The 119,748-nt window shown below is 40.3% G+C and overlaps 2 protein-coding genes across 2 annotated transcripts; both read right to left on the reverse strand.

Annotated features, from left to right (window-relative positions):
* Positions 1–41,514: 41,514 nt before the first annotated feature.
* Positions 41,515–58,328, reverse strand: PRKAB2 (protein kinase AMP-activated non-catalytic subunit beta 2). The gene is made up of 8 exons (XM_070497001.1): positions 58,079–58,328; positions 57,630–57,810; positions 53,730–53,896; positions 52,804–52,897; positions 52,454–52,574; positions 48,896–49,029; positions 48,354–48,422; positions 41,515–46,255 (listed from the first exon to the last, which is right to left on the reverse strand). The coding sequence occupies exons 2-8, from the start codon at positions 57,783–57,785 to the stop codon at positions 46,178–46,180; spliced, it is 819 nt and encodes a 272-aa protein (XP_070353102.1). The 5' UTR covers positions 57,786–57,810; positions 58,079–58,328; the 3' UTR covers positions 41,515–46,177.
* A 10,443-nt stretch (positions 58,329–68,771) lies between these two features.
* On the reverse strand, positions 68,772–108,250 carry FMO5 (flavin containing dimethylaniline monoxygenase 5). The gene is made up of 9 exons (XM_014867070.3): positions 108,152–108,250; positions 107,518–107,690; positions 94,875–95,063; positions 92,263–92,425; positions 91,334–91,476; positions 87,929–88,128; positions 84,200–84,552; positions 72,113–72,185; positions 68,772–69,757 (listed from the first exon to the last, which is right to left on the reverse strand). Exons 2-9 carry the CDS (start codon positions 107,650–107,652, stop codon positions 69,412–69,414), a joined length of 1,602 nt encoding a protein of 533 aa, XP_014722556.2. The 5' UTR covers positions 107,653–107,690; positions 108,152–108,250; the 3' UTR covers positions 68,772–69,411.
* Positions 108,251–119,748: the final 11,498 nt, after the last annotated feature.

Consider the following 119,748-nt stretch of genomic DNA (forward strand, 5'->3'; position numbering starts at 1 on the left):
AGAGAGGGTCTGTAACTGGTCCAAGGTCTCCTGGCTGTAAGGGCTGAAGCCAGGGGTCAGGTAGTCCCCCTCTCCCCCCAAATCTTCTTCCCACATTTTCCAGTTCATTCCTGCGTCATGTCTTTCCTAGGAGGTACTTTCTTCGCCTATACCTCATTGCTGCCAAAATTTTCCTGAATTTAATTTTTTCATCCGATTTATTTTTCACAAAGGCTAACAGCGTCATATTATGGCCACTGGTTATTAATTTGAGACACATTGTTTCACAAAAATACAGGGCATGGGACTGTGCAAAGTCACATTGCTGCCTTATTATCATCATGGCATAATTCATAAACAGTAAAATTCAGCATTTTGTGTACAAGTCAGTGACTTTCAGTCTACTTGCAAGGTTGTGAAACTATCATCATTACCTAATTTCTGAACGTTTTCATTACCTCCAAAATGAAATGCCATACCTATTGGCAGTTACTCACTATTCTCCCATTCTCCCAGCCATTGACAACCACTTATCTACCTTCTTTTTCTGCGACTTGCCGAATCTGGACATTTCTTCTAAAATGAACCATTCAACATGTGGTCGTTCGTGTCCGGCTTCTTAGCATACTGTTTTCAAGGTTGACCCGTGGTTTGGCATGTATCAGTACTTTTATTATTTTCATGCCTTAATAATATTTCATTTATGACTATGCTACATATTGTTCCTTCATCAGTTGATGGATATTTGGGTTGTTTCTACTTTGGGCTACTATGCATAATGCTGCTATGAATGTTCATGTGCAAGTTTGTTTGCGACCATATGTGTTCAGTTCTCTTGGATGTATACCTAGGAGTGGAATTGCTATGTCTACATCAGCTCTATATTTAACTTTGAGGAAGTGACAAACTGTTTGCCAAAGCAATTGTGCCATTTTACATTCCCACAAGCAATGCACGAGGATTCCAGTTTCTCCACATCCTCCTCAACACTTGTTATGCCTATCTTTTAATACAGTCATACTAGTGGTTGTGAAGTGGTATCTCATTGTGGGTTTGATTTCCATTTTCTTATTGACTAATGATGTTGAGAGTCCTTTCATGTTCTTATTGACCATTTGTACATCTTCTATGGAGAACTGTCTATTCGAATGTTTTTTCCATTCATAGATTATTTGTCTTTTTACTGTTGTGTTGTAAGAGTTCGTTAAATATTCTGGGTACTACACTCTTATAGGATACATGTTTTGCAGCTATCTTCTCTGATTCTGTGGGTTGTCTTTTCACTTCCTTGTTAGCATCCTTTGAAGCACAGAAAATTTTAATTTTGGTGAAGTCTAATCGATCTACTTATTCATTGATTATTTTTGCTTTAGCTGTCATATCTCAGAAATGATTACTAATCAAAGGTCACTAAGATTTCCATCTCTGTTTTTTTCAACACACTGCTTTGAATTAGAACTTTCCTGGGTTAAGGTAGGGGGGCATTTTTGAATTTTGATTCCTATAAATTGATATGTATTTATATCCCTCTAGATTGAAATTCACAGGCCTGCCCCCCTACTTCGTTGGAGCATCCATGTACTAGCACAGAGATGTGGGAAATGGTATTTATTGACATCCTGGCTTTGATTCAGGAGAGAGTTCTGGTTATGTGCTTCAGCTTCTCCTTGACCTCTCCTGGTTTCAAAAATTGTTCAATATCTTTAGGGTGGAACCACTGATTGAGTGTTTTTCTGAGAAACCCTTGGGAGCCCAGCTTGTTCTAGAGCTAGAGTGGACACCCTCAGTCCACTCCAGACAGGGAAGACTGCAGGGGTTGGGCTTAGGCAAGACTTTCCTCTCTGGTCTCTGATGGAAACGAGTCCCGCTTCAGGGTTTGGGGATGGCTGTTCAAAAGGCTCTTGTTCCTCTCCAATTCTATATACTGCATCCACGACTTCTTTCCAGAAATGGTGGGAAAATGTTTTTTTAAGAACAACTAATCTGCTGTCTGCCAATAGTTTTCTGGCTACAGATTCACAGTGAGTAAAGGAGGACTCAACGTCATGTATGTTCTTAGGGCCTATTATTGTTCGGGTGTTCATATTTAATCCTATGAACTATCCTGTAGTCAGGTTTTTTATTCTTCTTCTCCTCAAAGCCCTCCAGTACATAGTTGTATGACATAGTTGTATATTCCAATTGCAGGTCCTTCTGGTTATGCTATTGGTCAGGTTTTATCCTCTTCTGAGAAAACTCCGAAAGACTACACAGTTTCCCAAGATCACACATCAAGTGAGCAGAGGATTGAGCACTAGAAACCATTTCTGCTTGGCCTTCAAATTCAGCCTTGCACCATGATGTCAAACTGAGTGGCAGTACTTTTGCTGGAATAATCTCAGCGTTTGTTGTTCTAGGGTGATTTTCCCAAGGTAGCAGCATGTCATTTTAATATTATTAGAACTTTTAAATTTCATTGTCTTTTTTGGTTAAACTATACTTTTTAGTGTTTCTTCTGTTCCATTGCTTTGGGTTTCTTCTCAAGGAACTCATATTATTTTTATGTCGAATATTTATTATCAATTTTCTGTCACTTGTCACTCTTTTTACTCTTTGTCATTTAGCATACACAGGCCTTGTGTAATCACCACCCAGACCAAGAAACAGAGCATTTTCCATCATCCTCTAAAGTTCTATTGCACTCCCTGCCAGTCAAGACCCATCCCCCACAGATAAACTATTCTGCATTCTCTCACCATAGATTAATTTTGCTTATTTTTGCACTTCATATAAATGCAATGATGCGGTCTCTCTCTTTAGTTCTGTGTTCTTTCCCTCAATATCTGGTTTTGAGGTTCAATCTTGACAGGCTAATATGTCAATAATTTGGTTTTTGTCTTGCCAAGAAATATTCTCTTTTATGGTTATCGCAAAATTTTATTACCCATTTTTCTGATGATGGACAGATTCATTTTTGGTTATTATGCATGAAGCAACTGTGAATATTCATATATAATTTTGGGTGGAGACATTCACTTGTGGAGATACCCAATCTCCTGGATACATACACCTAGGAACAGAATTGCCTGGGGAAAGGGTAGAAACTGACAGAGATTCTTGCAAAGGAGTGTATCCTTTTACATTTCCCCCCAAATACAGGACACTTCCAGTTTCTCTAGTATAGTCCCCAACACTTGGTATTCTCAGTCTTTTTAATTTTAGCCATACTGCTGGCTGTGTAGTGGTTTGCCATCTTGGTTTTCCAAAGCTTACTGGCCAAGTGACTCTCTTATTATGTCAAGTGGCTTTTCTAATCTGCTCATTAATAAATGAGGTTGTTCGTAATTTTCCTTCTGACTTTATAAGTTCTTTGCATACTTTGGATTTACTGTTCCTCATCAGACATAAGTATTGCAAGTAATTATTCCTAGTCTATGAATTGCTTTTTCACTTTTGAAATAGTCATGTGTGATAAGCTAAAGATTCAATATTTTGTGAACTCCACTTTGATCCATTTTTCATCTATGGTGAGTTCCTGGGTATTATGTCTAAGAAATATTTGCCTATTCATTGTTCATGAAAATATTCCCATTTTTTTCAAAGGCTTTATAGGTTTAACTTTCACATCTCAAATTAACTTCAATGTATTGTGAGAAGTGGTTTTTCATATAACTTATTTTTAAATAAATATTCATTTTTTCTAACACTTTTTTATGGAAAAGTCTTTTATTACCCCCGTGAAACATATTGGTGACTTTATAAAAAAAATCAAATAATTGTATGCGTATGTGGGTAAATATTTTACTCTCGACTCTTTCACATTGATTTGCTTGTGCTGTATTTACTTCCACCACTATTATAGTGTTGTAACTATTAAAGCTTTAAAGTGAGTTTTGAAATCTACTAGTGTGTCCTCCAACTTAATTCTTCTTCAAGGTTGTCTTCGCTATTCTTGGTACTTTCACTTCCATATACCTTTTAGAGTTAGCTTGAAAATCTACTCAAAAAACGCCTGCTGCAATATTAATAAGGATAATGTTGATCTGCCATTCTAACAAGATTGAAGCTTCCAGTGTATGAATTTCATAGATTTTTGTAGGTTTCTCTAGGTCTTCTTTAATTTCTCTCAGTAATAGTTCTCAGGTGTCTTTATTATATCTGTTCTTAGGCATTTAATGATTGTGGATGGTAATCTTTATATTGTTTTATTGAATTTCATTTTCTCAATAACTCACGGCTAGTATGGAGAAATACAATTGATTATTATATGAATGCTGTGAGGTATAATTTAGGTACAATAGACTGCACCACTTTAAAGTATACAATTAAATATCTGACAGACTACACACTAATGAAACTGCTGCTACAATCAGGACACAGGGCATTTCCATTAGCTCATGACTTTCCTCATGCCCCTTTGCAGTCCATCACTTCCTCAACGCCCAGCCCCAGGCAACCACGGTCATTACAGGTGGGTTTGTGTTTTTAACAACTTTATATAATGGAACCATACATGTACACTCTCATGTCTGCATTTCTTCATGCAGCATAGTGATTTTAAAATGCATCCACATTACCCCATGCATCAACAGTTCATGCCTTTTTATTGCTAAGGGGATTTCCTTTGTATGGCTGTACCGTGTCTATTTATACATTCGTCTATTAATGGACATCAGTGTAGTTTCCAGGTTTTGGCCATTATGAATAAAGCTATTGTGGATATTCATGTGCGGATTGTTGTGTGGACATATTGTGTAAAAACCTAGGAGTGGAACGGCTTTTCACGTGACTGGTGTATGTTTAACTGTGGTGCAGCTGTTCAAAGTGGTTGTACCATTTTTCATTCCCACAAGTGCAAGAGATTTCTAGTTGCTTTACATCCTCACCACATGTGGTATTTCCTGTCTCTTTAATTTTAGTCATGTTAATGGATGGGGAATGGTAACCATTGTAGTACGAATTTGTTTCCCAGATGACAGAGTTGAGCAACTTTTCATGTGCTTTTTGGTCATTAGTATGTCTTCTTTTGTGAAGTATTTCCTCAAGTCTTTTGACCAATTGTCCTATTGCATTATCTTATCAGACAAAATATGTGTAAGAAAGGTCCAGTGAAAACTACAGAACAATACTTCGAGAAATTAAAGAACTAAATTAATGGAGAGAGAAACTTGTGGATTGGAAAACTCAAGATGCTTTAGACGTCAATTCTCCCCAAAGGGATCCACAGATCTATTACAATCCCAATCCAAATTCCAGCAGGTTTGTTGGGACACTGACAAGCTGATTCTGAAATTTATGTGGAAACACAAATGATCTTGAATTATCAAAGCAATTTCACAGAAGTAGATGAAAGATGGATAGCTTACATTGCCTATTTCCAGAATTACTATACAAATCTTTCACTATACAATAGAAAATTGATTTCTTTGTCTTTTTAGAATTTGGTATTAAGAGCTCCTGTATCATCTGGGTTAAGTCCTCTCTCACATAAGTGAGTTACAAATATTTTCAACTCACAGTGGCTTGACTTTTCATTCTCTTACCAGTGTTTTTTCAAAAAGCAAATGTTTTAAATTTTTATGACGTCCAATTTCTCAATATTTTCTTTTATTGATTATGTTTTTTGTATCAATCTAAGGAATATTGGTCTAACCTAAAGTCACAAATATTTTCCTCTTTGTTTTCTGGAAGTTTTACAGTTTTAATGTTTACATTCAGATCTATTATCTATTTTGAGTTAATTTTTGGATATCGTGTGAGACATGGATTCTATTTATTTATTTAACTATTTTTCATGTAGATATAGAAAACCACTAGTTGAAAAGCTTGAAAAAGATCATTCTTTATCATTTGTTGAAAAGACTATCTTTTCTCCACCGCAGTGCCTTTTCGCATTTGTCAAAAATCAGTCTCTTGGGGCTGGCCCAGTGGTGTACCAGCTAAGTTCGTGCACTCCACTTCGGTGGCATGGGATTCACTGGTTTGGATCCAAGGCAGTGACCTCCTCACTGCTCCTCAAGCCATACTGTGGCAGGCATCATACATATAAAGTAGAAGAAAAAGGGCACAGATCTTAGCTCAGGGCCAATCTTTCTCAGCAAAATGAGGAAGATTAGTGGTGGATGTTAGCTCAGGGCTACTCTTACTCAAGAAAAAAATAAAATAAAATAAAATAAAAATTTAAAAGATCAGTCTCATTATAGGTATTAGTTTACTTTTTGACTCTGTGTTCTGTTCCATCGATCTGTTGACTTACCATTACACCAATTCCGTACTGCTTTGAACAAAATAACTCTATAATAGTTCTTGAAATGAGGTAGAGCTAGCCCTCCAACATTGTTTTTTTTATTTTATAAGTGTTTTGACTATGCTAGATCTTTGTCATTTTATATTCATTTAGAATCACATCATTACTGTCTTCCTAAGATGCTGACTGAGATTTGAGTTGGCTTGGGTTGAATCTATAGACCCACTTGGGGAAAACTGACATCTCAAAAATAATGAGTCTTCTGACCGATGAACAGGGAATTGGTCTTCATGTTTTAGGTCTTCATTAATTTCTTTCACCAACGTCTTGTACTTTCATTTGTTTGATGTTATTATTTTTTACATTTCAGTTGTGCACTGGAATTACATAGACATAAAATAGATTTTTGTATATTGACCTTGTATCCTGTTAGAAACAAATGCTTCAGTATCAAGCCAGATCTGGCAGAGACCACAGTTTTGGGGACTTGTGTATTTGCCAGGTGAGAAGAATCTTCTTCAGATCAATTGAGGTTTTATCATCAGGCCAAAGAAGATAATCAACACCCATGTTGAGTCCTGTGGCCGGGAGGTGTTTGTAGGAGGGCTGTTGTGGACTAACGAATGTGAAAGGTTTTGTGTGTTCATCAGTAAGATTTCCTTAAAAGTAACCATTCGGTTGGTGAGGCTGCCAGTTTATCCTTGTATTCAGTGCAATACCAGTTACAAGATTTAGGGGCCAGTTTGCGCCCATATTATTTCATTTAGTCTTCCATAATTTATTCCAGCATTATGTACTGCCAGAATTTTTTGAACGGTATGCAAAGATATAGCCCTCAAGTATCATAAGTTCGTGCTTAGACACTGCCTCATATACCATCTCTGAGGTAGGTGTCCACTCCCATCAGTCTGTAAGGATCAGAGCCCTGTGGCTGCAACAGAATCTATAGTCCCTTTGCACCAGCTTCATTCCCCCCAAAAGAGGGTGAAAGACCTTCCGTTCAAATTATGCCATGACTGGTGTATGTAGCATATTTAAGTTATCTCCTTAGTCACTGAGCTTTCCAGCCAGTCATGTAAAGCCTGCTCACCTGGATGACTCACGAGGTCTCATTCCCAGTGGGTCAGATGACTTGTCTCTGAAAGACCAAAGCATCTATTTGTCATTATGTATCTCTCCTAAAGCTTATTCTTGTTGGGCTAAAACATGGCTTGCAACCACCTTTAAATGTGTTTTATTTATATCTGTTTAATAGTTTTCTAATGGTGGTGTCCAAACTGACTTTCTTTGTACAGTCCAATGTTTTGTTTCCCGATGCTCTGCCCATTTGACAAGACCCAGAGTCAATATAAATATAGACTTATCTCATTGGTTTGTTACCAACCAACTCACAGTTGTGTACATTACACATAATTCTATACATTGGGTTGACTGTCTCCTCCTTCTTTGACCTGTTTCCTGTTGGGCGTTCAGGTGTTGTAATGTCGCTCACTACTTCCACTGGCATCCCTGGAGGACAGTGTGCTAACAGTAAAAGCAGTTGGTCTACATTGCTATTTATCAAAGTTATCATGCTATCTTTAAGTCGACATATTTGTGAGCAGCAGGAGTAGTTAATATCTATGGCACTCAATTCTTAAGTTAGGTCAAAATCTCCAATTTGGAAGTGAGAAATAACTTCTCTATTATTTTGGCTTTTTTGAAAAAACACACCATTTCCATTTCAGGTGTGTGTGCTGATGTGCAGCTTTGTGACCTCCTTTGTAAAAGTCACTGTTGGTCCAAGAGAATACAGAATGAATTCTATACAGAATGACTGCAGATCATGGGCTAAACATTTAGTGTCCAAGGGGTCCAAAATTTTGCCCAACATGTTTTTCTAAGATGTCGTGTTCTTCTGAGCCAACTCATTTGCGACTCCAAAAGCCTCAAGCCATTTTCTCTGCCATCTTGTGGCCACTGCCATAAAATCTGTTTTGCCTCATCTTCTGGCACCTACAATGGGATTTGTTTTGCTTCATGGCCCTAGAGACCCAGCCATTTTCCCAGCTTGTTTAAGGGCATGAAGGACCTCCTGTTTCTGTAAGATCAATGGAAATCAGTGGCTCTCTTCGTTATTTGGTATATAGGGTCATTAGGTATATAAAGGTCATTTGGGGAAGGTGCTGTTTTTACAAGTCACTAGGTGCTGCTAAATGCAATTGATTTTCTCTCATTACATGACACTACACCCCAACCATGGATTGTATTCCCGAAAACATCACATTCTGAGTGGAATCTTGAAAATTTTTGAGATTCATTGCCAAATCACACATTGTTCAGTCATTTTGAGCCCATCGCTCTGTTTTTTCTCTTGATACGACTATTATGTAAATAAGATCTGTGAAATGAAACACAGGAAGGAGGCCCATGCCAATATTTGGGACACTCAACTGTGACAGTTGGTCACCAGGACACTCTCTGGAGGAGATTCTCTAGACTTTTGGTGGTGAATAAAGTCATGTAAACAGAAGTCGAATAATAATGAAGTATACTTGAAATCTGTAGAATGTTATAAATCAATGTTACCTCATTAAAAAGAAAAGAAAAAATTAAAATGAAAGAAAAAGACTAGTTAGACTTGTCTCTTTATTTCTCCAGCTGGCCAGGACATAGACAGTAACTACTGAGATCAGCAGTTTTCTCTGGTGACATTGGTAGTGTTGACTGCTTGGAGCCAACATGGAGCCTAATTGCTGGTATCATGAGAGACTGAAATCTGGCTGAGGTCCTAGGTCAGTGAGCCAGGAAAGGTCATCTATCTGCTGGAAAAAACAGAAAGGGGAGAAGGACAACCAGTGAGGTCATCCCAAGGCAGCACTGGCCACTTCCTGCAATGACCCACTACCACTACACTTTTCATGACTTCCTGGTTCCTAGAGTGAGAGCTCTGTAAAGCTGGAATATTTTCTTCATCTCTGTATTCATGGCTCCCAGCAGCAAGTCAAGCCCTGACGAGGCTCTAGTGACATTCATTCACTGATCGAATCAAAGTGGTTACAAATCATCATCTCACTACAGTCTTGTCCCAAATGTCCTGTCAGGAATGCTCTGCTCTCTCTCGGGATGTAGCAGATGTCCATCCTTAGAGAGGAGCCTGCCCTACACTCTCTAGGCCCTATGACAATCACGTGGGGTCAGCTCTGGTGATGACGGGACTGTCCTCAGGGCTTCCACTCAATGGTTCACGCTGTCATTAGGAAGAGATGTCTTCAGCCTCCCCTCCCATGCTCTGGGCTGCCACAACACCCAAGCTTATAAGAGCTACCACATTGTGTTGAAACTATCTGCTTGTATTCTTCCTCTCACGGCTCTGATTTCCTCAGGGAAATCTCACTCATATCTGAACTCCAAGTTCTTAATACAGCATAGGGGAAATTAAGCTCTCAACAAATATTTAAGAGATATTGTGTGTGAAGCCTTTCTCAACATAAATACAGATGAATATTATTAGTATGACTGATTCAGATGCAAGGGTTCCCTAGTCATGGCCCTCCTGGCTTTAGGGCACAACTGTTTAAAGTAAGAATGGAGATCTCCAGCCTTTCCTCAAACATCATTTATCCCTCTAAGCCCACACTTACTGGGAGGACATCCACTGTGAGGGCAGCCCCAAGGTGGAGGCTGGGGGTTCTAGGTCAGAGCCTCATGGTCGCTTACTCCTCTTCTTGGAACAGGCGATTCCCAGAAGTAGAAACCAACCCTGATCCATCCTTGGATCTCCTTGGCAGGTGCACAGGTTCGCTGTGGAGTAAGTTGCTCTCCCAGTCCTCACTGTCCAGCTCAGGCCTGCTCATGTGGAGCTGGGTGATGCTGTACACATTCCTCAGTTTCCCTTGACTTTTCTGAACTCAACTTGGCCTGATTCTCACCTCCTTTGGCAAACACCTGCTCCACCAGTACCTGGCCATTCTTTGGGTTGTTTTCATCCTCCAAGCCTGCTGATTTTCTTTTGTCCATCTGCTCTCTCAGTTCTGTGTTTTCAGCCCGTGAGCTCAGCTCAGGCTCCTGTAGGAGACACACAGAGAAGGGACCAAGGTCGGCTCTTGGCTGCAGTTCCCAGGGCACACTTAACATACAACTCAGTCCCTCATGCACTCAGAGAAAACCGAGCAGGAAAGGATTTTGAGAATTTGAATAACAACCTTACCTTACAGATGAGCAAACTGAGGCCCAGAGAGAACAGGAGATTTTCCCAGGCTCCTTCACCACTTGATGGCGGCAGAGCCACCACACAAGCCTTGGCCACAAGATTCCATGTCCAAAAGCACCTACCACACCCTCCAGGAACCCACATCTGAATGAGAAGTGACATTGGATCAAACATCAGTATTTCCGCTGTTAAAACAAAAATATCTGAAGGACCTTGTCGGGGACAATTCTTTTATCACAGTTCTATAGTCTTCTTATGTATACTCAGTCAGTTTTCAAGCCTAGTTGGCACAATGAGACCAGCACACCCAAGTATTAAATACAATTTATCACAGCGACAATTGAAATGTACTTGGGGGGCCAGCCCTGTGGTTGAGAGGTTAACTTTGCGGGCTTTGCTTTGGTGGCCCAGGGTTTCACTGGTTCAGAACCTGAGTGCAGACATGGCACCACTCATCAGGCCATGCTGAGGCAGTGTCCCACATGCCACAACTAGAAGGACCCACAACTAAAATATACAACTATGTACTGGGAAGATTTGGGTAGAAAAAGCAAGGAAAAAAAAAAAGATTGGCAACAGTTGTTAGCTCAGGCGCCAATCTTTAGAAAAAGAAAATGTACTTATGGGATCATCTGTGAAACGTCTAGCTCCTGTCTCAGAAGATCACCTTCCTGACAGCAGGCGCGCTCTTTGCCTTGTCCACCCCATCTCTCCAGGGCCTCCACAAGAGCCCGCCAGATAAACCTCTCAGGAAATACTTGCCAAGTCGATAAATAAGAGTTCCCAGGATTAACTAACTTTCACTGATGTCTTCTGGTCCCAACCACATCTGCAGTCAAACCCTATCCCAGGTCTGTGTTGAAGCAATAAAAGCAGGGCTGTAGGAAAGGCAGTCAGAGGTTCAAATACCAGCTCCACCATGGACCCAGAATGCTTTTGTGGAGGACTTCATTACCCTCTTTGAGCGTATTTATCTCATGTATAATAGAGAAGAACGTAGAATGTCAAAGAGAGAAGGCAGCATTGACCACTAGAGTGGTGGTGGATGATTAAATGAGATATCATGCAGTAGACAGGACTCCAATACACGGCCACCAGCTTCATAGTTAAAGACATCCACATCAGAGACAGTGTGGTGCTTGTTGAAAACGTCTGTGGTTAAGGCCCAAAAACTTGCATCTCAGAAAAAAATTCCAAGGACAATCTCATGCAAGGAAAGAGCCCCACCATTAAACGAACAATCTAGGATGGAAACCTCCAAAAGCTCTAGGGGCAGCAAGAATGACTCAGTTGGAGCACAGTAAGTCCTTTGTCCAAGGTGGCCTTTGTGTGGGAAATGTCCCCCTTTCCAGGAAGGGTTCTTACCTGATGTGGGACACAAAGAGGACCCTGCTTCCACAGTCGGCCCTTTTAGTGCCTCCATTGTCCTTTAGGTTTTCTCCTCTGCTCTAATCGCTGTGGATTGCCATCCTCATCTGGGTCATTTCTGTCTGAAGACCTCTGTGATTGTATTCTCCTCTTGGAGAAAGAGATGGTGGAGATCAGTTCTGGGGCTCCACAGTTCTAGGCTTTCTCCTAAGCCGCCTAGGTGAGCAGAAAGAAATCATGACGGAGAGAAATCAGGTCAATAAAGAGGATCCCAGAGGAGCATGAGATCGCAAGGGCAGGCCCTCATGGGAGATAGTCAGAACCCCGACAGGATCAATATCAGACCTATTCAGATGGAGAGGACACACCAATCAATTCTGTGAGCAGAGAATCCAGTCACGTCCTTCCAGACTTCTGATCTACAGAACTGTGAGATAACAAATGTGTGTTGTTTTATACCACTGTTTTTGTAATCTGTTAACAGGCAACAATAGAAAACTAATTCAGATGCTTGTCTCTATTCTGCTGATTTTTCAATTTTCAAAACATGTATGCTAATCCCCATAAACTAAAAAAGATCAAAGAACCACAGTAAAAACCTTGTGCCGTGTAAATCTTGTGTTCCCCTTCCTATGACTGTTCCAAAGCCCGTGTATCATGAAGAACACTACTAAGAGCATTTCAGGCACTGGAGGAATGTCTCTTTAATGTGACCAACCAAACCTCTAAAGGAATAAAGAGGGCACAATACTTAACTCCACATAACATTCTCTACGAATCCATCATCTATCTCTATTTTCTATGGCAGATTATGTTTTAGCTCCTTGTTCTTCTGAACTCACCAGACAAGGTTTTACAGCAAGTACCAGTTCCCGGCATAGGTGAACCAATTCAAGGAGAGCAATAGAACAGCCACTATATTAAGTTCCCCAAACAAATTCTTTATATTGAATGCAATCTCTCCTCCTATTTGGACAATAAGTAAAGAACAGTTCTAGTTTTTGAACTCCATTTCTAACGAAAATTTCAATTTACAGGTCTCTATTTTCCAGTTTTCATTCTGCTCAATTCCAGTCATGGACACCTCACTCCTTAAGGTTGGTGCATTCCCAATTCCCTGCAGCCTGCACTCTTTCAATGGCACTCAGGGGAACCCAACCTCAAACCTCATCTATGAACCAGGCCCTCACCCTCAAAATCCAGGACAGTGTGCAAACCCAACAAGCAATAGCATCCACCCAGGAGGAGTGATATATTTGCACGTCTCTTGGCCCAGATTATCTGAGAGAACAGAGCAGTCATAACATAGAAGAGAACAGAGAAAAATCATATTGATTTCAGCTTTGCCAGGATGTCAGTGAAGTCAGATGAATGAGCATAAACTCATTGGAGGAACTCTCTCAAGAAGGGTTTAATTGTTGACAAAAATAGATGGTAGGTATAGATGCTACCCAGTGTTGTCAAGAGGGTGGAGAAAAGAATATTCTCTTAAATGATTGGGAATATGAATTGGTAAAGCTTCTTTGCAAGGCAGTAGGGTAGGATTTAGCAAAACTATACATGTACAAATATATTTCTAAACCCAGCACTTCTCTTTACAGGGACAGATGCTAGAGTAATACTTACACAAGCAATGATAGAGATAGATACAGATATAGATATAGATATAGATACAGATATAGATATACAGATGTCCCATGCAGCATTGTTTGTAAAACACTGGAACCAATTCCATATCCATCAATTGGAGAACACATTTATAGTGGTCCATCCATTCCCTGAAAGGGTCTGAAGCAGTTTGAAAGAACAAGGCAGATAATAACAATACAGATGGGGATGGACTGGGAAGAGCTAAGATGTACTGAGTATTTACTCTGTGCCAGGCACTGGGCTCAATGCTTTCCCTGCACACCTCATTTAAACCTAGGACAACCCAGGGAGGAAGAACTCCTATTTGACCCATTTTTAAGTGAGAAATTGAGCCACAGAAAATTCAAGAAACTTAGCCAACATCACCTGTTACCCTGTCAGGTTTGCACCTACAGCTTGTGAGAACAGGGTGCTCTCTTTCCTGGTTCTTTATTTTAGGGATTTCCAGAGAGAAAGAAAAGTACCAGCCTCTGATGCCCTGAACTGATCTGACACTCACAGCCTGACTGTTTTGTTCTCATGCTGGAAATAAACAATCTCGCATACAGAATATCAACCTCAGACAACATTACTCTCAGACCTGGATAAAATGAGACAAAACAAGGCTACCTCATAATTTTGTCCAGGCAGAGACAAAGACAAGCTCACTATGCAACCTACAAAATCCCAAACATCCTCCTCTTTTTCTAAGTAAATGGCTGTTACTTCGTTAGTCCAATCATAGAGTTGCCCCTGCTGACAACAGTATTCAGTATGGAACAAACCCTGCCTCCTTCCATCCTTCCCCAAATCACCCAGCCAAAGCCCAAATCCTATAATGCATTCCTTCTAACACCCTCTTACTTAGATCATGGGGTGTGTTCTTTCTGGCTGCAAGGAATAAAAGACCAAAGTTGTTTAAGAAGAATTGTGTTCCTGGCGATTTGGCTTAAGGGAATTGATACCAGCTTTCCAGGATGAGCAGCTGTAAAAACCCAGCCTCAGGAAGAAAGGTTAGGTTCTCTGTGAGATATCTAGGCTCTGAAACTCTACAACTTGTTTTCACCCTTAAAGATAAAACAGATTCTTTCTACCTAATCCTTTTAGTAACCAACGTGACGCTTAGGAATTTAGGCAGGATTTTTCCACATCTGTTGAGGATAAGGTTAAGAGAGAACCTAGTTAAGAGAGAATGTGCCTCACAAATACAGCTTAAAAGGACCTGGGATCAGTGAAAACCCAGTAGCCCTCGCTGGGCCTGACCACCCTCCCTTCATCTGACAGATGAACCAGCCCACATATTACCCAATGAAAGGTGGGCGCTGGTCCTCTCTGCCAGGTCTCTCTAGCCCCAAGCTGCCACACCCTGGGCTCTTATCCCTTGTCTAAGTGCTCCAGCTCCAAAAGACCTTGAGTCCAAGAATTGTATGGAGATACCTACACTACCATTGTGTGATATCAGAATCAGAAATTTCTGTTGGTGACAAAGTGACAGGACTGTCATATGCCCACATTCAGAAGGAAAAGCTACATTTCTTGAAGAAATTACTCAAGTAAAGACGTCATTATCCCACCCACCTTAAATGTATGACGTTTTGCAGTGCATGTCTCTGGATCGCGTGGCAAGGGCTGTTCTAGCCGGTTTTGGTGACCGGCGCCTCCATCAAAGGCAGGGAGCACTTGGCCGGCTCTGTGGGGTCTCCTCCCGCAAAGGTGCAGGGCCCCTCCCTCTTCCTTTTCCCAGGAAACTGCGGGACACTGTTCCCAACTCCTTTCCCCTGGTGAGTGTGAGAGCGTCATGACTGCTCGTTTCTTCCCTGGAAATCCTGTTCCTCATATCTGTCCTTACCAGACACACCTTTTGAGTTCATCTTTCTTCTCCTTTTATTCCCTTAAAATCTTGCTCCCATTTCTAAAACACATCCTTGGCCTGATCCTCAAAATCTTTTGTTGTTGCTCTTATTCCTTCTGATAGTTTAAGTCTTCAAGAGCTCTTGTTCTAAATTGGTCTCTGGATGAAGCACCATCCCCAGGAAGGAGGCCTAGCAGCTCGCGGCCTAAACCTGGAGGGTGATGACGTCACTTCCGGCTCAGTTTGCTGTCCTGCCATTGGCCGGGAGGGTGGAGTGGGAGGGGAAAAGTGCGGGCAGGAGGTGGTGCGTGGGTCAGAAGGAAGTAACAGTGAATGACACGAGGCCAGGGGCGGGTCTTATGCAGATGAGACAGGTCCAGGGGCTGGTGTTCAGACACCTGTTGGTCACAGACTCTATGACTTCCTGAGCCACAGGGATGGAGTCCAGGATGGTTGCCTGAATTTGAGAGCAAGTTCTCTGTAGAGGAGCCCAAGGGCTTGGGGAGGGTGTCCTAGAGACAGGAGTGGACAGTATAAGGCTTTAAGGTTATGCCAAGGCGGCAGGGAATGACGATTCATGCGCTGTGCCACAGACAGTCCCAAAATGGATGTGCTTCCTCAGGGTAAGGTTGCTGAATCATACTTCGTAGTTTGTTATCCCCGTCATTTTTTCAACTTTGAGGATCTGACTGTGTAAGATGTGACCCTGAGTCATGGTGCATGGGCTGTGTCCTGTTTGGGATTTCATGAGAGCTGTCTTAATCCCGAGCTGTTCTCCTAATCTTTCTTTCCTTCCAAATTGGCCACTCTAGCTCTTCTGCTCATCTACTGCTGTGGGCACTGAGTTCTCTCCTGCTCCCTTCATGAGACCTGCCACAGACTCAGGGGAGGACCAGCACTGGCCAGGTCCAGGGTCTTTACTGCTCGTTGCTTGGCTCCCGTTGCCGTCGGCTATTGGTTTTTGTTTGGTTGTTGCTCTGTGAGTGAGTGTGTGTGTTTTTTGCCATGTGTTTACATTGGGTGTGAAGTTTTGGGAACACATGAGAAAGCTGATGCTGGGAACCTCAGGCCACCTTCTGTGGGTTCTGCTGTTTCTCTGGCTGGCTGTTCTCTCCAGGTTGTTGACCTCTGTTGGAGGCCACTATCCCCTCACCTCTGCATTTGGGCATTTCCTGTCTACAGGCCTCTGAGATCCTTGGAATGCTCTGGCCACCCAGCCCTTGAGGAGCTCTTGCCTATGAACCCACAAAATGCCTGGGGTAACTGGGAAGTCCTCTTCTCTGCCATGGTTGTCAAACACACTTCCTTCTTAGAAGGTCCCAAGAGTCAGGACAATTCTGAGTCCCCCCACCCCCCACCCCCCAATAAAGCTTGGCACCTCAGTCCATGGCTCTAGAATGCACTGGATTCCAAGCTCCTCAGAGATACCCGCTGTTGGTCCAGGGACAATAGGTCAGAGCTATGGTTGCCAGCACCATGTTTGTCACACAGGGCCTCCTCCAGTCCTGGCGCCACCACTTGTCCAGTTGGGACCAGGGCCCACCTCCTGAGCTTCCCCTGTGGGTCACGTGGATGCAATAGTGTCCCACACCTCCTCGTGCTGTGCAGATTGAGATAGCCCAACTGCTCACTTAGCACAGTTTGTGCTTCCTGGTTTGATCTGCATCGACAGAATGATATATTTTCTTCAACTGGATAACACAATATGCAGAAGGCTGCATAAAACATAAACATACACCTTAATGAATGGCTATAAATTAAAATAACCCCCACCTAGATCAATAGCTACAATTTATGAGGCTTCCAGAAGCTTCACACATGCCCCTTCCTAATCACACTTTCTTCCCTGCCCTTAGCAGTAACCAGTCTTATGTTCATGGTGTTCCATTCCTTGTTTACTTCATAGTTTCGTTCATTATGCACTCCGCACAGGTCTGGGTTTAACCTGTAATCATACAGTGTATATTCTCTTCTGTCTGTATTTTTTCACTAAAAATTATGGATTTAGGAGTCATGAGTGATCCTCCATTTTCATGGCTAATGAACCATACCCCAACTTAGTTATCCATTCTATTGATGATGGACATTTGGGTTGTTTCCAGTTTGCGGCCTTTTCACACAATGAGGCTATGGTTCTTATTGTACAGGTGTCCTAAACTCAGTGGATTACACAAGAAGGAGTGGAATTCTGGGGTCCTATATTACGCCTGTCCAAGACTTTCTGAGGTTAAAAAATAAATTATAATGCAAAGCTTGCAGATTGTAAAATTCATATGAACAGAATAGAACAAACTGAATCCAGGTGATGTATTGGATATATAGATGCAAGCTTACATGTTCAAGTACTAATCGGTGTGTTTCTTTGTACAGCCTCCCCACTCCATTCAAGTTTGACATCTTCACATATCCAACTAGAATGACCTGGGAGGCCTAGAACCGATTCAGCAGGGGTTCCCCATGGCTCCATGAGGAGACCTGGCTTGCACTTACTTTTCTCTTGGGAACTTTTTATGCTTTGGACTCTCCAGAACCACAAGACCAGGATTTGGCAAATGAAGGCCTTGGGAGGGAGAGTTGGGAGGCTACAGTCCTGTTGCAGGTGAAGGATTTGGGCCCAGGCTTGGGGATATCCAGTGGAAAAAGAATCTCCAGAACCAGGTCACGGGAGGAGGAATGAGAGGCTGTTCCTGTAGAAAGAAAGGAGGGTGGAGGATGAGAGACCAGGGTCAGAATTTGTGTTTGCAGAATCGGATAAGGGGGAGTTCCAGAGAGAGGGGCTGCCATTCGGGGCCAGGGACTACAGCCACCTTGGTATTCAGCTCCCCATCCTCCACCTCTTCCTACTTCTCCTCCTAATCTGCGCCTCCTCCCATATCCTGCCTCTCCATTCCCCTCCCCTTCCTCTTCCATCTCATGATGGCACACAGGGGCCATAGGGAGCCACACAGTAAGTATAGGAAAATGTTTTAATGTATTTTAATATCAGAAGAAAGATTATTCTCTTCTGGTCAAAGAAAATATTTTAACACATAATAATAATAATTCATTTCCATTATGCCAACACAGTGGTAAAATATACTTTTTAATATTTTATGGGTGAGGGGGCCGAGGAAGGCAAAAGTGCATAGGGGCCACAAAAGTCATCATGTGAATTGTGTGCTTTGTGTGCATTTGCAGTGTATTGTATCTGAAAGTAAAGACCTATACAGCCAATCAAACAAGGGCGAAGGACTCAGCAGTTGTAGTGCAAGGCCTTTGTCCCTGGTGGTCTTTGGCAGAATCTCCCCTCCTCCAGGGAAGGGGTCCTACTTGGAGGGCCCAGAATAGATTCGTCCATCTGAGCTCTTAGCTCTTTCAGTCCCACTTTGGTATCTCCTCTCCTCTTGGTGCTGGATGTTCTCAGTGCTCATGGGGAGAATATTTTCTTGAAGACCACGGTTACTGCCTCCACTATGGGGTGACATGAAGAAGAGATGCCTTAGGCACCTTATCAGTGACCCAATTTTCTCCACATCCATGTGGATGAGCTGAAGTGAGATAACGATTTAAAGAGATCAGATCACTCAAGAGGTTCCATCCAAACCTGGCAGCACAAAGGCAGCTCCTAAGTGAAGAATCAGCCCTACTGTATGGCATCCGGATAACTGCTTCCTCGGCCACATGGTCCCTGGAGACCACTGTGGGTGGGAGACAAGGAGAGAGACAGCTGTGAGGAGGCAGTGGAGGGCTCCCAAGTGTATGAGAAGAGAAACAAACAAACAATGAATCAATCTATTGAAAAGAAAGGTGTGTTTTAATTATGCTGGAGGGCAGGAGGCTGTGATTCCTATCTTCTGGGTAGAATAAAGTCCCCTGAGATAACACCTTGTAAGTCAGGAATCTTCATGAGACCCCATATCACCTTATAGTCGCTGACCACAAAGCACAAGGCTCCCAATGTCAGAGCTCCGAGCTGCTCAGCTCCTCCTTGAGGGTCTCCAGTGAAGGAGACCGTCCTTCTCAGCAGCCCCTTTCCGTTGTTGGCTTCCCTGTGCTGATCCTTCCAAACACTCTTTCTCAAATCCCCAAATTTCTCCTTGTTCACTCTTGCATGTGCAGGAAAAAACGTCAAGGGTGCAGTATTTCTCAGGGACTTTCTTTTATTGAGTGTTCTATGTAGGTCATTCATCAATCTGTTTCAGTTTGAATTGTCCTGTGTCTTTTCCTCAAAGAAAGAATGTAAAATTTTACATATTCTTCTTTTAGTCTCTACTAATCTTTCATTCCCTTTGGAGAGTGTGGAGTCAATCTGAGAATAATAGTTTATGACTAGGGAATTTGGCAAAAGGATATTTATCCCAATGGCTGATTAGTGTTATTCTTAACATTCGCATCAAAATGTTGACCCAGTTTCCCTCTGTAGCAACATAACGGGTTTCATGTAACCCAGGGAAGTCAATGTTGGCATCCCGGTCTCCCTCCTTCATCCTTTGTTGATACGTGTAGTTCGTTTTGTTCTTAGTTTCTGTAAAAATTAAACTCTGTATATGTAACTTATGAATTTCATTATAATTCCATGGGATCTCTTTCCTGGTCATCAAAGGCATTTAAGAATTTCACATACAGCACCTTGAATACATGTAACAAATCTGATGATATTAATTGTATTTGCCTTTGGACAAGCAATATATTCAAGAGGAATAGATGCAAAGGCAGTTTCTATGGAAAACTATGGCTGGATCTGCCTGTGTTGGCACATACCAGTGACCTGTGGTTGTGTTTCTCTGATGGATGGGAAAATATAGGCTATGACCAGGGGCAGGAAGGATATATGCCATGTATGTACAATAATGTTTAGTAGCACAGCAGCTGGGATCAGGAAGAGAGGTGTGGCATGAGAGTCATCTTCTAACCTGCATCCTATCCATGGTTTGTGAGCCTAAAATGTGGGACGTCACCCTGATATATGTGTCTCTGTAACTCTATTGGGATTGGCTAGGCTGGTGGTTTCACAAGGGTGACAATGGGCACGACCTCCAAGTGTTCCACTAAGCATTCATGACTAAGTGAAGGAAGGATGGGGCAGATTGCTTTTTTTTGTAATTGAGATCATATTGGCTTATAACACCATGCAAATTTCAGGTGTACGTTATTACATATCAGTTTCTGTACAGACTACATCGTGTTCACCACCAATAGTCTAGTTTTTATCCATCACCATACATACATACTCCTTTACCCCTTTCACCCTCCCCTCACCCTCTTCCTCTTTGGTAACCACTAATCTGTTCTCCTTATCCACGTGTTTATCTTCCACATGTGAGTGAAATCATACAGTGCTTGTCTTTGTCTGGCTTATTTCACTTAGAGTAACACCCTCAAGTTCCATCCATGTTGTTGCAAATGGGACGATTTTGTCTTCATTTATGTCTGAGTAGTATTTCATTGTATATATATATAGATAGATACACCACATCTTCTTTCTATATTCATTCATTCATGGGCACTTGGGTCGCTTCTATGTCTTGGCTATTGTGAATAATGCTGCAATGAACATACGGATGCATAAATCTCTTTGAATTGTTGATTTTATATTCTTTGGATAAATACTCAGTAGTGGGAGGGCTGGATCATTTGGTATTTTTATTATTAATTTTTTGAGACTCTCCATACTGTTCTCATAGTGGCTGCACCAGTTTGCATTTCCACCAGCAGAGTGTGAGAGTTCTCTTTTCTCCACATCCTTTCCAACATTTATTTCTTGCCATGTTAATTGTAGCCTTTCTAATAGGCGTCAAGTGAAATCTCAAGGTAGTTTTGATTTGTTGTTCCCTAAGAATTGGTGATGTTGAACATCCTTTCATGTGCCCGTTAGTATATCTTCTTCAAAAAATGTTCATATCCTCTGCCCATTTTTTCATTGGGTTGTTTGGTTTTTTTGTTGTTAAGTTGTATGAGGTCTTTATATATTTTGGAAACTACCCCCTTATCAGATAGATGATTTGCAAATATTTTCTCCCAGTTGATGGGTTGTCTTTTTGTTTTGTTCATGGTTTCGTTTGCCTTGCAGAAACTTTTTAGTCTGCTGTAGTCCCATTTCTTTATTTTTTGTTTTGTTTGCCTTGCCTGAGTAGACATGGTATTCAAAAAGATACTGCTAAAACCAATGCCAAAAAATTTACTGCCTATATTTTCTTCTAGGAGTTTTATGTTTCAGGTCTTATATTCAAGTCTTTAATCCATTTTGTGTTAATTTTTGTCTATGGTGTAAGACATGGTCTACTTTCATTCTTTTGCATGTGTCTGCCCAGTTTTCCCAACACTATTTATTGAAGAGACTTTCATTTTTCCAGTGTATGTTCTTGGCTCCTTTGTTGAAGATTAGCTGTCTGTAGATGTGTGGTTTTATTTCTGGGCTTTCAATTCTGTTCCATTGATCTCTGTGTCTGCTGTCTGACGGTACCATGCTGCTTTGACTTCTATAGCTTTGTAGTAAATTTGAAGTCAGGGATTGTGATACCTCCAGCTTTGTTCTTTTTTCTCAGGGTTGCTTTGGCTATTTGGGGTCTTTTGTATAGAATCATGTCATCCACAAACAATGAGAGTTTTACTTCTTCCTTTCCAATATGGATTACTTTTATTTCTTTTTCTTGCCTAATTGCCCTGGCTAAAACTTCTATTTTTATTTTGAATAAGAGTGGCAAGAGTGGCCACCCTTATCTTGTTCCTGTTCTTGGAAGAATGGTTTTCCATTTTTCACTGTTAAGTATGATATTGGCTGTGGGTTTGTCATGTGTGTGCTTTATTTCATTTAGGTATTTTCCTTCCGTACCCATTTAATTGAAAGTTCTTGTCATAAATCTATGTTGGATCTTCTCAGATGCTTTCTCTGCATCTATTGAGGTGATCACGTGATTTTTATTCTTCAGCTTGTTAATGTGGTGTATATCACATTGATTGAATTGTGGATATTGAGCCATCCCCGTATCCCTGGAATAAATCCCACTTGATCATGGTGTATGATCCTTTGAATGTATTGATTTGCTAACATTTTGTTGAGGATTTTTGCATCTATGCTTATCAGCAATATTGGCCTGTAATTCTCCTTTTTGTGTTGTTCTTTTCTGATTTTGGTCTTGGGGTAATGAGTAGAATGAGTTAGCAAGTGTCCCATCCTCTTCGGTATTTCAGAAGAGTTTAAGAAGGATAGGTATTAAATCTTCTTTGAATGTTTGGTAGAATTTACCAGAGAAGCCATCTGGTCATGCACTTTTGTTTTTTGGGAGGTTTTTGATTCTTGTTTCCATTTCTTTACTTGTGATTGGTCTATTTAGATTCTCTCTTTCTTTTTGGCTCAGTTTTGGGAGGTTGTACGATTCTATGAAGTTATCCATTTCTCATAGGTTATCCAATTTGTTGGCATATACCCTTTCATAGTATTCTCTTATAATTCTGTGTATTTCTGTGGTATCTATTATAATTTCTCCTCTTCTATTTCTGATTTTATTTATTTGAGTCTTCTCTCTTTTTTTTTAGTGAGTCTGACTGAGGGTTTGTAGGTTTTGTTTCTCTCACAAAGAAGCAGCTCCTACTTTCATTGATCCTTTCTATTGTTTTTTAAGTCTCTGTTTTATTTATATCCCTTCTATTTTAATTGTCTCCCTCCTTCTGCTGACTTTGGGCTTTGTTGGTTCTTCTTTTTCTAGTTCTGTTAGGTTAGTTTAAGATTGTTTATTTGAGATTTTTCTCCTTTCTGATAGCCTCTTATCTCCATTAGCCTATACAGGTCCTGTCCCTTTCCTCTTCTTTTAGGTTTCATTGTCACAGATTCTTCTTTTTGGGGTTGTGAGTTTGTGAGTTAAGTGGATTAGTTCTAGTTGTTTTTTATGCTTTCCCTTTATCTTTTATGTTATAATTGTTTACTAACCTATTCTAAAATAGAGCTTCAATTTTCTGATTCTGTCTATTTATCTCCTTGCTCAAGATTTTGTGGAGTTTTGCTTTTTAGTTTCAGATAGGAGGGCTCCTTTCAATGTTTTTTGTAAGACAGGTCTAGTGGCAATGAACTCCCTCAGCTTTTGTTTGTCTGGGAAGTGTTTTCTTTCTCCATCATATCTGAAGGATAATTTCATTAGATAGAGTATTGTTGCCTGATAGTTTTTGTCTTTTAGTAGTTTGAATCTATCATTCCACTCTCTCTTACCTGCAGGGTTTCTGCTGAGAAATCTCCTGAACGCCTGATAGGGGTTCCTTTGTAAGTTATTTTCTTCTGTGTTCTTGCCCTTAATATTTTTTCTTTGTCATTGGCTTCTGACAGTTTTGATATTATATGCCTTGGAGAAGGTCTTTTTCATTAAGACAATTAGGAGTTCTGTTATCTTCAAATACTTAGATGTCCTGTTCTTTCCCCAGGTTTAGGAAGTTCTCAGCTGTTATTTCTTTGAATAAGCTCCCTGCTGCTTTCTCCCCCTCTTCTCCTTCTGGGATACCTCTGATCTTTTGTTGCTTTTCCTAATTGAGTTGGATATTTCTCAAAGGATTTATTCATCTTTTAAAAATCTTAGTTCCCTTTCCTCCTCCACTGATTCACTTCTGGGTTTCTATCCTCAAGCTCACTAATTCTGTTCTCCACAATGTCAGCTTATTTTTAATGCTTTCTCCATTAGTTTTCATCCCACTTATTGTGTTCTTCATCTCCAGAATTTCTGTTTGGTTTTTTTTTCGGAGTTTCGATCTTCTTGGTCAAGTAGTCCTTCTGTTCATTAATTTTATTCCTACGCTCTTTTAACTGTCTTTCTTGCTTTTCTGTAACTCATTAAGTTTCTTTATGACAGCTATTTTGAATTTCTGTCAGATTGCAATCTTCTGTGACTTAAAGTTTGGTTTCTGGAGAGCTGTCCTTCTCCTCTGTCCTGCTATGTTACTGTAGCTCTTCATGGTGTTTGATGAATTGGTCTTCTGCTGGCACATTTGTGGTAGTAACCACCTTTCTTGCTTGGGTACAACTTTGATTACTTTGCTGCTTCTGGTTGTATTTGAGAGCCTACACATTCCTCTCTCTACTGCCTCTGCCAGGGTCATTGTCAGTGCCCTTCTTGTGCTGCTTGTAACTCTGAGGTTGCTGGTGCATTCATTTTAGTCTCAAGTGTTTCCATCAGGGTCACCAGGCTGCAAAACTTCTACTGCTTCTGGGGTCTCCTGGGTCTCTTGTTCCTCCACTGGATCTCCATGGGCTCAGATGCTGTTGCCCTTTGCACCACCTTGCAGCTCTTCCTGGGTTGTCTGGTGGTGCTGGTTGTACTGCAGCCAGGGGTGCTTTGTTCATAGGTGTCACTGTTGCTGCCAGGGGCCCAGGGATCTGGAGAATTGTGTGCAGCCCTCACTACTGGTGGAGCTGCTATTAGGGATACCACCACTGGTGCCTGGGTCACCTGTTCTGCTGTGGTTCCTGAAGCCTCTGGTCCAGGTTCCACTTGCCACCACTAGAGGGGAGCAGGAGCTAAGCAGGTCAAGGTTTTTATTGTTGCTTGCTGTGCAGCCTCTAGTCTCTAGTGCTAACCTATTTTTTCTTTGTAAAACCAGGTTATAGTGCCCCACGCCAGCCAAGTAAATCTTGAGTTTTGTTTACTATCCCTACTGTTGGAGAACCTGGATACTGCCTCAGTAGGGGGAGAGGGCATACACACTGGATGCGCTGGTAAACAGGCAGGGAGCAATCTGATCCACCCTCTCCACCCCTGCCGGGACCACTCACGGGCATGCAGGCTAAGTCCTTGGGGAGACAGGCACGGAGTGGTCTGATCCCCACCCTCTACTCCTGTGGGGCTGCTTGTGGATGCACAGCCTAAGGCCCTTAGGAGATGGGCAGGAAGTGATCCAATCCACACTCTCTGCTCCTGCTGGGCCGCTTGAGCACACCCCACCTTTGTTCTGGCTGGTGTGCAGACCAGTGTGGAGATCTGTGCCCTTGATAGCTGCTATGGGAGAGGGGGGTGGGCTGCTGCCCTAGTTCCACTACCTCCCAGGGGTCCAGTCCACCCACCTTCAGCTGTATAGATGCCTGGATCTCTTTGTGCTGTGTAGAGAACCCCCTGTTGGTCAATGGATGCCCCACTGGTTGTAACATAGACGAGAGAGACAAAGGGAACAACGCACTCCACCATGATGCTGACATCACTCTTCTGGGCAGATTACTTTTCAAAGTTGGGGTCCCACCTCCCTCACATCCCCCATACAGACTGAGGGATGATATTGTCGTGTGAGAGAGCTCAAAAGTACATTCTGTGACAGAAAAAAAGAGCTGTCCAGGTGCTTCTTAAACTGAGATCATCAAAGTCTAACAAAAGTTAAGTGACTTGCCTAAAGTCATATTGAAATGATTTATTTGAAGCACTATTAAAAGTAACCTTAATACCATATACCATAGATTGAGGAATTGTGAAGTAGGATCCATTTTCTCCAAAGGGCTAAATTAAGGTAGTCTATGTTCTGTATAAACATGTTACCATGAATAGAAAAATACCTGTTCTCTAGAAAAAATCTGAGATGACACTGAGAACAAAGAGGGCTGCTCAACACCATTGGTTTACAGAGAAACAAGAGTCACTTCATGCACTTAAACAAGCTATACATAAGTCTCTGCCTCTTAAGATCACTGATGATACAGAGACCTTCAATTTATAGGCTGTAAGAGACTGAAGTTGATGACAATGACCACAAGGTAGCAGGGAATAAAGCTTTGGGCTTTGGATTTGCAAATAGGCACATGCAAAAGAACAATGATTTCAGAAGACACTTTAGCAACATATTTGACCATAAAAGCTACTGAATATTTAATCTGTGATCTGCCAGTCACACTGTACAATGATTATCCTGGCTTGACTTTGGCCCAGTGACTATTTTAAGAAAGGTCAGAGAATTGCATAAGACCACATCTGCCTGAAATGGAGATAATATGAAAGATTGGATTGCCAAATCAAACCCATGAAAATCATAAATCTTACACAGTATCAAGTTTTACATTTTCAGAGATAAAATTAATTGTGAGGCACAAGCAAAGCAACAAGAAGTCTGAGATCACTCACAGTACCTGCAAGACCCTTCTTCCCACGTTAGGATCTGCTCTGGCCCAGACTGAATACATGTGGTCTCTAAGTGATGTCTGAGGTCATCACTTACACAAGATGGACCTGTCTTTGGTCATCTCCTGTGCTGATACTTACATAATAGATGTGGCAGTTCCAGGGAAATGGGCCACAGAAGTCCACAGATTCCAGTTTTGATTCCCTGAATACCTGTACATAGTCCAGATACATCCTACTAAGAGCATTCCATAGATAAGGATTTTCCAGTAGTAACCAGTGTCAGTCTATGCCAGGAGCTTCTTCACTAGATGTTTGCAAGGAAAATGGACTGGAATACTTTCTCTCCATGCCGTCCCACACTGAAGGGAAATAATAGCAACTGGAAGGAACACTGTTTCTCTTCTTTTCTCCCAAATTGTCTAGATGGAGCTTTTAGACACAGCTTGTAAATCAGCAGGAATTCAATTTTCTTTCTCTGAGAAAAGGCACAATGGTTTCTCTCAGCATTCCTCATTAGTCAGTGGCAGATTTCAGAGGACTGCTAAGCTTATCATTCTTAGAAATAGCATGATCCCAATCCTCTGTGGAATCATAACCCACTTATGAGCGTGCCTTCTTTTTGCTATCCTCTTCTCCATTTCCACTTATGACCTGTTTGACCTAGATCCTTCCCCCAGTCATGGAGCCAGTTCAGATGTACTGCTTAACCTAGAAGTGGGGCCAAGGAGAAGCCCACACATGGCTATAATGTGGCTTCATTCAGAGTGAGCCATAACTTGGCTACATGCAGTTATAAACCAGCCCAATGTACCCTTAGGAATATGCACTGCCAAATTTAATGGTATGGAATTTGTATATTTTGTATTGATATCAACTTCTTTGGTACAAGTATATTTAGACAGGCATGAGACCATGGGATCAGACAAAATGAAAGAAAAACTATGTGAAGTATGAAAGCTATTGAGTTATCTAATTTATATACTGAGTTGTGTCATTGTATTCTCCTTTAGCCCTGCATGTCCACCTGCAGAAGCTAGAGAACTTTTCAAGGGAGTCCCCACTTTAACCGTCATCAATTCAATCTGAGGATACAATAATTTAAACCGTTAACCCAAACTTTCCATTTTTCCACATAATCTGATTTGAATACCAGGTTTTCAATTTTCAGTGAGCCCACTGCAGTGAAGGTGATAAGTAATGTGCTATATCCAAGTAATATTATGTTTCCTTGACTAGTTCTGTACTCAGTGTGTCAACTTTTGTCTGCTAGTGCACCTTTGACCACACACAGGAAACCCAACAAATCTTAAAGGTGTAGGGGCTCTGTGTTGAGACTGGGAAATGTCAGCCAACACTTAGGATTCTCTCTGAGTTCAGAATGGCTCTTGATCTGGCAGGACCCAAGGTAGTTCCCCTATCCTTTCCTTAGGGGGAGTAACTCCAGATTCCTGATCCGGACACCTGATGATAGCCAAGGCAGAACACACACACACACACACACACACACACACTGCTTTCATGTTGGCAAAAAATGTTTACAGATCTGTGAACTGCTTTCAATCTGCTCCAACGCTTCCAGGCACATGTTTACTGAGTTCCTGTGTGTGCCAGGCCTCCCTTCCATCCACCCAGTAGGAGACCCTCGAGGAGCACAGCCCAGATAACCTGGGATCCCTTTTATCCTTGCTGTGTCATCCTCCCCTGCTGTTGGTGTGTTTTTGCTTCTAAGGACTCCTCTGAGTAGGGCTGCCCTTGGGCTACTTGACCTGCTTTGTGCCCCATCCCAGAGAATGAGAAGCACAGGGAGTGTATGACAACCACCCCCTATTTCTCCCCTCCCCCAAGGCACTTACCAGTGACTATCAGGTGCAGGAGTATGAAATCTCAGTCTCCTGGCCTGGGAGAGGTTAACTCATAAACCTAATTTACCTCCAAGTTCTCCTGCAGCTACCAGGACAGGGCTCCCTCAAGGTTCTTTGTTTGAAATCACACCATACACGGCAATTAACTCAAAGTGGAACACAGACTTAAGTGTATGAGTTACAGTAAAGCTTCAAGAGGAATACATAGGCGAAAATCATTGTGAATTTGGGTTAAGCAGAGAGTTCTAAGACGCTACAGCAAAAGCACACTACATAAAAGAAAAAAATTAATAGATCGTATTTCATTAAAATTAAGAACAGTTTTCATCAAAAGACACCATTAAGAAAATGAAAAGACAAGCCACAGACTGGGGAAAATATTTGCAGATCAAATATCCATTGAAGGAATTGTATTCACAATAGTTAAAGAACTCTTTCAACTCAATAAAAAGAAGCAACACAATTTTTTGTATAGACGTTTTACCAAAGAAGATGAATGGTTCATAAGCATATGAAAAGGTGCTCAATGTCACTAGTCATTAAAGAAATGCACCTTAAAACAAGATAGCACCTTATACCAACTAGTGTGATTATGTTCTAAAGACAGTACCAAGTGCTGCTGAGAAGGTGGAGAAACTGGACCCTCACATGTTTCTGGGGGGAATGTAAAATGATACAGCCACTTTGGAAACCACTGTGACAGTTTCTTAAAAGTTAAACATAAGCTTACATATGACCCAGCAATTCCACACCTAGAAATCTATCTGAGAGAAATAAAAACATAGGTCCACACAAGACTTGTTTGGAAGTGTTCATAGCAGCATTATTCATAACAGCAAAGAAACCTGGAAACTCAAATACCCATCAACTGGTGAATGGATAAACACAATGTGGTATATCTATACAATGGAATTCTATTCAGCAATATAAGGCAAAGAAATCTGATAGAAGCTGAAGCACGGATGAACCTCAAAAACATTAAGAACTAAGTGAAAGAAGCCAGTCATGAAATGTTACAGCTTGTCTTATTCGATTTATATGAAATATCCAGAATACGATAGAGACAGAAAGCTGGTTCAAATTGCTTGGGGCTAGAGGAGGGAGCGGAGATTGCAGAGAGGCTGGAGGGAGTTTGAGAAGGTGAAGGAAATGTTCCCAAACTGGATCATGGTACTGGTTGAACAACTCTGCATCACTGAGGTGTACATTTACAATGGGTGAATTGTACTGCATATGAATTCAATCTAAAAAAAAAAAAAGGAGGCTGCGACAGTCCCAAATCAAGGGTCAGGCATCCGAGATCCTGTGGTGAATACTGGGCGTTGAGGTGTAACAACCTGGAGTCAGAGCTGGTGGTGACTTAGAGCCTGATTTCTGATGTCGCAGTTTAAGGGAGTCCTCCCTGTGCCTTCAGGCTCTGGTCCTGGCAGTTGTCCTGGAATCCAGAAGGTGGAAGACCTAAGTGAGGTTAGCCATCCAGGTGTCCCAAGGAGACCAAGGCACCAAGGATGCTGGGAGAATCTCAATGGACATTCTGGGGGACCTTAAAGAGAAGGACGTGGGAGGAACTAAGAGCTGCAGGACACAGAAAAGCAGCTGTAGAGACCTTGATCCATTACAAGGTAGGCTTTGTCCCTGAGTGGGCTCAGAACCACCAGCCTTTCAGTCAACAGCTGAAGGCCCGAGCCAATTGCGCCACAGAGACAAGCTTGTGTGAGTTCGTGTGCTACTGTCAAGGAATGAGAACGCACTTCCTGTCCCCTCCCACGCCCGCTAAAGGATTCCAATGCCTCTAGCCTGTCCGACCCCGCCCGCGCGGAGACTTTGAGTCTCGTCTTTGGACACGTCCCAGCCTTGACACCGAGCCAAAGTGAGCTGGGAACTCCGATGCCCGAAGGCCGGGCCCACGACCGTCCTCGCCGGCTCCTCACCGCCTAAAAAGCCGCCTCTCTACGGGTGAGGACCGCAGCTTTTCGGGCTGAGCTCATCTATTTCCCATTCTTGGCTGGCTTCACCCGTCGCACTCACCGCGAGTCCCCCAAGACCCGGGCAGACGCGTGGGGGAAGGACACGAACATCGGTGTCCCCACCGCGCCGCCCTGGGCTCCAGAGTGGGGCTCCAAGGGGCAGGACCCGCGGTGTGCACACGATGCAGCCCCTTGCCTGCAGGAGGGCCTGGCCTTGGGGAGGGAGCAAGAATTCAACCATCAACTCTTCAGTTTTAGTCCTAGAGCATCCCTGGATGGGAGGATGGGAGAGGTTTTCCAAATCGGCTGTTCTTAAAAATCTTTATTCTAGCAGCTGGTTTAGAACCAGGTAAAAGCTCTAGAAACGTCTAGAGGGCACCACCTGGAAAGTCACTGAGCTCCCCAGCCAGGATCACGCAGTGGTCTCAGTCTCAGGGGACACTGAGGGGGAGAGGAAAGCGGGTGAAAGTCGGGGCAGCCTGATAAAGGGGTGGGGGGGAGGGGGAGAGGAGGCCTGGAGTGGGGGATGGGGGAGGGGGTGGGATTGGTTCCCCTCTAGCCATCTCCTTACCGCAAATGCTTAGACCCCATCACAGCACCTAAGGTCATGGGGTGGCATGCAGGGCTCATGGTGTGATTGCTGCCGCGTTGAGACGGTGGCAGCTTGATACGAATTCGAATCATAGCAGAGAGTGGACTCCCCTCGCCTGACCACAGCCTGCAACACTGTTTGGGTCCACCTTTTGAACTGTGCGGCCTCACCTGCATCTTGTGGGCGGAGCAGGTTGGCGAGGTGGCGCGCACCCTCGAAGGACTCACGTTCAGAGGCGGCAGAGACTCCGCCTGAGGCCCCCAAGGCCTGGGGTCAGCCGCCCCGACCTACACTGGCACTGAGGTTCCTGATCCCGCCTGGAGAAAAGTGCTTGTGGCCCCGTTATCCTTCTCCTAAGTCCTAGGGGGCATTTTGGCTGATTTGGGGGGGATCTGACCTTTTCTGGCCTACCGCCTTATATAGGGAGCTGCCGGGCCATGAGCCAGCCCTGCGGGGGCCTGGAGGGGTCGCTGTGGTCCTGCCAGTTGGAACTGGGTTTACAAAGAACCAGGGCTCCAGCTGATTTTCATTTCCTTGGCCTAGGCTGCACCGGCTGAACAAAGATACCTGGGCTGAGGTGACCCAAAATACTGAACCTCCAGGCTGCCACTGCTCATCTCTGACCCGCAAAGTCCAGGGGTAGCCCAAGGCTGGATAGAGAATTCTATACCTGGCCAAAATAGCTTTTAAAACTGAAGGTGAGCAAAGATAGTTTTGAGAGGAAGAAATAAAACTATTAGCAGGTTACTTGCTCCTATATATAGAAAAATCCCAAACAATCTACACCAAAAAAAACCTACCGGAGTCAATCAACTAATATTTTGTAAAGTTGCAGGGTACAAGACAGACAAAAATCAGTTGTGTTTCTATACACTAGCAATGAACAATCTGAAAAGGAAATTAAGAAAACAATTCCATCTACAATAGCACCCAAAAGAATAAAATATCTTGGAATAAATTTATTCAAGGATGTGAAAGGCGTGTACACTGAAAACTACAAAACACTGCTGCCAGAGCTTCGTGAAGACCTAAAGAACCCTCTGCTTATGGACTGGAAGATTAACGTAGTTAAGATGGCAGCGTCACCCAAAGCGATCTGCAGATTCAATACAATTCCGATCATTTCTTTCTTCTGCATTTTCTAAAACTGTTAATCCCTGGGAGTACATTTCCTGACTGAAATTCTGAAGACTTTGTAGTTTTCATCTCTTAAGGTTAGATGGGGTCTTTTTCATATTTTCCATTTATCTACTTAACTTTTTGAGCTTACAGAATACAGTTATAATAAATGTCTTAATGTCCTTGCTGGTGATTCTTACATCTAATGTCAGCTCAGGGTCACTTTCAAATGACTGATTTGTCTCCTCAGTATGGGTCATTTCCCCTGCCTCTGCATACTTCGAAATCCTTGATGGAATGCCAGACATTGTGAATCTTACCTTGTTGGTTTCTGGGTATTTTTGTATTCCTGTACATTTTGAGCTGGCTTCAAGGATGCATTTAAATTACTTGGAAGCTGTAATCATTTGAGGTCTTGCTTTTATGATTTGTGAAGTGGTGCAGAGCAGTGCTTAGTCTAGACTCTTTAGTTCCTGCTACTGAGGCCACACCTTCCACCCCCTACCCCATGATTTATGAGGGTTTTTTTCAGTCTGTCTGTTGGTAGGCGGCGCTCTTCCCAGCCCTGTGTGAGTGCCAGGCACTGTTCCCTCTACTCCTTTCAAATGACCCCCCTGACCTTGGGTAGTTTCCTCACAAGGATGCTGATCATTGCTGGCTGCATGCTGGAGGGGCCCCCTGCAGTTCTCCCTCATTTACTTTCCACAGCTCTCACCTCCCTGGTACTCTGTCCTGCTACCTTGGCCTCGCTGGATGCCCAGCTCACTGTCCTCAATTCAAAGAGGTCCCCTGGGCTCCTCTTCAGTTGCCCCTCCCTGTGCCTTGCTAAGGAACTCTCTCAAAGGCAGTAAGTTGGAGCAATTGTCACCTGTTTGTTTCTCATCTCTCAAGGATCACTGCACTATGTGCCTGATGTCCAGTATTTTGAAAATCTTCATTTTGTGTATTTTGTCTGAGTTTTCTTGTTGTTGTCTTGTTTTGTTTCTAGTTGTTTCCAGCAGGAGTAGATGCAGTTTCTATTACTCTGTATTGGTTGTGGCTGCCCTATTTTAAAATCAAAGTTGGAAACAGTCATTCTAGATTCTGAATAGAGACTTTACAGAAAACAGCTGCAGTCAGGGTAAAACTAGGAATTAAGAAAACCCTTAAGCTTGTATTTAAAAAGCCCTGTACCACTTCCAAGGACAGCTTTTGCTTGACCATTTCAGGGAGTGCAGAAGCCCCAGGCCCCTCGCCCAGGAACTGAGTGGATATTCCTGGGACGTCTGTGCTGAAAACCGATCATTTGCGAGTGGTCATGCCTCTTTGGAAGCATGTCAGCCTTGACCATTTCTATTCTCCTAAAGCTCCTCCAAAGGAAGGATGACTGGGACTACAGAGATGGACAGTGCTGGCTTTCTCTGAGCTTCTGTGGGGGTGTCTTCCGTGTCCCTCTGGGCCCAGGCTGACTTCTGTTGCCTGGGGGAAAAGGGAGAGACAGCAGCTTTGCCAAATCTATGGGCTGCAATCCAGGCACTGAGGGAGGGTCAAAGATTCCCAGACCCTCTCCAGGGAACCTCACTGTGCTGCTCCAAAAGAGACCCTGGAAAGGGCTCCACTCACAGATCTTTCTCCTCTTCTTGGTAGAAAATGTTTGTGTATTTTACTTGCTAAGCAGCACAGACAGTGCCAGATACTGTTTGTGAGTTTGGGGTTTTGGTGTGCACATCATAGAGGAGGAAAGAAAGAGCAGGGGAAGCCGGGTGAGACATCAGAACCCTCTGTACTCCCTGGAAACAAAACCATATCTGGAAAGAAAACAAAACAACTACTCCTGGTCATCCATGGAGCACTTCTAGGGTTCTAATGTGGCTTCGTCTTGATTTGCTGTTCCAGATTGCTCTTTGAGGTAGTGTCTTAATTTTACTAAAATATTGAAATTAGAAAAGATACTTTTTTAGTTCCAATATTAGTTGGCGCCTGAGTTAACAGTGTTGCGATAGGCAGAATAATGCCCCCCTCCTAGGACGTCCCCGTTCGAATCCCCAGAACTGTGAATATGTTACCTACATAGCACAGCGGACTTTGCAGATGTGATTACATTAAGGCCCTTGAGATGGGGAGAGCATCCTGGATTGTCCAGGTGGGCCCCGTGGAATTACATGGGGTCTTAAATGGAAGAGGCAGAAAGGAGGTCAGAATGATGCGATGTGAGAAGGACTCTACCTGCTGCTGCTAGTTTGCAAGATGGTGGGAGGGGCCAGAAGCCAAGGAATGTGGGTGGCCTCTAAAAGCTGGAAAAGGCAAAGAAACAGCTGATCATCCCCTAGAGCCTCCAGAAGAGAAGGTGTCCCTGTTGACACCTTGGTTTTCGTCCAGTGAGATCCCTGTCAGACTCCTAACCTACAGAAATGGAAGACGACAAATTTGTGTTCTTTAAAGCCGCTATTTGATGGTGACTTGTTATGACAGCAATAGAAAACCAGTGTGAGTGTCCAGCTCATTCGCTTTAGCAGGAATAAGATCGGAAGGATATAGTAAACCCTGCATGAATTCTGCAGGTTGTCTGTCTGTCTTAGGTGGACAGGTCAGGAGAGTTTTTTCACATGTTTTAAGTGTTACATTAGGTACCTGCCATCTTTCTTCCTTTCCATTCTTTTCTTTAGGACTCTCACCCTATTCTCTGTACAGGGCTTAACATGGTTCTTATTTGAATTATGGCAAATTGGAAGACATTAGTGGCCACACAGACTGATTTTTGTTATTTGTAAGAATGGGCTCTGTTTCTGTCACATAGAGGGAAAGAATATAACTTACAAAAAGTTAAATAGTGGAGAATCCTCCTCTCCAAGATATGTTTTCTTGCAGTTATTTTTATTAAGGCATGGAGCTAGTTCTTGAAATTTCACAAAGGGTGAAATACAAGAATGGCTTTTAAGGCTTTTCCTCAAAAGTCAATTGTGACTAGATCCTGACCAGATCTGAGATTTATATGATGTCATAGGTTGTTACTTTCATAACAGTTATGCACATAAAATGAATTTTTGGAACAATATTTGAGTTCTTCATTGATTATGGATGATATTCTTCAATGCCTGCCAGCCTGGGTGGCACAGGGGTGAAGGGAGAATCGCTGGGCTGCTTGAATAACCACAGGGCAAGAGGGCCTCAGATTTTGCCACTTTAAGTAATAGGTACGAGTTCTGCTCACTGTTCATCTGTTCTGCTCATTCCGCCAGTGAGTTCCTCCGTGTTGACAGCCAGGCACTCATGGAAATACTGAAAGAACCGAGTGGAAGAGCAGATGTTGACGTCACTCCATCTGCTGTGAAAGTGGGGCTGGTCTCTACCTCAGGCACGAGTCTGCTGATGGGTCTTTTTGTTACTGTTGTTGGTGGTAGTGATTGAATTTTTGTCCTTATTGTTATTTGTTTTAATTTTCTAACTGCTTCTAGGATATTAATGTGCAGAGATAGCTTTAATTCTGAAAGGCAAAAGGACATAACTAAGGACTTTTCCCAAGGAATATTTTCAGATCTTTATGTTAACATTTATGGAATGCCTTACACACATTTCAATTAAAGTTTGTAATTAAACTAAATTTACTCATACTTTGGTTCGATGTTATAGAACAATGTGTTTTAAACAATGCAGCTCCCCTGCATCAGAATCACCTGGGGTGCTTATGTAGACAATGCGGATTCTAGGGCCCCAGATCCACCAAATCTCTTGGGATTGGAGCCCAGCAGGTAGTTTCTATAATCTCCAGCTGATTCTAGGACAACGCAAACTGAAGAAGCACTCTTAGAGTTTTAGACTGGGGATCCTTCCACAATGGCAACGAAGGCCAAAGCTAGTCTTTTAAATGTACACTTCAAGCATTAGACTCTGACCTTCTTCACAATGGTTGTCTTTCCTGTTTTACACGCTCAGCCTGGAGTCTGGCGCAGAAATGAGAAACAAAGCAGGTGAAGAAAATCTTTTTATTTATTTATACACATTTTACTTTAATAGCCTCCAAAAAGAGTTTCATTTCCTCTCACGGACACTGTCCACCAGTTATGTCGGCCTTCAACATGCCGCTATAGCCACATATATAAATACATATCATACATTTATACACACATACTCACCTTCTAAAGCACTGTGAAGGCAGACTAGGCTTTAGCACAACTGGGGGCCTCTCACTCTTCCTTCTCTCCTGGGACTCCAATGACAGGCATGTTAGATCTTTTGTTATGGACCTACAGTTCTCTGAGGCACTGTTTATTTCCTTTTAGTCTGCTTTCCCTCTCTTGTTCATACTGGGTAAATTCTATTGTTCTATCTGCCATTTCACTGGTTCCTTCCTCTGTTTCCTCCATTCTGCTGTCTAGTCAATCCGTTGAGATTTTATTTTGGTTATTGTATTTTTCAGTTCTAAAATTTCCATTTAGTTCTTCTTTATATCTATTCTTGGCTGAGATTTTCTATTTCTTTGATGAGATTCCTGTCTTCATTTGTTTTGAATGTGTTAGTAATTGCTCACTGAAGCATGTTTATGACGGCTGCTTTAAAATCCTTGTCAGATAATTCTAACATCTGTGTCAATTTATTGTTGTCATGTAATACGTTTTTTCTTCATTCGAGTTGAACTCTTCATGGTCTTGGCATGATAAGAGACTTTTGATTGAAACCTGGACATTTTGGGCATTATGTCATGAGACTCTGGATCTTATTTAAAACCGTTTTGACTAGCTTCCTCTGACACAACTCCAGCAGGGGAAATGAGGGTGTTAGTGAGATAGAAGTCCAGGTTCCCCACTCAGCCTCACTGACACCCAAGAGGGGGGTCCTTGTTAATTCAGGTAGGGAAGGGAGTTCCAGCTCCCTACCAGGTCTCCATTGACATCCTTCACCCCCAGCTGGGAGGGGTAAGTGCCTCCTTACTGTTCCCTACATGTCTTCTGTGTCTTGCTAGGTTGCCCCTTTGCTGGTCCATGGACTGGAGAGAGCAGGTAACTCATCACTTTCTCATTCCTTATGTCCTGAGGTCCCTAGTCAGTCTGCCTTTTTCTATCTTTCTGTATCTTCTTATGTTTATTTTATATATAATGTCCAAGGTTTTAGTTGTTCTTTACTGTGTTCTAGCTTGCATTGTTTCTGATGACAAATCTGCTGTCACCTTTATCCTTGTTTCTTTGTATATAACTAATCTTTATATCCATTAGACTACTTTTACAATTTTCTCTTTAACACGCTTTGAGAGATTTAATTATGATTTGCCTTAGTTTAGTTTTCTTTCATGTTTCTTGTGCTTGGATCATTGAGCTACTTGGATCTGCGTCTTTATAGCTTTCATCAAATTTGGGAAAATTTTGCCACTCTTCAAATATTTGTTCTGTCCCCCCTCCAATCTCTTTTGGGAACTCCAATTATTATGCCACTTAAAGTTTTTCCACAATTCACTGATGTGTTGTTCATTTTAAAAAGTGTCTTTTCACTCTTTTATTTTGTGTAGTTTCTATTTTTATGTTTTCAAGTTTAATCTTTCATTTGCAATGTCTAATCTAATGCTTATCCCATACAGTGTATTTTTCCTCTCAAGATTTGTAGTTTTCATCTCTAAAGTTCAATTTGGGTCTTTGTTAATATCCTGTCTTTACTTAACATATTCAGTCTTTTCTCTAGACTTTTGAACATATGGAATAAAGGTATAATAATTGTTCCAATGTCCATTGTCTGCGATTTCTATCCTTTGTGATAGCTCTGAGTCAATTTCTATTGATTGATTGATTTTTCTCATTATGGTTTGATCTTCCTGTTTCTTTGAATGCCTATTTTTTTGTGGGATGCCAGACATTGTGAATTTTGTCTTTTTTGCTACAGAATATTTTGTTTTTCCTATAAATATACTTGAGCATTGTTCTGGGGTGCAGTTAAGTTACTTGGAAATGGTTTAATCCTATGACTCTTGCATTTAAGATGTTAGCTGAGACCATAGCAGTGTTGTATTAGTTTCTCATTGCTGCTGTGACAAATTACAACAAACATAGTGGCTTAAAACAACACAAATTTACTATTTTACAGTTCTGTAGTTTATAAGCCCAAAATGAGTCTCACTCGGCTAAAATAAAGATGTCTGTGTTCCTTTCTGAAATCTCTATGGAAGAATCTATTTCCTTGTCTCTTCTAGCTCCTATAGGCTACCCATATTCCCTTGCTGTGGTCTTCTTTTTCCATCTTCAAAGCCAGCAACAACAAGTCAAGTTCTTTTCACATCATATTATTCTGACCTCCCTCTTACACTTATTAGATTGGGTCTGCCTTAATAACCCAAGGTTAACTGCCCATCTCAAGGTCAGCTGATTAATAAGCTTAATTCCACCAGCAACCTTAGTTCTCCTTTGGCATGTAACCTAACATATTCATAGATTTTAGGAATTAGGACATAGACATCTTTGCAGGGCCATTATTCTGCCTACCAGAAGCGTTTAGTCTTGAGCTGATATTTCCCCACTACTAATGCAAGACTCTCAAGTACTGTACTCAGTATTCTGTAAATTATGACGCTTACCAGGCTCGCAGGAACAGGCACTATTCCTGGCCCTGTGTGAGGTTGGGGCATTGTTCCCTCTATCCTTTCTGCTGGTTCTTTATCCAGACTTAAAAAAGTTTCTTTTCTCACGTGACTGGGTCAATACTCTGCTGAATGCTCAAGTGGAACCCTCTACAGATTATTAAACCCTCTCTGTGCAGCTCTCTCTTCCTTGGTAGTCTACCCTGTGCATGCTAGCAATGTTGGTCTTTGCAGACTCTTAGCTCCTAGTCTTCAACTCAGGCAGTTCACCAGGCTGGAAATTCTCAAGGTAGTCAACTTGGGCAATTAAAGAGTTCACCTCATTTGTTCCCCATGTTTCAAGGATCACTGTCCTTCATTGCTTGGTTTTTAATGTCTAAAAACCATTGTTTTATACGTTTTATCTGGATTATTAGTTGTTTTAGGTGGGAGGGTAAATCTAGTCCCTGATATTTTGACCAGAAATGGAAGCCTCCTCGTAATTTTTGATTGGATGTCAAACCCTGTGACTGTCTACCTTGTTGAATGCTGGATGTTTTTGTATTCCTATAAGTACTCTTGAGATTTGTTTTGGTAGGCAGGGGTTTGGAAACCATTTGGCCCTTCAGGAATTTTTAATATAGTTCTTTTGTGTCCTACCTCACATCACTCCAATACTTGACAAATGTCTTGGTATCATGTGCATCAGTCAAGCCCCCTGCTCTAGTTTAGTCTTCATGACCTCAGCACCATGAGACTTTGGGAGATTTCACTCTGCTTTTTATAAGATTTTGTGCTAGCTCTTAAGCTTCCCATGCAGTCCAGACCTCAGTAAGTGTCCTTTGGGAAAAACTAACTGTGCATCTGAAGCCCCTCAAGTTTTCAACTCATCCCTCTTATCACCACCTAAGAGCTTTGTTGGTTCACTTTACCCCATCAGATACCCTCTTCCTAGGCAAAGCTCAATCCTCCTCCCATGCCCAGAATGAGCAAATGGCTACAGGGAATATGGTGGCTTGTGATCTCAGTCCACCTTGGACAGTTCTGCCTTCTCTCCTGAATTTTTAGTTCTCTAGTACTGGTTGCTGCCACAGTTCTCTGTTACATCTAAAAATAAGATGCCACCCTCAGAAGTCATTCTGAGTTCAGACTGGCTCTTGATCTGGTAGATACCTGCATCAACAAATTCCTTTACCCTCTCCCCACATTAATCCTAGCTCTAGGTCACTCTCGCAGACAACCTGTAGGAACTAGCTCTGCTAATTGGGGAAGAAAAAGAAACACCATCTTTAGGTTGGCATGAATGTTTCCACTTGTGGATACAACAAAAGATCCCCAAAATTCAAAATATCTTGAGCCTGTCCCCTGTTCCCCAGAAATATTTTCTGAGATCCTGTTGAATGCAATACCCATCCCACTACCCAATCCCAACACCTAACTTGTCATTGTGACTCAGAACTATTGTAATCGATAATAAAGATCCCTGAAAACAAGAACTAAGTTAGGACTGTAGGCCATAGTTTTGAGGATCAGTTGGCCTAGAGTTAAGACTTTACCCCTTAAGATCCAGGTCTGCAGGCCTGTGGTAATCTTCATGACTCTTGCGGGTGCTTCATATTCTTACCTGACGTTCTCATCATAAGCTATCACTCACAGGAGGGCTTTGGAAGCTGTAGTGAAGGGAAATTAGTTCAGGAGTAGTTGAGATTTCTGTGAAAGCCTACTTTTGGTTTTAAAATATCATACAGCATATGGACCTTGGGTCTTCTCACCTCTGACAAAGAACCTTCCCTCCTCCCTAGGAAGTCAATGAAAAGAGAAAACTCTCAAGACAGGAGTCTCCTTCAGAACACAAGTGAGTACCTGAAGGATTCTAGTTAGTGGGAGAGCATAAAGAAGTTCATCTTCAGCCAGTGTAAGTGCTCTGGAGCCAGGGAATGGGTTAGGGAAAGGGAGGTGGTACTCCAGACCCACATACGAGCTGATGGATGAAGAATGTCCACATAGGCCAGGGAGGTAGGGACGGCGAGAGACTCACCATGTCCCTGAACCAGTGTGTCATGGGTAACTGCAGGGGAGGAGGGGGGTTTGGAAGGGACACAACAAAAGACCCCAAGCCAAGAGGACCAGAAAGAAATGCTTTAGAAAGCACACACCAGTGCAAGTTTGGGCTTTGATAGAATTCTGGTGCCATTTTGTTGTTTCAGTGACCAGGGTACATGATGTGACCTTTCTGCCAGAGGCTGAGTCCACATCACATCCACCACTCTACCTCTTGTCTGCAGTCTCTTGACCTGCTATTAGCTGTTTTGGCCCATTTATACTATCACTGTCTTCTTTCCTTGTCCTACTTTACATCTCCACTGCTCATCAACTCTATTTTTCTCACCCTCAAGTCACTCCCACAGTGTCATTCTCTTCTCTCCTTTAAGGAAATTTAACTTAGGCGAATCTTTAGTGCAGCCTTTATAGGGGGGCCTGGTTGTTTTGTTTTAGGAAAAGCCCAGAGGCCAGCTATGTTAAAATCCCGTGAAATAAAGGGATAGAAAACAAAAATTGTATTACAATCGTGGCTCTGAACAAAGCCATCGGAGGACAGTGATTTGCTGTCAGAATGAAGTATATAATGTTTTCATATATAATGTAATATATATCTGACAAAGAATAGGGAGGGTCCAGGAGAGTGGCCATCATCCCTAGATGTGTATTAAAATCATCTGGGAAGCTTAAAAAAATACAGATGCCACGACTCCACATGAGAGATTTTCACTTAATTGGGGTGGAGGTAGTAGACTGGGCATCAGTATTTTTACATAAATCTGCACAGCTGATACGGATGTGCAGCCAGGAACGAAAACCATTAATCTAGGATCTCAGCTCATCCAGCACAGGATGACAGCTAAGTGTGCAGTTTACAGAAAGCACTGAAAATCAAATCACTTGAGTTTGCCTTCCTCTAGTTAATGCTGGCATTGACTGAACAAAGAGGAAAAGTAGCAGACAGAAGGATGACGTTACGTGTCCCCTACACCTATGACTTCTCTCTTTAGTGAAATGTGTCTGTGTGGCAATTTACATTCTTTAGGTCCTGCAACTACCGAGGCAGACAGATCTTGATAATATAACCAATAATTGATGAACTCAAACATTATTGCTGTATAATACTTTTATTCAACAGTTTTACGGAAAAAACCTCACATTTCTGTATGTGTTATATCACATAGTTTTCAGACACGTCAGAGTCCAGTGAGAGATTACACTTGGAGAAAAGCTTTAAAATCCATTTTTGTATGCTACTCTTGTAAAACGAAATGTTGAATAGCAGCTCGATACCTCAGCACTAAAGGTTACAAAAAGCACCATTTAAAGGAGGACTCTCACATATTTCATTTCCTTCAAATTAGAGTCTTCTCCTTTATGACAGAGCTGCACTCATTCAAAATGCTTCAGTGTAATACCAACCAACATCCTCCCATTTACCGAAATTTAAACAAGTTTCATACATGGGGCCCAGTGTGGATATTAGGACTAATCAACCTCAGTGAGCTTTGGCTGCTCGAAAACCACACCCTGGCTAAGTGTTCTGTGGATGGGAAGAGAAAAGAAGTAAGATAACCAATACGTAATCTAACACTTATGGTAGGTATCCCTCGACCATTTAACTTGACTACAGAATCCACAGAGCATTTCGTATTTCACATCAATCTTACTACAAAAGCTCTGTGCTACACACAATTAATTCAACTCCAACTAATGTTGAAACTAGTAAATTTAATTTTTTAACAAAACAATCACTTCAAAGCACAACTGAGAAAAGCAAACCAAGACAAAGCCCAAATTTGAATCCTAGAAGGATTCCATTGCTGAGAAGTGGATGTCATAAGTAACACTCTTGAGTTTTTTCTTCTTTTTTAAAAATTTTTAAATGATTTGGCCTTTTTACTCCAAAAGTTTGGGTTCATTGCAGAAATCACAGCCCTTTGACCTCCAATTGTGATTGACACTTAAAGAAAGACAAATGCCTAGATCCAGAGTTTTAAAAGACCCTAACCCCTACCCCTCCCAGGTCCTCTATCCCACGGGTAACTGGAGTCAGCATCCCCTGGTAGAAGACAACAAGAACTTGACTTGAAGGATGAGTCAGAATAATGTAGGAACAAACTGTATCTGCTCTTAAGCCCATGCCCCAAATCACTAGAACATGAGGCTTCAGAAATCTGAGAATAGAATGTATTTGAAACATACACTATTGCATATCATTTTTAGTTGAGGTGAAAATTTTAAAAGCCCTATTTCCCCTTTAGTATGTCTCCTTCATTTATACCCCAAATTAATATAAGCCCAGTTTGGAAGTAACACTTCTTTCTAAACTTAACTTTATTTTAGCAGCATACACGGAGTACTGACACTTTCCAAAGGTTTTTTATCTCAGATCCATTAGGTCTATAAGAGACTAGAAATAATCAGAGGGAAGTGAGGGGGCCTGGGTTTGTACGACCCTCTCAGAAACTTCTCTTGGATTCTTCTTTTACAGGGTTTCTCTACCATATAAACATTGTTAGAAAAAGCCAACACTGGGGCCAGCCCCACGGCATAGTGGTTAAGTTCAGCATGCTCTGCTTCAGCGGCCTGGGCTCATGGGTTCGGAACCCTGGGTATTGACCTATACCACTCATCAGCCATGCTGTGGCGGCAACCTACATACAAGGTAGACAAAGACTGGCACAGACGTTAGCTCAGGGCAAATCTTCCTCATGCAAAAAGAGGAAGATTGGCGACAGATGTTAGCTCAGGGCAAAGCTTCCTCAACAACAACAAAACGGCAACACTATTGAGGCCAGGTACGACTTTCAGAGGTGTTGCCTACAGTGATTACATCCCATCCACCTGTAAGCGTAAAGCAAGCCAATAACCATGATGTGGAAGGTCTCCATACCACCAAGAGGACTAACATTTGTTTTAGGTAATGTTTGACTTGAGCCCTGCGTGAAGTCTGCCTGACAAATGAAGTTAAAGCAGAATATAGAAGGGAAGAGAATAGGAACAAGAGACAAAGAGAAGATGTTTTATACAGGAAGTTCCAATTCTTTTTTTAAAAAGGATATTTTTAGTTCTGAGTTACTTAACCCTTTATTTTCCTGGTACCACTCCTCAGCTCAGCCACTCTTTTCTTTTTCCCACAACCCCAAAACCATGATGCAGTTCTTTAAGGGTCAGCCCTCCTGACTATTTTCATACTCTCTTAACTTTGACTCTGTGAAACTCCCATGGGGGAAAAAAAAAGGTAAAATAAATGTTTCACCTTTATTCATTGTCAAAATCTGCCAAACTCTCTTCTGCTATCCCTTTAACCAATAAATAAACTATCCCTTTAACCAATACAAAAGAATGAGTGAGTCGTAATTTGAGCCTTCCTCCCTCCCTCTCTACCTTATAGAACAGTATCTTGGAGACAGAGTGTGACAGGGCTTCTCAGGGCCATGGGAAGTATTATCAGGATAGAGAAGGGACAGTGTGAATGAGTCATCATCCAGTTACTCTTACCTGCCCCATACCAGCTGGTAGGCTCCCATTTGACATCTAGCTGAGGGAGTACCTCAGAACTTGGGGAACTGACACTCTCTGCACATTTCCACATTAGAAACATCTGAAGGTCACCAGCACCAAAACCTATTGTCACTGGAGCCAGAGTCTCTGGCTTTGAGAGAAATGGCAGGAATCTCTTCTCCTGCCCCACTATTGACACACCTGTGTAGAGTCAAAATTTTAATACATGAACACATGGACAATTAGATTTCCATACTGTTGTCAAGAATCAGGAGTAACAAAATCCCCCATGTAACAACCAAAATTTTGAATCCTCCTTACTAGCCCAGTTATTTCATGAGTATTGGAAAAAACAAAATTCTAGTATAACTGAAGACAATGTCAATCCTGAGAGTTGGTTATAACAGGATTTGGCCTGGATTTTTAAAATGGCACACCATTCAAAAAGTGGTTGGGACCATAAAAGGTTCTCCACAATAGCCTTTTGCTGCAGAAGGTGGCCTTGAGTGGCTAAAGCAGTTATGTATTCTCAGCGATTAACCACCAGCACTTAGCAGTTTCATTCCCATCGTAACAACAACCCCATGCCCTATTAGCCCACACGTGGGATCTAAGCGGTCTACATACCCAAAGACAATTGTGTCATCAGCTTCGCATGGGAAAGACAGGAGGTACCTAAACTAACCTGTGGGTGCCCTTTCAGTGTGGCTGGGCTCATCTTAGCAGCCAAGGAGTCTCTCAAGCATCAAGTTCGAGATTGCTCCAGTCCAAAAGTCCTCCAGTTTTGAATGTTTGACTTGCATTTATCTGTAATGTAAGAGCCACAGATACTTGGAAAAAAACGTTTTCATCTCTGAACCCCAAGAGTGGATTGAATAGCTACTTTTCATTCCAAAAATGGAAATCACTGACCCCACTTCACCATCAAACACTTTTGTAAAAAAGAGGCAGAAGAACAAAAAGATCCCGTTAGCACACAGCGCAGGGAAGCGATACTGTTCATTGCTGGCAACACCAACGGTACCTTCTGGCTTCTTGGCCTAACAAATCCTTAAGTTGAGAGAACCTTTTAGATGCATCAAATGAGCCTGAATGAATCCATATCTAGAACAGTGCTTAGTGTAATGATGTATACAGGGTTGGCCACATTAATCTAAGATCGTAGAGAACTAGACTAGAGAAAATCTTGGGGACCATTTATCAAGACCCTTAAGTTCTCCTATGTGGTCTCTTAAGACCAACGAAAAGGCATTTTTTAATTAAAGAAAAATGTTGGCACATAAAAATCTTCCAAGTTCAAAAGACATGAAAGTTTTCCCTGGCTCCACTCCCACCTTCAAAGCTGTCTGCTCTGCAAAAGAAAACATGGAAGCAGGGCCAGGCCAGGTGGGCAAACCTATGGAATGTGCCAATACAGCCTAAGCTGTGGCACCAAACTCCAACAAGAAAGCAGACTTCTGCATCCTGCCTTGCTTATAATGCCGGACCATACACTCTTTAGTAGAAGTTAAAACAAGCAGTGACCAAGTGGCCTGGGCCTGTGCTGGGCTAAACAGGAGACTTTCTGGCAGCCCTCATCTCTGAGGTGAGTCAGGTCTCTCAAAGCCTTTGAAAGGGGTCACTTTCCCAATGAGTTTTCTGTTAGGGAAGGGTCGGGTATAGGATCTGAAGGAGGTTATCAGAGCAAGAATGTGAAATGAGGGGAAAAAGGGTTCTTGTGGGGCATCTGATATCATATAAAAAACACAGATTGTGCCACATACTCCGGGAATATAGAGAACCCATGCAAGAAAAGCTGCCCTGCAAGGAGGCAGCTGTAAGAGGGGCAGCGGTCTGGCACAAGTCCATCTCTTAGAGGGCCAAGGTAACAGTGATAGAATCTCCACTCAACAAGGATCCGGAGAGTTTGCTCTTCACTCATTTTAGGAAAAAAGCTTCCTGTAATGGTCCTTCCTGCAGCTCCCTCAAACACGTCTTGGTGAGTCCCCACAGGCAGAGAGAATACATCTAGCTAGGAGGCTTCCATTAACCTTCCTCTCATATGTGTGTGTATATATATATTTTTTTTCTTAAAATAAATTCCACGAACTCATAAGGCTCTCATCTGCAATCAAATGCAAAAGCAGAGCATCCTACTCCGAGGCTCTGAAACACACATATCAGCCTCAAACAAATCAGCTTTCCAGTATCAGGTAAGACTGGTCCAGTCCAGAAACTCAAGGGAGATGCTTCTCCTGAATCCTGGGAGGCAGGAAGGGATCCCTTCAGATGGGCTTGTAGAGCAGAGTAGTGACATACTTCTTCTTGTAGCGATGGGTTGCGCTAAGGACCATCACACTGTCCTGCAAGGGAAAGAAACATATGCAGCTAATTCACTAGTTCAGGTGGTAGGCAGCTCTTCCCAGCCATTAATCCTTCATAGTCACTCACTTTTAACAGAGAGAGTTTGATATTACAGAAAGAAGTTGGTTTTGGAGTCAAATAAACTTAAGGTCCAATTCTGACTCCTACTCTTACTCTATTTGTGGGCTTGAGTAATCTACTTAATGTCTCTGAGTCTTTTTTCTCATCATTACAAAGGATAACACCAGCCATTAAGGTGGCTCTGACGATTACATGAGAATATCTGGCACAACACCTGATACATAGTAGATGCTGAAGAAATATTAGTCTCCTACCTCACTCCCTTCCCCACTTTGAATTCAAATATTGGACTTAAAACTAGCACAGAAAAGAAAAGAAATATCCTGGCATCCATTTCTAGATGGAAGCCTTAAATACAATGAGAAGAAAGGGCAGTGATCCTTTTGAAAAACCATTTCCAAACCCTGAAGCAAGTCTAATTTCCATTTAATACCAGAGATGAACTTAAAAAGTCCTCTCTGATCAAGGGGAAACTCAGGCATCCCCCCATCCTTAAACAAAGTGGACCTCAAAATCCTCCTTGGAAAGACACTCAATCCAATGGGTCAATTCTCAACAGCCTAAACAATCCGAGAGAACCAAGAATGGGTCAAGGTGAAGCTGAACCACAATAACCAAGACCTTGACCTGGGTCAAAACCAGTAGGAAAATTAAGAGGGACTATTTCCCAGGCTGTGTTACAGACCATGGGTGTACCACAAGAGGAGACAGCAGGCCTGTGGACATCAATTGGTAGCCAAGGAGCAGTTGCAGGAGTCAAAATTCACCCAGATCTCAAAGATCCCAAGCAAATGCAATTGAGAAACCAGTGCATCTTCTTGTTTTCCCCTATACTGTATCATCCACAATGAATGTTTCTCAGGTTAACATTCTGTGACCAGAATACGCTGACTACAGCCAAAATGTGATAGAAAGCAGGTAAAAAATTCAACTCCAGGAAGCGTTTGGTAGAAATGAGGAGCAGGTGAGAGAAAGATCTCCTTGGAAAGACCTGGCACAATGATCTCTAGGAAAGAACATGGAACGAGGACAGGAGAACTGGATCTCAGTCCTCTCTCTGGTACTTACTGGCAATTTGACCTCTGCACGTTAGTTTCTGTATCTATAAAACAGGAGTTAAAAATAATACTTACCTCACACAAAGTTATTATAAAAATTAAATTCAATAATATATATTTTAAAAGGACCACATAATCTGTTAAAGCTGTATCAGTGATTTCCCTAATCTAGCTGCACATCTAAGAAACATAAGCAGCTTGAAAAAAATTACTGGGGCTTATCCTAGATGCAATTACTTGGCATCCCTGCGGATAGAACTTTTGAATCTGTATTTTTTACAAACTTCCCCAGGTGACTCTCATAATGACCAGCCTAGTTTGCTAACTACAGAGTTATACAAAACTTTACTTCAACAGCCAAACCACAAACACATGACAAGACTGAATGGATATTTTCAACCCAGACTCTAATAAAACAGCCGAGAAACCAAGAAGGACTCTAAGAACTGGAGGCGACAGGGCAAATCTGGTCACATTTCTACTTTACCTAGTGTATAGGAGAGATGCAACCACTTGGGTATATGTGACTGAGGCACTTGAAAACAGCTCACGTCCAACCTCTAAAAAAGTGGAAGCCTTCTTATCACACTGAAGCATTCTTTGAACTGGAAGCTAAACTTGCTTTTTCTGCAGATGAAATTCTAGTGCTTTGAACTCAAATTTAAGTAGGTGGAACAAAGATTACAGGCACCCAGAAAGAAACCAGCAAGCAGAAATGTCCATTCAATCGCAGGGCAATTCACCCAGCCTGAACACAGACACAGAGACGAAGATTTAAAACAAGCAAAAAACCCACCCACCCACTGGTTAAAAAAAGAAAGTTCTTCTCCTAGCATTTGACCATTATTGCTGCTTCAGCTTCAGTGAAGTAGCAGAGTAAGTAAACCATGGGAGAACATATGTCACCTCTGCCTTCCCCTTTCGGGGAGCTCTGTGAAGCACCAGGCCTACCACTTACCTTAATGGACAGCGCATAGAGATGGTTCAGCATGACGTGATTGGGCTCGGGGAGCAGGGCTGGGTCACACTGAGAGAGAAGAAAAAATCACTAATGGGGTTAAATGCGGTCTGAAACCAGACAGTTTACTCTTCCTCTGAGCTCTTTGGGACTGTTGAGAAACTCTATACTAGAATCTATATTTCTCTTAAATAATACACTCACCTTAGTATATACCAATAATACATTCTCACTATAGAGATTTAGGAAAATTCTGAATCCAGGGCTGAAACCCTAAGCCTCAGCATCTATTGATCTTCATCTTGCAATCCATAGGCCTGAGCCTGATTTATTAGGACCAGAAGACAACTATGAATTCTGCTATCAGTACCTGGGAAAGTCACAACTCAGCCCTGGAAAAAGGAATCTGTAATGCTATTGAGATGTATATGACTTACACTCTCAACACATCTTTTAACAATTCCAAACTCTAGGATTACTAAGCTTTGGCTTATATGGTCCTAGTGACCCCCACATGCTCCACTGACACTCAGGATACTCACAGAAATATTAGTGTCCTTGTTAAGAATAACTTGGAGAAGGTGAGGAGGCAGGATAGGTGGGGATTTGAATCTCTCCTCAGATCGAAACACATACATTTCTTGACCATAAGGCCCTGGGGGTGAGCTGGAAAGGTCTGGAAGACATTTATCCAAATATAAGGAAAAGTTGGAGAACTAGTAAAAATGCATGAAAAAACTGGAATACATGGCATCTAATATTAAATATGGTAGAAGTTATGGATCATAAATTTGTGACCTGTTGGGTCTACAACTGTAAGGCAAACAAAAAAAGTCTGCGTTACCTTCAACATAGACCACCAAGTTCCTCAACATGGCAGCATGATGTGCAGGACAGAGGAGGAGATGGGGTAAAAGATGCAGGTTCAAGGCGGAGCTACTCGACTTATCAGCTCTATGACCTGGGACAAACCCCTCCACTACAGTTGGTTTCCTCATTCATAAAACAAAAATAATCTCTGCCCTATTTCACCACATTTTTATAGGAATCAAATGAGACAACGGATGTGACAATGCCTTATAAACTGTCAACAATATGAAAAGATCAGATTTCTTCTTTTTCCACCCAAGCAACAGACAACAAGGTTATAAAACTCTAAGACTACAGCCATGTGCTGCATGATGACACTTTAGCCAAGGACGGACACATACATGTTCCCATTGCTGGTGGGAATGTAAAATGATGCAGCCACTTTGGAGAACAGTTTGGCAGTTCCTCCAAAGTTCAACATAAAGTTATCATGTGACCCAGCAATTACACTCTTGGCTATATATCCAAGAGAAATGAAAACATATGCCCACATAAAACTTGAACATAAATATCCATATCAGCATTATTTTTAATAGACAAAAAGTGGAAACAATCCAAATGGCCATCAACTAATGGACAGATAAATAAAATGGAATATCCATACAATAGAATTTTATTCAGCCATAAAAAGGAATTAAGTACTGATATACATTACAACATGGATGGACCCTGAACCATTACGCTAAGTGAAAGAAGCCAGACACAAAAGACCATATAATATATGATCCCATTTATATAAAATGTCCCAAATAGGCAAATCCACAGAGGCACAAAGAACATCTGTGGTTGCCAGGGGCAGAAGAGAGGAGTGAATGGGAAGTGACTACTAATGGATATGGGGTTTCTTTTCGGGGTGACAAAAATACTCTGAAATTAGATAGTTGTGATGGTTGCACAACTCTGTAAATATACTAAAAATTACTGAATTGTATACTTTACAAGGATGAATTTCATGGTTTGTGATATATCCAAAAAAACGGAAAAAAACGTTTGCAGACAAGAAGAGAAGGAAATATACAGAAATGAAAAGAACTATAATTTTTTGCTTAAAAATTTTTAATAATGTTTTTGATAGTCTCTGGTAAAAAGATTTTAATAATCAGTTTAATATAAGAACTCAGATTTCAGTTAAACATATGTGAGGCAAAAGAAAACAGTAAATACTGTTCCATTAAACAATATCTCAAAAATATATAGAACTAGGAGCCGGCCTGTTGTCATACTGGTTAAGTTCGCATGCTTCAGCAGCCCAGGGTTCACAGGTTTGGATCCTGGGTGCAAACCTATGCACCACTCATCAAGCCATGCTGTGGCAGCATCCCACATGCAAAAAATGAAGGAAGACTGCTACAGATGTTAGCTCAGTGACAATCTTCCTCAAGCAAAAAAGAGGGAGATTGGCAAGAGATCTTAGCTCAGGACCAGTCTTCCTCATCAAAAAAAAAAAAAAAAAAAATGTATACAGAACTTGAAACTTCTCAAAGAACTCTCAGTTATTTCATCACATGATCCACAAAACACCCTTAGGAGGTACAAAGAACAGGTTTTATTTTTCTTTTCATCAGGAAAAAAAACAAATTGGTGAAATGATTTGCCCAAAGTCATATACATGGCAAGATGGTCATTAAATGCAGAAAACCCATTATCTGCAGATTCCTAACAAAACACATTCTGAGCTTTACCTCAGTGGATCAGGAAAATGGGTAAAAGAGGGAAGAGAGAACTATCAAAAGTAAGCTAGTCTTTCTCTAACTATATGTCTATTCTTCACTGGTTGCTTTGCCAGAATATTATGCAAAAATTTAGAGTCACAAGTGGCCTCCTCATTTAACTCAGTATTGTTATTATTATTTTTTTTTTTTTGGTGAGGAAACTTGGCCCTGAGCTAACATCTCTTGCCAACCACCTTCCTTTTTTTTTTTTTTCCTCCCCAAAGCCCCAGTACATAGCTGTATATCCTAGTTGTAGGTCATTCTAGTTCTGCGTGGGATGCCACCACAGCATGGCTTGATGAGTGGTGTGTAGGTCGACGCCCAGGATCCAAACTGGCAAACCCCAGGCTGCCAAAGTGGAGCACACGAACTTGACCATTTGGCCACAGGGCCAGCCCCTAATTCAGTATTTTTAAACCGTTTTTAATCACTGTCCCACCAGTCAAGAAGAATGTCCACCTTTACTGTCTGAGCTTATATAAGGAAAACGATATTCTTACAATTTTCCTAAACAGACAATTATTATACTATTGATTACTCTTTTAGAAACTGCATAAGCCACCCTTGGCCCTGAGATTCTAATATGCCCCACTTAAGGTATCCCCCACTTAGAATCTGTGAGAGTCTAAGCCTCTGCTTTTACTGATAACAGAACTAGGAAACAAAAAGGTTGAAGGACTTGTCCTTCATGGCAAAGCTAGTTAGTAGCAGAGGCAGGCTTTGAACCCACATGGGGGTAAGTGTGCTCATGAGGAACGTAGTGCACAGTTCTTCAGACAGTCATAACCTCTACTGTAAAGTAACCAAATGGTAACTGTGAGTGTGGTCAGCAAATCACTCTTCTGGTACTGTAGTGAATGGAAGTAGGGATGAAGGCCTTGGAAAAAATGATACTGGGAGAAACAAAAGGATACAGATCTTTTCTTCTACCATGGAATATGTTTTTTACCAAAAACTTACAAAACTTCTTTTAACATACACACAAAACAATTGTGGGGTTTTTTCCCCTGAACACTGCCACACTTGTAGGGCCCTATAAAACTGCAGAATGCCAACTGAGCTATCAAAGTGGCAGGATTAAGCTGAGGCAGCTACACAAGGCAAACCAGACACAAGCAGCCTCTGCTGGGTGATATCGCCAAAGGTCAATGAAAAACTTGAAATATTACGAGAAATAGCTCTTTAAACTATAGGCCATAGGCTATTAGCAGCTTATAAACGAAAGCATAAAATAGAAAACAGAGTACATCACATGCAATAAAGGCAGACATTGTGCCTGAGACGTCTGTTACGGGGCGGGGGGGTTAAAAAGTCTGAAATCAAATATACTTGACTGAGATGGTTTTTGTCTCAGAGAAGATGCCCTAAGTATTTATAGGAGAAACATATATATATATATATAATGATTCAGAAGATTCCTGAGGAGAAAATGAAAAAACAAACAAATATACCACTCTTGGGAAGGTACACACATTATAAGAAAAACACATCAAGAAAGAGCAAACACTACAAAATTACCTCGACAAGATGTCTCTGAGCTTTCCATCGAATCTAGCTTTAAAGCATCAAACACCTCAAAATCAGATTTCTTGACATGGATCAAATTGTTAATCGTGCCAAGCTGACTGGTAACCACAGGCTGAAACAGCGAATGGAAAAAAATCATGAATCCCCATTTCAAATCCATGTCTTCCATCCAACTCTCCTCTTTTTAAAAATGATCATACTCGGCATCTCCACCTTTTATCAACACAGAAACCCTCCAGTGTAGGGCCAATAATAACAGCAATGACGTGTGATACCAAGGGGAATAAGAGCTAAAAGGAGACTGTTAAGTCAATGGATACCCTTGGAGATCAAAGCCTTACCTCTGATGGATCATGAACCCACTGTCCATCCACAAAGAACTTGTACTGGTGCTCTCCCTCAGGGAGGTCCAGGATGGCAACAAAGTCATTATGGCTACAGAAAAAACAGAAACTTAAACAGGCCAAGTTCCTACCAGAAGACAATGTAAATGTAAAAACCATGAGGCAATCACAGTATCATGCCATGATCTCCCACACTCCTAAGCAACTGTACCCTCTGGAGTAAAAACTCATTTCTAAACCCATTCTGCGTTTCTATATCACCTTGAGCATGTATTTGCCAGCCCCTCTCAATAACTTTAGTTCTTAACTAATATCTAGAAAAGAATAATAAAGATGTTAATCCCCCAAAATGGTTCACCTTAGTACAACTACTTTGCTTCAGCAGAACAGATCCCTCACAAGTGTAAATCAGACAGCAGATAGGTTCAAGATATAGAAGTGCCTTAAGGTACCCTTTCCATATTTTGGTAAGCATATTCTGGGAAATTACCTACATACAAAGGGCCATTCTGATAACCAGTTAAATAATTCATTATTGCTCTGCCAGCAACAAATGACATTACTACCTAGAACTTCGCAATGTGTTTTGTGTTAGTGCAGAAGTCAGAGCAACTGGACTCAGCCAGGTACAGACTTCCCATAATCATAGAAAGGACTTGTATTAACACAGTCCTAAAGAATGTACCCACAAAGCTGCTATTATTATAAATCCCTCTGAGGCAATGATATTCTAAGTGGTAAAACATCTCTGACTCACTATGAGGTTAAAAAAAATGTCACAGATATAGTTACTGGCCACAGAAAATGTTCTAGCAAGAATCCTTAGCAAGTGGAAAAAATAGTCCAACCATGTCTCTCCTGAAAACGGAAACCAGGTCTCTATTCCTCGACCCTGTAGACTCAACCAAGACACTTGTCTTCACCTCTTAATCAGTGGAATCTTGGTGCTCCAATTGTTGAAGGACCCAGAGATGAAGACCTCCTTGCCTCCTTCAGACCAGCGGATAACAGTGGGCCGGGCCTGCTGTGTGGGCTTTACGGAGTCCTCCAAATCCTGCTGCCATGATACAAACTCTTTGTCCCCAGGGAGCTGTAAGAAGGATTAGGTCATCCCTAAATTGTGACCCAGGAATTCTTAAAAGGTCACTCTCCTCCCTTGGGTAGAGAGAGGTGCTAGGTTTCTGCTAAGGATCAACAAGCCCTGAGATTAGCAGCTAAATCAGGCTTTGAACTATAGAAAAAGAACTCATCTAGCACCAAAATGGTCAAATGGCTTTTGCTCAAGGGCTGCCCAAATCACAGCCTAATTTCCAAGTCTGCATACATCACTCACCCTTCCGGAGCCTTAGGATCTCCCTTAAAAAAAAAAGTTTACTAGATTAACTCACAGGCAGGCAATTAGGATATGCTTCTGAGTGCCTCTTAAGACAAAAATTATGAAAGCAAAGTATGGTTCTATAAAAAATAATTACATTAGCCATATATTTTTTATATCCAAACACCAACAGCTCTCAATTATCAGTTGTAATGGAAGTTAGAGATACGGAAATGTGTAATTCATAAACTCCATTTTAGCTAATAGGTTACAAAACGACATTAAAAATATAAAAATCAGATCCTTGGTTTCTTAAATTTTGAGAAGTGGTTATAACATCTTGCTTGCTCACCTATGCCAGGTTTATACTAATTATTTCAGGAGTAGGGATGAAAATTCTGGAGCTTCAACGAGCACCAGCTCAAAAACACAGCTTCCCTTAGCAAAAGCAGTTCCAATATCAAATGAGGTCTACAGGATTCTGAAAAAAAAAAGACTCCTTATTTAGTTTCTTTGCATTACCATTCTTTACAACAGGCGTTGATAAACTAGGGCCAGTGAGCCACATGCTTTTATAAATAAAGTTTTATTGGAAAAAAAGCCACAGTCATTCTTTTACTTATTGCCTACAGCCGCTTTCATGCTACAGGGGCAGAACTGAGTAATTGTGACAAAGACTGTATGGTCTGCAAAGTCTAAAATATTTACTATCTGGCCCATTCTAGAAAAAGTTTGCTGATCCTCACTTTAGATTGGCTTAAATGACTCTGGTAAATAAGACTGTACAGTATCAAGTCAAAATATTAGCAAATAAAACAATAAAGGTTAAAAAAAAAAGGGGCTGGCTTATTCATTTGGGCTTTATTTTCAAAATGTCTGAGGTAGTCTACCTTCCATATGGTCCCTTGACAGTCCTCAAAACTACACTATGAGAGGGGCTGGCCCCGTGGCCGAGTGGTTAAGTCCGCGCGCTCTGCTGCAGGCGACCCAGTGTTTCGTTGGTTCGAATCCTGGGCGCGGACATGGCACTGCTCATCAAACCACGCTGAGGCGGCGTCCCACATGCCACAACTAGAAGGACCCACAACGAAGAATATACAACTACGTACCGGGGGGCTTTGGGGAGAAAAAGGAAAAAATAAAATCTTTAAAAAAAAACAAAAAAAAACTACACTATGAGACACCAGGAGCAGCATAATCCGAAGTAAATGGAGAAAGAGAATTGAAGGGACTTTCACATTATGTAAGGAAGTGGCTTAAGAGAAAAGCTTGCTCTCCATATTCTTAAAGCACTGCACTCTTGCTTGACTGGCTGCATTAGAATTACAGAAATTTTTACATATGCCTGAGAATAACCTCCAGATTCTGATTCAGATATTGGGCTTGGGAATCTATTTTAAAAAGCTCCCCAGATAAATAATCCTATGATTATTTTAAAACAAACAAAAAAGGCTCATCTTCAGGGACATATCCTAAAATATTTATAGATAAAATAATATTTGATGTCTAGAATTTGCTTCAAAATAACTGGTGGAGGAAGAGTGGGTTGGGGTATAGATGATATAAATTCTTTCACAATTTGATCATTGTTTAAACTAATAGCTTAAAAGTTCATTACACTTTCTCTCTACCTTGAAACAGGGAAAATGTTTCAAATTTTCCATAAAGTGTTTAAAGAAATCTCAGGTAATTCTAATGTGCAATTAGGATTGAGAATCACGGACTGAGTCCACTGAGAAAGGCTGGCACTCGAAGCAACAGAGGCCCCAGTGCCACTGTTTCTATCAGTCACTCCTGTGCTTTAGTATTTTCAGTCTAGAAGTGGAAAGCTACAAACTATTAATATGCCTAGCTTTGGAAGAAAGCCCTTCCACATATGACATGACATTTCTGAGGCAGGCATGAGTGCAGCTGACATGCAGGACTACTTACTCCAAATTAAAGAGTCAGCAAAATCATCAGGAAAAGGGGCAAAACACTTAGAACTAGAGTTTGAAAATGTTTAAGTAAAACATTGAGGGAAGAAGTGAAGAGAGCTGATGGAGAACTACAAAATTTTAGGTTTGGAAGAGACCTTAGGAATTATCTGAACCAATTTTCTTATTTCACAAATGACAAGACTGACGTAGGGGAAAGAATGATCCAAAATAGGTTCCATTTCGGACAGAGCAACCTGGCTTTTATTTAGGACACATTACTGCAGTCACAGTCTGACAAACACAATATGCTTTAAGCCCGAGTCATCAAAGTAGGAAAAGAGTAAAAAAACAATGAGGTAGACCACCTTGAGAAAGCTTTGAAGAAGTAAATTCAGATGGCTGGGGAGACAGCCCAAATGAGGAGGAAGAAGTCCTGAAGTGGGAGAAGGAAGAAAGGAATAGAGAAGAAACACCAAGGAATGGTCCTTTCAATCACCCTCACTTCTCTTTCTGTGATTATGTTCTCAACTGGGACCCAAGAAAATAAACAGAATCCAAAATCATGTGCTATTTAGGAGGCAAATCACTGTCTATTTACTTAGTCCCTACAACCCCAGTTAGGCGGGAAGGGATGAAGTGATGAGAAACATGAAACACACCCCAATCTCCTCAATCTCTCCATTTTTCTACTTCATCCCAGTTGGACTACCTGAAGGAGTTGTATTTAATGCTGACGGCTCTAAAAGTGACTAGAAACATTCCCATGGTGATCACATTGCTGGTAGCTCCATCTATCCTTTCTTCCGGGTGAACACAAGTTGTGCTTTCATGAAAGTCTTTCGAATTGAGAGCACGGTCTTCAGGGCAGCTGTGGGTTGTCTGTTTTCAGCCATGTAACATTATTAAGTACTACCGGGAAGTGGAGAAATTCTAGAATCATTTGCTCTCCCACTTGCAGAGCAGCTGGGTGTGAAAGACGCACAACCTCAGCCACCACAACTATAAAGTATGGGATGAAAACTGAGCAGCCAGGCAAATCATGTCCTTTGTTGATCCCCAAGACTAGGAGAATGCATTCAAATAAGCAAGTCGTTGCTCACTGCAAAAGGGAAAGAGGATCAGAAGTGCTGAGCTCTCAGAGGGGCAAAAATGATACTGATACACAGAAGTTGTCAGGAAAAAAGAATTCATTTAACCACCTCCGGGTAAATCAAGAGAAACTGACATCTACGGTTAGCAACTCAGACAACCTAGCCTCTGAAATTTTCCACGTGGGCTGACAACCTATAAATTTATCAGTACTCTAGAAGAGGGCACCTGGGCCTGTTAGGAGACCCAAGGATTCGAGAGAGGGGTATCCACTGTCCTCATCCTAAAAATATAGCCAACAGGCTACTCGGAAAACAAGAACTCTGCTTCTGTTCTATTTTAAGGCAGCATCGCAAGAGGAATTACCATCTAACATCTAGTTCCCCCCAAATCCCTTTAATTCAAAAAACCGTAACCCAGGTCAGTCTCCTAAGAATCAAGAGCCCTGACACCCAGGCTGCTACAGCATCGCCACCAACTGAGGGCGTGGGGACGCTCACCTTGGAGTCCGGCAGGCTGAAGACGCTGGGGTCATCGGTGCTCCCCACCATGATCTTGTGCTCCTTGCCTGGGGCATGGCCGCCGGCGCCCTCGGCGCGTGCAGACTTGGCACCATGGCGCTCCCCGGCCACCCTGTCGCTGGTGGTATTTCCCATGGCTGCAGCTCGAGTCGGGGGCCCCCTGCCGTGGGGAACAGCACGGAGCGGGGAACACCCCAGAGGCAGCGTCAGGGGCGCCCCCGGCCCCGCCCCTGCGCCTGGGGACCCGGGCAAGGGAATCCCCGCCCCAGGGCAGCCATGCCCCGGGGTCCCCTCCCTCCCTCCCTCGGCCTCCAGGAGCCCACGGAGCCCCCAGACTCCCTCGCTGCCCGCTGCTCAAGAAACCTGCTTTCGGGAACTCCCCTGCATCCCCGCGTTCCCTACCCAGGGGCGCCCCCACTCCCACTCACGTCCGGCAATGCGCTCCCTCCTCCCCTGGCCACTGGCGCAATGGCTGTTCTGAGGATACGGCCACCAATAAAGTTATTGAAGTTGAAGACGCGCCCCAAGCTAGCGATCCGCGTTTCCTCCTAAAATGGCTACAAGACAGCTGGCGCGAGCCCCGCCCCGTGCCCGTACCCTGCGGCCGCGCCGCCGCGGCGCCCGGGGCCCTCCGGCCTCTCTAGCCGCCGCCGCCTCGATGGTGGGCGGCCGCGCGCAGCCTCCAGCGCCAGGCGGGGGCGCCAGCCCGGCGCTAAGCGGAGCTCAGGGCCGGCTGACGCGGGTGGCGAGGCTGCGCCGGGAATCGCTGGTGCGTTGAGCTGCTGGGCCTTCGCTGCCTCGGAATGACTCTGGGGCTGCCCCCACCCCTCCCCCCCCCCGACTCGGGTGCTCCGTACCCGGAGGAGCGGCGCTGCTTCTTCTTGGCACCCTCGCCTGGCCTCAGGTTCCCCTGAAGCTTTTCTGGTCAGCATCTTTTGGATGCCCTACCGGGCCAGGTGGGTTCCTTTCGGGAATAAGAAAACAGACCTCCATCTGAAGGCAGAGGGAAGTCGTGGTAATTGCTCGGGGTTAAAACTAAGTGCCGTGGGGCAGGGAAGAAGGAGTGATTAAGAGATAAATCTTGACAAATTAGTAAAATATTAGTCTAAGGAGAAGACGGAGAAAGCTCTTCCAGACTAAGAAACAGCATATGCAATGAGCAATCCCAAAAGAAATAAAATTAAAGAAAGAGAGCAACAACAAAACCATCAGAAGGAACGCTAAATGCAGAAAAGGGCAAAGACAGTCCTCGCGTTGGGACAGATCCAGTTTTTTACGGATAATTAATGGAAGTTCTATGGTAATTAATAATTCTTACTTTGTAATAGACATAATTATATGCATGTCTCATTTCCTACTAGAAACCTTTGTCGCTCAACATGTGTTACACAAACCGGCAGCGTTGGCTTGACCTGGGAGCTTTTTAGAAATGCAGAATCTGAGACCCCATTCTGCAGAATCATAGTCTGCATTTTAACAAGATCCCCAGAGGAATGTGTGTACACATCGAAGTGTAAGGAACTGCTTTGACAACTGGCAGAGAACAGATCTAGATTTGATTCCTCTTCATATTGTGCACGCACCTTGTACAGAGGAAGCTTTTAATAAACGTTTGCTGATATTATGTTAAGCGAAATAAGCCAGTCAGAGAAAGACGAACTCTATATGACTCCACTCATAGGTGGAAGTTAGTATATTGATAAGGAGATCTGGTCGGTGGTTACCAGGGAAAAGGGGGGGTGGGGGGAGGGCACAAAGGGGGAAGTGGTGTACCCACAACATGACTAACAAAAATCTCACAAGGTTGTAATCTATCATAACATTAATAAAATAAAATAAAATAAAATAAACGTTTGCTGAATGAGGGGTACACGAATACTGTTTACTACATTTCTAACAAGCTATGCCACTTAGCCTTAAACACACCAGTGATGGGGAAACTCACATCACGCAAGGCCACCCTTTCTGAATGGGCCACTGTATTTGTTGAAAAGTTCATTTTACATTAAATTAAAAATCCATCCACTTAAGTTCAACAAATCCACTGTTCCTTCTTTTGTCTTTCCTCTGCCCCTAATAAACTCAGTTATTCTCTGGCTCCTAACCAAAGATAGTGTGCAGAAAAAAGGTACAGTAGTCACCCCTTATGCGTGGTTTCGCTTTCCACGGTTTCAGTTGCCCAGGTCAACCATGGTCCAAAAATATTAAATGGAAAGTTCCGCAAATAATACTGCTTAAGTTTTAAATTGCATCATTCTGAGTAGCATGGTGAAATCCTCTGCTGTCTGGCTCCCTCTCACCTGGGATGTGAATCATCCTTTTGTCCAGCTTATGCACGCTGTATACGCTACCTGTTAGTCACTTAGTGGCCCTCTTGCTTATGAGATGGACTGTCAGGATATCACAGTGCTTGTGTTCAGGGAAGCTTATTTTGCTTATAATGGCCCCAAAGTGGGAGAGTAGCGATGCTGGCAATTCAGATATGCCAGACTGAAGTCGTAAAGTGCTTCCTTTAAGTGAAAAGGTGAAAGTTCTCAACTTACAAAGGAAATTAAAAAAATCATATGCTGAGGTTGCTAAAATCTATGGTAACTTTCATTACAGTATATTATTATAATTTTTCTATTTTATTATTAGTTGTTCATCTCTTGCTGTGCCTAATTTATAAATTAAGTTTTATTATAGGTAAGTATATATAGGAAAAAACATAGTATATATAGAGTTCGGTACTGTCTCTGGTTTCAGGCATCCACTGGGGGTCTTGGAACGTATGCCCTATGGATAAGGAGACTACTGTACGTTTTTACTACAACCTTTTGGTCATCCCTCCAAAATCTTAACTGTCTGGTTACCTGCTATTTGATTACCCCTCCTCTCAACTCCCTGCACCCCCAGTTCCTTTTATCTTTTCCATAGGACTCTGAAGCAAGGCCCCTGAAGGAATAATATATTATGCCTTCACTTGTGTGCTGTTCAACATTCCATCCCGAGGATGGTTTCTCCATGCCAAATAATATGTCCCTGATATGTATGTCCTTACAGTAGTCAAATCAGCATAGGAGAGGCAAACCAAGTATTGTATTAACCAATGGAGAACATTAAGAAGAGAAACTTTTTGTAGAGATAAATCAAATGGGTTTTTGGATAATCTGCTTTGTGGGATTATCCATGACACTGTTCTGCTCCAATAGTATTTGTAAGTCAGTCAGCAGTTAACAATAAAATTGCATACTGCATGTTTTAGACACAGGATAAAAGTAATCTGACATTGTAGGAAGCATTAATTGCTTCTCCGTAGTCCCAAGTTTTTTAATTTTTTTTTCTTAGATTCAGGAATGACTAGGTAGACAGACAAGATCCCTTAACCAATACCAGTATAATTTCTCCCTATAGTTTCATTGCTGTTGCCCCAATGTTCCATCTTTCCTTCCAGAGAGAAAGAAAAGAAAGAGGTAATAGCCACAGTAATTGTTGGGAGTTCTCTTGATGTTAGCGTTATCTCAGACGTCATTGCCACTGGCTTCCTCAGATCAGCCATTCTGCCTGATAGAGGAAAACAACAGAGAGCACCAGAGCCTCACAGAACAGTTAGCTTCTGTGCACACTGCTAAATGTATCCTACTTCCTCTGAGACGTAAGGATATGGGAATGGGGAAAGAGTATATTGATTTTACAGAACAGGATGACAGGTTAGATTGGGCATCCGGAGGTTTACATTCCCATCTCCACTCCCCAGATTCCATCCCCATTTGCCATCAGGGATGGGTATGGCATCTCATCTTGGTGTTTTCCATTTCAAAAAACAATCAAATCTTTTTTATGAAGTTAAACATGCACTTAACATGCAGGTTAGTAATTCCGCTCCTAGGTATTTATTCAAGTGAAATAAAGACAAGTTCACACAAAAACCTGTACACAAGTGTTTATTTGTACAGAACATATGTGGCTTTATTCCTATTCACCCCAAAATGCACACAACACAAATGTCCTTCCCCTGGCGAATCAATAAATAAAATATAGTATAGCCATAAATTAAATACTAAGCAATAAAAAGGATTAAACTCTTGATACACTCAATAGTATGGATGAATCTCAAGTGCATTATGGGAAGTGAAAAAAGCTGGACTGTATTTACATGACATTCTCAAAAAATCAAGACTTAGGGTCAGAAAACAGATGAGTGCTTTCCAGGTGTTGAGGGTGGGAGGAGGGTTTGACTACAAAGGGACAGGAAGGAATGCTGGAGGGGTCATGGAACAATTCTATACCTTCATTGTAGTGGTGTTATGTGTCTGTCAAAACTTACAGAACTGTATACTGAAAAGAGTAAGTTTTATTGCATGAAAATTATATGTCAATAAAAAAATTAAAGCTATTTAATACTATTTTAAAAATCAACTTTAGCAAGAGGAAAGATGCAAGTTTATAGACAAAAAAGACTACTCAATCATTGCAGAAACTGTTTTTAAAAACAAATACCATTGATTTAATTTTTAATTTTTTCTACCTTTATTGAGGTACAATTGAAAATAAAATTATATATATTTAAAGTGTACAATGTGATGATTTGATATACATAAACATTGTGAAATGATTACTACAATCAAATTAATAACACATTATTTCATATACTTACCTTTTTGTGTGTGTATGATGAAAATGCTTAAGATTTACTCTCTTAGCAAATATAGTATACAATACAGTATTATTAACTGTAGTCACCGTGCTGTACATTAGATCCTCAGAACTTATTCGTCTTATAACTGAAAGTTTATACCCTTTGATCAACATTTCCCCATTTCCCCCACCTCCCAACCCCCAGCAAACACCATTCAATGCTGTTTCTCTGAGTTCTACTTTTTTTTAGATTCCACATATAAGTGATAGCATACAGTATTTGTCTTTCTTTGTCTGACTTATTTCACTTAGCGTAATGCCCTCAAGATCCATCCATGATGTCTCAAATGGCAGGATTTTCTTCTTTCTCGTGGCTGAATAATATTTGATTGTGTATATATACCATATCTTCTTTATCCATCCATCCGTAGACAGACACTAAGGTTGTTTCCATCTCTTGGATATTGTGAATAATGCTGCAATAAATATGAGAGTGCAGAAATCTCTTCAAGATCCTGATTTCATTTCTTTTGGATAAATACCCAGAAGTGAGTTGCTGGACCATATGATAATTCTATTTTTAGTTTTTTGAGGAATCTCCATACTGTTTTCCATAATGACTTACAATTTGTATTCCTACCAAGAGTGACAAGGGGTTCCCTTTTCACTGCATCCTCACGAATACTTGTCTTTTTGATAATAGCCATTCTGATGGGCTTGAGGTGATATCTCTTTGTGGTTTTGACTTGTATTTCCCTAATAAATAGTGATGTTGAGTATCTTTTCATGTGTCTCTTGGCCATCTGTATGTCTTCTTTGGAAAAATGCCTATTCAGATGCCCCACCCATTTAAAATCAGATTGTTTGTTTTTTTGGTATTGAGTTCCATGAGTTCTTTATGTATTGTGGATGTTAACTCCTTATCACATATACAATTTGCACATATTTTCTCCCATTCAGTAGGTTGGCTTTTCATTTTGTTGACTGTTTCATTTGCTGTGCAGAAGCTTTTTAGCTTGATGTAGTCCCATTTGTTTATTTTTGCTTTTGTTGCCCTTACCTTTGAAGTCAGGTCCAAAAAAGCATCACCAAGACCACTGTCAAGGAGCTTACTGCCTATATTTTCTTCTAGGAGTTTTATGGTTTCAGGCCTTACGTTCAAGTCTTTAATACATTTTGAAGAAATTTCTATGTATGGTATAAGATAGTGGTCCTGTTTCATTCTTTTGCATGTGGCTGTTCAGTTTTCTCAACACAATTTATTGAAGAGACTGTCCTTTACCCATTATATATTCCTGCCTCCTTTGTCATAAATTAATTGATCACATATGTATGGGTTTATTTCTGGGCTCTATTCTGTTCCATTGATCTGTATGTCTGTTTTTATGTCAGTACCGTAATATTTTGGTTACTATAGCTTTGTAATGTGGTTTGAAATCAGGGAATGTGATGCCTCCAGCTTTATTCTTTTTTCTCAAGATTGCTTTGGCTATTCAGGGTCTTTTGTGATTCCATACAAATTTTAGGATTATTTGTTATATTTCTGTGAAAAATACCAATGGAATTTTGAGAGAGATTGCATTGAATCTGTAGATTGCTTTGGGTAATATAGACATTTTAACAATATTAATTTTTCCAATTCATGAGCATGGAATATCTTTCCATTTATTTGTTATTGTTCCATTTATTTATTATTCTTCAATTTCTTTCCTCAGTGTCTTATAGTTTTCAGTGTACAAGTCTTTCACCTCCTTGGTTAAGTTTATTCCTAGTTATTTTATTCTTTTTGATGCAGCTGTAAACGGGATTGTTTTCTTAACTTCTCTTTCTGATAGTTTGTTGTTGGTATATAAAAACACAACAGATTTTTGTATATTGAATTCATTTTTAGTGCTAACAGTTTTTTGCTGGAGTCTTTAGGGTTTCCTCTATATAAAACCATATCATCTACAAATAGTGATAGTTTTACTTCTTCCTTTTCAATTTGGATGCCTTTTCTTTCTTTTTCCTGACTAATTGCTCTGGCTAGGACTGTGTACCATACTGCTTTGATTACTATAACTTTGTAATATAGTTTGAAATGAGGAAGTGTAATACTTCCAGCTTTGTTCTTCTTTCTCAAGATTTCTTCGGCTATTCAGGATCTTTTGTGGTTTCTTATTTTTTATTTTTTTAATAGTTTTTATACAGGCTGAGAAGTAGTAGTGAAGTTCTTACATTCTGCCTACCCAAAGGAACAGGGACAAAATGCAAGGGTCCAGAATTTTCCCCACGTATTATCATAATTCTGTCTTTCAGATTCCAAAGGATTTGGATATGACTTGTATCATGTTATCCTCAAAACCACGCTGTGAGGGTAGGACGAACAGATGATCATATCTCATTTTATAAATGAGGCTTAGCTTAAATATTTAACCAGTATTTCCTGAAATGATATGTATAGTCCATTTATTTTAACAAACCTTAATGGCAGACCTGGTACTTGCTGGGCCCTTGCTGAGCAGCCCCTGCTCTGGAGTTGCTCACAACCTTGAAATCTCCAAGGAAACCACTATAACTCCAAATAGGTATGACCCCAAACCCAACGTGTAGACACATAAGTGTCTATAGTGACACTTATAACCAAACATTCACTGAAAATGTCTTTCTCCAAAATTATAGACTTACAAAATGAAGTGAGATTGGCAGGTAGCACTGACGGCCCACTTAGGTTTAGTCATCATGAATTTAAGATGTTAAGTCAGCATAGTGGTATTTTTCTCTTGCCATATTAGCTGTTTTAGTGCAGGCATATAACCAAAGGTGAAGTTTAGCCAAGCAAGTGTGGGGGGTGGGGCAAAGAAGTTGAGAGTGCGTAGTAGGGTGTGATTATAACGTTAGACCATGGATTTTAAACCAGGTGTTCTAGGAAGCAAAGACAGAGCAGGTTGACGGAATGCCCAGTGGAACCAAAGAACTGTTGGAGTTGGAATGAATGAGCTGAAAAGATGAGATGTTTTTGGAGAGTGGGATGCTTGAAATTGAGATTTTTGGTGGTGGTGGAGTTATCGGTAATGACAATGTCTTAGATATGACCATGGGTGTAGGTAGATAAGGTGACGTAGATCATTAAATCACTGGAGTGAGAAGGTCATTGAACAAAGGTGGCAGAGAGTGTTAGAGGTCTACCTCAATACTCATAGTCATTCTCCCTTCCTCCTTAATAACAGAACCTTGATTTTTACCTGGCCACATTGCCTCTCTGTATAAAGACACATTTCTTAGCCTCCCTGATAGCTAGATGTCTGTGACTAAGTTCTTCTAATGAGATCTAAATGGAAGTATTATATGGAACTTCTAGTAAGTCTCCTTAAAAGAAAAGGGGTGTGCCTTTCTTCTACATTTCTCTTTCCTTCTGTGTAAAATGTCCATATAACAGCTAGAGCTCCAGCAGCCATCTTGGACTGTGAGGTAGAAGCCACATTCTGATAGTGGGGCAGAAAGAGAAGCTATCATACCATCTCAGGACTATCTTCCTCTGGATTTTTTAATATGACAGGGAAATAAACTTCAGTTTTGTTTAAGCCATTGTTACTGTGGGTTTTTCTACTGCATGCAGCTGAACCTAATTCTAACTAATGAGTTGGATTGGTGAAAGTATTACCTACATAGATGTTAAAATCAACTATAGAAGTAGTTATTTATATATAGAGAGAGGCAGAGAGCCTGGTGCTAAAACCTTCACTGAATGAAGAGTAAACAGGAGGTCTGTAAATGACTTCAAACAGGAGAGGTAGTGGGTGCTTCAAAGAAGACGGGAAATTTGAGAAAGCAGGGAGAAACAGCAATGAGGATCAAAGCAGCAGTGAGGATCAAGGCAGACATTTACCTGACCTTCTTTCCTGTGTTAAGATACTGACTTTTTAAATCTTGTGTTTGATTGAGGAAATAAACTATAGACAGGACATATCATTTTTGTTTCAAACCAAACAGAACATTAGAGATGACATACTGACTCAGATCGATGATGTATTCCAGAATTTATTCTAGAATAACATGCTTGCCCCACAGACATTTCAAAATGTTAAGCACTCCTTAATCACTTTTTATAAAAGTATTATTCACTATTATTTATTTTTATTAAGGTATATTCATTATTTTATTTAGTCCTTTAAAAACTCATTCATATTCTTACCTCCCATGTTGAATTGATTCATTCAATTGATCATTAATTTACTGAGGTCTTACTATGTTTTAGGCAGCACTAGGAACATATAGATTAATTACAAAGTATCTTCCTCCAAGAAATTTACTAGTTTGAGGAGGAAACAGGTGAGAGAACCAATTGATATTATATAGAGTGACAAAGATATTCACCAAATATAATTAAGCAGTATACCAGGTGCAATGAAAGCACAAAAGAAAGTCACATATTTCATACTGGGGATCAGGAACAGATTCCTGGAAGATAACAGATGAAGTGAATCTTGAGGGTGAAATAGGTACTAGCCAGCTGGGCAAGTGGAGAATTCACCAAGAGGAGGATACAGCATGAGAATATGTATAGAAGCATGGGAAAACCCAGCACTTCGGAAAATTCCGAGTAGTCAGTCTAGAGGATGTTTATATACTATTTTATGTTGTATTACTATTGCCAAAAGTAACAGGGCACAGACCCAGTATTAAGTAAAACGATCTCATTTATGAATGTACTTGCCATTAATATACCATAAATTTTGCTAGCGGAGACTATAGGTTCAATATGTTCAGCTACAAGAAAGAACTTATGCAAGTGATTTTAAGGTATGTCTTTTGACCTTGTATCACCATTTTCTCCACTCTATAGTTGTAGTCTATACATATTCAGCAGAGGAAACAAAACTACTTTAGTAAATTATATTATGCTGTATTAGAACAATTTAATTTGTAGAGTAATCAAGGGAAAACATGGTAATTTAAATGAATGGTCCATCCAATATTCTTCCTCCACTGAGAAAATTCCAGTAGATTGTGGTTCTGGGTCAAATCCTGAACCAAAAGAATACATTCATTTTTTTTAATTTTTAAATTTTAGAATAGTTTTAGATTTAAAAAAAGTTGCAAAGATAGTACAGAGTTCCCATATACCCCACATCCAATTTCATTTATTGTTAACATCTTACATGAGTGTAGTACATTTGTCACAACTAATAAACCAATATTGGTACATTGTTATTAACCCAAATCCATAGTTTATTACTATTTCTTTAATTTTTACTTAATTTTATATAATTTTGTGTATGTACTTAATTTTACGTTCCAGGATCCCATCCAGGATACATTACATTTAGACATCGGGTCTCCTTAGACTCCTCTATACTATGAGAATTTCTCAGACTTTCCTTGTTTTTGATGATTTTGACAGTTTTGAGATGGTCAGGTATTTTGTAAGATATTCCTGAACTTGGGTCTGTCTGATGTTTTTCTTATGGTTAGATAGGGTTATGGTTTTTGGGAGGAGGACCACAAAGGTAAAATGCCCTTCTCATCACGCCATATCAAGGGTACATACTACCAGCGTGACTTCACTGTTACTGTTAATCTTGGTCACCTAGCTGGGGTAGTGTTTGTCAGATTTCTCTGCTGTGAAGTTATTTTTCCCCCTTTCCATACTGTTCTCTTTGGAAGGAAGTCATTCTACATAACTTACACTTAAGGAGTGAGGAGTTATGCTCCATCTCCTTGAGGGCAGAGTATCTACATAAATTGTTTGGGATTCTTCTGTATGGGAGGTTTGTCTATTCTACCCCACTTATTAATTTATTCAATAATTTATTTATATCAGTATGGATTCATGAGTATTTTTTATACTTTATGTTATAATCCAATACTAGATTATTTTATTGCTCAAGTTATTCCGGCTTTGGCCATTGGGACCGCTTTCAGTTGGCTCCTGTGTCCCTTTGACATACCCCCAACAGTTTGCTTTTTGAACACTTCCTTACTTTCTGGCATTAAAGAATGCATCTTTTTGTATAATATAATTGGGAAAATGTTATAACCTTGTAATATGATAAATAAATGAAAAGCAATAGGATATATTGGAGTATATGAGGAAGTTGTTTGGGTTAAAACTAATTTGACCTGTCCTTGTTTTTCGAAAAGGGCTTGGCATGGCTTGTTGAGCATGCATTGTTTATCTCCTTTAAATATTTACTATGTCCCAGAGACAAGAACAAGGCCCTTAAAGATAAGGATGTAATTTCCCCTACATTGGCATTTCTTTAAGGATAAGCGTCTCTCCCTAAAATAAGGATTAATTGCTGACCTGCACTCACCTTGTGACCATCGACCTGCTGTGTTCACCGAATTGCTGTGCTGGCAAAGCAATCTCATGACTATTGTAAAAGGGACATTCCTATTGTATGTGATACATGCTCTTTGTTCCAAGACAGTATATAAGCACTCTGTACACCCCACTTGTTTGTGAAGGAAGGCAGGCTCCAGGCTAGTCCTCAGATCTGGTTCATAATAAACTCATTCCAATTTTGATTTACAGATTTATTATGGATTATTTGCATTGACAAATATAATTATAAAAGCAAGATATGGCAGATTGATCAGTATTAGTACACATTCATTAGTACCTAAGGCTTTGTATCTTGAGTTGTTTTAAGTTCAATTTCCTATTCACATCTTAATTATAGCTTGGTTTAGAAGTTAACCAATGATTTTTTTGTAACTTTGCATATTATAAGTAGAATGAGAGAGTCAATGAATTTAGAAGCAGAGTTACATGGAGTCATCCATTTCTTTTACAGATATTGACTTATGTCCTCCACCATAATATTTGATAATTGAAAGCAAACATTTATTAAGCACCTACCACATGTCAAGAACTCTGCTAAGGACATACAAAGATGACTGAAAGGGTACCTGAGCTCACAGTCCAGGCATTGCTGGAAGGAAAAAGTGATAAGTCCTAAGAGGAAGGACAGTAAGTCCATATGAATGAAAAGCTGGGATTTCACTGTAGGGAAAAGAGGAAAGAAGATTAATGCTTCAGAAAGAGAAATAAAAGTAGATTTCTGAGCAATGTGAAGCTGAGAGTTCAATTTCATCAGATTCTGAAGGCATCTCTAGATCCAGCTTCCCAAAGAAAACTAGGGCAATGACAATGGGACAGCTAAAAATAGGTGATAATTATAGCAAAGAAAACAACAGCCAGCATGAGCCTGGCCATTGTTATTGTCGAAGTCATGGAACTTTTGCTTTCAATGACTCTTGTGTTCATAGGCTTCCTGATGCGATCTTCTGTGGTGAGGATAGCTTTTCGAGCTCCATTCCACTTTCCACGGCCCTGTAGACGATACTGGGCTGGAGTACAGGGTCCCAGTAATAATTGTAATGCCAATTTGGGGTCGGTGAAGGCCAGAGACAACAGATTAGGCTTGACACCCACCAGATCAGCGAGCTCTTCCATGGTATCCATATAGTCTCCTTGAATGGTATGACGTTGGCTCTCCACATACCTGAAGCAGAGAAGACAGAAGCCATGGCCCATCAACAACTCAATCAATCAATCAATCAGTTAATCAATGTTTTCTGAGTGCCTATTATTGGCTCAATATTGGGTTAGGAGCTGTGGAAAATAGGGAAGAAAGAAAGATATTGTCTCTATCCTTAAGGACCTTATCATCTACTGGAGGAGATAAGCTAGATTCACATGAAGGAGAGAAAAATATAAGACTTTTGTTAAATCGTGTGGTTTTAGAGTGCTTAATAGAAATGTAGAAGAGGGTAGTTAAAACAGAGCTATCACAAATCCTTGAAGGATGTGGAAGATAAAGATAAACTGAGAACAAAGGGGAAAGTTACAAGTCAGGGGAACAGCAGAGTGAAGGAATAAAGCAGGAATGAACATAGAATATCTGTGAGCACTACCTACCGTAGAGGAGGCATTTTGTGGAAAACAAGGCTGGCTGTAGAGAGGCAAATATAGCAGATCAGATACAGAGGACTCTGATGTTATCAGAGAGAAGCCACCACAAAAAGTCTCAAGTTTGGGATCATCAATTGTTTTCAGAAGACAGTGGTGGTGGGGTCCCTGGAGCAGGACATCCCAGGGCCAATGTTAATTTGGAATCCTGAAAGGAGTGGGGAGGATGACTTGTCCTACAGGAGGAAGTGGCCCTCCAAACAGACCCAGATGGAATGATTATACCAAGTGAAGATTTGAAGAGCTGAAAGGACTTTTTAGAGGGAAGATGTGGTAACAGTGATGCTGTGGACAGAGTGAGATTTAGCGAGCTAACGGGGGACTTTCTCTTTTTTACTTTCTATAATGAAAATAAAAGAAAGAACAGTGCGACAGAAAGGAAGTAAGAGAAAAGCCAAGTCAAGCTACTTGAGATTAGGTGTGCTTACTAAAGGAATCCAAAAACAAGGACAGGAAAAAAATTATAGAAAATAAATTTGAGATAGAATTGATGAGATGGAATTCCAGAGGAACAGATAGATGGTCAATTAGGAATGTATTGAAATGGGACTAAAGTTTAGAAGAGAAGAGAAGACAGGAAAGAATTTGAGAGCTTTCCCGTATGGATGTTTTGTTGGCTCAAAGGTTTGTGGGCATGTATTTATCCTATAGTAGACGATCGGGACCTATAGCATTCATGAAAGTTTCACAAGAGATTCACTAGTAGCTACCTGGTGGGGTTGTTACGAGGATTAAAGGAACTCATGCATATAAAACAGTGTGTGTACATAGTTGACCCTCAATAAAGGTTAAATTATATCCTTGGTGACTGCTCACAATCAGAAGATAGACAAAATAAGTCAAAGGAAAGAGAGGAGGGAAGTTGAAATAGGATAGTTTAGTGCCGGAAAAGCAAGGAAAGAAAGCACTCGAAGATGGAAGAGATGTGTAAAAGCCCAAAACTCAGTACTGAGAAGAAGGAAAATGAAGTTGGTCATGGATGACCTTCAAGAGAGCAGTTTCAGAGGTAAGGATGGAAGTTAGAATGCAGGAGGGTGCTTAGGAGGGAGAAAAGGGTGAGAATTTAAAGCATATACTGTAGAATATTTATTGTAGAAGTTTGGCAGTGAAAAGAAGGAGAGCCCCGGCATAGGTATCAGGATTAAAAAAGAACTCTCTTTCTCCTCTCAGATAGGGGGGAGTTATGCTGGTATAGGCAATGAAGAAAACCACCTCTTTGGGCCTGGAATGATTGTGCCTCTGACTTTTCCACAAAAATTTAGGAATTACCATCAACTTGCATTTTGTCCAAATAAAAATCACCCAGTGAAGAAGCTCAAGTTCTGAAATTCGGACTGCTCAATTACAGTGTCCATCTAAGCACTAAGCCACTGGCTGATGTTACCACCTTCCCAAATCACATAGACTGTTCATACCACAAGCTGCTGTAACCTGAGTATGCTGTCATATGATGACAGCCAGCAAAGTGGGCTCTGTAGATTTGTAAATCTACCTACAGATTTGTAATTCAACCATATCTACCGTGCATTAATTCTTTGTCGCGTTTCCTTTCTCTGGAAGCTCTGCTAGCACGTGAAGGAATCCTTTCAAAAACAATATACCTGGTTTTCTCTCCATGTGCTTTTTCCTACTTGGCTTTTCTTTTAAGCCCTAAACATAAGATTTTAGATTCTTTTCTTAAGCTTTTCTCTCCTTTCCCTTCCATATTCAAACTACTTGGTGCTCTTTCTTCATTCCATTGTCACAAACTATTATTTCCTTTTCCTTCAAAATATAATCTAAATCCTTAAGCTAACACGAGAAAGGTAAATACAGTACAATATGGCTCTCATTAAGAACTAAATAAGTAGAAAAATTAACCATATATCTTCCTGGGAGAATTTCTTACCTTTTTGCCATTTCCTCTTGAGTCTTAGCTATATCTTTCATCATCTCACTTTGTGAGGGCAATGTCTTTAGCCCTAAAGAGAAAAATCAAAATTTTAAGTGTAAAATTACCTCAGTAGGACAATAACCCTATTAACAATTACTATGCTAGGGAGAATTCAAAGAAATACAGGCTTGTTTTCTGTACTCAACAAGGTTATGCCTTCACCTGATCACATTACTCTACCACCCGCACCGTATAAGGATATCAACATCAGTAGCTTACTCTATTCTTCTTTGTCTTTGGGAGATATTTCTCCTGCTACCAACCAATAACTGCCTCCTCCCTAACATAGACTTTCATTTGGGAAATGAAATGAGGACATGATAAATGGCCTTAAAAGTATATGGAAAATGAGGTACAAAGTAAAAGGGCAGGGGGAAGGTGGGAGACACACCTGTACTTGTACTCTTAATAACAAAGAGGCTTTATACCACAGGGAGAAGGAAGTAAAAATAAACTCTCAGTCCCATTTGCCTAAAGTCCTATGGAAGATAAGCCTCATCTTCTAAAGTTTTTTTATGTGGTGAGAGTGGCGGGGGGGGGGGGGGGGCGGGGAAGGGCAAGGGCAACTCATAATACACAATCTTGACAGATAAATTTAAGCACTAATGCACAAACAGTTCCAATAGTAGGAATTTAACACCAAGGACACGGCTAGACAAAGGTAGAATAGTATTTAAGTTGACATAACTATAAGCTTAAATGATGAGCTTTATGCCCAGATTTATAGGCACCATGCCATGTAGAAAATTTTAGCCACACCCAACCCTAGGGTGTTACTCCATAAAATTCTGGAATGTATAATTTTAGAATGGGAATATATCTTACCTAACATAAGCTTTCTCTCTATAAATACTCTAATCGAGTGGTTATCTCATTCCTCCTTAAACATCTCTGGTGATGAGAATCTCATTAACTTCTAAGGAGATTTAACTGTTTGGCTGCTCTAGTTGCTGAAGCATTATTCTTTTTATTGACCCCAATATCTGCCTCCATGCAACTTGCACCAGTAGACTTAGCTCTGCCTTCTGGAGCCAAGGAGTCTAACTTAACAAACACCAGCCCTTGAGACATTTGAAAACAACTGTCATAACTTCTTTAAGTCTTCTCATTATCAGCCTAAACACTCCTAGTTCCCCCATATAACAGGTTTCACACTCTCTGCTGTGTTGGTTGCCCTTCTCTGGGCACACTCTAGTCACTATTCTAGGATGTCCCTCTTAAAATATGAGACTGAGAAATTCAACACTCAAAGCCTTCTGTGCTTTGCCATGTGTTTTCTCATTTTAGCCTTGGAACTCATTGCTTATATTCATAAGTCAATGAGGAAACACTGAAATGCTTCATTTGAGATTAATCACAAATCTCGAGATGCTTGTGGAATACATTTTGAGAGCTGATTTCCAAATTATTTCTCATAGTACAACCATAACTTTTACTTCTATTAACTAGAAACATTATGCAGGAGAAGGTCTATTTCTTGCCTGTGAGAGGCAGCCAATCATTAAAAAAACAAACAAAAACCCCACTATAGATTCGATAGATAGGAATATAGAAAGATATATACAATACTCTGTGATGCAGTTCTTTCTTAATTCATTAATACTGTTCTTGCAGTGTTTTCTTGTTCAGACACTTATTATTTTTACCATAGTTATTATGCCTCCTTCCTTATCCACCCCACCATATTACCAATTTAAATCAATGGCCACAGCACTTGAGCAGATTTTTTTCTTGCTTTCATCTCCAACATGCATTCCGTCACCAAATCCTTTCAAATTCACCAGTGAAATTTCATTCAAGTTTGTCTCCTCCTACTCTTTTATGTTGGCTTAAAGCCCTCAGCATGCTTTACTTGGAATTTTGTCATAGGCTCTTCATGGATCTACTTCCTGTTTCACTCCCCTCTAACACATCTTCTGAATTACAAATCTGATTTGACTCCCCCTCGCCCAATTAAAATCCTTCAATGGTTCTCTATTGCCTACAGTGAATGCAAACTTCTTGCAAGGCACCCAAGGATTTTTCTTGGTTTTGCCTCTATAAATATCTCTAGCTTCATTTTCTTTAGTTCCTATAACACTTTATCTTCCAGAATTCTGAACTACTTGCAGTTCTCAAAATTTGGCTTATTCTGTCACTTTTCTCTAACTTTGCATAAATATTACAGATTGTTCTCTTCTCTGTTATGGTCAAGATTTCCTAGTCCTTTTTGTAAACCCTTACTCATCCTTTACAATGGATTTGTAGTTGTAGGAAGAATTGGGTCCTTATTCCTCACTGTTCCCATAGCAACTCCTCTACAGTGCTATTGGAGCACTTGTTTAAGATATAGTAAATATTTGCTGAGTGAATGAACACATTAAGTGTCTGTTTACTTGTCTATCTTCCTTGCTTGACTCTGAGTTCCATAATGACAGGAATTTTCTGCTTGGTCATATTTGCATCTCCAGCACCTAGCAGAAGGCCTGGCACATACTAAGAGGTCGGTAGATGTTAGCAGAAGAACGTCATTGAACAACAATGAGGAACTGAAGTTCAGAGATTTTCCAAGGGTCACAAGACAATGTGGGAAAGAAGTGAGCCTGAGTTACAACTCTATGGAACTAGGTCTTTCAGTCTGCTTTCAGGCCTAAGGCAGTTTGTATCTATATAATCCTGACTTGTCCCTGTACATGTAAGTGTAAAAAGAGAAAAGAGATGTGGCTTCCATTCTGTTTTTCCAGTCCAGCCCCGCTTTTTAACATGCCAGAAATTGGCTGAAGTAATTCATAAACTGAGATCCTCAGATAACAAGTTTCCACTGTAGAGTTTAGAACTTCATTTACCTCAGAAGCTAAACTGGCATTTGTTTGAATAGTTATTTATTAGATACCTCCCCTGTCCTAGGCACTAGTCTAGGCTTGGAATACAAAGACAAATAAGCATTATTCTCTTATTTAAAGAGCTTTCAGTTACTACTAAGGGAGAGAGGAGATATACGTAGGCTTTTTCTATACAAACAAGGAGTAAAAGGAGGGCATACCAAGCAAAGAGGATAGTGGAAGTGAAGGCACAGGGTACAAGAGTTCCTGCTGCGTTTGCTGCTTAGTGGGTTTATCATTCAAGGCATTTAGAAGATTGTAGGATGTATGGTAAAGACTATTGAAAGATGGGCCTGAAAAAGCAGCCTGCATCCAGTTTGTGGAGAAACTTGAATGCCATGTTATGACATAATGGCTTCTTGTGATCCAGATAATTGGTATAATTTCATATGGTTTTCAAGGAAAGAAAGCTGCCAAGTAAAAGCAAAACACTTCCGTTGGGTTTTGAGAGGGCAGCAAAAGATGCAAAGAAAAAAGAAAACTAAATTTCAGTTAAGGCAAGGAAGTGGGTTCAGTGTCTAGAAAGGGTGGAATATTTTCTTGACAAGAGAAGAGTAATTCCAGAGAACACAGGAAGAAGGAAAATGGGGCTTTGTAGAGAAAGGACCGACCAGGGAATTGGACAGACTGAGTTGTACAGGCATGAAAGAATGGAATAAACTATCTAATCCTAAGGGTTTAAAATTGGCCGAGAGAGGGTAGAATTCAGGGATGAGAAAGGCAAGAATTTTGTAGGTAGACAGGAGGGCTATGGGTAGAACCAAAAACTCAGGGTTCCTGTTGGAAGTTTGATAAAGATGTAGGGAACCTTCTGATGATTCCTTCCTTCTAGGTGTTAAAAAAAAAGCTGGAGGAATTAGTACTAGGCTTCTGCCAGCATAGGAGGCTGGGCTTTTTGTGCATTTCTCCTAAAACCCCCTAATTCCATAGCTGTAATGCAGACTCTTTCAAATACTCATTTTCTCTGTTCCTAACACTTAACTTAGTCCTGGCAAAGTCTCAGTTGTTTAAAGTATAGTACTCAGATGCTGTGGCCTATTTTAATGCAACTTTTCCCCCTTACTTAATTGACCTAATTGAAAGACCTATTTAACGTGACTGGAATTAAACCAACTTACTGGGTTACTTGCATTTGATTGCTGGTCCAGTGCTCTTCAAGGAGTACATGATCTACTGGGTAAAACTAAAAGGAATTAAGAAATGATACAATTTTGGGGAAATTTGGAAAGGTTTTTGATCTATCAATTCTAACACCTTGCTTCTTTTTTCTCTGCTACCATGAGGACATTTACTAGGGAAGAGGAAGCTATGATGCCAAGAAAAACTCTGAATAGTTTTAATTAAACATTAGTAATGCTAGCAAATTTTATTATAACAACTATAGAATAAAAGAATTTCTTCATTAAAAGAAACCTTGAAGGTCATCTGATTTCTCCCTATTCAGAGGCTTGAATCTACTCCATATGACCCTGGCCAGATGGCCATCCAGCCATTTTCATCCTTTTCCTATTCTGCTTGGGTTCTTTAATTTCAGAGGCAGCCCCTTCCATCCTGAAATGGCACTGGCTGATAGAAAAATGTTTTTAATGTTTAGCTGATATCATGCAACCCTCAAAGTTTCACTCCTTTGTTCTGTTCAACCCTTTGAAGTGATACTGAGCAAATCAAATCCGTCTGACATAGCATCTCTCTTCAAATAGTGGAAGGGAACTGTCATATTCCCTGAATCTTATCTTCTCCAGACTAAACCTCTCTAGCTCCTTCAGTTCTATTTCAAATGGCACATTTTCAAATCCCTTAACCATTCTTAATCTCTCTCCTTTTAATGCACTCCAGTGTCACTTTTACAATATGTCTTTTGGTGTGGTCTGACCAGTTTAGAGAAGGAGAACTGTAAGTTCTAAGACATTATAATTTTTTTAACTATGCTGGATATAATCAAGCCTTTTGGAAGCCATACCATTCTGCTGCCTCATATTGAGCCTACTATTCCAAACCCTAAAGTTTTTTCTCGTGTTCTCCTAGCCAAAACTAAAAGCGGGAATATAAAGAGTGGAAAGTGAAAATCTGAGAGGTTGAATCTTCTACATTCTTGACTAGTCTTTAACCAGGTCTCAATTTTTGGCTGAAATCAAATCACACAATTTCTATATTTGACTTTCTTTATAATGCAAGAAGGTGAAATTCTTTTGCTTCATAAATTTATATCAGTTGTCTAAAATCTAGATGAGTGTCTTCTACTCTGGAGTGCACACTGAAATCATCTCGGGAACTATTTTCTTAAAGATCTTATGATTGCCCCACCCAAGATTTATTAAATAAACACCACCAGGAAAAGCATGCCTACTTGGGGAAAATTTCTCAGCAAATTCCAATATATGTCCATCGTTATAAATTACTACTTTATATTCACTCAAAAATTAATTTTTGAGCACTAATTTTGTGCCAGACACTGTTACAACCATATATATTATCTCAGCTATTTAAAAGCAAGAACATAGAGATAGCATCTCAGGATGTCTGAGAGACCCACGTGACTATACATCGGAAGGCGGACGGACTTCCCTCCGGGAGGAGGTGGAGATAAGTGAAAACTCTCTGACCCCGACCGAACAGCCTAGTACCTGCAAGCGCCTTTCTTCCAACGGATGCCCCCAGAAGATCAACACACACCTAGGGCAGGAGTGAGCACACACCAGAGGAGCGACAGTGGAAACAGGTGACCAGAACCCTACCTAAACCCCCCGCAATTACTCCTAAATGCAGAGGGAAACTCTAGAGTTACACACTTGAGCCCGTGGGGAGAGTCTCGCCCCGCCATTGGCGGGGAGATCCCGCCTGGTGTCCACGGTGCCCGGAGGGTCCCAGAGAGAATCACAGAGGGCGTGGCAGCCCCCGGGCTGCCACTACCTGCATGGCCAGGCAAGGGATTGCCGGAGATCTCAGAGAGGACTGGAGCTGGGTGAAGCTCCAGAGGCCGGCTCCGTGGCCCAGGGGGGAAGTTCCAGAGTTCCGCCCGGGCAGCAGACAAAACTCTCTGTCTGCCATTAGCGGAGGGGCCAATCCCAACATTCACAACTCCGGGAAAGTCTCAGAGAGAATCCCAGAGGGCGAGGCGACCCCCAGCTGCCGTTGCCCACCCTGCGGGGCAAGGGATTGCCGGAGACCTCGGAGAGGACTGAGGCTGGGTGGAGCTCCAGAGGCCAGCTCCGCGGCCCGGGAGGGCAGCTCCAGAGTTCTGCCCAGGCAGCAGACAAAACTCTCTGTCTGCTATTAGCGGAGGGGCCATTCCCAGCATCCACAACACCGGGAGGGTCCCGGAGAGGAGAATATCAGGCAGGGCAGCAGGTGACCAGCTACCACTGAAATCAGGATCTCCAGCTATCCCCCAGTCAGGGCAAAGGGCTCCCCGAGTTCCTGGGGAACAGGACTGGGGCTGGGTGGAGTTCCAGCGACCCGGCTCCGTAGCCTAGGGGGAAACCCTACAGGCTCACAGCAGCCTCAGCGAAAACCTCTGTACAGCACTAGTAGAGAGCACCCATCCAGCAGCCACAAGGCTGGAAGACCCTGGGACAAAAGTAGCATAGCTAGGTGAGCTAACCACAGACTATAGAAGATGCCAATAGCTCTGCTGCGACCCATAGTGGACAAGTGAGATTTTGTGGGTGCCAACAGTGACGGAGCAGCAAATATAAGTGATCCTACCCCTGGCTGCTGGAAAAGCCCATAACACTGTTGCAGACCCCAAGGAGGGAGCACGTCTAGGTGGGCTGCAACAGTAGGCACCAGCAGCCTGAAGCACCCCCGTGACGGTCCCCATGGCAGAAGAGGGAATCCAAAGGACCACTGTGACTACGAGGAGGGGCCCAGGCCCAGTTAGCAACTGCGGATAGGGTTCCTGGTTGGTGCAGTATAAACAGCTGCTCCCCCACCACACCAGCAGTAACAAGCGGAAGGAGCAACTAATCTCTATCTCTATGCGGAGGCACAAATCTACAACATCAAGCAATATGAAAAAATACATTAAATCTCCAGAACAGAAGGAAAACAACAAATACACAGACAACAATCCCAAAGAAAATGAAATATATAACCTAAATGATGATGACTTCAAAACAGCCATCATTAAAATACTCAATGAGTTAAGAGAGAATTCAGATAGACAACTCAACGAGTTCAGGAGCTATGTCACAAAAGAGTTTGATACAATAAAGAAGAACCAAACAGAAATACTGGAAATGAAGAACACAATAGAGGAGATTAAGAAAAATTTAGATGCACTGAACAGTAGGGCTGATAATATGGAGGAAAGAATTAGCAATTTGGAAGATAGGAATATAGAAATGCTGCAGGCAGAGGAGGAGAGAGAAGTAAGACTAAAAAGAAATGAAGAAACTCTCCGAGAATTATCAGACACAATTAGGAGATGCAATGTAAGGATTATAGGTATACCAGAGGGAGAAGAGAAGGAGAAAGGGGCAGAAAGCCTATTCAAAGAAATAATGGCTGAGAACTTCCCAAATCTGGTGAGAGAGATGGATCTTCAGGTGACAGAAGCCAATAGATCTCCAAACTTTATCAATGCAAGAAGACCAACCCCACGGCATATAGTAGTGAAGCTAGCAAAAGTCAACGACGAGGAGAAAATACTAAGGACAGCCAGGCAAAAGAAACTAACCTACAAAGGAACCCACATCAGGCTATCAGCAGATTTCTCAGCAGAAACTTTACAGGCTAGAAGAGAGTGGAATGATATATTCAAAAATCTGAAGGACAAAAACCTACAGCTGAGAATTCTCTACCCAGCGAAAATATCCTTCAAATACAATGGAGAAATAACAACTTTCCCAGATAAACAAAAATTAAGGGAGTTCATTGCCACAAAACCTCCTCTTCAGGAAATCCTCAGGAAAACCCTCATTCCTGAAAAATCAAAAAAAGGAAAGGGGCTACAAAACCAAGAGCAGAGGAGATAAGTAGAAGGACAACAACAGAGAGTAGCAGCTCTTCATCAGAACAGATTAAACCATGGGACGAGAAACAAAGGAAATTGAAGAAAACCAGAAAACAAGACATAAAATGGTAGTGGTAGGCCCCCACATCTCAATAATCACTCTAAAAGTAAATGGATTGAACTCCCCAATCAAAAGACACAGAGTGGCAGGATGGATCAAAGAACAAGACCCAACAATACGCTGCCTCCAGGAAACACACCTCAGCCCCAAAAACAAACACAGACTCAGAGTGAAGGGATGGAGAACAATACTCCAAGCTAATAATGAACAAAAGAAAGCAGGTGTTGCTATACTAATATCAGACAAGGTAGACTTCAAAGCAAAACAGATAAAGAAAGACAAAGAGGGACAATACATAATGATAAAAGGGACTCTCCACCAAGAAGACATAACACTTATAAATATATACGCACCCAACACAGAAGCACCAAAATTTGTAAAGCGACTCTTAACAGAACTAAAAGAAGACATCAACAACAATACAATAATAGTAGGGGACCTCAACACACCATTAACACCAATGGACAGAACATCCAGACAGAAAGTCAACAAGGAAATAATAGAATTAAATGAAAAATTAGACCAGATGGTCTTAATAGATATATATAGAACACTTCATCCAAAAACAGCAGGTTACACATTCTTCTCAAGTGCACATGGAACATTCTCAAGGATTGACCATATTTTGGGAAACAAAGCAAACATCAATAAATACAAGAGAGTTGAAATAATATCAAGCATCTTTTCTGATCATAATGCTATGAAACTAGAAATCAACTACAATAAAAAAGCAGAGAAAGGTGCAAAAATGTGGAGACTAAACAATACACTTCTGAACAAACAATGGATTATTGAAGAAATTAAAGAAGAAATCAAATATTATCTGGAGACCATGAAAATGAGAACACGACATACCACATCATTTGGGATGCAGCAAAAGCAGTCCTAAGAGGGAAATTCATCGCAATACAGGCTCACCTCACTAAACAAGAAAAAGCTCACATAAGCAACCTCAAATGACACCTAACAGAACTAGAAAAAGAAGAACAAACAAAGCCCAGAGTCAGTAGAAGGAGGGAAATAATAAAAATAAGAGCAGAAATAAACGATATTGAAACAAAAAAGACAGTAGAAAGGATCAATGAAACAAAGAGTTGGTTCTTCGAAAAAATTAACAAAATCGACAAACCTTTAGCCAGACTCACCAAGAAAAGAAGAGAGAAATCTCGAATAAATAAAATTAGGAATGAGAGAGGAGAAATCACAACAGATACCAATGAAATACAAGGGATCATAAGAGAATACTATGAAAAACTATATGCCAACAAATTGAACAACCTGGAAGAACTGGACAACTTCCTAGACTCCTACAACCTCCCCAAACTGAATCAGGAAGAAATGGAGAATCTGAATAGGCCAATCACAAGTAAGGAAATAGAAACGGCAATCAAAAACCTCCCCAAAAATAAGAGTCCAGGACCAGACGGCTTCACTGGAGAATTCTACCAAACATTCAAAGAAGACTTAATACCTATTCTTCTCAAACTATTGCAGAAAATTGAGGAAGATGGAGTACTCCCTAACACATTCTATGAAGCCAACATCACTCTGATCCCCAAACCTGACAAGGACAACACAAAGAAGGAGAACTATAGGCCGATATCACTGATGAACATAGATGCAAAAATCCTCAACAAAATTCTGGCAAATAGAATACAGCAATACATGAAAAAGATTATACACCATGATCAAGTGGGATTTATACCAGGGACACAGGGATGGTTCAACATCCGCAAGTCAATCAACATGATACACTACATCAACAAAATGAAAAACAAAAACCACATGATCATCTCAATAGATGCAGAGAAAGCATTCAACAAGATCCAACACCCATTTATGATAAAAACCCTCAATAAAATGGGTATAGAAGGAAAGTACCTCAACATAATAAAGGCCATATATGACAGACCCACAGCCAACATCATACTCAATGGACAAAAACTGAAAGCCATCCCTCTGAGGACAGGAACAAGACAAGGGTGCCCACTTTCACCACTCCTATTCAACATAGTACTGGAGGTGTTGGCCAGAGCAATTCGGCAGGAAAAAGAAATAAAAGGAATCCAAATAGGTAATGAAGAAGTAAAACTCTCGCTGTTTGCAGATGACATGATCTTATATATAGAAAACCCCAAAGAATCCATAGAAAAACTATTAGAAATAATCGACAACTACAGCAAAGTAGCAGGGTATAAAATCAACATACATAAATCAGTAGCATTTCTATACACTAACAATGAACTAACAGAAAAAGAACTCAAGAACTCAAGAACTCAATCCCATTCACAATCACAACAAAAAGAATAAAATACCTTGGGATAAACTTAACCAAGGAAGTGAAGGATCTATACAATGAAAACTACAAGACTTTCTTGAAAGAAATTGACGACGACATAAAGAGATGGAAAGACATTCCATGCACATGGATTGGAAGAATAAACATAGTTAAAATGTCCATTCTACCTAAAGCAATCTACACATTCAATGCTATCCCAATCAGAATCCCAAGAACATTCTTCACAGAAATTGAACAAAGAATCCTAAAATTCATATGGGGCAACAAAAGACCGTGAATTGCTAAAGCAATCCTGAGCAAGAAAAACAAAGCTGGCGGAATCACAATCCCCGATTTCAAAACATACTACAAAGCTACAGTGATCAAAACAGCATGGTACTGGTACAAAAACAGGTCCACAGATCAATGGAACAGAATTGAAAGCCCAGAAATAAAACCACACATCTATGGACAGCTAATCTTCGACAAAGGAGCAGAGGGCCTACAATGGAGAAAAGAAAGTCTCTTCAACAAATGGTGCTGGGGAAACTGGACAGCCACATGCAAAAGATTGAAAATTGACAATTCTTTTTCACCACACACCAAAATAAACTCAAAATGGATCAAAGACCTAAAGATTAGGCTGGAAACAATAAGTCTTCTAGAAGAGAATATAGGCAGTACACTCTTTGACATCAGTTTCAAAAGAATCTTTTCGGACACTATAACTCCTCAGTTGAGGGAAACAATAGAAAGAATAAACAAATGGGACTTCATCAGACTAAAGAGCTTCTTCAAGGCAAGGGAAAACAGGATTGAAACAAAAAAAACAGCTCACTAATTGGGAAAAAATATTTACAAGCCACTTCTCCGACAAAGGGTTAATCTCCATAATATACAAAAAACTCACATGGCTTAACAACAAAAAAACAAACAACCCGATCAAAAAATGGGCAGAGGACATGAACAGACATTTCTCAAAAGAAGATATAAATATGGCCAATAGACACATGAAAAGATGTTCATCATTGCTAATCATCAGGGAAATGCAAATCAAAACTACACTAAGATATCACCTTACACCCATTAGATTGGCAAAAACATCCAAAACCAAGAGCAACAAATGTTGGAGAGGTTGTGGAGAAAAAGGAACCCTCATACACTGTTGGTGGGAATGCAAACTGGCACAGCCACTATGGAAAACAGTATGGAGATTTCTCAAAAAGTTAAAAATAGAAATACCCTATGACCCAGCCATCCCATTACTGGGTATCTATCCTAAGAACCTGAAATCAGAAATCCCAAGAGTCCCTTGCACCCCTATGTTCATCGCAGCATTATTTACAATAGCCAAGACGTGGAACCAACTTACATGCCCAGAAACTGATGATTGGATAAAGAAGATATGGTATATATACACAATGGAATACTACTCAGCCATAAAAAAAGACAAAATTGGCCCATTCGCAGCAATGTGGATGGACCTCGAGGGTATTATGTTAAGCAAAATAAGCCAGTCAGAGAAAGACGAACTCTATATGACTCCACTCATAGGTGGAAGTTAACATATTGACAAGGAGATCTGATCGGTGGTTACCAGGGAAAAGGGGGGGGGGGGTGGGGGGAGGGCACAAAGGGGGAGGAGGTGTACCCACAACATGACTAACAATAATGTACAACTGAAATCTCACAAGGTTGTAATCTATCATAACATTAATAAAAAAAAAAGAGGAAGACATCAAAGGAAAAGAAAAAAAAAAAGCAAGAACATAAACATAATCAAACATACCACCAAGTAATTCAGCAGTCAACTTGCATGGTTACTTACCTTTAAATACTTGAGTGGCCCAGCGTCCTTGGAGCTCTGAGATGGGCATAATGGCACCCAGGGGTTGGATCAAGCCTATGATTGCAAGAGTTGGCTTCTCCAAGTCAGGGGGGAAGACCTTTTTATACAGGGATACCTTGTTTTTGACTACTTTGACAGAATCTTCAAGAAAAGGAAAGGCAAAGCTATAGCCGGTGGCAAAGATAACAGCATCAATATCATCCTCCCGGGAGCCATCTTCAAATATGGCAGCTGTCTCTGTAAATTCCTTCACATTTCCTTTCACCTTCACCATGCCAGAAATTATACGATTTGGCAGGTTATCATTTATTGTTGGATGCTGACTCAGAGCTCTGTGAGTGATGATCAAGACCAAAAGAAGAAATGAGAGAGATTATGAGAGAGAGAGAAATCAGTAACATGTAAATAAAACTCTACTTTGATAGAGGTGGATAAACAATATGCCAATGGCTCCCTCTTAGTCTATCCGGAAATTTGGGAAAGGTCTAATGTATTAAAGCTTGGCACAGATCAGGGTCTCAGAGCAGGAGTTGGATCCCGGATGGCATTTAAAGGGAAGATATTAGAGAAGTGAAGGAAGAATGGTATTATTTGAAAAGTGCATGTATGCTTTCTCAAGGAATAGTAATGTTCTCAGTGATATGATAAAGCTACAGGACAATGTTTTCTATCCATATATGAAGAAGTCTATAGAACTGGACTATCAGCATTCTGTTGAGTCTCATTTCCAGTTTCAAAGGCCTAAGAGCTAGACTTAGACCATCATTTTCCAAACTGTATAATAAATTACATGTGTATAGTAATTTATGGTTATAAATTGATGTTACATACATTAACTTATTTGAGTCTCACACAAACCCAATGAAGGAAGCAGGACAGGTGTCATCATCCAGCTTTTATAAATGAGGAAACTGAGGTCTAAAGAAGATAAGTGGCTTGCCCAAGGTTACACAGCCTAGGATTTTAGAATTTATATCAAAATGGTTTTCTATGAACTCTTTTGGGATACTCTGGGCCTGTTAGGTAGTATTTCCTAGAGACAGCACAGGATAAGGATGCCCAAAAAATAAGGCAGGGTTTCCAGTGTCTTGGTCCTTTCTAAAAAGCAGTCTGAATCCTTGCATCCTAAGTTAATAGGCTCTGAGAATCCTCAGCTCATTGTGTTCAGACAGAGCTGGCCTAACCTTAAGAACAATACATGTTTAAACAACTATTACTAGTTTGCTGCATTTATTGATGCTTTGACACTAACCTTTAGGTACAGATTCTGTTCTCATTCTGACCTCATGATTTCTTCTTTCTCTCCAAGTTTACTCCTTTTCACTAACAGCACCACCATCCATATAGGTGCCCAAGCCATAAGACTGTGAGTCTTACATCTAGCCACCAAAGCTTTTCCCTTTCTCCTCTAACATCCTCAAAATAGTTCTATCTATTCTCTATCTCACCTGGACTATTACAATTGTCTTTAGGGCCTCCTGCTCCAACCCCCTTCAGTCTATCTTCTACATCATTTTTAGAGTGGTTGTTCCAAAATGTATTTATTATTATGTCACTCACTTGCTTAAAATCTTTCAATAGCTCTGGACTGTCTTCATTCCAAACTTTTTATTTAGCAGAGCATACAAAAGTTTTCATGTACCTGCACAATAAACCTGGAGATGTACTCAGTCACTCTTCCATCTTTGCCATATAGTGCAGCCAAACCAGACTGTGTGCAAGTCCCAGAGCATAATGTATTTTTTTGCTATTCCAAGATCTTGTACTTACAATTAGAATGCTACTTCCTTACCCTATTCGTTTGACTGTCTTCTGTTATTCCATATAGCCACATAATTTATTTTATAATCACCAAAGTTATATATGCTACAATTTCCATAATCAGGTGAAATAAATGGGTGAAAAGTTGTTGGGAAGCACATTCCTAAAGTAGCACCCTACTGATTAATTTCAAAGGAGAAAATTTCTTTAAAAAGGAGAAAACTGGTAGATATCAGTTTTTCCAAGTGATCAAACATCATTAATAGGGGATTAACTGATATCATTGGCTCCTGATATGATCCACCAGGAAGGCACAACATAACCTATAAATATTTGTGCTAAAAATGTTTAACTGGAATATAATAAAGGAAGAACAACTATGCAAGTCCTAATTTAGAGACTTTCTGGAAAACAATTGGCTTGGATTCTTAAAAAAAAAAATGTCCATGTCCAAAAAATGGAGAATTATTTCAGATTAAAGAGATATGACAACTAAATGCAATCAATAGTGTAATACGTGACAGGATCTTGGATTTAAAAATAAGAAAGCTATAAAGAATAATATTGGAATAACTTGGGAAATTTGAATATGCAATATATTAGATAATGGTATTTTATCAATGTTAAATTTCCCAAGTGTGATAACTGTATTATATTTATGTAGGAGAACGCCCTTTTCTTAGGCAGTATATGCTGAAGAATTTAGGATGAAGTGTCTTAATGACTGCAACTTACTCTCAAATGGTTCAGAAAAAAAGATGTATGTATTTATGTTTGTATGTATATATGTATGGATCTATCTATCTTGAGAGAGAGAGAAAGCAAATAGAGTAAACTGTTATTAGGTGAATCTGAGCAAGGGGTATATGAGTGCTCATTGTACTTACTATTTTGTAGTAAGTAAATATGAACACTTAAAAAAATAAAAAGTTGGAGGCTGGCCTGGTGGCGTAGTGGTTAAGTTCTCATACTCCACTTTGGCGGCCCGGGGTTTGCCAGTTCGGATCCTGGGCGTGCACCTAGCACCACTGGTCAAGCCATGCTGTGGTGGCATCCCACATAAAGTAGAGGAAGATGGGCACAGATGCTAGCTTAGTGACAATCTTCCTCAAACAAAAAGAGGAAGATTGGCAACGATGTTAGCTCAGGGCCAATCTTCCTCACAAAACAATAAAAAAAAAATAAAAAAGAGTTGGAGGGAAAAAGGCATTTAACATCACCTCTAGAAATGCTTTCGCAGTCTACCTCCTTGCCTTGACGAGAACTACCATCCTTCATACACTTATAGCACTCTATGCATTTCTTTATCATATTGTATTTGTCTGTCTTCTCATTAGAGTATTTAAGGTCAGATCCATTTCTTGAATCTGCTATTTATTACTTGTGTGATCTTGGGCAACTCAGTTTCTCTAATTGTCAACTTATTTTTATATCTGCAAAATGGAGATAATACACCAACATACAGGGCTGTTGTGAGAATTAAATGAGATACAGCATGAAACTCATTTAGCATTGTGCTTGTCTTGTGTGAAGTCCTCAAAAAAGGAAGGTGTTACTATTTGTATTACTATTATAGTAGGTCTTTACTCTCTGTATTCTCATGTCCTGTATAATGCTTGGCTCATAAGAGGGGCTCAATGTTTGGTGGATGAACGAATGAATAACGCATTGCTCCCTACTTTCATTTTGTTGTTGTTTTTGGGCATCATGTAAAAACAACTAGTATCTGGGGGAATGACAAAATGGTTAACACCAAGCAGAATCATACACCAAAGATTACAGACCAGTAGATCTTGGACTTCTAGGGGGGCAAGGTGGAACTGTGGTCTCAGTTTCTGTGGATTTTCTTAACGTACTTGTAGAGATAGCTCGACTAGCAGCCTATGTGAACAGTCCTTATTCCTGTGCCTCGGCCATTCTCTCCCCACTCCCACCCTGGGAACATACCTGTGTTTAGGCTTTAGGCCATACAGTTCATGGTCAATCCTTTGGTTCATTTTATTTTCCAAATATGTGTTTACTAAAGATTGACTACAAATCTTTGTCAAAAAATGTTGAAATCGAGATAAGGATGACACATCCAAAGGATATCCATAGTCTCCTACTCGACTCAGGATCCAAGCCCCTCTCCTGGTGCTGATGAAAACCTGGGGCACAAGGAAAAAACTTTGCTTTACCATTTTCTGGCTCATAATCCTTTAAAAAATCCCATTTTCTTCAAGATTAATTTTAAACTCGTTAGTCTGACCTTTTAGTCCCTGCACAATCTTTTTTTATTTCTGCTATTTTCCTTCTCAAACACTAAATTGGTGTATTCACTGACCAAGAATATGTCTTACTATGAACCACCACTGCATTTCTATTTAATGTCATTATGCCTCTCTGAAAAGCCCCCTATTCTTTTAATTCTCCAAAGCCTATTTATTTTTAAGATCCAGATCAATTCTGCCTCCTCCATGAAGACACCACTGACTGTTCTGGCTCACAATTTTTTCTCCCTCCTCTGAACTTCTCTAGCACATATCACTTGTGTGGCCAATTTAAAATCATGGAATGGGGTCGGGCCTGGTGGCACAGCGGTTAGTGCGCACGTTCCGCTTCAGCGGCCCAGGGTTCGCTGGTTCGGATCCTGGGTGGGGACATGGCACTGCTTGGCAAGCCATGCTGTGGTAGGTGTCCCACATATAAAGTAGAGGAAGATGGGCACGGATGTTAGCTCAGGGCCAGTCTTCCTCAGCGAAAAGAGGAGGACTGGCAGTAGATGTTGGCTCAGGGCTAATCTTCCTCAAAAAAAATAAATAAATAAAAATAAAAAATAAATAAAATAAAATCATGGAATGGTAAAGCTGAAACAACTGGAGATCACTGAAGCCAAAACCCTCAGGTTTTTTTGCTTTTGACATTGCGTTATTACAAAAAGCTTATCACTTATATTGATATTAAACTTTTTACACTCTTATTTTCTGTCTTTCCAAACGTGTTTTCTCCAGGGTGGGAGATATAACATACACATCTTTTAGTCTCTTCAACACATCATCATCATCACTTCCATTTATTGAGAATTGCGAGCTATAAGTCACTGTGCTAGGTCCTTTATCTATATTCTTATTTAATCAATACAACAACCTCTTGAGGTAGGTATTATTATCCCCATTTTATGGACAAGAGGCATGGAGAAGATGAATAATTTGCCTGAGATCATATAGCTAGTAAGGGGTAGAGCTGAATTTCCAACCCAGGTCTGACTCCAAAAGCCTGTGCTTAAGAAATGTTCCATTGCCTATTTAATGGAAAAACTGAAGATTGCTAGTAGAATAATAACAGGAAGCTGGTCAGTCTTTCTATGTTCTCTGCTGGCTAACATCCACGTTCAGAACTAATAAATGTTTGATATTCAATTATCGGGCAAAAGTATCACTTTGTCTACACTACAAATCTCTCTAGAGATAGTTTCCAGAGTTGTAAGGTTTCTAAGTACATTGCTTTAAGGTCTTCTGTCTAAGCTCTCGTGTGAAAAGGTGGCCTTTCTACAGAGGGATAATCAAATACTTCCTTCATATATTGTCACTGCTGGTGACCGTAAGCACTATCATAATTAAGCACTATTACATGTCACAGTAAAAGAGCATGCATGATCTTTGTTACATAAGTATATGAGTAATATAAATATTCAGAGCCTCAATTAAAAGGTTCTCTATGTATAAATAGTAATAATACATCACAAGACTGTTGTGAGGATTAAATATTGTTTTTGTAAAAGGTGTGGCATATAGTAAACACTTGATAAGTGCTTAATGGCATCGTACATCTTATTTCAGTTTTCCATCTATAGTTTGTTTTAAGCAAACAGCATATTTACAAATCTGGATTTATAGGGAAAAAATGTAAGGAAAATTGTTTTACAAGAGAAGGATGTTTTCTCTTCACAAAAGTATTATACCACAAGAATTATTATACCAAAACTTCCTTGATAAACTGAAATTTAAAGATTCATTTAAAATTTTTGATTTACAAACAACTTCTCATAAATACAACTTAATATGTAAAGCAAAAAGTTAGAACCCAGCAACTGAGTTTCTTCAGCTTGTATTAGTGGTGTGATGGTGCTGGCCCCTTGCTATGTAGACACAGTTTTGCTATGAGTTTTCCCAGGCTTTCTTAGACAGAACCACCTTATCTCCTTTGCTTCTGGCTGCTTTGTTCTTTGGCAATCCACAATTCCACAATGCAGGTAAGGCCCAGCTCCCTTATAACTGGCCACTGGACGAGCCAATGATGTTAAAGAAGGCTCATGCTGTGGGTCCCCACCACATACCTTGCACATTCTTCTATCATAACACCTACACACAGTTTTACCCTTTCTTATTTATGTTTCTACTTCCTGATAAGCGCTTGATGAATTAATTCACAGAGTAACATATGAAATCACTTTTGTGATGATAAATGGGGTAGTACTAGGAAGTGTTATTTAATGGAGTTTCTGGGTAAGGGTCATCTAACAAAGTTGTAGCATTAAGCTTCTATTTTCTTTTTAAATAATTTAAAACATATTTGTGGGGAAGCACAACTTAATTAAAGTTACTGAAGAACAATCAGGCATTTACCTATGGCCAATAAAGTTAAGATTCAATAAAGACATGAATAACAAAATATAATAGTAATGTGTCTTTTTCTAGGAATTTATAATGAAGACACTTCTCAGTTCAAAATATATGATAGAAAAAACAAAACAAAACAAAACAAAAAACCACAAGGACATAGAAATTGCTTTAGAGCAAATGCCATTCCGTGTTACCTAACTGTATGCAAAGGCTGGGGTGAGCTGCTTGCATGAGTGGATGCTTCTCAGACTGATATCCACATTGCCTTTGGAAAAAATTAGACTGCTTCTTTTTTCCATTTAAGGAGTGAAGACAAAATTCAATCACTGTCCTATGAGTGAAAAGTTTTCAATGACCCAGTGTGCTTTCCTTCACATAAGAGCATGGCACTTCCGCTGGCCAACGGAAGAGCCACACTCTGAATGCTGCATTCTAAAGGGGTTCCCAGCAATTACTTGGTCTTCCTCAAAGCCAGATGCACACTCTGAGGAGGAGATAGCTGATTGGGATTATCAGCACAGTCTGTGGTCACGAACTAATTCCTAAGTATGAGGCCAACTGAAGGATGGAAATCTAACTGGTAACCTTGGCTCCCTCACATCATCAATCATAATCTTGCCAAGTGAGGCAATGAAATGAGCCCTACATTTGCCCCTGGCACTGATGAGCTATGTGCAGGTATCCAGACTCTCTGTCAGGTCCACCTGCAGCTTCCTTGGTGAAGCAAAGTAAATAATTTAGTGATTCAAACCTGCTTGGCTGTGTGGCTAATCTCCACAGCCAGATCCCCTCCAGAATTCCCAATCCCAATTATAAGAACTCTCTTTCCAGTGAAACTCTCTGGGTTCTTATATTCCCGACTGTGGAGGTACTGTCCTTTGAACTTCTCAATTCCTGCAAGAGAAGGGAAAATAATTATCGGGTGATGGCTTATCTGATATCATTTGTCAAATCATTCATTCCTTTTTTTTACAGTGTGTAGAGTTTAAGCATCTATTCTCCACATGTTCTCACTTTACTCAGCTGCAGTCTTGCTTTTCTGAATATTTTTGCCTATTTTCTTTTCCCAGAGCTCAGAGCAGAACTTTGTGATTTCCTTATCATAAGTAGTTTGCTTAACTCAGTATCTGTTTGTAGTTTGGAATTGTAGACTCACAAATCCAAACTGCCTCAGAAAACCTCCATTCTCTTTCCATCCTCTTTAAATACCTACTCTTGTTTCAGTTGGAGCATATATACATTTACACTCTATAGGGCACTTATTTTTTTCAAAATGAAAATCCAGGCCAAAGACTGTAATTAAATTCTCTCTTTAAGCTTTGATTTATTCCTTAGAAACTCAATATTTCTGTTTGTTTCCTCCATTGCTGAAAACGTCCTCATTCAACCTAATGTGGATCAACTCTACATTCTTTGTTCTGATCCTTAGAAAAGCCAGACTCATTGTGAAACTAAATATAGAGCCCCCTAGTTTTCCTCTAGTCTCTAAAATTAGCATTATCTCTACCCCCCAAATGGTAGTAATAAAAGATACCCTGACATCTTTCAAGGGAACATACAGAATCAGGGTAAGCTTTATTTCATTCCAAGGTAGGATCACTCAGACCACAATCCTCCCATTCCTCAGGGCTCAGGTCACAGGCATGGTTCAAGGGTCTTCCTTCCTGGTAGGCTACTCACCAGGGAAGCTTTCCAAGGGTAAGTGAGCATTGGTGTGATGGCCAGTGCAAACCATAACTCCATCAAAGACATTCACCTCCTTTTCCCCTTCAGATTCCGTGACCACCTCCCATTGGCCTGAAGTGGAGAAATCAGGCTGCTTCTTCACACTGCATACAGTGGTCTGAAAAGCAAAGTGATAGCCATAGGGGACTGTAACCACAGCCTATACAGTGGACATCTTCCCTGACATGATTCTCCTTACAGAGTGTTACACAAAGGGCTGATATCACATAATAGGGCTCATACAGGGATATCTGATTTTCATAATCCACAAATAAGAACTCTTTTGTTTGGGGCTGTGGTCAGAGTGAGAAAACTTGCATGAGGCAGTCTAAATAAAATAGAGTTGGCAGGCTAATGTTGCACTCTCCTCTCTTCCAGAAAAGTGCAATTTCCTAGTTCTCTGAGATCATATCCTAAAGCAGTGTGACACCTGAATAAAACTTGGATTTCTCTTGTGCTTCTAAGATACTCTATGCACTAAATGCCCATTCCTTCCCTGACCTCCAGACATCCTGAGACCCTCTGATATCTTCTTACCCCAAATCCTGTTCTCAATGTCTAGCCTTAAACTTGTGAACTGAGCTACAGGGCTGTTTCCTAGTAGAGGAGAAAAACATCTCAGTGGCTTATAGTTTATGTAAATAAACCTCTCTGGCTCCCACGATTGCCCATTTTACAAATAACTATAAAGAAAGAGGCTGTGAGATGGGATAGTCAGTGGTATAGTTTTTGGCTTTTTTAAAAAAATAAATAATAAATAAAGGTTACTCTACCCAGCCTAAGGAAACATTAAGAATGTGTTCCTATGTGCTTCTAGGGTCTATGGCCATAATGTCCTAGTGGACTAACAGAGACACCACCTCTGCATACCCTAGCCATCCTGCAGTATAGTTCCTTTCTATCATATTCTTGCTTTTACACAGGCTAGTGCTTCTACCTGGATCATCCTTTTATTATTTCTTCATTTGGCAGATTCTTACTCACCCTTCAACATTCAGCTTGGATATTATCTCCTCTAAGTAAACTTCCCTGGTGCCCGATACCTCATGCCCTGATGGGTTAAGCATCCCTCCTCTGAGCTGAAATATATAGATCTCTATGGAATATATCACCCTGTAATGCTTTATTTTTATTAATTTTTTAATTTATTTATTTAAAGATTGGCACCTGCACTAACATCTGTTGCCAGTCTTTTTTCTTCTTCTTCTTCTTCTCCCCAAAGCCCCCCAGCACGTAGTTGTATATTCTAGTTGTAGGTCCTTCTGGTTCTGCTATGTGGGACACCGCCTCAGCATGGATTGATGAGCGGTGCCATGTCCACACCCAGGATCTGAACCAATGAAGCCCTGGGCCGCCAAAGCACACACACTTAACCACTCGGCCAGGGGGCTGACCCCCTATTATTTAGACTAACAATAAAATTTTTCTTCATTTTTCTATCTCTTTAACTAGACTATGAAATCACTGATTTTTTTTCTCTTTGTATCTTTACTGCTTAGTATGGTAACAAACTTGTTCAATAAGTGTTTAAACAAGTGAAGGGAAATACCACTGGGCTGTAAATGACTTACTTTATAAGTTGTCACTGGATATTACCATTTTATTATTGCTGTTAAACAGAAAAAGGTATGATTTAGCAGAATGATCAGAAGGTAGAAGAGGGTTAGGGGTAGGGGAATTGGATGAAGGTGGTCAAAAGTCACAAACTTCCACTTATAAGATAAATAAGTATGGAGATGTAATGTACAACATGATGACTATAGTTAACACTACTGTATGGTATATTTGAAATTTGTTAAGAGAGTAGATCTTAAGAGTTCTCATCACAAGGAAAAACAAAAAAGAAGGTAGAAGATTTGGGCTGTTTGCCAGCTGTCAGAAATATCTTTTATTTTATGGCCAGAGTTAAAAATGATAGAAAAATTATGGAAGACTTTACAGCACGAAGGAACCATTGAAGTGATTTAGTACAACCATCTTGTTTTACAAACAAGAAAATTAAGACACATCGAAGTTGAAGAACTCACTTATCTGAGGTCACAAGTTGATTAGTGGTAGAGCAAAGACTAGAACTCAAGTTTTTGCTCCCTAATTCAGTGTTCTTCCTTCTACACCAGACTTTAACTTCTTTGCTTCCTCAATAACTTCCCAGTAACTGTTTCTCTGGGTTGTTGTGATCAGATAAAATAATTCATTGGAAAGTCCTTCAGAAAGTATTAAAGGGCTAAGCAGTAGCAAGCAAGTTGTGGAACCACAAGTTTCAAAGTTCCCATACCTGGCAGTTCCTCTCATTTGTTTTATTGCAATCAAATAGTATAAAATGAAGGCAATGAAAACATTCTGGCAGGTCACTTCCTGGATTTGTGGTCAAAATATATAGAAGAGGGACCTTCCCCTGAATATTTTTCAGGCACAGAGCAGACAAAGAGTGGCGTCTTTGTCTAGACAGGGTAGATACATGTGCATATGAAACCAATGTTGACATGTCAGCACTGGTAAATGAAGCCACATTATTCATTTACTTGACAAACAACTTCAAACACAAAGATACCCACAAAATTCCTTACCTTAAATCGAATATACTTTAGAAGGTCAAATTCTTTGGCATACATCCTGAAATACTCTAGGATCTGGGAGTTATGCATGAAGTTGGGATAATCATCTGGGATGAGAAAGTCACTGAAGCACATCATCTCCTTAGAAGTGTTGATGACCACAGATTTGTAAATACTGGCCCTTCCTTCTTCAGGATTCTCCTGCAGTAAATAAGAAGCATTCATAGCAACATGAGCATTCACTTTGTGGTTTATAAACAGCCAGTAAACATTTGAAAAAGTTTTCTGAAGGAAATGCTAATTAAAAGAAGTTATACACCCCCCTCCCCCATATCTTCCACTTTGCACCCTTGTGTGGTCTATTCCCCTTGTATCTGAGCTGTCTTTATGACTTTCTTTTGACTAACAGCATGCACTTGGAATGATACCGAATGGCTTCCAGGACTAAGTCAGAATTAATCTTGTAGCTTCTACCTAGGTCTCTTAGAAAGCTTGCTCGGGTAGAAGTCAGCACCCCTGAGAGAAGTCCAAACACCCTGACACCACCATACTACAAGGAAGCCCAAGCTAGGCACATGAAGAGAACATTTGGGATAGAGAGATGTGTAGCCAGCCCCCAGATATTCTAGTTATCCCAGTTGAAGTTCTACACTTGAAAGCAAAGAGGCCATAGCAGATGTCCAGTCTCAGCTGTCACTCGATTGCAATGACATGAGACTCCAAGTGAGAACTGCCCATCTAAGTAATATAGTCTTTTAAATATTTTATATATTTCAAAGCCTAGATAAGTTTCAAAGGTTTTCATATAGTTGTGAGACTGCTCTCCAGGAAATATTGTACTAACTTAGATTCTGTCCAGTATATGTTCCCATTTTACCTCATTTTTACTAACTTAGAAGACTATTACTCAGTGTTAGCAAAAATGGGGTGGAAATGGGAACTTATGCTAGACGGAGTGTAAGTGAGTACCTCAGTGTTTTCTGGAGAGCAATGAGGCAAGTATATGAAAGCCCTTGAAACTTACTTAGCCTTTTAAAGAAATATTCAGCATTGTAGACAAAGATTTATCTTAAAGGATGGTATTGATAGCATTATATATAATATAAAAAGGAAATAAGCTAAATGCCTGCAATATTGTGATTTATAAGAAATACATATTTGGTTATTCAGATGACCAAAATATATTTCTCATATGTATTTGGTCTTTGTCCACAGTTCCTAGCTCATAGCTCCCCAAACACTTGGAGTTGCCCAAGTGTTGGGAGTGACAAAGGGGTCTTTTGTTATGTTAATGAGGTAATTTTTGGAAAGCACCTAAGGATGGCGGCTGGTTGCCAATGGAGCCACCATGTGATTAGAGGGTTGGAATTTTCAGTCCTATGCCCTGATCTCTGGGGAGGGGAGAGGCTCTGGAGGCTGAATCAGTTGCCAGTGGCCAATGATTTAATCACTCATGCCTATGTAATGAAGTCTCCATAAAAACACAAAAAGATGGAGTTTGGGGAGCTTCCAGGTTGGTGAACCTGCAGAGACTCAGGGAGGGTGGCATGCTTGGAGAGGGCATGGAAGGTCTATGTCCTTTCCCCATACTTTGCCTTATGCGCCTCTTCTATCTGGCTATTCCTGAGTTATATCCTTTTTTTTCTTTTTTTTTTTTGGTGAGGAAGATTGTCCCTGAGCTAACATCTGTTACCAATCTTCCTCTTTTTGCTCAAGGAAGATTGTACCTGAGCTAATGTCTGTGCCAACCTTCCTCTATTTTGTATGTGGGATGCCACCACAGCATGGCTTGATGAACAATGTGTATGTCCACCCCCAGGATTTGAATCAGCAAAGCCCTAGCCACGAAAGTGGAGCATGCAAACTTAACCACTATGCCACAGGGCCACCCTGAGTTATATCCTTTTATAATAAACCAGTAATCTAGTGAGTAAAAGGGTTTTCTGAGTTCTGTGAGCTGCTCTAGCAAATTAATTGAACCCAAGGAAGGGGTTGTGGGAACCTCTCATTTATAGCCAGTCTTATCAACCTGGATTTACAACTGACATCTAAAGTCCAAAGTCCAAGGAGTGGCTCGCTGGAACCTCTAATCTGTAGCTGGTTGGTCAGAAGCACAAGTAATAAACTGGGCTTTTGACTGGCATCTGATGTGGGGCTAGGGGGCAGTCTTGCAGGACTGAGTGCTCAACCTGTAAAATCTATGCTTTCTCCAGGTGGATAGGCATCACAATTGAATTGAAATTTCAGACACCTTACTGGTATCTGAGAATTCAGCTGGTTCAGAAACATTTTAATGCCTCCCAGACTACTCTGAAATTTGAGAACCACTGCTGTAGATCCTTACTGCCGAAAGTATTATCTGTGGACCAGCAGCAGTGGCATCACTTGGGAGAAATGCAGAATCTCAGGCCCCACTCCAGACCTACTGAATCAGAACCTGCCTCTTAGCAAAATCTTCAAGTGATTCAGATGTACCTGGAAGCTGAGACGCATTGCCCTAGATGACATGACTCCACAATTCAGTGTTCTTCCCTGTACCAAGATTAACTCCTTTACTTCCTCAAAAACTTCTAATAACTACCTCATGGAGTTGTTGTAGTGATCCACAATATCCACCCAGACTATTAGTCCCTCACTGAGATGTTACAAATGATGACTTTTCAAATCTATTCGATTTTTAAAAATTGTTTTGATTAGAGAAAATCAGCTTAACCATCTTGAACCCCCCTTCCCTTTTTATGCCTGAAACGAACAGATATTTGGATGCTGGGTATTACTGAACATTAAGTAGCCACAAAACAGAGTGTTCGTTGACGTTGCCCACGTGAGAGAGAATTTTCCTCCCATTTTTATACAAGAATTTTTCAGTCTAGGAATCCTGAATTGATCATTCTCATTTCCCTGTCCCATACTCCAAGATCTCATTCCCTTTGGCTGCTAATAACATTTTCACAAGTCTCTTTTCAAGTCTCTTCTTCTAATTTATCTTACCTATTTCAACCAGAGTGTTCTTTCTAAGTGGCTGTATCTCTGCCCTAAGTAAAATTTTGGATGTTGTCCCATTTTCCCATAGTTTATATTTTTCAGCTTAGGATTCAAAGACCTCCAAAATGTCTCATAGTATACTTTTTATCTCCCCGACTATATTGTAAGCCCCTTGAATTGTCTTCGTGATTTTTGCCACAGCTTCTAAAATTATAAATAGAAAAAAATACCATTTATAATAATATCCCCCAAATTAAATACTTAGGTATAAATCTAACAAAATATGTACAGGACTTATATGCAGAAACTATAAAACTCAGATAAGAAAATTAAAGATCTATATAAATGGAAAGATATTCTGTGCTCATAGATTGGAAGACTCAATGTTGTTAAATGCCAGTTCTTGGGGCCAGCCCGGTGGTACAGGGGTTAAGTGCACATGTTCCGCTTTGGTGGCCCGGGGTTTGCCAGTTTGGATCCCGGGTGCGGACATGGCACCACTTGGCATGCCATGCTGTGGTAGGCATCCCACATATAAAGTAGAGGAAGATGGGCACAGATGTTAGCTCAAGGCCAGTCTTCCTCAGCAAAAAGAGGAGGATTGGCAGCAGTTAGCTCAGGGCTAATCTTCCTCAAAGAAAAAAAATATGTCAGTTCTTCCAATTTGTTATGTAGATTCAATGCAATCCAAGTCAACATCCCGGCAAGGTATTTTATAGACATCGACAAACTGATTCTAAAGTTTATATGGAAAGACAAAAGGTCTAGAATAGCCTACTTTGTCCTTAAGTATAGACTGTGCGTAATGACTTTCTTCCAAAGAGTACAGTATGGCAAGGGAGAAAAAAAAAAAAGAGCAACTTTACAGTGGCAAAACCTGACAAACCCCATCTCAAAACAGGCCATCAGTGTTAACATCAATAGTGATAAGTCATGTTGATAGTATGCACCATTGATATGATGTGATGAGAATGGTTCTCCACCTCTATGGTCTTCCTCCCTAAAATCTACAACCCTAGTCTAATCATGATAAAAACATCAGACAAATCCCAATTGAGGGACATTCTATAAAATACCTAGCCAGTAATCTTCAAAACTGTCAAGGTCATCAAAAACAAGGAAAGTCTGAGAAATTGTCACAGCTAAGGGGAGACTAAGGAGACATGACAATTCAATGTAATGTGGTATCCTGGATGGCACCCTGGAATAGGAAAAGGCTGTTAGGAAAAAACTGAGTAAATCTGAATAAAGTATAGACTTCAGTTAATAATAATGTGTCAGTATTGGTTCATTAATTATGACAAATGTATCATACTAATGTAAGATGTTAATAATAGGGGAAACTGGGCATGGGGTATACAAGAACTGTGTACTATCTTCCTAATAATTCTGTAAATCTAAAACTGTTCTAAAATTAAAGTTTATTTAAACATGGTTGTACATAGCACTTTTTTAAAAAAATTAAATTAATGTGTGGCAGGGTCATTTTGGAACTAAGATGTTTGTGGGGGCAGGGGTAGACACATTCCTAACTTCTGAATTTGATCTCATTCATTCATTCATTCAACAGATATTTGTAAAGTCTCTTTGTAATAAAAACACTATATTAGGTGCTAAAAATTACAAGTCTGTCCCTGTCATCCAAAGGTTCAAAGTTTAGTACAAGTAGAGCCATACTTTCCACAGCAGGTCTGTCGGGGTAGCTGAGCTAAATGAATCACAGATATTACCCCGTGACAACAGTCATAACTTATATTCTTTCTCAAGTCACTAATACAACAAAGTGTTATCTTGTGTCAACAGTCTTCCAGCCCTTCCAAACACCTGATTGGATTCTAGGCACTAGAGTTTATCACTGTGTCAACCCTCTGCTTTATAAAAGAGAGTGGGAGCAGAGCAGTATTGGGTTAGTGAGTGGAGAAAAGAAGCTTTTGTTCCTGGATTTTAAAATTTCCTACCATCCATGAATAAATCTGTCCTCTACAAATGTACCTTGATTTTATTTCCTGCCCAAGCACATGGCTCCCACATTTGAGTAGGAAGTTCACATAAGAAAAGAGAGAGCAGAGGACTTAGGGTTGTGTAATTGGAACTGAAGGGATTGGAGGCAGTAGTAAGCTCAGAAGAAAGGAGAAAAATGACTCTCTTTCAGTGGGAGAAGTAAGGACAGGATGGATCTTCTGTTCCTTTGACAGACTCTCAGAAGCCTGTAGGACAGAAGTTCTTTTAGTACTGTTGTTCTCAACCTTGTCTGCACACTGGAATCATCTTGGAACTCTAAAAGATACTATTGCCTGGTCCGTACTCCCAGACAGCTGGTTTTAATTGCTCCTTGTCTAATGTGTAGACAAAATTGAGATCTGCTTGTAAGAGGTAGTGTGCTGGCCCCGGAAAGCTCAGGGCACCAGAATTTATCCCGTCGATCTTAGAAGACCTTTTGCCACACATCCTTAGCAAAACCACAAAATACCCGAGGGCAGTGGTAGGAGGTTACACAACTGTATCCCCATACCACCTAACGTAGTCTGAGGGCCAGAAATGTTTATTCCATGGAGATTATTGATTTTATTTTAAAGATGCAATGTAATCCTCATTTATCACCTGGGAAAGCTGGGGTAAAAGCTATAAGGCAAGGGCCTCCATGTTGACTGCACATTAGAAATAACTAGTGGCCAGCACCATGGCCAAGTGGTTAAGTTTGCGTGCTCGGCTTCGGAGGTCCAGGATTTCCCAGTTGGGATCCTGGGTGTAGACCTATGCACAGCTCATCAAGCCATGCTGTGGCGGCATCCCACATAGAAGAACTAGAATGACTTACAATGACAATTAGGATATACAACTATGTACTGGGGCTTTGGGGAAGAGGGAAAAAAAAGAGGAAGATTCGCAACAGATGTTAGCTCAGGGGAGTTTGTCTTTCTCTGTCTGGCTTATTTCACTTAACATAATTCCCTCAAGGTCCATCCATGTTGTTGCAAATGGGACAATTTTGTTCTTTTTTATGGCTGAGGAGTATTCCATTCTGTATATATACCACATCTTCTTTATCCAGTCATCAGTCAACGGGTACTTAGGTTGCTTCCACGTCTTGGCTATTGTAAATAATGCTGCAATGAACATTGGGGTTCATGGGACTTTTGGAATTGCTGATTTCAAGTTCTTTGGATAGATACCCAGTAGTGGGATAGCTGGGTCATATGGTAGTTCTATTTTTAATTTTTTGAGAAATCTCCATACTGTTTTCCATAGTGGCTGCACCAGTTTGCATTCCCACCAGCAGTGTATGACGGTTCCTTTTTCTCCACAACCTCTCCAACATTTGTTACTATTAGTTTTAGTTATTTTTGTCATTCTAATGGGGTAAGGTGATATCTTAGTGTAGTTTTGATTTGCATTTCATTGATGCACAGTGATGATGAACATCTTTTCATGTGCCTATTGGCCATCTGTATATCTTCTTTGGAAAAATATCTGTTCATGTCTCCTGCCCATTTTTTGATCACGTTGTTTGATTTTTTGTTGTTGAGTTGTGTGAGTTCTTTATATAGTATGGATATTAAGCCTTTGTTGGATGTATGACTTGCAAATATTTTTTCCCACTTAGTGGGTTGTTGTTTTGTTTCAATCCTGTTTTCATTTGCCTTGAAGAAGCTCTTTAGTCTGATGAAGTCACATTTGTTTATTCTTTCTATTGTTTCCCTTCTCTGAGAAGACATGGTGTCCAAAAAGATCCTTTTAATAATGATGTCAAGGAGTGTACTGCCTACATTTTCTTCTAGAAGCCTTATGGTTTCAGGTCTCAGCTTTAGGTCTTTGATCCATTTTAAGTTTATTTTGGTGAATGGTGAAAAAAATGGTCAGTTTTCATTCTTTTACATGCGGCTTTCCAGTTTCCCCAGCACCATTTGTTGAAGAGACTTTCTTTTCTCCATTGTATGCCCTCAGCTCCTTTGTCGAAGATAAGCCGTCCATAGATGTGTGGTTTTATTTCTGGGCTATCAATTCTGTTCCATTGATCTGTGCACCTGTTTTTGTACCAATATCATGCTGTTTTGATTACTGTAGCTTTGTAGTATGTTTTGAAGTCAGGGATTGTGATGCCTCCAGCTTTGTTCTTTTTCCTCAGGATTGCTTTAGCAATTCGGGGTCATTTGTTGCCCCATATGAATTTTAGGATTCTTTGTTCTACTTCTGTAAAGAATGTCTTTGGGATTCTGATTGGGATGGTGTCAAATCTGTAGATTGCTTTAGGTAGAATGGACATTTTAACTATGTTTATTCTTCCAATCCATGTACATGGAATGTCTTTCCACCACTTTATGTCGTCATCCATTTCTTTCAGAAAAGCATTGTAAGTTTCATTGTATAAGTCTTTTACTTACTTAGTTAAATTCACCCCAAGGTATTTTATTCTTCTTGTTGCGATTGTGAATGGTATTGCGTTCTTGAGTTCTTTTTCTGTTAGTTTGTTATTAGAGTATAGAAATGCTACTGATTTATGCAAATTGATTTTATACCCTGCAACTTTGCTGTAGTTGTTGATTACTTCTAAAAGTTTTCCAATGGATTCTTTGGGGTTTTCTATATATAAGATCATGTCATCTGCAAACAGCGAGAGTTTCACTTCTTCCCTCCCTATTTGGATTCCTTTTATTCCTTTTTCTTGCCTAATTGCTCTGGCCAAAACCTCCAGTACTATGTTAAATAAGAGTGGTGATAGAGGGCATCCTTGTCTCAGTCCCTTTCCTCCTCCCCTCCTAAATTATTATTTTCAACTCTCAATCCAACTGTTGTTGTGAGTTTGTGGTTAGAGTGATAGGATTGTCTTTGCTTTGGTGATTTACTTCCCTTTATCCTAATGCTATAGTTGAATATTTGCTATCCTATTCTGGTCCTATCTATTTGTCTCCCTACTCTGTGTTTTGTGACCCCTTTCTCCCTTTTTTTCTTTTTTCAGGTACGAGAGCCTTCTTGAGGATTTCTTGTAGTGGAGGTCTTTTGGCTACAAAGTCTCTTAGCTTTTGTTTGTCTGGAAAAGATTTAATTTCTCCCTCATATCTGAAGGATATTTTTGCTGGATAGAGTATTCTTAGCTGAAGCTTTTTATCCTTTAAAGTTTTGAATATGTCATCCGAATCTCTCCTAGCTTGTAAGGTTTCTGTAGAGAAATCCGCTGAAAGTCTGATAGGGGTTCCTTTGTAGGTTATTTTCTTCTGCCTTGCTGCCCTGAGTATTCTTTCTTTGTCATTCATTTTTGCCATTTTTACTGCTATATGCCTTGCAATAGGTCTTTTTACATTGACAAATCTAGGAGATCTGAAAACTTCCTCCACACACATTTCTCCCTCAATCCCTAGATTTGGGAAGCTTTCTTCTATTATTTCTTTGAGCACACTTTCTGCTCCATTTTCCTTTTCCATGCCCTCAGGGATTCCAATAATTCTTAAGTTGGATTTTCTCATTGAGTCTGCTATTTCTCGGAAATTTTCTTTTTTTTTTAATTCTTAGTTCTCTTTCTTCCTCTGTCTGGAGCCATTCAGCCTGTCTATCTTCGATTATGCTAATTTTCTCCTCTATGGTGTCTACACAGGCATTCAGGGAATCCGATTGCGTTTTATCTGATCCATTGTATTTTTCATCTCTAGCATTTCTGATTGATTCTTCTTTATACTTTCAATCTCTTTTGTGAAGTAACTCCAGAACTCGTTGACTTGTTTCTCTATATTTCCCTTTACCTCATTGAGTTTTTTGATAATAGCTACTCTGAATTCATTGTCACTTAGTTTACCTATTTCCAAGTCCTCAGGACATAATTCTGTGTTTTTATTGTTTTCCTTTTGGTCTGGAGCTTTTATAAATTGCTGGATGGTAGAGGAGTGTTTTTTGTGCATGATGCTATTATTCAGTTGCAGTTACAGCCTGTCACCCCTACATGGGGGTTGAAAGCCATGCATTCTGAGCCCTCCGCCTTCAGCCTCGATGGCAGTGCGCAGTCCGGGTTTGGGGAGGAGGGGCACTTTCTCTCCTGCACAGACCTGGCTTCCGATCAGCTCCACTCTCTGGTTTCCCTGGGCCCTGACTTGATGGGGTACCCCCACGCGAAAGCTTTCCCCTTTAGAGGGTTTCCGCTGCATGGGCAGTCGGAGTCCAGGATGCTCCTACAGAGATGCAGCCCCTCCCCCACTCCTTCCCTCACCTGTGGCAGCAATCCCAGTCTCTAGGGGAGGGAGCGAAGATCTCTCTTACCCAGTTCCAGCTCCTCCGAGGGCAGTTCCAGCCTCTCTGCCCTCCATCTTTGGCTGCTGTGGGTCTCTGACGATCTCTGTGTTATTAGGATTTTTTGCTTGGAATTCAGTTCCTTTTGATTGTAGTTTGAAGGGGAGAGAGTCCTGGGTGAGCTCACTCTGCCATGTCGCTGACGTCCTATAGTTACCCTCTTTTAAGTGCTTTTGTATCCATTCAGTTGTCTTTTGAGGCAGACAGGGAGTTAATAAATTTAAGAATTTTTAAAAACCTATTCATCTAAGGGTGTTTATTAATTTAATATTTTAAATTAATTTATTAAATATCCCACATAGATTGTATTCATAAGGTATCTTTGTTTTTAAAGATTTTATTTTTTTCATTTTTCTCCCAAAGCCCCCCAGTACATAGTTGTATATCCTTAGGTGTCAGTCCTTCCAGTTGTAGCATGTGGGACGCCACCCCAGCATGGCTCAATGAGCAGTGCCATGTCCGCACCCAGGATTCAAACCGACAAAACACTGGGCTGCCTGCAGCAGAATGCGTGAACTTAACCACTAGGCCACAGGCTGGCCCTGTATATTTTATTTTTTTGAAGATTTTATTTTTTTCCTTTTTCTCCCAAAGCCCCCTGGTACATAGTTGTGTATTTTTTAGTTGTGAGTCTTTCTAGTTGTGGCATGTGAGATGCCACCCCAGCGTGGCTTGATGAGTGGTGCCATGTCCGTGCCCAGGACTCAAACCAGTGAAACCCTGGGCTACCGAAGCAGAGCACACGAACTTAACCACTCAGCCACAGGGCTGGCCCCCATAAGGTATCTTTTTTATATTACATATACACTTTGGAACTTCACTATTTGAAATGTAGTTATCAGACCAGCAGCATCAATATCACCTGGGAGCTTTTTAGAAATGCAGAATCTTGGCACTACCCCAGATTAATCAATCAGAATGTACATTTTAGCAAAATCTCCAATGATTCATATGAACATTAAAGTTTGAGAAGTACTGATTTGGTATGCTTTAAGGATTTTAAAAATTCAGATGGACTAAAGAATATTAAAAATTATTTTACAGCATTAAATACTTATTAAATCCTCACCATTTCATAAGGGATTTATCATTTTTAAGATATTTCATTCATAAAGTAATATTGGTGGATGAAAATCAAAATAACTTGTCTCACATTAGCACATACTTTCCACTATCAGTCTGATCTAACATTAGTGAGAGAGAGCAAGAATTGATTGAAATTAATGTCTTGAGAACTTAAATATAATTATTACTAGAAGGTATTCACAATAACAAGAAGGAGGCAAGTGGTGAATCCTACTCCTTTTTGGCAGGTGGTACAGAGAAAGAGGAACAGAGATAGGAAAATGCAAGTGATTGTATCTGAGAAGAAAAAAGTATGTACTGAATCCCTGGGACCAGTCACAAGAAAGAGAAAATGGAAGCCCTGGATCCCCAGTGTCTTACTGGACACCTGGCAGCACTTGTGGAATTCCAAACTGCTTGGGATGATCTTATATATGAAACCATGAATGGATTACAGAAAATTTAGGCGGATAGGACAGGAGAGAGGAGGACTCCAAATAACAAGCAAAGGGATGGCAGAGAAGCAGATGTAAAATATATGTGTAAAATATATTATATATGATATATGTATATATTGAAATATATGTAAAATATATGTATGATATCATATACCTAATAGACACAGATGTGGTCTGTCTTAACAGAAGTCAGAGAGTTATGATGAAATATAGTTTATTTTTAAGGAAGCAGTTTATAAGGTGTTGAAATTTTGCCAAGAAGATAATCAGAAAAACTCCAAGTTAAGTCTTTAACAGAGAACAAGTTTAAACCACTTTGGAGATAAAAGCCAGAGACCTCATAATCAGGTAGGATGGTGGACACTCAACGGATTTTATGCCTGGTCAGTAGTTGCCAAACCTGGCTAGGATGTTTGCCAGAGACACCAAATGCATGGGCCTCACTCCAGGCCTGCTGGATAATAACTGACGGATGTGTAGCACTTATTGTTCACCTGTCACTGTCATTAGTGATTGACACAACTATTCATTCACTTAATCCCCACAATAACTCTATGAAGTGAATACTGTTATTATCTCCTTCTTAAAGATAAAGAAACAGAGGTAGAAAGAGGTTTAATGATTTCCCCCAAGGTCACACTGCTAGTAGGTGTGGTTACAGGATTTGGACCCAAACTGTACACTTAACCCTTTCACTCTGTCATAGCTGGATTTCAAAAGTATAAATATTCTACTGATTGCTAAACACTAACAAACTTTTTAGCCTATGCTCAAGACTGATTATGACAGAGATATGGGGGGGTCTGCTAAGGGGTATCCCCTCTAGATCTGAATAAGGACTATTGTCAAATAGCATTAGTCCCCAAAGACAGAGCCAAGATGCAAAAGGACTGTACTACTGTTCAACTAAGGAATGCTATGAAGCCACTTCATAAGTAGCTTGTCAACACTGTTGGTTTTTATAAATATGAAACACATATGGACACCTTAATACCATTCACTGGTTTAGAAAGTGAGTTTAAAAGCAAACCCAATGCATGTTACTTTGGAGATCAGAAAAGGAGGTTGATATTCTTTGGCATAGAATAAGCTTAACTATCATGTAAGTAGATGATACCTTAACTATTAGTAACAAGTTGCAGGGCTAGATGTGCATATTAAAGTAATTCAACCTTAACACCGAGTAAATGCAAGGACAAAAAGTACCAGTTATAGTTGCCCTCTGCCCTCTTCTGAAGACCAGACTTTGAACTACCAATCTGATATCTCAAGTGGAGGAAAACTTCAAAGTACAGAAGATATTATATTCTATTCGAGGACTAGGATTATTAGAGAATTATCTAAAGTGAACCAGAACTCAAAAAAAGAAAAGAAAAGAAAAGAAAAGAAATAAGAAAGGAAAGGAAAAAAATAAGATTGAAAAGGGGGATTCCTGGAAGGAGTTATAAGCAGGTATTCCAGATCACTTACCTATTAATGCAGACCAGGAGCAACCAACTATGCAATTTTCTAACCACTTTACATTTTCTAATGTCTGTTATTTTATTACTCCCCCCCCCCAACCCCGGTCCCCAAAGACTGTTACTCTCTTCTGAATAGCAAACTCATTAAATGAAAATGATCTCTGTGCCATTTTCAAAGACATCAGTAAAGAAAAAACAAGTGATACCTGTATCCCATTTTGCTGCCAGCCTAGGGACAGAAGAACCTGCACAGAACCTGAGGTGATGGCTGCTGGGAGGAGGTCAGCAGGCTGAATTCTAGCAGGTTTAATCACTGTCAAGCCTGTCATATTTCCTGAGACGAGATAAAATATCTCATGCACCTAGTTGCAGTGAGGGTTTCAAGTATTAAGGAACCAAGAGATTTACCTGGAACCTCCAGAGCCCTCCAATGTCATCAGTCCTTTCAAAGCAGACGGGTTCCAAGTCTTCATCCAGGCAGCATTTGATAGACGAGAGCCCACTCACACCTGCCCCAATCACAGCAATTCTTTTCTTGGTCATGGTCTCCAGAAATCTTCACTGGGCTGGGTCAGTGTAACCTATGCTCAGAAAGGATGACAAAGACAGAAAGCACACATCAGTTAACACTTTTCAATGAAGACCTTGGCCATGCATCCAAATAAAGGCTGCCACAACAGGTGCCTTTAAGGGAGCCAGATTCTGCTGTCCTCTTAGCCTTAGGGAGGTGCTACACAGACGTTAAGAGAGCCCCGAGCATGCAAGACGCAGAGCTGAGAGCTCTGCTGTGGTACAAGATCTCACTGCCTTTCCTGCAGCAACAAGGCAACCCTTCAGCTGGGAGCTGGAATTTAACACTGCACTTTGGGCTGTCGTCAAATCTAAAGCAACAAAGTGCAAACATCAGCCAATGGGGACGGGCTGTTCTGCTCCTGCTCCTTTCAGCCAACACCCCGCCCACTCAGTGGCATGCACTCCTTTCCCAATTGGGAATAAAACTTGGGCCGCACTTGTTTGGGGCAGAAAAAATTAATCCTACAACCTCTCCATTCTCCCCGCTGCAGTTGCCCACACTCTCAACTACTCTCTCTGGAGAGTGAGCAGCCCTGTATCTCCACGCCCCTCTGCATCCACTTTTAACTTCCTGGTGTTTCCTTAAAGTGACAGACTCCTACTGGTGAGGTGAAACTTGACAACAACCCGTAAGCAAGTCTTGCCGCACAAGCTTATGGGAACACCCACCTTTCAGGACATCTCTTAAAACAAACCCTGGCCCCTTCGTCCACTTCCCTACCCCAGCCGCCACCTAACAGACTGGATCTTTGGTTCTAGACTACTGGTAGAAATTTACTTTAAAATACCTGCAGTAAGGTGAGGAATGGATTACGTTCCCTACTTAGAGGCAATTAGAGTTTAGTGAAGAAGCCCAAAGCACAAACAGATAACTTCAATAAAATAAAAAATATTTTTTAAAAGTGCTTTCTCTCACACAGCTACATGTGTAAGTAAAAAACACAAAATACCCACTTTTAAAATGTAACTTAAATCTTTCAAATATAAAATCATTGACAGATAAGGCCAGTATAATGGATACAGTATTTTACACACTGGGTCAGAATCAGAATCCAGCCAACCCAAGTCTATTGTGACAGCTATAAGAGGTTGTCAGACAGGTAGGTTGTGGCTGATGCCATCCATCTTTGTTCACCTTTTACCCTGAGTCAACTTTGCTCAAGATGATTCAATTCTAAAAGTGCCAGCCCTGAGTTTTGGACTTACTGTCTTGACTCTAAAAGACTGACTGACCTCCGCAGGCCATTGATTATCATTTCTCAACAGCTTACCTTGGATGGTTCAAAAGGCTTAAGGGGAATGAACCCATATAATCCTCTCAGCAACCCCATGAAGCAGACACTATCATCAACCCTATTTTGCAAGTAAATAGAAAGGCCAGGAGGCAAACCAGGCAGTCTGGCTTCAGGCTGGGCTTTCAATCACTCACTATATGTAACACCACTCCTTTATCAGGATATTTTTACTTCTTATTTTGCCACAAGTCCTTCTTTCATTTCTCATCCCTCTATTGCATCCCTTTTCCTATTGCCTAACTCCTGCCTTTACATTTTACACTTTAATTGAACTACTTTTAGCTGAGCTATAGCTTGCCTTATTTCAACTACTTTAAAATATGTTTAAAAATATATCTTTGGTTTGGGGAATCGTTTGGCTCCATCAGGAAGATTCCTGCTCCATATGTGGTCGGAATTATATGGAAATATAGTAAACACATCCACAGTGGGGAACATATGACATTAGCATAGCCTAATGGGACAATGAAGAGGAAGAGGCTCAAGGATGGAGTTTTATATATATCTTTCAGTAATTAGGAAAACATGTTTTTGTTTTTTGATGTGGTTCTGTCTTACTGATGTGGTTCTTATTTATCAAAATGTCATTAATCTCTCAATGGTCACATCAAGGGACCTAGTCAAAAAGTTCTCATTTAAAAAAAGCTGCTGTTTACTTTTGCTGTGGATTGTCTTCTCATTTTGCTCCAGAAATCCTTTATGTAACTAGTGTCCTCACAGATTACCACAAAATAGAATGCCTTTTGTCATCAAATATCTTTCTTTCTGTCTAATGCCACTTTCTTCTAGAAAGAAAAAGTAGAAGTTTCTTCAATTACCTACATGTATCTCCCTTGAGATTTCAGAAAAATTAGCTGCTCATTCTACTCCTCCCCAAGATTTACAGTAGTGGAAGGGGCAGGGGACACATAAGAACAAGAACATCTCATACAATGATCTTGTTTCTATTAGACCATGGTTTATTGGATATTGGAGAATGTAAATGACCTCCCTTCAGTTAATGAGTTGCTAGACCACAAGGAGCCACATCTGAATCTGAGGCAGACCACTGCAAGCCACCTAGAGATCCCAGAACTTGAGACGAGTGTAGTAACTCCATGGGATTTAGAAGTGTCTCCCTTGGGATGGGGATGAACATGTCAGGAGAAGGATGAATACAGAATTTTAGTGGCTAGAGGGATGCCAGACACTGCTAGCTGTCTGTTAAAATCTGTTCTCTTCGTCTCACAACATAATATGGTTGTAGCTGGGATGGGGCTGCCCGAAGAGGAACTGTAATTTCCCAGTTCCCCTTGCAGCTATGTGTGGTCATATGAGTAAATTCTCACTAAAAACTAAGAAGAGGTGATGTAGGCAAGTTCTACATAACCTATTTATAGCAATTAAAACAGTATGGTATTGGCATAAAAACAGACACATAGATCAACGGAAGAGAATAGAGGGCCCAGAAATAAACCCATGCATATATGGTCAATTAATTTACAACAACGAATATACAATGGGGAAAGGACAGTCTCCTTAGTAAAGTTTCGGGAAAATTGGACAGACACATACAAAAGAATGAAACTGGACCACTATCTTACACCATAGACAAAAATTAACTCAAAATGGATTAAAGACTTGAATGTAAGACCTGAAACCATAAAACTCCTAGAAGAAAACATAGGCAGTAAGCAACTTGACAAAGATCTTGGCAATGATCTTTGAATCTGACACTAAAAGCAAAAGCAATTAAAGCAAATAAACAAATACATCAAACTAAAAAGCTTCTGCACAGCAAAGAAAATAATCAACAAAGTGAAAAGGCAACCTACTGAATAGGAGAAAATATTTGCAAATCATATATGAAGGGCTAATATCCAAAATACATAAAGAATTCATACAACTCAATAGCAAAAAACCCCAAACAATCCAATTAAAAGATGGGCAGAAGATCTGAATAGGCATTTTTTTCAGACATATAGACGGACAGCAGGTACATGAAAAAAATGCTCTACGTCATTAATCATCAGGGGTGTGCAAATCAACACCACAATGAGATATCATCTCACACCTGTTAGAATGGCTATTTTCAAAAAGACGAGATCTCAAGTGTTGGCAAGGACGTGGAGATAAGGGAACCGTTGTGCACTGTTGGTGGGAATGTAAGGTGGTACAGTCATTATGGAAAACAGTACAGAGATTCCTCAAAAAATAAAAAATAGAACTACGATATGATCTAGCAATTCCACCTCTGGGTATTTATCTAAAGAGAATGAAAACACTAACTTGAAAAGATATCTGCACCCCCATGTTCACTACAGCATTATTTACAATAGCCAAAATATGGGAACATCCTAAGTGTCCTTCAATAGACGAATGGATAAAGAAACAATGGAATATTATTCAGTTCTAAAAAGGAATGAAATCTTGCCATTTGCAATAACATGGATGGATCTCGAGGGCATTATGCTAAGCGAAGTAAGTCAGACAGAGAAGGACAAATACCATATGATCTCTCTTATGTGTGGAATCTGAAAATAAATTAAAAACCAAGCCCATAGATAGGGAGAACAGATTGGCAGTTGCCAGAGGCTGGGGGTGGCGGGGGGGTTGCAGGGTGGGAGAAATGGGTGAACTGGGTTTTTTTTTTTAGTTTAAATAAATTGAATTAAAAATGATAAAGGTGAATTATCACTTTGAGGCCACTGGTACAAATGTGCACAAAGTGATAATGTACAAAATAGTACCTTTGTGGCTTGAAAGAATTAATTTACCCCCACCATTGAGTATAACGTATTTACTAGTTGTTTTTCACAGATTAACGGAAAATACCAATTTAGATTATTTTGTTCCCAAGTGTAAATATTACTATGTATGCTTTTCTTTCATTTTCACAGAATTTTCTTTATGGACTAAAAAGAGTATTTCATTTTGTGGATAATGCCAAAAGTCCATGAATTAAATATGATTTATGTATAATTAAAGGCAATGGTTTAAGTACTATACAATGCTTTCATTTCTTTATCTTTATTTTTAAAAAAGCCAATGGTTTATCTTGGACTTCTACTCTTTGTCCTTTCCTGTAGCCTGGAATGTTCGTAAGAGAGAGACCTTGGGAAACCAGGCATTAAAGATGGTGGGTCCCCCATTAAGTTGGCTTCCTAAACGACTGGATCTTCTCCTCTGGATCTACTAATCTTGGACTGTTACATAAGAGATGAGTCAACTGCTATTTTGTTTGTGCTGAATTTTTAATTTTCTTTTACAGCAGTTTAGCCAACTGTAATTAATATTCTTTGGACCTGTAACTTTTTAAAGACTGATTTTTTTATAAACACTTTCAGTTATAAATGTGAACTTATACTAGAATAGTATCTTTTGAAAATAAAATTCTGAAGAGAACATTTTTAGTACAATCATTTTACATATAGGAAGTTTACCTTATAAATGAATTATTTGTAAATTGGATAATTTTGAATGTACTAGAGATGCCTAGTTATAGGAAAACCAGTGAATCCTTTTATAAACTGGATATTAATCTCTCCCTACTTAATCAGTTTTACAATTTTAGGCCAATACAAGAATTACTTTTAAAACAATATTTTAAAATATAATTTTATTTTAATGCTCTAGTGCTTTGTTTTGTAATTAATTACTTTTATTATTATTATTATTATTTCTTTCTTTTGTGAGGAAGGTTAGCCCTGAGCTAACATCTGTGCCACTCTTCCTCTACTTTGTATGTGGGATGGCTCCACAGCATGGCTGATAAATGGAGCAGGTCCACACCTAGGATCCAAACCTGTCAATCCTGGGCCTCCAAAGTGGAGCACGGAACTTTAACCACTCAGCCATGGGGCTGGCCCCATGTAATTACTTACTTTTGAATTTGCCAAATATGTTTTGTGTTGTTTTTAAATTACTTGTAAAATATTTTGAAACTTGATTCAAATTTTCTCTCTGTTTAAGCTAAATGCCAATTTGCAAGTGAGTCAGTTTCTTCATTGGGCTGTAGCAATACACGCAAATTAATATACAGGCTCAACTCATTTACTCATCCTATTGGGAAAGAGCAATAATACAAATGGTAGATAACAATGACTAGTTCTAAGGTAATATATATGAGGGTTTTGAAGGAGTGTGTGTGTGTGTGTATGTACATATGCATGCATGTATAATCGTGTTTACAGAGGACTTTCTGCAAAGGTCCCACCCAGCAGGAGCTTTTGAACAGCATAGACTCTACCTCCACTCAGATGTTCCCCCATTTCCTAATTCTTTCTATTAAGTCTGCATTTTACTTACATTCATTCAATAAATATTGCCTTTTGGAGGCCAGTTCTTTTAAGAGGGCCGCTTTATGTGATAGAAGGAGCTTGGATCTTGTTTGAAGGCGAACTGCCAAGAAAAGCTGCCTGACAAGCTTTGGACTGTGACATGAGTGAGAAATATGCTTTTGTTGAATTAACATTTGGAGATTTATTTGTTACAGTAGTAAAGCCTGTATCAGTCAGTCCTAAGTAGTATGGGAATCACTGACAGCATAGCATCTATTCTATGCCTGCTACATGCTAGGTTTTTTTGTTAGGTACAGAGGAGGGAGGGAAAACTCACGTTGAAAGGAAATGAGGAGATAAATCATGGAAATTAAGGTAGGCTGAAAACACAGCCCCCAAAGAAATCCATGTTCTAATTCAAAGAACCTGTGAATTTCACCTTACTTGGCAAAAGGGACTTTGCAGATGCAATTCAAGTAAGGATGCTCAGATGGGGAGAGGTGCCTGGATTATCCAGGTGGGCCTATTGTAATCACAGGCATCATTATAAAAGGGAGAGTGAGGGCGCTTTGACTGTAAAGACAGAAGGTCGTTCGAACAACTGAAGCGACGTGCTATGCTGCTGGCTGGAAGATGGAGGAAGGGTTCTCGGCACCAAAGAATGCAGCTCTGGAAGCCAGAAAAAGGTAAGGAAATAGATTGTCTCCTAGAACTTCTGGAGGGAGCACAGCCCTGTGGGCACTGTGATTTTGGCCCAGAGAAACCCATTTGGACTTCTGGTCTCCAGAAATGTAAGATAATAAATTTATATTGTTTTAAGCCACTAAGTTTGTGGCAATTCGTTAGAGCAGCCACAAGAAGCTAAGGTGTGATAAGCACAAAATGAGGATCCAGGGATTTATTCAAAAGTAAGCTAATCTAATACCCTCCACAAATCAACTTATTTGAAATGAAATGTCAGTCAAGCAGCAGTGCTGATGGCGCTTCCTGGGGTCCAGGACTGCGTGCCATGCTCTCACACACACAAAAACAAGCAATGCAAGACCTGCCCTGCGTGATTCTCAAAGATGACTGGAAACAGAGAATATAAACTCGTTAAAAAGATTTAAAGGTACTTAAAAGCCATAAAAAATGAGAAAAATCTCCAATGAAGAAATAAGAGTTCTAAAAAGTTAGTTTTAATCCACTGTTGAAAACATACATTTTCCCATAGAAACAATGTCATATTCCACAGTTAAGTCACCAGAAAAGCCATAAAAACCTACTGAATATTTAAAATAGCCCAAAAGAAAATTAAGTTAAAATCCTGGATCAGTAGGGAATGAAAGTTTTGTGGATGGCTCCGGCTCATTCACATATAAGAATACCATTCATATCCAGTGAGTCTCTGGGGGCTGTTGTCCTCCCATTTGCTCCTCAGGCAAAGGGTCCTTCTGGCATGCACATCAGAGACAGCCAAGACTTGGGTAAGGGTGGGGACAGTGGAGAACTTGAGGAGAGGATGATTCTGGGTGTGGTTTGGAGGTAGAAAAAATACTGACGATACTCAGTTCTGGTAAGAATCTAGAGCAACTGAAGCTCTCATACATTGCTGGTTAAATGCAAAATGGAACAGTTATTCTGGAAAACAGTTTGGTAGTTTTTTATAAAGTTAAACACCTACCATGTGACCCAGCAATCTTACTTATATGTATTTGGGGAAATTAACAGATATGCGTACACAAAAACTTGTACACAAAGGTTCATAGCAGTATTATTCATAACCACCAAAAACTGAATACAACCCAAATGTCCTTCAACAGATGAATGGATAAACAACTGTGGTATATCCATCCACTAGAATGCTATTCAGGAATAAAAAGGAATGAACTATTAACACACAAACAACATGGATGAATCTTAAATGCATTATGCTAAGTGAAAGAAGCCAGTCTGAATAGATTACGCACCATATATTTCCATTTATGTGACATTATGGAAAAGATAAAACTATAGTGATGGCAAACAGACCAATGGTTTCTAGGGGTTAGGGATGGGTTGAGAGATTAAAGAGTGTTGGAATTGTTCTGTATCCTATTTGTGATGGTGGTTATAAGAATCTAAGTATTATTAAAGCTCATGGAACAGAAAATCAAAAAAAAAGAGAGAATGAATTTGCTGTATGTAAATTTTAAAGATTTTACTTTTTTTCCTTTTTCTACCCAAAGCCCCCTGGTACATAGTTGTATATTCTTCATTGTGGGTCCTTCTAGTTGTGGCATGTGGGACGCTGCCTCAGCGTAGTTTGATGAGCAGTGCCATGTCCGCGCCCAGGATTTGAACCAACGAAACACTGGGCCGCCTGCAGTGAAGCACACAAACTTAACGACTCGGCCACGGGGCCAGCCCCTAAATTTTAAAATAATAAGTTGAAATGTATTAGGACTCATCATCTTGGGTCAAACTGAAGGTCCATATAGCCTACAATTCTATGGCTAGTAGTGCCATGAAATAAGATAATTGCTATTTATCCTCTCTGGCCTCATATACACCAGCATCTTTTAATGCTTCTATTAGGCATAATTGACTCATTCTCACTGTGAAAACACATTTATTTTACTTTTTTAAACTATATACTAAAGATCACAGTAACATGCAATAATATTTTTTTATAAGTGGAAATTTTAAAAAATCCAAAGGAACCAACTGAATAACTTTCTACTAAAAAAAGAGTTCAATAAGAAGCAGAATACAAGAACAACATACACGGATCAATGTCTTTTCTATATACCAATTAGAAAAAGTAATAGAATAAAGGAGTCCATTAACTAAAGGAAAACTAAACATTTTCTAAGAATAAACAAAAATGTAATGTGCAAGACCTACATGAAGAAAACAATAAAACTTGACTGAAAGACATAAAGTATGACTTGAATAAAAATCTTGTTCCCAGATAGGAAATCTTAGCACTGAAAAGATTATTAAGTTTCCCAGTCTCCCAAGAATAATTGATAATGTCAAGGCAATCCAATCAAAATGCCAGTTGAATTTTTTATGTAACTTGACAGGTTGATTCTTAAATCTATACTGAATACTGGAGGAGAAAATGTATAAAAAAATTAAAAGGAAGACAAAAATTGAAAAGAAATATTTCAAAACAAACTAACATTTAAATGATTGAAACAGTGTAGTATTTTTGTGAAAAAAAGATAACTTCATGTATATAAAGGAATTTAGTTTGCAATAAAGATGCTATTTCAAATCACTTGAAGAAAGGGTGAATTATCAGAATGATGTTTGTTATCTATTTAAGAAAAAAGTTAGAGTTAGGTCCTGACTTTGCACTGTATAGAAAAACAAATTCCAGAGATAAATGTAAAAATTGAAACTAGAGAAATACTAGGAGAAAATATAGGAAAATATTTATATAATCTGGGAGAAAAGGAAGGCCTTTCTAACTAAGACAAAATCCAAGAACAGTGAAGGAAAAATTTTATTCATGGAAATTCAAAACTTCTGTACATAAAACTAAACAAGGAATAGAGAAAAGCTATAAGCAGGAGAATATATTTGCAACATATCAACAAAAGATGAAAATTCAAAATGTATGAAGAGCTTCCACACAACTATAAGAAAAAGACAAACAATATAGTAGAAAAATAAGCAAAGAATATGAACAGGCCATTCAAAAAAGAAGAAATTAAAAATGGTCAGTTAGTTTATGACATGATCTTCAATCAGATGTGTAACCAAAGAAATTTTAGGCAATGAGATGTCTGTTTTCCTCTTCACATTGGAAAACAAAACAAAATAAAAAGATTGGTCATATTCACCACTGGAGAAGTGATAGAAATGGGCAGCGTTATTTGGGGTATGGCTTAGGTGCTGGAGCCAGATTATGTGGATTCTATCACTAACTAGTTTTCTGACCTTAAGCAAGTTAACATTTTTTTGTCTCAAGTTTTCTCATCTGTGAAATGAGGAATAGGATATAATCACCTACCACATAAGGTGGTTGTGAGGAACAAAGAAGATAATACATGTAAAGTGCTTAGCACATGGCCTGGCACATAGAATTCAACAAGTATTAACTGGCATTAATAGTGAAAAATGGAAAATAACTTCATAAATGCTCATCAAGATGGAGAAGAACTATATAATGGGACTTCATACTATAGACTTATGTAGAAAGAGATATTTTTATAATATAGATATATTTTAAAAATTTATTTTTAATAAGAGGAATTTATACTGACATGGAAAGATTTGAATTAGCACAGCCCCTAATTGGTTTGTATAGTTCTCGTGGCAAAGGGTAGGAACAACCTAAACAAGCACATTTAAAGCTTTAGGTCATATAGTAGAGTAGATCACATCTGGTTGCATTCCATTGGCCAAAGCAAATCATATGGACTCTGCCTGTTGGGAGGCACTGAAGTCACATGGCTGATGGCATGGATGTATGATCATCTTACAGGGGAGAAAGTGAATAGTTGATAAGAGTAATATAATCTACCAAAGCTGGCTATCCATGACCCCACCATTGAGTAGATATTCCAGACTGTGTGTGTATGTGTGTTTTCTGTTTACCTTTAGAACCTGTATCTTCGGGCCACACATATGAGAAAAACACTATGCAACATTTGCTTGTGGATTCCCCAAGCAAATAAGGTTATGATGGGACCTCAAAAATGAGGGATAACTCTCAATTTCTTGTGTCTCCACTGATGAGATGTAGATACTTGGGTGATCTTCAAGCTCATTTTCAGCTTAAGTTTTTCACAATATCCTGGACATTCAAATTTGTGCTTAGTTCCTTATAAAAAAATTATTTCATTTAATTTTCACATCATTATAGGATAGCTATTATTATCCTCATTATAAATTGTTGTGTATCAGAGGCCTCCCGAAAGCATTCTCTGATTGTTAAAACTCTTTGATTATGAAGATTAATTGTGCACGACAATTTTGAGCACTCTTGGGGATGGAGGTGGGAGAACTTCCTTGCATCAAAGTTACAACAGAGCCTCAGGAATATAGATACATATGCAAACAAATGTGCCCAGTTTTCAAACCTAAAACCCAGGCTTTGTGGAGTTGGGGCATAAGATGGTTTGCGGCTCTTGTTAACCAGAGTAGGAAGGAGTTCTTAAGACTGTAGCCCCTTGGTAGCAAGATTACCTTACCTTAAGATATTTCAATGTAGGCTAAGTCATGAGAAGCATTTTGGCTTCACAGTTTTATTATTGAGATGTCCTATTCCTTCTGTGGAACTATGTCACAAAAGTTAAATTCCAGAGTTGGCAAACTCAAGCTTTGTGGGATTAGCTAGGTGGACTGCATAAATATTATACTGCTGGGTAGAGAACAGAAAGAGTGACAACGTATATGACTAACTTCATGGCAAGTTATGACAGTCAAAAGGAATTTAATTAGAAAGGAAAATAATCTTGTCAAATAAAACCTGTGGGCGGATTTGGATGCAAAGTGCCAGTTTACAACCTCTGGCCTTTGTCCTAAGATTTATTTGATAACATCCCAGTGTTACCGTTACCTTTGGTATTAAAGGGGAAGCGCAGTTTTCTGAAGTGACTGGGCAAGAATCCTGTATGGTAGATTTACTTTGTTGATATACTTAAATGTGCACTCTCTTTAGTATATTTCCCCTGAATTTCTGGGTTTTAAGTTTATTATGTGCTGTTTGATGCCAAAGATGTATAATTACATCAAAAGTGAAAATACAGTTTTTCCTTTCTTGGGAGAAGAAACAGTCAAGTCTCTTTCATCCCAGTAGAGTGATTTGTCCACTCGAGGGCACTGACCTAATCCTAACCTGAGCTCAGAGGTCTAAGTCTATGTACTCAAGAAGTCTGTACAAATGTTCACCCATCATCACAGCTATTACTCAAGCTCCATACCTGACGCACTAGATGCTGCCAACTGGTGTTCTGCTGCTACCTATCATGCCATAATTGATAACAAACAACTTATTCATTAACATGTACTGGTCATGCTTGTTTTGGTACAGTTGGCAGGTGCTAAGGCTCATCACTGGCATGTTTTGGTTACCATTAATCCCATTGGGTTGCTGCTGCCAAAGGGTGTACCCTCTCTGTGGAGTAATAAAACAAAGAATTAACATGAACCCCACGATTATATAAGCTGAGCAAGAAATGAAAGAGGATTGGGGTTAGATTTTATCCTGGCAGTTAACATTGACTCACTAGAAAATGGACAAGTTGCCTACACTTTCCGTGCCTTAGTTTGCCTATCAGTGAAAGTCCTCTGTACCTCAAGGTTATAACAATCATAAGTCCTGGATTTTAGAATTGTTTGATAGGCGCCTCATTCAAACATTTAATATTACTTATTGAGTGCATGCTATGTGCCAGGTACTGCTCTCAGTACAAATTCGACATATCCTAAAAGTGAAATCATTATCTTCCCTTCCTCAAATCAGCTTTTATCTCCTATATTCTCTCTCTCAGTGGTGGCATCAACATCCACCCAGTGATCCAAGGCAGAAGCCCCTG

The sequence above is a fragment of the Equus asinus genome, chromosome 25, assembly GCF_041296235.1.
Source record: "Equus asinus isolate D_3611 breed Donkey chromosome 25, EquAss-T2T_v2, whole genome shotgun sequence".
Lineage (NCBI taxonomy): Eukaryota > Metazoa > Chordata > Mammalia > Perissodactyla > Equidae > Equus > Equus asinus.

Bases quoted from the DNA above. Each gene is read 5' to 3' on its own strand.
- PRKAB2 (XM_070497001.1), bottom strand. From the start codon at position 57,785: ATGGGAAATACCACCAGCGACAGGGTGGCCGGGGAGCGCCATGGTGCC. The intron at 48,423-48,895 runs GTGAGTATCCTG...CTTCTCTCTCAG, and splicing joins ACAAGGACACTAATATTTCT to TGTGACCCAGCCCTGCTCCC. The intron at 46,256-48,353 runs GTAAGTGGTAGG...TTTCCCTTGCAG, and splicing joins TCTATGCGCTGTCCATTAAG to GACAGTGTGATGGTCCTTAG.
- FMO5 (XM_014867070.3), bottom strand. From the start codon at position 107,652: ATGACCAAGAAAAGAATTGCTGTGATTGGGGCAGGTGTGAGTGGGCTC. The intron at 92,426-94,874 runs GTAAGGAATTTT...TTTGCTTTTCAG, and splicing joins TAAAGTATATTCGATTTAAG to ACCACTGTATGCAGTGTGAA. The intron at 88,129-91,333 runs GTTTGAATCACT...CTTGTGCCCCAG, and splicing joins TTAGCCACACAGCCAAGCAG to GTTTTCATCAGCACCAGGAG.